This window comes from Gambusia affinis, linkage group LG07 (assembly GCF_019740435.1).
Source record: "Gambusia affinis linkage group LG07, SWU_Gaff_1.0, whole genome shotgun sequence".
Taxonomy (NCBI): Eukaryota; Metazoa; Chordata; class Actinopteri; order Cyprinodontiformes; family Poeciliidae; genus Gambusia; species Gambusia affinis.
Window position 1 is genome coordinate 15077342 of NC_057874.1, and position 143752 is coordinate 15221093.

At 38.8% G+C, this 143752-nt stretch overlaps 5 protein-coding genes and 1 long non-coding RNA gene across 18 annotated transcripts; 2 read left to right on the plus strand and 4 right to left on the minus strand.

Annotated features, from left to right (window-relative positions):
* Window positions 1–655: 655 nt before the first annotated feature.
* kif21b (kinesin family member 21B) lies at window positions 656–75627 on the minus strand. Of its 10 annotated transcripts, none has more exons than XM_044121401.1 (35): window positions 75184–75627; window positions 51431–51653; window positions 49916–50098; window positions 48743–48892; window positions 47437–47571; window positions 46965–47144; window positions 46755–46870; window positions 46469–46664; window positions 44803–44992; window positions 44623–44686; window positions 44301–44531; window positions 42217–42340; window positions 42002–42140; window positions 41638–41826; window positions 41359–41558; window positions 41163–41270; window positions 40174–40487; window positions 39640–39820; window positions 39017–39220; window positions 38830–38931; window positions 38072–38237; window positions 37068–37128; window positions 36842–36890; window positions 36196–36440; window positions 35017–35085; window positions 34803–34913; window positions 30488–30526; window positions 23832–23968; window positions 22776–22956; window positions 22374–22538; window positions 21238–21355; window positions 20070–20240; window positions 15218–15417; window positions 12168–12212; window positions 656–895 (listed from the first exon to the last, which is right to left on the minus strand). In XM_044121401.1, exons 1-35 carry the CDS (start codon window positions 75222–75224, stop codon window positions 865–867), a joined length of 5058 nt encoding a protein of 1685 aa, XP_043977336.1. In that variant the 5' UTR covers window positions 75225–75627; the 3' UTR covers window positions 656–864. The 10 variants fall into 10 exon arrangements, with proteins under 10 accessions (XP_043977336.1, XP_043977331.1, XP_043977330.1 ...); XM_044121400.1 differs by lacking the exon at window positions 656–895 and adding an exon at window positions 5250–5640; XM_044121399.1 differs by lacking the exon at window positions 656–895 and adding an exon at window positions 14295–14429 and having other exon boundaries at window positions 8778–12212; window positions 39640–39817.
* LOC122833658 lies at window positions 15600–23099 on the plus strand. Its single transcript, XR_006371006.1, has 4 exons — window positions 15600–15863; window positions 15966–16076; window positions 21289–21395; window positions 22801–23099. It is a non-coding gene; the product is annotated as an uncharacterized LOC122833658 (long non-coding RNA).
* Window positions 75628–90813: 15186 nt separating the features above from the next.
* Window positions 90814–94335, plus strand: lhfpl5a (LHFPL tetraspan subfamily member 5a). Its single transcript, XM_044122090.1, has 3 exons — window positions 90814–91219; window positions 93078–93314; window positions 93831–94335. Exons 1-3 carry the CDS (start codon window positions 90817–90819, stop codon window positions 93839–93841), a joined length of 651 nt encoding a protein of 216 aa, XP_043978025.1. The 5' UTR covers window positions 90814–90816; the 3' UTR covers window positions 93842–94335.
* A 585-nt stretch (window positions 94336–94920) lies between these two features.
* srpk1b (SRSF protein kinase 1b) lies at window positions 94921–114032 on the minus strand. Of its 2 annotated transcripts, XM_044123459.1 has the most exons (16): window positions 113832–114032; window positions 113181–113235; window positions 106579–106706; window positions 105550–105658; window positions 104685–104772; window positions 104307–104394; window positions 104093–104199; window positions 103771–103936; window positions 102586–102611; window positions 102261–102480; window positions 101517–101939; window positions 100785–100879; window positions 100424–100531; window positions 99825–99894; window positions 96414–96506; window positions 94921–96193 (listed from the first exon to the last, which is right to left on the minus strand). In XM_044123459.1, exons 1-16 carry the CDS (start codon window positions 113842–113844, stop codon window positions 96009–96011), a joined length of 1974 nt encoding a protein of 657 aa, XP_043979394.1. In that variant the 5' UTR covers window positions 113845–114032; the 3' UTR covers window positions 94921–96008. The 2 variants fall into 2 exon arrangements, with proteins under 2 accessions (XP_043979394.1, XP_043979396.1); XM_044123461.1 differs by lacking the exons at window positions 113181–113235; window positions 113832–114032 and adding an exon at window positions 108302–108632.
* Window positions 114033–114859: 827 nt separating this feature from the next.
* mapk14b (mitogen-activated protein kinase 14b) lies at window positions 114860–136065 on the minus strand. 3 transcript variants are annotated; one of them, XM_044123464.1, is made up of 13 exons: window positions 135808–136063; window positions 135481–135722; window positions 129622–129751; window positions 125152–125210; window positions 123488–123599; window positions 123071–123100; window positions 122914–122961; window positions 122715–122829; window positions 121800–121871; window positions 119681–119760; window positions 118653–118731; window positions 117456–117629; window positions 114860–117381 (listed from the first exon to the last, which is right to left on the minus strand). In XM_044123464.1, the coding sequence occupies exons 2-13, from the start codon at window positions 135597–135599 to the stop codon at window positions 117317–117319; spliced, it is 1083 nt and encodes a 360-aa protein (XP_043979399.1). In that variant the 5' UTR covers window positions 135600–135722; window positions 135808–136063; the 3' UTR covers window positions 114860–117316. The 3 variants fall into 3 exon arrangements, with proteins under 3 accessions (XP_043979399.1, XP_043979398.1, XP_043979397.1); XM_044123463.1 differs by lacking the exon at window positions 119681–119760 and adding an exon at window positions 119212–119291 and having other exon boundaries at window positions 135481–136065; XM_044123462.1 differs by having other exon boundaries at window positions 135481–136063.
* Window positions 136066–138368: 2303 nt separating this feature from the next.
* On the minus strand, window positions 138369–143059 carry tmem167b (transmembrane protein 167B). Its single transcript, XM_044123465.1, has 3 exons — window positions 142877–143059; window positions 141578–141709; window positions 138369–140257 (listed from the first exon to the last, which is right to left on the minus strand). Exons 1-3 carry the CDS (start codon window positions 142884–142886, stop codon window positions 140175–140177), a joined length of 225 nt encoding a protein of 74 aa, XP_043979400.1. The 5' UTR covers window positions 142887–143059; the 3' UTR covers window positions 138369–140174.
* Between the last annotated feature and the right edge of the window lie 693 nt (window positions 143060–143752).

A 143752-nucleotide genomic window follows, 5' to 3' on the forward strand; every position in this document is an offset into this window, starting at 1 on the left:
TGTTAGTCATAGACCCACTGACCAACATATAAGTGATCTGGGGGTGACAGGCAAGGGGTTAATTAATTTCTTTTCACTTAAGGATTACATTGTGTTAGTCTATCACTTGAAACCCAAACAGAATAAACCGAAGCTTGTTGTTGTTGTTGTTGAAAAGTTGAAGTGGTGTGAATAATTTTAACAAGGCACAGTACATGCTCTAGTTTCCACAGCATGATCAATTCATGACACAAACCAAGTTGTGGCGAAGCTTGACAGCTACTTTGATGCAACTGTTGAAGGAAGCTGGTTGTCATTTTGAAAAGCACAACGTAATTAGTTTGGACAGGTGGAGCATTTACAAGCTGGATTCATTCAAATTAAAAATGAAATGAAACAGTCACTGCATGTCGTCGTGCTGATAAAAAGGGTTGAACGTCTAGATAAGGAGCCTAGCAGGTAGGTAATGTTTCACAGCACTTTTATGGTAAAGGATCAAAGGTCCAATTCTGTTTTCCCTGTCACATCCGCCTTTACACCTCCAAGGGATTTCTGCCTGGAAGAGGGTGTAAATCCCAGCGAGGTGAGTGTGTGTCCTGAAAAGTCTTTGTCTAGCTGGATTCTTAAAGCTGCCATCCTAACACCTGTGCACCTTCATTTTAAAGCATTCCAGAGTGCGTGGGAGCTTCTTGTTTACCAGCATGGTGGAGCTCGCCTTCTACCCCGCAGTGGCGCTGATCTACTTCTTTGGAGTGATGAAAGCCTCAAAGGAGGACAAGGTGGAGCTGAATGACGGGGCGTCGATGAACGTGTTCTGCCTGTTTGTGTTGGCGCAGCCCTTGTGTCTGGTGATTGGAGGATACACCGGCATGGCCACCTACCTCCTCACAGCTTTGGTCTCCTACAACTTCCTGCCCTGGAGAGAGACGAAAAAGAGGGATGTGAAAAAGAAGAAGAAATGAGCACAAAAGAAGAAGAGATGCAGAACAGATTGCATGTGGAAGAATGTATAAACGCGAGAACTAATGTAATTTGACTGAGCACTTCAGTGTTTGCTTCTATCGATAATAGTTTTGACTTTTAATTTTCTCCCATGTATTCTGGGGCAACAGCCAACGAATTATGTCCAGTTGCTTTAGACATAAATGCTTCACACATGAAGAGATTCTCTTTATGTGATGTATTGAAACATCTATTAAACCTCTTGGGGGTTTAGAGTGGATAGGAGGCGAGATGTGATGCAACAGTAAGCTGCAGCTGACATGGTGTTGCGTTTACAAAGTGTCAAAGATGGATGCTGATCCTTCTCTTTTGTCTTTCATGAATCCCTTTTGCTTTGACAGCTGTACTACAAGTGTATTTGGGGGCCTTGGTAAATAAATGCTGGACATAAACGTTTATGAAAAGCTACAGACCTCCTGAATTTTCAAAATGTGAATAATTGTTCTGCTCATTTGTGAATTTTCAATAAATAAACTGTTTTTTCACAATATGTTGAAAAAAACAGAAACTTAATGGCTGTGGGAGATACAGAGGTCTACTCATCATCAGTAGGAATTTCATGTTAATTTTGTCATTTTAAACCTTTTTTTTTTGATAGGCTGATATAACAACATACATGTATTTGCATTTATTTACAGTTTTTCTTAATTCTTTATATTGAGCCTCAGCATGATACAACTGTCACCATGCTTGACAGCTGGTGCAGCATTCCTAAGTAAGCCTCACATTTGCCACCATAATCATACCATTTCTCATTGGGACCAAATAACTCAAATTAATTTTTGTTTTTGTCTCAACATAAAACTTTTTTTTAGATGTTTGGATTGTTTCTGCTAATTTTGGTGGACAATGGAGGATTTGGGAAGAGCTCTGCCCTTAACACCATTGAAAAGTCATGCTCTATGAATAAAAGCTAGGTCTCATTAGAATAAAAGAATTAAATCTATTTCGACTCAAAATAGATGTCAAATATCCCATATTATTAGAATTATCCCACTGCTCATTGATGCCATCAAAAAACAATTCAGGTTATTATTTATGCCAACAGAAGCTGGCATTTATCCATGTTGTTGAGGCTGTATGTAAATGGGACAATTCAAATGTCAGATAAGAAATTACTTCCATTTTCAGGGTAAGAGTACGATTTAAAATCTTTGTAATGCTTGCATCCAAAACTTCTGCTTTCTTTCAGATATTCTCTGCTCTCCATCAAATCTGTGTTCGCCCGCTCAGATTTTATGCTTCTTGCACACATATTTTCTCCTTCTGCTTGCTTTCTTCTTCTTGTGCAAAAAAAAAAAATAATTAAAAAAAATTAGACTGTATGTACATTAAAGAAAGTCCAAAACAACTTCAAGCAATTCTTGTTTATAAAAAAATTAGGGATGTTAGCTGCTATGCAAGCACTCAACCACAAAAAACATGAGTGAATGTACACATCTGACTGAAACAGCTTGCTTGGTTTGGCCATCTGATTATGATTCATTCTTGTAGTTTTCCTAAATTCAAAAGATTGTGAAAATGAATAGCTTCAGAGAATTACAGTGCATGTGTGAATATAATCAGTATACATAGCAGACAAATCTTTGAGTTAAAATGAATTTGCTGGAACTGCTTGGTCGCTCATTGTAATTAAAGCATCTCGGGGCAACAAATTGGCCAAGCATGAACAGGAAACAGTAAGCTTCTGGCTTTGAGTTGCTGTGAGTCTTGTGACTTTTGCATGGTCTAATCTCTAAAACTAAAATAAACTAATTCAACAACTAAACATGAGCACTAATTCTTCTACTTTTGACTGTTGTATTAGTTAAGTCTGCAATGACTCAGAGCCACTAATTATAATTTTTACTTCAGGAAACTTCTCCTAAAGTGACAGATGGCTCATTTGATCAAATATTTAACATATTCCACACACTGTCAGGAAAAAAAATTAAATATTCTCAAAGCCAAAAAAAAAAAAACAACATGTGGGTTTTTTTTAATTATCCTCCTGTGTTCATGAATGACAGTGTAACCCTCTCATGTGGTTAAGCCTGGTATCACAGAGAGGGCTGTGTGTGCAAACCCAGACTCAAAGAGCGAGTGCATAATGGGATTGAACTGCTATTTGCTCTGTAGTCATTTTGTTCAGAAGTTGTGCAGATGCTTGCTGTGTATCTGAGGCTCAGTAGGAGAGTTTTTGTTTGTTTCTGATTGGGATTTCTTTTTAGGTATTTTTTTATTATTTTGCTCCGTGTTGAATCCTCTGTGAATTCAAGTCATAGAGTCAGGATGTAAACAAGTTATTTCTCTCAGAAGGATGCTAATTTGTTTGCCTAATAAAGTTAGGTTTATAATTTAAAATAAAGGCGATGGCTTTAAGCATCAGTGATTCCAGGTTTATTGCAGTTGCTTTCAGAAATATTTACACCTCTTGTAGACAATCTGTTACATATTAAGAAAAATGGCGCTTTTAAGCAATATTCCAATTCTTTGAGATGTGCTAGGATTTGCATATATGTCAGTATGGTGTGACATGCAGTCAACAAAGTGATAACAATTGAGATACTATGCCATAATTTAGTAAAATTTAGTTTCAGACAAAGAGAAAATGGTGCATACTGTATACCCTAGAGAGATTCATCATCCTTGATGAAGGATGACGAATCTTCATCCTACTATACACCATGACAGAGTTTCAGCTAATAGCTCTTGTGCAAAGGTACTATTTTTATGCCTGTCAAATTGTGCTACCATTGACATTTATTACTGATGCAATTTAAGAAATGGGAGCAAATTATGTGTTGTTGTGACAGCCTCATAGAAACAAAATGGCTAAAGACAATTTAAACAGAATCTGCTTGCAAAGTTGTGATTTATGTGCAGAAAAAACAGAAAGCTTTTTTCGGAAAATAGTACAGACAAAAAGGAGAAGTCATTAAAACCTCACATGAAAATAATGATGGGTTTTAGTCAGTTGGACTGATGTAATCAAGCTAACTGTATGCATTTCCTAAATAAGCTTTTTTTTTTTCTTTTTCTTTTTTGCAGTCAAATTGGTGAAAACAGCACATCAATAGTTATCAGACTAAAACCAGCTTGGTAAATGCTGTATAGTTGCCCAATTTGTGTATGTAAAGTTCTGACCTATGTGGAAAAATCTTTACACTAAGAGTAAAGATTTTTGAAGTTACAAGATGATTGGCATTGTCTGTCAGACACTGACGGATCAGCTTGCACACACACAGTTAGTGGAATGCCGTGTGTGTGGGTGTGTGTGTGAGAGAGAGAGAGAGAGAGAGAGAGAGAGAGAGAGAGAGAGAGAGAGAGAGAGAGAGAGAGAGAGAGAGAGAGCGAGAGCGAGAGCGAGAGCGAGAGCGAGAGCGAGAGCGAGAGAGAGAGCGAGAGAGAGAGAGAGAGAGAGAGAGAGAGAGAGAGAGACAGAGAGAGAGAGAGACAGAGAGAGAGAGAGACAGATTCAGATGCATTCAAGTGAATTTTCAGAAGTTTGTTTTTTGGAGAAAGCCGTCGGAGCACAAGCTGCTGGGATGTGACTGACTTTGTGCGTGGCTGTTTGTCACAGGCATCTTCAGATGGGTTTTGCCTCCTCTGAGACGTTAATGGCCATCGTATATCACAGTGCTTGCGTCTCCCATCGTGGCTGAGACAGGCGCAGCCTGACACAAGTTAATGATCAGAGTTTGCACAGGAAATGAAGATTGATGAGATTTGAGTCTATTGCTGCCCCTGAAATAGAAAGAAATGCACAAGGATGACAAATACCTCCTATATGTACATGACATGTTTCATGGTGGGTTTGTCTGCTTATCCTAAGTGATATACAACATAATCACAATTTTATGTTGTTTGGGGCTTTCATATCAAGTTATGTAAAACACAGTTAGGTAATTACTATAAAATAAACCATGTAATCGGATTAGAAAGAAATTTATCTCAATCATAAAAATCGCACTACGTTTTTTCATAGTTAAAATATTAAATATTTTACATTATTTATTGGAACACAAAAATCTAACTTAAAGTCTTCTGGAAAAAAATACAGAGCAAAACGGAAATGTTTTCATAAATATAATTGTACCCTTTCAATTTTCGTTAAATGTTTTCTTGCTATTATTTACATTGTTCCTAGATTTATCCTATAGAAGTCATTTTGGTAAAACATTTATGTTGGACAGTATAAAGTTACACAATACCTGGTTACAAAAAGCAAGAAAAATATATTCAACATACAAAATTTAAATTTAAAAAAAAAACTGAAATTGGTTTGAACTCATTTATTGGATTCTTCATTAAATATTTATTTACATTATTCACAAATAATTGTACATGGCTTCATTACATGCATATTTATCATATATAAAAACTGTACACACATTTACACTACCGAGGGTAAGACACACCTTACCCAACAGAAGACACACCTTGCCTCTGAACCTACATTTTTATCCTAAGTGTACATATTTCACATATATTGTCAGATATTGTGTTAGCATGACACGAGATCCTGGAGGAAATCTACTGAAGCAGCTGTAAGAGAAGATGCGTGTTGAAGTGTGACAGAGTAGCCAAGTGCTCTCCCGATCAAGAGCCCACATGATGGTGTGTAAACGTCATTCCATCCCCTCTGCAGCCCAAGACAAAGCAGCAGCCCTTTTCTGCCTGGATGATAAAGTAAGCAGAAGTACTTACTGGCTTGAAACAGAACTGAAGGACAATCCACAATCCCAAAAAGCACATCTAGCAGATTCATGAGTTTTGGTGGATGATTGTCAAAGTCCTCAATACACTTTGTTTTTTGCAGGCAGTCAGGAGAATTGGCTGAGGCACAACGCCAATGCTAAGAACCTTGAGAAGCTTCAATTTTGTGAAACATTAGATCTTTCTATAACATACAAACAGTGGCTACTCATATCACATTGTTTTTTTAATTATTTGTTAGAATATGTCTGGAAGGTTGTATACTATCAATCTTAAATTTAAAATAACTATAGCAATAACAACTCTGTAAGGCAATACTCTAAAAAACATAATTGCCTATTTCATCTGGAAATAGAGTAATTTTAGGCAACGGGTAATATTAGAGGGATAGTTGGTTTTTGCTAAGTGGGTTTGTTGTTTAGTAGTCAGTATATTACCTGATGTAGTTGACAACAGTGAGATTAATCTTAGCCTTGAAAACCAGGCTGAAGTTATCAGGAGAGAATCAAGCTAACACTACCAATAGCAGGCACATTCAAAAGCAGCGTACTGCCATATAAATAGTACTCAATCTTTGTGTGATATTTTTTTTGTTTCACCTAACAGGGTAGTCCTGATTTTTTACTCATCAGTAAAAGCTCTCTTACTTCTTGTAGAAACATCATTGTGAGCTTGCTGGAAAATAAGTCCTGAGTAAGTTGAAATGTAGTTGAAGATACTTTCCCTTTTTTAAGTTGATGTTAGGAATTTCCAACAAATAAATTGAAAAAGTTTAAATTACTGGACATAGCATCACACAGGAATATCTTATCAGAGAAAAAAAAGCTTCCTACAGAAGGCCAGTGTAGAGTTTGGTCCAACGTTTCCAGGCAGGCAACTTTCATATTACTATTACATTGTGGATTTGTAGGTTTGCCAGTCCACTAGGGTCACTGTGAAAATAGCTTTTGGTTTTTGTGTCAGTAACACAGACCATGATCAGCTGAAAAAAACCAGCACCATAATTGGGTTTCTGCGAAGTTGTAGACCAAACATCATTTCACATTTATATGAACATTTTCAGTTTAAGTTGTTTAAAATAGCTAAAGTCAGCTAAAACAGGGGAGTACATCTACATAGCTTGTTAGTCATCCAACACTCAGGATTTACAAAATTTTTCTACAAGCCTATGGAGTTATGATATGTAAAGGAGCCATTAGTGATGATAACTCTACAGAAACTCACTTCTGCACTCTGGAATTAATCATAATGGATGTTGCTAACGTTAGCACTATTTTTTTTAACCTTAGATCTGTGTTGCTATGGAAACTGAAGCAGCTAAATGTTTCTCCAAACAAAACCCACACTTTCCCAGTTTATTCTCAAAACTTTACTAACAGGTAAAATGTCTTCTTAAGACTAAAATTCCAAACCTAAACAATTCAGCTTTTTAGGTCTTTTAGTGGGACCTAAAATATTCCCCTAAAGGATTTAGTGGGATATTTTAAACAACTCCAGCTCACAGTCAGCATAACAATGAAAACAGCAATGTAAACAAGTTTTACATGCAAAAGTGTACTCAAAACAAATAGGCAATCTAAAATAGGAATATTGGTTTTTGACGTTTCAGACAATGAAAGAAATACATCTTTAATGAGCCTGTGAAGCATTTAGCTTGATTTCCCCCCATAAAAATTTCTCACTTTTTCTCCAAACTGTGTCAACCATTCAACACAACCCTACCTTAAAACAAATTAAATATCCCTTTCAGAAGTATTCTGTTTTGGTGTGTCTGTATTTGCCCAAACCTTTAAACACAAGTTTTCTGTGCTATAATTAGAAAATGACTGTGCTTCTCCAGACAGTAGAGTTCGTCACGTGAAATAAATCCAGAAATAAATCAGGATGCTGAGATTTACACTGAGCTGGAGGCGACCAGTGTTGGGCATTTAAACAAATAAATGCATGCTGCGTTCAAAGCCGCCTACTGCTTACTTCTGACTCATTTTTTAAGACTTCTTGCAGTATTCTGGGAGGCTTAACCTGTAAAAGGTTCCAGGAAATATCTCTTAATGTTTTTCAAAATACGAGTGATTTGGATAAATTTGCATGATCTACCAAGGATGAAATTTTACTTGACAATTAGATAGATTACATTAGAATGTTTCTTTCTTCAATTCCCACGCTCTTTTTTTTTTAATGTTTTGACCAGACATTTAAGCACTTTGCATTGCGGTATGCAGCTAGTGAGGTAGACTATTCCACTGCATACTGATGGGGTTTTTTTTCTCATTCCTATATTTTAAGATATTTCCAGCATTCTTGAGAAATTGCCTATTTTGTATTGCATGAATCAGAATGCAACCCTTAGCAAGATCAGCATACATTCCTGATTGCGTAGTAGACAGTTTAACATGTGGTTTGTGGTCATTACTGACAACCGAACTTGAATATCAATACACAACTAAGAAAAAGAAGATAAAGTCTCCTTAGCATCTATAAAGTTGTGGTATGCCCTAAAATGGGATTAAAAAGCAAATCTGAAAGCAAGGACTACATTTTATTTTTTCCTTTTTCCATCATATAATATTTCTTAGACATAATATGATAACTTACTTCTAAACCTACAGTAGATTTAAACAGGTGTGCTTTTTTTTTTGGACAATGTCTGCATTTTTTTAATAAGGTAATATAAAAACATGGCTTCATCTACATCTAGAAAACAGGGTGTAGAGTGTTTGCAGCAAGTTTGTTTTCCAAAGTGCTTGTAAATCCTAAATTGCAGACATCAATCTGAGACCAACTGATCTGAAAGAAGTCAGTTAAACTCAAATTCATTGCTACAATGCTTAAAAAAAATCATATGGTACAATTATTTACACATCAAGTAATGGGGTGGTGCTGAATAGTTTGAAATGTCAAAGCTTGAGGTCAACAGAAAACAGTAAAAGGTGCATCTCAATAGCTTAGAATATCTTCAAAAAGGATTTTTCATAACAATTTTTAAAGTAAAACTCTTGATATGTCGTTCTATGAATCTGCTATGCACTTTGCTTTACAACCATGTTGAAGCTGCAGTTATCTCTGTTGCTTGTGGACCTTTTCGTCTTTTTTTTTTCCTCAAGGCTCCCTTACTGATGCAGCACTCTGTAAACAGCCAAATCCTTTAAAAATGACCTCAAGGTCCTTACTGAGGCTGTCCATGACTGTCTGCTGGACAACTCTCAAATATGCAGTCTTATGATGATAGCAATTTTAGAATAATATTTTTTTTATTATTGGCTTTAAAATAAAAATATCTAATTTTCTGACAAGTTTTTGTTGTTGTTGTTGTTGTCATTTTCAGGTCACTTTCAGTTAAGATCTCTGTTCAAATAGTTCTGCACCAAAGTATATTAATGGGTGAAAAAAGTGTGGGAGGAAAAAAATCCACACCGTATTCAAAAGATTGGGGCAAGTGTACAATCACCAAAATTAACGGACAAACCTGTAACCAATCCATAGAGTACACAAGTTTTACCTTTCAATAATATTCAAATCTATTCAGATGCACCACGTAAACTCTTTGCCTGGTCCGAGTAACTCTTATACTTGGCATGCTGTTCAGAGTCCAGGAAAAATAACCATGTCAATGGTAATAAATAATCACTTAGATCAGCAACATACAGACAACTAAGTCACCCACTGAACAGCAACGTTTGAAGAGGTTAACTCAACCAATCGGCACAACTGACATTTCAAACCCTTTAGCAAATGTACAAGCGATGGGCAGCAGATTATCTAAAGCTGTGGAACAACAGAGCCTCTAAAAACAAGCAGAAGTCTAAAAGAGCAAGAAAAAGAAAGAGATAACCTAGTATATTCACTGCTATCACTCTGAGCCTGGTGTGATGGTGAGCAGGGTCAGTTAGGCTAATTAGCACAGAAAAATGCAGTGAACAGTCAACAGATTCATGGTCAAGGTTTCCTCCTCTTTTCCTCTGTGGAAGTTCATTACCCTGCTAATGACCACATTATGTACCAGTCACTCCAGCTTTACAGGACAGATACTTACATATTTTACATACTGTACACATTTTAAAGATGTCATCATGGTAAAAAAACAAAACAAAAAAAACACAAAACAAAGAAAAACAATATACATCAGTGCACATTTTCAAGGCATTCAGTTTTGGCCAGTTTGGGAAGGTGCCATGTAAAACTGGCACAGTACATAGATAAGAAGTAAAGGGCATCAAATGGAAAAGTGAAACATGGAAAATGAGTATTTCACAAAGTGGTATGAAACACTGACAGTACCATTTCTGTTCAAAATAATAATATTCTCATAAACAAGGCATTTGGTTGGTAGAAAAAGCTAGTTCGCAGGGTCACATTATGACTAAAGTTTGAAGTCATCCTTTCACATATACCTGAGTTTCTAATCATAACAAAATATTATTCAAGACAACGTTTTATTAGAATAATCATGTTTTATCCCCTAAGCAGAACACTACAACCAAGAAAATTGCTTTTGGCAAGTTGAAGCAGCTTCAGATTCATGTTGGACACATAAAGCAGCAGCAGGACATTTAACAGGAAACTTGTTTTTTTCCTACTTTCTTCTCCTCTGAACTCGATTTTCTGATCCAAGCATCACTCGTAATTTAACTACGTACTGTTTCGACTCTGGGTCTTCTGCGAGGAAAAGTGCACCAAATGAGCAAAACATGGTTTTTCAAAACAAATATTGCTAAGCAGAACATGACTAGCAGACATAAACTGTTTTTGTTTTTCTGGGTTTTTTTGTTGTTTTTTTTTTAAATCAAACAGTAAGACGTCTGAGTGGCAGGAAGCTTGAAGTTTGTCCCAGCTTCTTTTTTTTTTTCTTTTTTTTTTTGATGGGGTGTTAAGCAAAAGGTAGGATATAATGGAATAATGTGGAGCTATTTTCAGTATTAGGAGGTGTCAGGCTACCAAAAGGCAATGGAGGCGACTTTTAGAGCATGCTGCAGTCCCTAAGAGTGTATGTCTCTGTGTTGTTATGGCGACTCTAAATCAACACAGTGAAAGATGCCAAGACGCATCAAACAAGATGGATAGCCGAAACATCCTCTCAGACTGTTTATTTATCCGTGGCATGTGCATATGTGCGTGTTGCCCACACGCCTAATCTGCCACATAAACAGATTTGTACATCAGTGCACAGGCGCAGGAAGTTTATTCCTGCTTGAAAGTGTAGCAGCTAAATGGTGGGTGGAAGAAAACTGGGGATCAAAAAAAAAAAAAAGGAGTGGAAAGAAAAGAATCCCTCTCAGTGATGACCTACTTTCACACAAGAAATTTTGCCTGAAAAGCAGCTGGAAGATCCAAGCTCTAATTAAATTGGCTTCTGGATGAAGTTAAGAAGCTTGAAAAAGGTGGACTCCAAAGTAAGGTCAGTGTGAAGCGCCAACTTAAAAATGAAAAAGACAGAAAGTGTTGGGGGGGGGGGGGGGCGCTTGAATGATAAATGGCAAAGACGGCACCCGTGCTGCAGGTTGACAGCATTACAATCTGACATTTTGGCCGCAGTGCAATACCTGCCACACATCTCCGTGAGGAGTGCTCATGTTGTCAGCAAACTGCACGTCTTTTTCTTACTTTGGCTGCAGTTAGCTTTTTCCAGAAAAGATAATGAGATTCAGTCAGGTCCTGCTGGACCAACGCTACCTCCATATCCGTTCTGCAACCAGACGGTGTGATTGCCAGGGGGCCCACACAGGACACATCCATACAGCGATAGTGATTAAATGAATGACTTAGAGACATAAAGCACCAAGTGTTTCCACACAAAGACCTGTAAAAATGTTATCTTTTTTTTTTTTTCTAGCCACCTCAGTTCAGAGTTCAAAACGAGTGAGGTAGGAAAAACAATAAATTAGAAATTATAACAACAAAAACACAAACATGATAAACAACCAGTCATACACCTGCTAAAACTGGATACCAATTAGTGGTAGTCTGTAATTTCCCAGTGACATTTGAGCAGCAGTCCACCGATCCACTGCCATGACCATTTAACATGATTATCCAATGTGCTCAGTATCTAAGCAGCCACAATGTTTGTGAGACAGTCCCTAATACTGCAGTCCAGCAGATACATAAGCAGATTCATATCTCATTGCCTGAAACCTTGGTGAAAGAACAGAAGGACACTTTCATTTAGTACCAGGCTGCAGGTGGTTGTTTTCATGTCAGGTGAGAAATTGTTTGCTTGGCGGATGCTTCGCCAGGCTGACAACATTTATCTCCAAGTAGCACCACAGCAGAATGGCACTTTGAAAGTTGGCAGTAAAATAAAAAAATAAATAAATAAAAAAAATTTCTGAAAGGCATATTTTTTGACTTCCCGGTCCTCCGTTTTTCTGCATGATCCACACCTTGATTGCCTTGGAAACTGCGGCTGAGGCGTCACATCGTGTCGCTGGAAGCGGCTGCTGTTGCAGCAAGATGGTTGACAGAGGATACACAGTCACTTTGCTTCTCACCTCTTCCTCCACACCTTTGACAGCCAGATCTTCACCGTCTTGTCGCTGGAGAGGAAGAGAGAGAGAGAGAGAGGAGGGACAATGAGCGAAGTAAGAAAAGCAAGGAGAGCACAACAAATGGAGGAAAAATAACAGAAGATAAATCAGGCAGTCCAGCCTTCCAAAACAACTGGTGTGCATCGGACAAATTAGAAAGACGCATATCTCAAAGTGCACTTCACTAATGTACATGCTCAACACACACATAATTAAAAAAAACATTTTTCACAAAGGCAGTGACTCTTCACTGGAAAGCTGGCCTGCATTGTCATGAAAACTCAAACAGAGCGTAGTTTCATTCTCTTGTTGCACTTTGGCACACACACGTCCACCATCTTCTCGTAAATCAGATAAAGCCTGTCATTAGTTCTTTTAATTTGAACTCAGTAACACAATGAACTTCATGAGAGAACAGTTCATCAATGTCATAATTAAATGCCCTCTACATGGGAGTGAATGCAAACGTTAACTGAAAAACTTTAAATCAAACTTTAGCTAATTTGCACAAAATATATGCCTCTCTGTTCACTTTAAACCAAACAATACAGACTTTTATTTTGCAACTGGATTCTGTTCAGTTCTCCTCATGCAAGACCCTTCTGCTGGTTTGCACCTGAAAGTTTCTCCAAAACGGCAACAAAGATGCCGCCCTATGTTTGACAGTTCTGTCAGCTAGCATGTGCGAGGAGAAGGGGAGCATTAACTTTCAGATGAACTGAAAACCTGGGCTGCTGTCACCCTGGATTTGTCCAGGAACCTTTGTTCGATCGGGTAACTTTCATAACTTCATTTAGTTTGGCTCTCTTTCACACTGCAGTGTTCAAACCAGATCCAGCACCTGGACATCATGCCGTTACAACAGCTGCTCATTGCGGCACCATCACAAAACTTTGTCTGATGCAAGCAGCAGGTGAGGCAGTGAGGTTTTGAACATGTTGCTCTCTGTATGAGAGATCAATGCAGCAGCAGTAAAAAAAAAAAATGACTGTGGGGAGAGAGAGAGACTACAGCGTGCTGCTGGGGTTACACAGATAAGTTCCCCATCTCCTTGACCGCAGTGCCTGCATGGTGCTTTGTACAGGTCTGCAAGGGTCCAATTCATGAAATTTTATTAACAACCACAAGCAACTCAAATTTTTGTGACTGCAAATGCCATGTGAACACAAATTTATCCAAGAGCAAATGGAAAAATGGTAGGAGTGATTGATTCCAGCAATATTTTTGATCTGCTGCCTTTAAATTTCTACCCGACACCAACTCATTACTTTGCTAAAAGTCGAGTATGAAACAGAATGATACATACACAGCATATAAACAATTATTTGTGTACACGCAACTGGCATGTATATAAAGATTTGACTCTTTAAAGGTTTAGTGATGCCATCACCACGAGGGCCACTGGCACTAAAATATAAGCAGTGCTTTCAGAGGCACTGTGATTCAAAAATAAAATTGTCCAGTTGACTCCATTTATTTTATTGAAATTAATAGTAATTAATTCAGATTTTTTATTCTCACTGTATTTATTTTGTTTGTTTTTTATTTTAATCAACCATTTATTTTTTTTAATTATTGAAATGAAGTATGTATTTAACTACAGCTGCAATTTGATAATAAAAAAAACACTTCCACAGAAATATGTATCTGATCGTGATTATTGGTTTTGCCTGTTAGATTGTAAAATAAATTTTTAGAGTCAAAGTTTGGAGCATGAGCAGACCCATCAGTAGTATCAACGTTACTACAAAGAAAAATATGTCAAAGTCTTATTACTGCCCGATCACGCAAAACTTCCCCTATAAAGGTTTTTGGGACAAACTGGATTGAGATTGTTATTCTCTGTTGTCCTTGATGTGGCAAGTGCCCAACAAAACATAACTACAAAAAGCAAAACAACAGATTCTTTAAAGCCAAACAGAGAAGGATTTTGAAAGAAACCAAAAACGAAAAGAGCACAAAATGAAAAACAGGGCAGAAACACAAAGAAAAAGAATTTAAAAAGTGGATTTTAGGTACAAAGGTGAAGAAATTTCAAAGTTGGGGAAATACAAACAACAGGAAGAAAAGAATGATCGGCTAAGAGAATACCAGAGGAAAGGAGGTTCGGTGTGCAGAGGACACAATCAGGGGAGACTGGTGGCTCGGCCCTTGATGGCCAGGACCCGACGAGGAAGACATGGGGTCAAGCCTGGCACATAGTTCCACAACTTCACCCTGCAGTCACTGGGATCCACGGGAGGAGGAGGAGAAGAAGCAGGAGAAGGAGTACAATGAGGCGAGAGGAGAAAAGCAAAGTGTGGAGGTCCAAAACAGGAAATAGTTGGTCGTAGTGAGGATGGCGATGGAGCAAGAGAACAACAAGAGATGATTAATAAAGTTTAAGATGTGATGAAAGATAGCAAGGAAAAGACCCAGACAGCTAAACCAGCACTATCTTTGTTTCATGCCATTATGAAATCAAAGCTGCAGTTCAACACTCTCAGCAACTCTGGACTGAGCTGCTTATTAGCTCTCAAAACGATTCAGTCTTCCACAGAAAGATTGCCTTTTAGGTAAAGGGCAATCTTTTTACTTCTGATCTTAGCATTTTATATTGATGAAAATTTGAACTTTATGTCATTTGGCATTTGTAACTCCAAAGCTCTCATTAAATCATTTCCAGAAGACTTCAATAAAGGACTACCTACAAATCATTTTACATGCATGAACAAACTGGAAACAAGAAAATACTGGTTGAGGGTCATTTCTAACATAAAGTCCCTTGCAAAAGTATTCACTAGTTTACATTTATTGACATTACAACAGCAAACTTGAAGCTCATTTTGGATTCTTGGTTTGTAACATAGCCCCTGACCCCCCACAAAAAATATATAAATTGTTGTTAAAGCTTGAAGTGTGTGGCTATATGATGGGTAAAAATGAAAAACATTCAATTGCTGTTAACATATTTGCAAGAAACCGTATAGAGCTGTAATAGGACGCAGTTTGTCCATATATTTCTTTAAACATACCTGGAGGCTGTAAAGATATGCCTGGAGTTGGTGCATATGGCATTAATGGGGCTGTCATGACCTCTGACCTCTCCTATGGGCGTAAAGTTTTCCACATTCCACACCTTGAGCATGCCGCCCCGACAGGCACTCAGCAACATGGGCCGGCCAGGTACATAGGCCAGAGCGCACACCCAGTCCTTGTGGGCATTCGGGATTTGCTGTGAAGTCAGAGCAGACCTGCATTAGGAGCCGAATAAAAATATATATATATAAATATGTCTGACATCCACTTCAATAATCTAGCAGCACACACTCGACATTTGTGTTGCTGCATTCTTTAAATAACAGCAGATACACATACATGTTCCGTGTCTCATTTAAAATGGACCAAAAATGTATTATCTTGGGAACAACAACACATTCCTTGAATTAAAAGTGCACTCCATCGTTGCTAGGCAACATAAAAGTACAAGTTTTTAGAGACCGTTTTTAGACTGTGCTACAGCTATTCTTAGACTGTGTCTATTCTCTGTGTGTTTTACAATGGCTTCAAACAGAATTCATAAGCAAGGAATGATCTGTTCACATCAACAGGAAGGTCTGTTCTGCAGCAGCGGGTGATGAAGGTGGGGACCCAAGAAGCTTGGAGCCATTTATTCTCACGGTGAGCTAAAAGCATTTTAGTTTTTCTTGACAATACAATTCATGAGGGTTCATACAAGTTAAATCTTTGCCCTCAAATGGTCTTTGCCATTTTATTTCTTAGGCTGTGTTTTTGCTCTGAGAGAATCCAAGAGTGCCACAGAAACATCAAACAGAAAGCCTCTGATGGGATATCAAGTTTTTTAACCCAAGACTGTGATAAATCACTGCAGAGGTAAGATGTCAAACAAAATCAGTTCGCCCTTTTTCCCCTAAAACACAGAGCAAACACAGAGCGAGCAATTTAAATTTTATGCAGGGCTTTATTAAACTTTTATGACTCATTCAGTTTGGGTTTTAATGTTGTTCTATAATTGCATTCATCTCAGCCACCAGGGCTGCACATTAAGGTGGCTTGGAGCAGAGGAACACACAGAGGAAGACTGCTTTTCTGAATTAATTCCCTTCTTTTTCTTGCACATCTGTCATCTGTCACTTCCGATTTCATACATGTTTTTTATTTGCTTTTAATGAAAATACACCTAAAACATTTTTCAGAATTTGCCATGGTTGAGACTTGTGCAATAGATGTAATTTATTTTCCTGTTTAGTTTGAACTCACTGCCCATAGATGTAAACACATGCTTTTTCCAATTTAAAAAACAAAAAAGTATAAAACACTGTATAGTTAGATCATCTTAATGCAGCACCTTCCTTGCCTGAACTGCAGGTAAAGATAAATTTCACAAGAGCATGTAACCATAGATTAAGTAAAAAACAAAACTAATTCCATCTTTAGGCAACAGCACACTTAATGTATTTTACATACATAATCCCAATATATATTTACTTTACACAATTGAATGAAAAAGTGCATGAAATGTTACCAAATGCATACTATTGTTATTATTTTGTTTTTATTTTGAGTAGATCTTTTGCTGCTGCAAATGCAACACTTCCTACCATTTCTCCAGAAGACATGGTGGTTGCAGCATCATGCTATGGGGATGTTTTTCTGTCTAACTGGTCCATATAGGGGGTAAGAGGACAACAGCCATATACAAAGAATTTATTTAATAAGATGATAGAACGCATTAGAAATGGGCTGCACAGTTTGTGTTGGGATATCACACAAAATATCCAAAATTCTTAATTGTAACAATAAAATGGGACAAAAATAGATTTTCTGTACATTAATTCATCTATTTAACTAGATTCTGTTTAAACAATTTTAAAACTTATGTGAAGGTTCAATGTAGACTTCACTATCAATTGTTGGCAAGGGGGGTTAAGCATATGTGGTGCATGATTATTCATAAACAGAAATGTTGACAAACAGTGCAGAACGACCCGAACAAGAAGACTTGATAAATCTACATTAACACTCTCTGTTATAGCTTTACACATAAAGGTGAAAGTCTGTCAAATCTTTTAAACACCTTACAGAGAAAAATACCACACAGCAATAACAACAGTTACATAAACACTTATTACTCGGCAAAGCCGCATACACACTGTAAGCTGTTTGGGAAGGCTATATTGGGACATTCATCATGTCGGGTAGTGTGGGATCCACTAGACTGCAGTCCTGAGTAATTATAAGAATATTACTTCACATATTCCTTGAGGAAAAGAACAACAGAGGCTTCTTTATATGGTGCTGGACAAGGCCTAGCAGCTCCCAGTAATAATCCTGAAGAAGGCAGAGTTTCAGAGTCCACTGTAATATGTTACATTATTATACCCAAAGCCACAATTTGATCCTATTACATAATTATACAGAGATCGCTGAGTCAGGAAGGCTGTAAAATGGATGGTGTTGGCTGCTTCACAAATGTGGTTAAGGTCATATGCTACAGTCCGCAGCAAAGAGAGAGCTGATTTAATTCCAGCTCTGGAAAGAAATAATTATGTCCTGTGATTTGGCTTTGTCTGTTTGAATAAACAAAAGGCAAAACAGAAGTTATGCAAAGCAAACTGGGAAAGTGATGTGCATGCAAATGAGTAAACCACATCCGCCCACATGCTGTATGATTATGCATTATTAACAAACACAGAGAGCGGAGGATACACAGGAGACAGTGGAGAATCACAGGAACAAAGACACGCTCCTCCACCACTACCTGTAGCTGAGGTGTGAGCGGGCGCTGAGCTCCCCGCTGTTGACACGCCACTTTCCTGCCACATTACACATGACAACACTCACTGCTGGCTACCTCTACACTGCGGGTAAAAGAGACATGAAGGGAGCACTCGGGTAGCAGGAACCTGGCCACCAGCTGAGCTTGCAACTGGCTGCAAGACTGGCTTCATGGTTATGACAGAGACCGTTTAAATAAGAGTAAATCATTTTTAGGACTGTCTGCATAGAATGCATGTCTCTGAATATCCAAACTGGACAACGACAAAGAAAAATTTATGCATCTCATAACTTCTCTTATCGAACAAATTTTTATTCTTTTTTTTTTTTTTTTTTTTCCCACCAGGGGATCTTTTTGTGGGCTCTAGTGTCCCTTATATGACAGTAGGCTGACAGGAAAGGGGGAAGGAAAGGGAGGAAGACATGCGGCAAACGTCATCGGGTCCGGGAATCGAACCCGCGACGGCCGAGTCGAGGCCCCAAGGCCTCCAAATGTGGGCCGCGCCATCCCCCACGCCACCACAGCACGCCCATCAAACAAATTTTTAAAATATGCAACAGTTTCACAAGTACCAGGTTTAACAAGTCAGCTGATGGTATTACTATTTACTTTTCTAATGACGTTTTGTAAATCTTTTAAAATCATGAAAACGAGAAACATCTGGCAAGACAGAAAACAACAAAAACTTGTCTTTGAGGGCCTTTTTTATCATATATTAATGTCAGTAATAAGCAAACAATGTTAAAAGATGTAGTTCGCTTAACTTCAGTACGGTAAATTTAAAGTAATTAAAGTTCTACCAATAAACATTTTATTTGTAGTATATTCTTCATTTTGATGTTTAGTTTTTCTCTATAGTAAAATACCACCTTTTATAAATACATTTGTATTATCATATGATAAACTAACGTCCAACTTGCTCTTCACTCAAAGAGTACAACAAATATAGCATTAATAGCAAAAGAAAAATTTTCATCTGAACATTTAAGAATAAGAACATGAAAAATGTTTTCTTCGATTTATTTAAGCTAATAATCGATAATCTTAATTATTAATGATACACTTACAGTTTACTTATAACATACACAGCTACATATCCTTGTAATTATGTCACCAAATGGATGAGCCAAGTGTGAGCAATCAGTTATAATTCAAACAGTGAAATGTCATTTCTTTTACATTAGTGCCCTCCAATCATTGCTTTCTGTTGTGGTTTAGCTCAGTAGGATAAAGCAACTACTTTGAAAGTGTTGCCTAACATTTTTATTTCATTCCTGCCAATCTCAGATACTTGAAATTATTTGTACTTTACAGCTAGAGGCTAACCTAGAAGGTATTTATTGGCATGGTAAAAATGATACCAGCAAGTACCTCTCAAAGAAATGGAGAAATTTCATCTATATATCCATATATGCATGTTCATTCATCCTAAGATACAGAAATTATGCATTGCTGCCACCACATGCAGATAAGCTCTGAGCAGCTTGCAGGGACTTAAACTATAAATGGGTAAATATTTCTAAGCTTTCAACCTAAATGATGTGGTGCAGAGTTTTACAGAGTCTTGCTAGTCAGGAAGATGAAGCACAGTTGTAATACTTAAAAGAGTTGCTCCACTGATCCGGAGCTTATGCTTATGTAGTGATGCAGTTCTTCACCATTATAACTAATACGGGAGATCTTACAGCAGCTATATACCTTGTTAACACTTTAATTGCAACACACACTGTATGGAGCAGGCTGGACATTGCCCTGTAATTATGAGGGTCAAGAGATCAGGATCTAATTGCCTTCAAGACTTACTCTTTGTTCAACTTTTGTGCAGACTCATGCTATGTTTCATCAAGAAAGTACTCCTCTGATTCCGATGTGTGAATTTTTATCCACGTGATAATAAAACATCCCTCCTCCTGTTAACTCAACCCAGTGAACTTCTCAGTGTCAACAGGAGACAATACACTAGGATCATGTAGCTTCCTGTTCAAGAATCACTTGGCAGCTGTTGACATGTATTAAACATGACAAATACATGTTTTAGGTTCCTCACACACGTGCTACACTCCTCATACATGCAAAACAACACAGACCTGTGTGAGCTCCTGCTGCTCCAGCTCCCACTTCTTGATGCCGTTGTCTCGCGAGCCGCTGAACAGCACGTCTCCCTGCACGGCCAAACATTCAATGCCGTCATAGTGCGGAGGCTCAAAGTTATGAGCGGGACCCACATTACCCAGAGTTCCTTCTGCCACATCAAATATCTAGAGAGAGAAAAAGAAACAAGCATTATTTTGTGCACTTAGATTGTTAATACAGCATCTTTCAAAATTACAGCTTTCATACCACCCATTTCAAATTCTGAATAAACAGCTTTATGGAGACCACAGACAGGTCAAGGACAAAGCTGTGAAAATGTTTTAATAGGGGTATGTTAGAAAAAAATTTCCTACCAGTGAAAACCACTAGGACACTAATGCTGACTCTGGAGGAGCTGCAAAGATCCGCAGCTCAGGTAAGAAAAATCTAAGTGGGATAACTACTAGTTCTATACTTGTTCTAACTTTATTTCTTATTACTTGAAATAAAGTCATAAAAAGTCTTGGTTAAAAAGAATATGCTCTGGTCAGATAAAACTTTTCAGTCGATACATAGCAAAACATTCCAAATTACCCTGAACATACCATGGTCAAACATGATGGGATACATTTCTTCAGCAGGAAATAGGGCAACTGGTCAGAGTTGATGGGACAATATGTAGAGCTAAATACAGAAAAATCCTGGAGGAAAATCTAGTGGAGACTGCAACAGATGTCAAACTGAGGTGGAAGTTTCCATTCCAGCAAGAAAGTCATAAATACGTTGCCAGAGGTAACTGAATGGTTCAGATCAAAAAATATTTGTCTTTAAATTGGCCTGTCAACAGCCTGATCTAATACCAGCTAACAATCTGTGACAAGACCTGAACACTGTTGTACAAAAATGCTCTCCATAGCAACATACCTCAAAAGTTAATTGGTTATAATTGCAGCAAATTAATTCAGTCCCCACTCTTGACTAACAGAGCTTGATACAAATGAAAGCCACAATGTTTTTATGTACAAAGAAAACAAGTTGCATCCTTTGTTTCTACTTCCCAATTAATAAAATCCAATTAAAATGTATTTTTGTAATTTATGATTGCAAAGTGACAAATTGTAAGAAAAGTCAAGAGTATATGAATACTTTTCGAGTGTACTGTATTTTGCTTGTGAGCTGTACCTTGACATAATGGTCTTTGGAGCCAGTGATGACCTGATCTTTGCCCAGCAGAGACTGTCCCACTGTCAGACACATGACAGAACCGATGTGGCCTGAGAGTTTGCCTGTTGCCTGCATCCTGCACAAAGAGACACCCACACTTAGGAGATGAAGCAAAGGTTTGTGAAATTCACTACGAAAATGAAATCTGATTTTCAAGCTGTCTGTGTCACCAAAGGAAGACACTTTCCCTCTCTTGCGTAAAGTTGAACTATTATGACACACTGATGCCTCTGGCAGAGAATGAAGAAATGCCTAATTTGTTCATTTTTCATTTCTTGGGGGGTTTCTTATGCATCATTAAATACCTATGCATCATTATGCATCATTAAATACCTTGGAGCCCCTCAGTGCAAACTGTCTGCTCCAATCTGTTGATCACTTCTCTTATAAGGCGTAAAAAAACTAAAGAAAATGAGGCCTAACTAAAAAATGTCAAAAACTGATTGTAGAAAACACTGACTGGATTCCAACACATTTTGAGATGTCTGGACTTCTCCCATGTTAAATGGATGAGTGACAGACAGAGGGATAGATAAAAGATAAATATACAAATGGATGTTGGACAGACAAGCAAAAGGAAGGACAAATGGCAGATGATGGATGGACAGACAAACCGACAGATGGACGGACAGATGGACAAAATGACTGAAAGACCGGTGGACAAACGAACAGACGGATGGACAAATTGCCAGATAGGTAAATTTTGGACAATCTGACCGGTGAATTATGGGCGGATTGGCAGCATAATGATATGGTTAATATTGGATAAAAGGATGGATCATAGACAGATAAATGGATAAAACAATTGGAAGAATGCTATACAAACAAAATGACAGAAAAATTGACAGATCTGTGAATTTTGGTGAATTGATAGATGAAAGTTGGAGAAAGTGATTGATGGATGTTTGATCAAACAAATGTGAATTATGAACAAACTAACATTACCAACATGTTGATCAAAATCTCTCTTTTTTTAATAAACTTATCATAAACATAAAGACCGATAGATAAACAGTGGATATCTAAGTGACCGATTACCTATATAAGTAACCAAAGAAGAAAAATGCTACGTAAATGACTTGTTACAAATGTACCTGTTAAGGTCCCACATGCGAACAATATTTCCAGCAGCAGCATAGAGCACAGATCCTGATGGGTTGAGTGCTATCTGGTTGATCTGACACTCGCCCTGAGCAAAGGTGATTGTCCGGGTGGTTGTGCCAGCGCACGCGTCTCCTGTAACCACCTGCCCTGATGACCTGTCAGAGGGTAAGGAGAGATCAAGCAGTGTAAAAGATAAAGAAAAAAAAAAAGATCAAATGCAAGAAGTAGCCGCCGTCATTTTCTCTAAAAGCACTTCAGTTTAATTTGTCACTTTAATGCAACCTGAAGCACATCGCTGAAGAGGAAAAAGCATATTTGTACATCATCTTTTACTGAAATGTTTCATCAGTCTCAAAATGGTCTTATCTGGTTGATTTGGGAAACAAGCTTACGTGAGTGTGCGTATGCACTTGGCAGAGTCACGGATGTCCCACACCTTGATGTATGAGGTGGAGACGCTGAAGACCAGACCAGAAGAGGGACAATATTTTACCGACACCACGTTGTTTGGGTGGCCTTTGAGGGTGGCGATCTCCTGACCTGTGACTAGATTCCACATCTTACAGGTGCGATCTGAAGACGAAAACAGTTGGATTAGGATCCAAGGTTTTCTTCTAAATCTACAATACAATTCACTTTCTGTCTGCACACCCACTCTTCTGTGACATTTCATTCAGCTCTTCATTGTACGGCTAGAATAAAACAGAATAACTTTGGTGTTTTGTGTAATCTGTGAAGTAATGTCATTTGGATCTCACAACAGTAACATATTGATGTTGGTTTTAATGCTGTAAATATCACACATGCAGCAGCTGCTAATCTTACCGACTCCTTAATATCAACAGCTTGCATTAAACTCTATTCAATGTGCATTGCAAAACATCATAATGCTAATATAATTTATATTTGATTTTGTTCATATTTGAATCTCAAATATGAATTTGAGATTAAATATGGATTAATGCCACTTTATGGGTGATCACAGGGGACTTAATTTAGTGCAATAGTGGAAAACAGAATGGAAGCTAAAAGTGTGTTACAAAAACTGTGCACAAACCAGAAGGACAACAGCAAGCAGGAGAGGATTTGGAAGCAAAGTTCATTCAATTCGTCGTTTCAAGAGCCACAGCACACAAACGTGTCCACGATTACACCTGTTGCATTCCTTATGTTGAGCCAATGGTGAGTCAGAGACAATATAGAAAGTGCAATATTGGATTGTTTTATAAAATATCTGCAGTTTACACTATTTTTGTTTAGTTAAAATTGGTTATGCAGTGTAAAACCCACATAATGTGGCATTTTCCTTCTACAAACGGGAACAGATTTTGGTTTCAAATTACTACCAAATGCAGTGATAACATTAGTAACATTGTATTACAATTATTTTAAGGTAACCTATTTGTGTTTTTTCCACTGTGCATGGCTCTGTGAGTCTGTGTATGTACCTTTAGATCCAGTGAAAAGCAGCTCATCGGTAGCGTCCACGCACAGAACCGGCTTCGAGTGGCCCTCGGCAACAGAGACGCACTGGAGGGGTGCTGTCCGACCCCCCTTTACACCACCAATGGGATTGATCACACCCCTATGGGTCAAAAAACCCAGAAACACCATCAGTTTCTAATCAGTTTAAACGAGAAAGGTCAAATGCGGTTCTTTTTTTTTTTTAGATCAAAAGTGGATGCACAATAAAATAAACAAGCTCGCAGTGAGCATGCACACAAAAAACACAAGAAACTTTTCTGTAACGAACAAGAAGCCGGTTTATACTTGAACTATTTCCCCTAAGAAATAACTATTACTATATACAATAAGTGCACTATTTTATTACACTTCAAGAACAAACCACAAATTATTTTGCTTGGGCATGAAAGACCAGTACAACGTAGTGCATAATTGCAGAGTACAAACAAAGAAGTGGTTTTAATTTATTTATTTTTACAAATACAAATCTAAAAAGTGTGGCATGTATTTGTATTCAACCCCCTTTAATGCACCAAACTAAAATCCACTGCAACGAGATGCTTTTATAATATGTCACCTAATTAGTGGCAGAACTGCAAAATCTACCAAGACATGGATATCCATCTATGCTGAGAAACTGTAGAAAGAGACAATCGAATAAGACCATGGTAACTCTGGAGGAGCCACTCTTCTACAATCAGTACAGGGAAGCCATTCATACATAAGGAAAACACAGGGCAATTCTGGAAGAAAACCTATTAGAGGATATGAAAATCTTGTGACTGGGATAAAGGTTCAGCCTTAGAGGATGCAGTGCTATTATTGTTCAATTAAAGTCCAGTCCGACAGCCATGTGTTTTGTTGTCAAAAACTTCAAATTTGTTCAACTCTACTATTGCTGGATCAGTTTTTTTTCTGCAAAGTTGGTAGAGGAATAACCCAATAAAAAGACTTGTAAGTACAGATAAAGGCAGGACTTACCACTGCTGAATAAAGCAGCTCAAGACTCATGCATGGCACATCTGTCCACAGAGGTGGTCGACTGAGCTAATAATGCCATTAACTTCATGATCTCTGTCTATAGAAGTCAGTGTGCCTTGCCTTTGTGTTTAACCCTACCCTTCTCTCCACAGCAAAGTCATTCAGCCAACCACTACTGCCACCAACTAAATGTTGGCAACAGCAAAATGCTCAGTGATCAGATGCTTATGTGCATTTCTCTTAAAAGAGCATCTTTTTTTCTTTAGTATAGAAAGTACTACATGTCGTGTTTCTTCTGTGTTTTTGGGTTGTCCGCTTGGTCTGTTCAAACCCCAATGGACTACAGGAGACTGAGTCTCACAGTAGAGCTGGAGCTTCCTTCATATTAAAAGGGAGTCTTTCCTTTCCCCTCATGCTAGCTCAGCAGGAGAGCAGCACAGTCAGTAAATCGATGTAAACAACCAGGCTTCCTTACATAGAAAACTTTATACCTGTTGGAAAATTAATCTTAGTTTGATCAAATTGTTTTTGAAACTGTAATTGAAATTATGTGCCAACACTTTGAATATTTTCCCTACAATTATACACTACTTTGTGTCAACCTTTCACACCGAATCTCACTGAAGGTTTGTGTTGTACAATGACAAAATCTAAAAAGTTGAAAGGTTATTAGTACTTTTGCACAGCTTTGCATGTCCCCGCAATATTTTGGAAAACAACACATTGATGTTGTCTTAAGCTCTCCTCACTCTCTCTGGTCTGCTCCCTTTTTGTTGCAGAGCAACCCAATTAACTCACTACAGCAGTAAAAATCTGCTCCCTTATTTTACTTGTCAGTGTGTTGCCTCTTCTTTATAACCCCACATACACAGACATGTATTATGTTCACTCAGGCTCTCGAGATGAACCGCCACAACCCTCGTCCCCTCCCAACCTTTCCAATCTATGTCCCTGTGACAGGCCAGTCCCAGAATGCCTGGAGAGCAGTCATCAGAGTGAGACAGAGCAGAAGGAGGGTGAGAGAAAGAAGTTGTGGAAAAAAAATTGGTCCCTGGTGGACTTCCTGGGTTGTATGTTGCAGACAAGTGAGGGTGCATGGATGTGAGAAAGTGTGAGAAGAAGTGCAAAAGATACAGGGATAACCAGAGGAAGTGAAAAAGTAAAACTGTGACTTACACACCAAACAAAAAAACATTCTGAACAGATTTGTTTCTACACAAACACCGTTCACTGTGTCAAAGACGGCAACATGCTCCACTCAAGTGCACAAGGAGATGAAGAAAACACAATTCAAATCACAAACAAGAAAACATACTTCATAAATCTCGCTCAAAGCACGTAAAATGGCCAGCCAATTAAAAACAGAAGTCTCATCCATGAGCCATTAAAAAGAAGTGAAACATGCATGCCTGCCAAGATTCACGAAGCACAAAAGTTCAACTTATTGGCACAGAACAATATCAAAAGCAATTATTAGCAAAAAAATGTCACAGTCAAATGAACTCTACGAACAATGAACTCCATCTTGGGATCCGGGAATGTTCTTATTGACACATGCAGCACACTGCAGACTTTTATCCCCAAAAACAGGAGGTAGAGTCTCAGCTCCTCCACAGCCAAATGCCTTTAGGGGCCCAGAGAGAAGGCTATGTGGTACATGTAGGTTAGGTGGAAACAAGTTGTCCAGTTAGTAACTTCTCCAGGGATTACAAGACAAATGTTCAGAGAGAAATGGAGAGTCATAAAATGCCTATCTTGATTTTTTTTTTTGCTTTTTTCCATTTTAAATAAAATTTCTACTGTAGATTAAGCAATTTTAAGCTACACTCATTTTACCAGTTCTATTTTCCTACTAAGTTTATAGACTGAATGCTGTACATTTCAGCAAATACAGAAAATTCTTGATAGAAATGCAAAAAGACAAAGGTGGAGTGGCATCAAAAAGGGAGGGATCTGGGTTAAGGGGATGAATGGAAAGCAATGCCTGACTCACCTGCCAGATAGTCTTCTGTGCATAATATTTGTATGGATATGAATTTAAAACCAAATATATTGTATTTTAATATGATATGCTTTCACAAAATTAGTAAAACAACAGTGTCACATAAATATGCTGCTAAGTAGATTTTCTCCATTTATAAATAATACTAAACTTTTTAGAAGCACTTAAATAATAATAATAATGATGATGTACATTTTTCCCCACTTATATGGTGTGCAACTAAACTACTTTTATTTGACGAAAGTAGTTTTTGACTACTTCAATTTGAAAGCTTTCTATCGAGGTTGTTTTTCTCTAAATAACAACCAGCACTGCTGCCTACTGCAGCACTTCATATCTTACAATAGAGCGACACTACAAACGACAGAAATAGTTCTGGTTTTATCAGCGTCTGAGGACAGGATATCATGGTCTACTGTGCTTTGCACTCCGCGAGAGCCGCTAATGGATGTTGCAGGGCTAAGACCCAAGAGACCAGCACTAATGAAAAGGAGGGAGATCAGCATGTGCTCTCTGAAGTACAGAGAAAAATTGGCAGAAGGAACTTTAGGAAAGTCTTTGTGTGTGTGCTAGAAAAGATCAAAAATAGAAATTAATGATTACAAGTGAGGGGGGGGGAAAAAAGAAGAAATAATTTCTAGAAGAAATACCAAGAAAGTTTCAACATCTGGGTTGGAGATAAACATTCGTGATTTAAAATTGGATTGTAGTGGTTTTTTAATCTAAGTGTCTGGCTTCACATCAAGGATTGTTTGTTTTAATAAAGTGAGCAACATTTTGTTAAAATGAACAACTTTTAATAATTCAAGAGAGAAACTTGAATCTCATAACTGAAACAATAAAGTGACACTGAAGACATTTTGTAAAGTAGTAAACTAACTGTTAAGTGTATTGTTTATGCATCTTCTCTTTTACCCCACAATTATTGACAATTGTGTAAAAAGCCTTCAAATAAAATTATATTATTGGAGTAGCATAATTACACATTGACAGTTTTAAATCCAACAGTTAGTATAATTGTAAAGAAATGACCAGTGACTCAATTACTGGCACCCTAACAGGCTCTTTAAAATAACTGCAACAGAAGAATCATTTATTATATTTTCTACTTAGGTAGCTGTTAATCAGCATTTCCAATAAGCACATGAAAAAAAGATAAAGGCATTGGAAAAACATTCCTACACTGCCAAGTATTAGAGAGCTGTAGAAAAGAGTGGCATCAAGTCTCCATAATAACCATGAAAGATTATGGTGAAAAAACAACTCATGCCCACTGTTGGGTGGAGGATTTATGATGCTGTGGGCCTGATTCCCTTTTAAAAGCCCTGGGAACCTTGTTATAGTGTATGACATCATGTATTCAAAGCAAAAACATTTGCATAATTTAATAAAAATCTGGTGGACTTTGTAACTTTGAATAGGGTCCCTAAATCAAAAATCAAATCAAATTTTATTTGTATAGCACATTTCAGCAGCAAGGCATTTCAAAGTGCTTTACATCATAACAAACACAAAAACACAATGCAACGTAGAATCAACAATCAAAACATAACATTAAGTCAGGTTCCATCAATAAATTTGTAATTGATTACGTTTCAAATACAACTCTAAACAAGTGGGTTTTTAGTTGAGATGTAAAGGAAGTCAGTGTTTCAGCTGTTTTACAGTTTTCTGGAAGTTTGTTCCAAATTAGTGGTGCATAGATGCTGAATGCTGCTTCTCCTCGTTTTGTTCTGGTTCTGGGGATGCAAAGCAGACCAGAACCAGAAGACCTGAGAAGTCTGGAAGGTTGATACAACAACAGCAGATCTTTAATGTATTGTGGCGCTAGTCAAATCACCACATGATACATAATCAACATTTTTCGTCTGGCCATCTGGAGGATAAGCAGAAGAGAAGTCATAAGAAAGGGCCCAGAACTCTCTTCAGAATGGTCAAACATTTCTCTTTATACCCTCCAACCTTGTCAGCCTTGTGAGATGCTATAGGAGACGCCTATGATACAATGTGTTGACGGCTAATAATTGTGCCTCTATCCAAAACACTTTTTAACAGAAAGAAATAGCATTCCTTAATAGGAATATTAAGAAATACAGTGATCCCTCGCCACTTCGCGGTTCACTTATCGCGGATTCGCTATTTCGCGGATTTTCATAATGCTTTTTTTTTTTTTTTTTTTTTGGTGCATTGTGCTCTGCATTCTGATTCGCTAAAAACTCACTCCCGCTTCTTGTATCAAAACATGCTACGAATTGTGCTATCATTTTGTCGTCTCGTGCAGTTATGTGTACGTACATAAAACAGCTTGGCAAATTAACATTAAGTTGGCCAAATTATCTTGTAATTTCGAAGAAGAGAACACTGCAGAGCGCAGTCAGGATGCAGCAGTCTGAAGAGCAGTGAAACGGCCTACACGTGAGTCACTGTATTTGTATACAGTACATGTAATAGTTGCTAATTGTAAAAAAAAAAAGTTTTCTATTTCGCGGATTTCACTTATCGCGGGTCGTTTTCGGAACGTAACTCCCGCGATAAACGAGGGATTACTGTAATTGCAATGTATAATAGATGTGTGCAAATTAAGATTAATATTTTCCAAAAGAATTATTCAATGTTATGCTAGTGCAATAAAAAATGCCTTAATTTCCATGCATTTAGCATTTATATGGAACAGTGAACTGCGTTGCACTGTATATGAACACTGTATACGAGTCTTGAAAGTAGGTTTCAAACATCCTCTTTAGCCACTGCTCTAAGTTACTTCACAGCTGGAGATGTGCTCTCACAAGTGGAAATCTTCCAGTGTGTTGCAATGGCTGATTGCACAGAAGGCTGGACATGAAGATGTCATTTTTATATTTTTTTTTTACTTTTTTTTTTTTCTTCACCATGTCAAGAAAAGCAGATGAGTCTCCTTGCTTGAATTGAGTTCAATTAGAAGGTGTGTCCAAATCTTTAGGTCTGTACTGTATGTAAGACGTTGATGAGGGAGTAGAAAGCAACATGCAGGTCGGCAGAGTGGATTAGCTGCTGGCGTATCACACTGGCCCACTCCATCATTCTACTAGCCTTACAGACCAGGTATTTGTTGAAGGTAATCTACCATGAGGCGTCCAAAATGAAGGTTATGAACACATCCTTTCTGACTTGTACTACTAAAACTTCCCGTTTTCAAAAGAAAAGGTTGAATGACCCTACTGGTCATTCACCCCAAGACCAGCAGGTCATTAGGGTGAAACCAAATTGAAGGCAGGTTTAATGTCTCAGATTTGACGGTTAATCTTTTATTTTTTGTACTATTAAAGCATACAGTAATTAAGTTGAGTTATAAGATGCTGCACGTTGAGGATTTATTAGAGTGATAGTGAATTGTTAACAGACAGATTTCTATGAGGCTTTGTAAATACACGTTTTGCCCTGTTATGCCTTTCAACAGGGGGACAAAGAAAAGCTGTATGACTCGTACAGGTCCTGCATGGAACCACAGAAAAACACAGCATGGCAAATATAGAAAAAGCTACCTATAGTTAATGCATGCATTTTACAGTGACTTCAACCATGGAGAACTAAAGGGAGAGGTGAGGGTGAAAACAAGACACCATACAAGTTAACAGGCAAAACGGGAAAAACAGAGAGCGACAGACACGATTCCTCTACCTGAGCACCTCGGAGAGCGAGGAGTCGCTGTCATCCGACCTGGAGGCAGAAGAGGAGCGAGGAGAAGGCGGGAGGTGGGAAGAGGAAAGGGTTAACCACGCTAAGAAAAGACAGAAGGGTTACTGCATGGCAAAGGGTTAAAAAAGGGAGCACAGACTAGTAGAAAGGGGTTCAGACATACGTGTACAAACAGGCAGGAAAGTTCAGTCAAAAATAAATCTTGTTCAGTGAGATAAGGAATTTCACTATACAAGTCACTGAACAAGCTGTATTATTTGACCAATGTCAGTCGCAATCCAGCCACACCAACACTCAACATTAAATGGACTTTTAATTTTTGTTAAACAATACGGGTTAAAAGGTTTGGAAAAGAAAGATGTTTGGAAAAGTACAGTCATTTACATTCTGGTCAAGAGCTGAGAAGACAGAGTCATACAAGTATGTACACCTAGCAGCCTGTTAGCCTAGCTCATAGGTAATTAGCTTAGAATGATATCTGTCAACAACAGCAAAAACTGTCTGGATTCAGTCAAAATTTTATAAAAGTACATACTAGACTATGTTGGCTTTCAAGCTATAAAGTAAATATGATTCATGAAATCATGTAGTGACTGGATTTTACCTTTTTTTTTTTTTTGCTTAATAAGACCTAAGCAATGAACAGCAGGTCAAAGCCTCAAAGATCAGACCTTTGAGAACAATTAGTGAATGTGCCATATTTGAATGCTGTGGGTCACTAACATATCTTCAGTATGTTAGATATATTCAGTTCTGTGTTCTTAAGGGAATATTTATTGAGATTCCACTGTTTCAGTATTACTGGCCATTCTAAAGACCATTTAAAATGCTGACCAAATAATCATTTTATTTTTGTTTTAAATGAGTGACAGCTCTCTCTCACACGTTATGTGACAAAACATGAGCTTCTAAAATAAATAAGTCTAGAAGTATCGCTTTAAATCCCATTTTCTTAAATTCTTATTAATTTTTCTCCAAGCTTTACAAAATCTAGTTTTGAAAAATTTTATTTAAAACTCTTATTGTTGCAACTGTACCTTAAAGTACTAAAACGAAGATAATCTTTCTTTATTTTACACAGATTATAGAAGTTACTCACTAAAGCTAAACTAACTGCGGCTGCCTCTTCGCTTGTCTTTTGTGAACCAACAAGATGGATTAGCAGTGTCAACATTCTCGCATATTGCTCTTGAAGAAAGCAAATAGTCTTATCTCCAAAAATGTCAAACTGTCAGTTGAAACAAAATAAAAACTTAAGGGGATTATCAGGAGAAGAAAATGGCTGCTTAGGAGGAAACACTGATGCCAAGATAGTCGCACCAAAGTTGCAGTTTAGTTGCTCTTTGATAATGAGGTCAGGGCCACCTCTTAAATTGAATCTTTGCTGACATTTTCAAGACATTACTACAGAAAACAGATTAACAGGGTTAACAGAAAGGGGGTGGAGGGAACTGCTGAGTTAAGGAGAAACCCAACATCCATGCCACACTCAGAAGTCAAACAAGATCTGTATGGAAAATGACAATATAATGTTGAAAGTTATATTCAGTCGTCTCCTATTTGTCACCTTGTGTTATTTTTTTTAAAATAAGAGTAAAACAAAAAGTAATCTAAATATTCTGTAGGCATGGGCTGGTAACTGATTTCAAAGTATGCCTGCGTTATAAGAGATTTTTAACCCCTTACAGTTATCCTTCAAAATAAGAAAGAAAAGAATTTACTTATTTAGCAATTATCACAGACAAAACCACAAAGTGCTGCTTGTGGTTAAAACATGGATAACTACAGATCAAACGTTAGCTAGAAAAGTGTAAATAGTTGAAAAGCTTTATTTTGTTTCTATGGTTTAACCTAAAACCAAAAAGTACCAGAGTTTTGTCTGGCTGTATGGAGCATAAAGCTCTTTAGTTTTGTATAAATTCCACTAAAATTTGGGATTACCCTACTGAAAGCATCTCATACCTGCTCATGGCTAGTCATAGGTTTCCCCAAAAGCCTTTAAAATGCATTGCTTTTTCAAATATAATGCAAATTCTGACTGCATTTGATGATTAAAGCCAAAAGATAAAACAAGAAAACCGTTTCAAATTTGTTTATTTTAGGCTCACCAGCTTTTTTGAAACTCATAAAAGGCTTGATTCTAGTCTCGTAGGCGAAAAAAGACTTAAACATGAATGATTGATTAGAGAGTAAAACGTCTTGTTTGCAATTTACAAGATGCAAAGTGATGTTTGAACTTGAAAATATGTGGAAGAGCTTTATTAACACAATTCGTAATTTCTCATCATTTAAGAGGTTTTGTGCTTTAAAAAATATTAGATACATGTAAGCATGTATCTAATACATGAAGTGGTAAAGTTCATAGGTCTCAGCAATGGAATAAAATGATTAACTTGGAATGAAAACACTTTTTTAGCAAAACATTTACACGTCTCACATATAACAGACAAAACAAACAGATGATGTCCTTCCAAATAAATAAAGAAATTCCAAGACTGCCAACAACAGCACAGAGAAAGAAAAAAAAAATACACAATTCAATCCATCCTGCTGCATCATTTTGTACAAGAGTATTTTCCTGGGGCAACCTTATGAGACCTTAAACATAAACACCCTCCCACGCCGTGTTAACTCAAAATGGCTTCCATCAACAACAGCTGCACGAGCACATGACAAGTGCCATCCCATTTACCTACCCCTGGTCCAGATAATGAGGAGCCACAGGATCCAGCACACACAAAGTCAGCAGTTAATAACACATACCACACACACACACACACACGCACACACACACACACGCACACACACACACACACACACACACACAACACCCTGACTGATTCCTCAAAGCAATCTTGCTAGCAATTAGAGTTCTATAAAGCCAGGATATTCAACGACTTAATAACAGACGGAGAATAAAATTTTTTTAAAAAAACCCTGCAAATGCTGGCTGAAATTAACCACTGACATTTGTCAGAGTAGGATGTTGGAATTGATTGCGAGCAGGAAGGGAAGCAAGTACTCATTTCTGACTGGGCTCTCCTTCAGCTGACATTAGTCCCACAAGACCTCACCTCCTCAGTTTGATGTAACTAAATAACTGCATTGCAAGAAGTGTCTTTTTTTCACTTCTAAATGTTAACACCGTTACAGAAATATAGCAGACAACTTCAAACCTACTGCACAATGCAGATTTTGGGACGGTTTCATTTACATTTTCAAGATCACTAATTTTTTGTGCATAATCTTGTTCAAAAATACAAAAAGAAAGTGACTTGAAAATGGATGAATACCCATTCAATTTTGTTATTTTACAATCACAAACTTAAATGTATTTTATTGATGTTTATGGAACAGACGTACAGAGTACTACATAAGTATAAATTTAAAAAGAAAGGATACATGGTTTACAAAAAACCTTTTAGCAAATAAAAAGTCTGAAATATTTTCATGTATTAAGGCCCCTTTACATCAAAATGGTGGTGACATTTTGTTGTTGAGAGGATTCTTTTTTTGGCTGAAACAAGGAAGTTGGGCACAGTTAATAGAAAGATAAATGGATCTAAATTGCAATTCTAGATGAAAACTAACATAGTTAACAGTTGCAAAAGACCTGAAAATTGAGAAGAATATTTTAAAAATATAATCATGGAAAACCGAGGACTGAAATCAAATAGATCTCAATGTTGATGTTCAAAGAAGCAAACGCAATTTTCTGATTTTTATTAATAAAAATCACATAAGTTTAGAACTTTGTTGCTAAACTTATGCAACAAAGTTTAGAAACTTTGTTGCAAATCTGATCACAACATCAGATTTGTTGGGATCTGATGTTTGTCACATCAGATCCCAACAAACTTCAATAATGTTTCTGGTTGCAATGAGACAAAATATGAAAAGGTTTAAGGGAGATTAATAGTTTGGGAAGGAGCTACATTGCATCTGTCACTTTTACATTCTGTTTGCCAATTCATACAATAACATTAATTTGATCTCCCACAATATTTTCAGCACTGCAAATGTCTGCTGATCTGATTTTTTCAGTATCTTAAAGCCTTTCCAACGTAGCTTTCTGCAACACTTAACACTAATGGGAGGGGAAAAAAAGGTTGGAAGTGGGATTCAATTCTACATTGCTCTCCAAAGGCATTGCATTTAATGCATCTATAAAGCCTGACAACACATATAGCAGGGGAAGAAGGAAACAACTTGAAGGTCAACTGAACTGAGCAGATGAGAATGTGGGTGCAAAAAGTGCACAGCGTCTGTTCGGGTCTTTGTGCAGGATGGTACTCACTTGTCCAGAGCAGAACCTTGCGCTTGGTTGCTGGTCAGTCTGGAGAAGACGTTGCGATCATTCCTTGTCCTTAAAGGAGGTGAGGAGGGGGGAGTGTAGATATCAGTGGGCCTGATGAGGAATAAAAGAAATAATAACATGTCAGTGAAAACAGTTGAGCTAAATTACATTACTCAGTAATCGGGTTTCCATCCGATCTTGAAATCATGCGTACCTGTACGAACGGTCGTAAGATTTCCTTCTTGTAATGGGGGAAGTGTCATAACCTCGAGACTGCCTGGGACTAGGACACAGACAACAGGAAAAAAACCTAAGCTGATTTTCAACAGATTGCAAAGGTGCTGGCGAGACATGAAATGGATCAAACATAAGACGCCATTTCAGTCAGTGTGTGTTTTCTAAATCAGAAACTTAAAAATCAAATTGCAGCTGGAATCAGATGATTTTCAGTTTAAGTAGCCAGTCAAAAAAAAAAAAAAACCTCAAAAATGTGAGATTTTCTTGACAGATTTGTCATACAATATACTTAAACACAACCACACCCTGCTGATTACCATCTTCACAGTAGAAACTGTTTCTGGGGAAAGAAGTCTTAAGGTTAACAATTATAAATATAAGAGATATGTTTGGAAATTAAGTGAGACGGCGCTCAACAGCTGTAAGAAGTTAGTTGAAAGAAAACTGTATTTTCTTCAACATTTCAAGAGGTGTATGACCATATGGCCATTCTTTGGCTATCATCTTTAGTGATACTCATTAGAAATGTTATTAACTATGAGTGTTGCAAGTACTATTTGTACAAAAAATTGTGATGCAGAGATAAGAAGCAACATGTGCATGGGCATTTTGAGAACTCAAAGTATGAGCTAAAGTTGGCTGAAAATGCTGATGGCGAGTGTTGAAACTGGGAATTACATCTAACTTAACTCTACTCCAGTTGCTCGAAAACCAGTGAGATTTGTTCCCTGGTATACTCCGTGTATTGTGATCTGACAAGCATCTACTAACAAGCATCATAGCAATATATTCAGTAAAGGAAGTTATAAAGAATTGAGACCATAAATGGCAAAAACTACAAATAAACATTAGATACCAAGTTTGGATCACGAGTTAACAGCCACTCACAAACCAGAAGGCTAGAAAAACGTTTTTGGAATGCTTGTTTTTTACATTTTCTTATAGAAATTAGTATTTGCAGCACAAAGATTTACAGACAAGACAAAAAACCTGTCACAAAATTCTGGTTGGGGAATCTGAACAAAAAAAGGTCTGTAGTCTTTAAGAAGTTCACTCCACCTGGGCCCTGAGAGTAGTTTCAAACATTCATCTAGTCTGGTCCTGTTACCCCTAAGATTAACAATTAATCACCACAGTTTACTTCTCCGTGACTTACAAAGTGTGTCCTCTGACAGGAAGGCTGATTGTGCGGGACGCTCGTTCCCTGTGAAAAGGGTCCCGGAGGGGCACGCTCAGTGCCAGACTTCCTGGAACGAGACTAAAGCCATCCTCCTGGATGTCGGTCAGTGAGGCCAGGGACTTAGTGATGTGCTGCTGCTTGCTGCTGGATGAGGGATCCAGGATGGGACCGAGGTACTCCGCAGACACCGCCTTCATCTGGGCCGAGAGGCGAGGCTCCATCTGGGTGAATTAAGTGAAGCCATTGTGTTAAAAAGAACCAGAAAAGCCAGGGTGAACCGAGAAAGGAGGGCAGTGGGATGACAAAATATCAAAAGATATAATACAATAATGAATGCAAAAAATGATTCCAGTGCATGTTTTGGTGGGGAAATGAGTGAAGACAAGGAAGCATAAGCTGCTTAGCAAATAAATATTAATGTGGAATAAAAACAAGAGACACCAAAGTCTAAAAAGGAACAGCATAAACAGAAGATCTGCGTCAACTCTAATGATTTTCTGCCATCAAGATTTAAGTGTTTGCTTCTACTGCCTCCCTGTGGTTTCAAGCGGTGAAAGCAGACAGACAAAAGCCTCAAGCACCAATACAAAGTGTTATTGTTCTTCAATATAAAGATTTTTACCTTTATTTTAAAGTCATCCTGGCTGTTGGATTCCTTCATCTGTGACACACTAAATAAATAAATCACAGAAAGGTGAAACAATGTAAACAGATGTTGCATAACGTGTACAGATGATTTAATGCATTTTTCCACATTAAGACAAAATAATCAATACCAAAAAATGTTAGCAGTGTGCTTTTAGATTTTTAGATGACTAAGAAACAGGATGGAGATGCTGACGGCTCACCTGCTGTCAGAGGCTTGGCTGAACTCAGAGGGTTCCTCGTCCGTGCTGGCGTAACCATTTTCTGAAAACATACAAAGCACAAAACCTGAAAGCTCACAGTAAACAGTGACAGCGTGTGACAAATATGTTCAGACAAACAAGGTGACACAGCCTTGGCGGTGAAATATCCTTCTTTGATGTTTCATGTACACATGCTAATGTGCTCAAATAGAGCCCACATGGTTTTCAGTATATTCAGTTTTCAGCCATGATCATTCTATTTTCATAAGATGGTGCTCTGTAAGATGTTCAGAGCTTGGGATTTATAACTTAAACTTGCTTCAAGCATCTTTATCTCTACCCTTCTTGTTGTGTTCTTTGGTCTTTATGATGCCGTTTTTTTAACTCTGAGGCATTCACAGAACAGCTGAATTTATTATTCAATTAGACTACATACAGGAGAAGTCTTCAATAATTAAGTGCCAGAAGGTGGTTGCACTGGGTTTTATTTAGGTTCATCAGAGTAAAGTCATCTAAATACAAATGCATGCTAGAGTTATTACTACATTTTTATACACGTAAAATTTCTAAAGCTGTGTATGGTTTGTGTTGTCCTGTTAATTTTGAGAAAACATGTAGAGACATAGCAAAATGTTAAGAATTCATCTTATTCTTTACATTTTTACAAACTAATACATTTTTTTAATTTTTGGTTTGTCCAAGTTAAACAATCTTGGGGTGAAAGGCTTGACCGATGGCGATTTTTAGACACATTCCTGAGCTTCACAACCGAAGATTCAAGAGAAGGCTTGATCGGCGAGTAAATCCAAATATTTAATGGTTGCTGATCTAAACTAAACATTTTGAACACAACAAATCTTAAGAGTAATGCCTTAACTATTCCTAAAATGATAAGAAGGACAAATAAAGCAAACCAAACGTAATAAAAACATGTGACTTTTTCTTCATTTTATTTGGTTTATTTTTCTTCTTGCATTCAAAAGGAAAAAACAAAATCCTCTCACCTTGCTGGACATTGTGGATGAGAGCCTGGAGCTCAGGGATGCACTCTGCCTTTTCTCGCAGCGCGTCGAGGATCATGTGATTGTGAGACGAGCCGATCACATCAGTCTGCCTCAGCTGACCCTCGAGCAGTCGGATCTGCGCCTCCCTCTGAGCCACCTGTAAGCTCTACACAATCACACGGACAGAGAAAGAAATAGACAGGGAGAGAGAGAAGATGCTATTTTTATTTAATAACTTTCATTTGAAAGTTTTAATTGGGGTCAAACTTTTCAAACTACGTGCTTCAAACTTTCTACAGACTGAAATGTAGAACTTTATCGTTTGTGTGGAGCCTTTCTTTCTCAGACATGACAAGTCATTATAATCATCAGCTAAAAAAACAAACGCATGGAAGGTTTTAAGGAAGTAAATCGATACCAGGGTCATGAAGACTTTGTCCAGCACTTTTCTTGCAAGAGAAAATAATCCAATATAGAATAGCTTGGAAATACAACATTATCCTTAATTATCAATAAAGAATACAACTTTTTATACTTTTCAAACCTCTGATAAACCTGACCCATAGCTGAAAATTTAGCAATACAATTGTATAACATTAACTTTTAATGTTCAAGTATGAAACCTTGCTGTAGTACAAAGAGATACCACTAGATGGCATACAAGGAACCTTTTACAACTGCAACACAGGCAACTATAAAAAGGTTTAGGAATTGGTTCACTTGTCTTTGTGCTTCCGTTTTGCCGCATGTTAACTCACCTTATCAATGGAAGCCTTCAGGAAGTGATCCAGCAGGTGGCGTGCTTCAGCCAGGGAACAGGAGCTGATCACCACTGAGGTATCCACAGAGTCCAGTTCATCCTGATTAAAAACAGCGCTCGCATCATTGAAGGAATCACAACACAACACATACAGAGTTGTGTTTTCATGTGACTATGTTTCTTACCTTGGTCTCCTCTATCTGCACGATGGTGGCCTGGCAGTCAGACAGACTGTCATTGATGTAGTCTATGTTGGCATTCAGCACCTCGATCTCCTCGTTAACTTCCTGAAGGAGGCGGTCCTCTGCCTCTGGCCCCTCTCCGTCGGCCATCAGTACCTCCCTTTTATGTGAGAGAGCTTCCTGCTGCATTGTCAGCTCTTCTCGCTTCTGACTCATCAAAAACACAAACAGCACAGGCATTCAGAAATTAATCATAATTAGCTAAAACAATAAAAGCAATTGGAGTTTGTTTCACATCCATTTTTCATTTGGCCTGACAAATACTTAAACACCTTTGTTGGTTTTAGTCTTAAGGTGTTGCTATTTAGAGTGACCACAGCAGAGAGCTGCTTTTACTCACACACTTTAACATGTCGGAAGAAGAGGAACAAAGGTCCTCACAGTGGTTTCAGTTCCTATCTACTGACAGGAATGAGTCAAAACAGCTGCTACCACCTTCATTTTCAATATGATACCTAATTTCTAATGACAGTTCATCTCATCTGATGGCATGCAACTAGATAACTCCAGCAAAGGAAAAAAAATAATCCCCTTTTTCTAAACACATTAAAAACGCCTTCCCACACCTTGATAAGGCGATCCATGTCCGCTTCCACGTTGGAGATGGTCATTCTCTGCATGACGATGTCCATGATGCGACGCTCAAGGGTTTGCCACTTTAGACGGGCAGACTTGGAGAAGCTGTTGGCTCTGCCTGCAGGTGCGGTGCTGCCCAGGCCCACTGGCTTCCTCTGCAGCTTCTTCCTGCTGTTGCAAAGTTATAATGAAGAAAAATATCCCCAAATGATGAAACAGTTTTGTTTCTATGTACTAATTGAATTTCATTGCATTTTCTTCAGTGGCATCAGATCTAAGGGGACTGAAAACATAAATACAACAAATTTCATTTTTTATTGATCAAACTGTTGTGTTTATGTTTTTAAATAAACTTCAACTTCACATTGGCATTACTTGGCCCAATGCATACAACCTTGATGAAATACACAGCAGCATGTGGTTGTAGCGAAACAATAGGTGGAAAGGTTGAACAGGGAAGATGAATACTACTGCACTGCATAGATTCAACCCCATTTATGCAACGAGACGAAACAACTACTCACCTAATCACCCGTGTTCCATCCATGCTCCCCTCGCTCTCTGCCATGTATCCATACGCATTGTTCTTGTTGTTCCACTGGCGCACCAGTCCGCTCACGGTCCTCGCAGTCTCCGCCTCGGAGCTTGCCGTTGTGCTGGCCGACAAATCAGCTCCGGAGTCCGTAACTGGAGGCGCCTGGTTCCAGCGGGCAACTCGACCCGCCACGCGGTCCGACATGGGCTTGGCCATGCGCCGCAGGGCCGTCACTTCCTGGGTCTTCCTGCGCAGCACCAGCTCCTGCTGCCTCTTTTGAGACTCCAGCGCCCGAATCTGGTACTGATGTCATCAGAGTAATACAAGCCTCAGCATCATTTAGAGTTCATTGACGGCTTTTTTCTTTTATTTAAATTTTATTTACGTTCCGTAGCGCAAAGTGTTTACTTTTCATACAAGTTCACAAAGTACTGATCAAGAAGGGATTTAAGACTTAAGATAAATCCCTAAATAAAAGGATTAGGACCGAGGCCTACAGCATCACTGTGTATGGTTTCACGCTCCTAAGAAGCAAACAGAACCAAAATGGGAAGGTAACATTTTTAGAATATGTGCTAATATGAGGAACAAAATGCAAAATGATTGCACATAAACCCCCATTTTTAAGTGTTTTACAGCTTTGCATTTATTTTTTCTTCAGGCTTTCTACCATCCCTTTTCTAAAAGTTCTTTGGTAAGTCAGCTTAAACATTCCATGTTGTGAAATATTGGCTCTCGTATCTCAAAGCTTCTTCTATTTCTGGCAGTGGAGCAAATATTTAAATGCATATGCAAAGTATTAAAGACTGATAACTACAATCCAGTGAAGCTGATCTATGTCCTCGAGAGAGAGAAAGAGAGAGGACACAAATATACCCGCAGAGCAGACACATCTCCTCCAAACACACAATCTTTAAAATAAACATTTAATTGTCTAAAATGCAATAGCAGTATTAATTTCAGCAAAAGCTTCCTCACCTCCTGTCGCCGCTGCTCCTTCTTAAGCTGAGCAATCTCTCGATTTCTCTTCGCCTCCACCATCCTCCTTCTCTGTTGCTCCTCTTTCATTTGCTTCATCAGCACCACCTGCAAACAGCAGGGAGAGCGGCCAACTCAAATAAATATCTTTACTCTCACCATTCTGCCAGGATAATTCTTTCCGTTGTCCCCTTACCTTTGCTTTCTTCATCTCGTTGACCTCAGTTTGGAGCTTCTTCAGTTCCCGCTCATACCTCCCCTGGTTTTTGAGCAGACGAGCATGCTCCTTCTGCGCCACCTGCAGCTTCAGCAGATCACGGTTCATTTCTTTGAGGCGCTTCTCGTACTCCTGCCTGATCTTGCTGGCCTTCTCCTCAGTGTAGTTTTCCATGGACACTGCATAGGCATGTAATAACATTTTATACAATATTGAATAGGCGCTTCGAAGGGTTATTAATTACCGAGCCTCACTCACTGAGGTTCTGCAGCACGCGGTCTCTCTCCAGCTGCGTGTCTCTGATCTTGTTCTGCAGCAGGATGAGCTTCTCCTCGTACTGCAGCTTTAACATCAGCAGACGCCGCTGGCTGTTCTCCAGCTCGTCGATCAGCTTCTGCTTGATCTCAATCTCACAGGTTAGGTCGGCAAGATCTGCCTGGAAGTTGGCTGCAAGTTGGGAGATTTGAGAAATGATTGGAACTCCAGTCTAATTAAGCACTGGATGCACAGTTTGAAAACAACCATCAGTCAAAACAGTGAGTCCGAATTGACATGTTAAATACTGTACTATTAAAATGTCTTCATTGAGAGTGTAAATACTGAATGTAGAGTCTGCCATTACCTTTCTCATCCGAGTCGGAATCTGAATCCACCAGGCTCTCGTCACTGTCAAAACCGTCCTCTTCCTCCCTGCCCTCCTCCTCATCTTCGCCTTCATCTTCCTCACAGCCACTCTCCTCCTGCAGCGGAGACATGATATCCTACAGAGACAAACACTTTAGTTACAATGTTGTTCTGTCTGTATGGCGACGACATGGTAAAGCACGAAGACCTCACCTCGGTGTAATTGTCATCTGAATCAATCTCTCCATTCTGTCCATTTTCGCCGCTTCGCCGATTCTCCCCGTTTTCCTGAGTGTGCAGCTTTACTCGTTTCTTGAGACCTTTCTCCAACTCTGGGCTGCAGGAGATAGAAAGGTGTTTTTGGGTAAAATGTTTTTATAAGATAAACACATATACAACATCTAGGGTTCCAACTATCAATTATTTTAGTAATAATTGATAGTAATCCATCAATTATTCTGACAATTAATCGGCTAAAAAAAAATTTGACATTCTACAGATTTTTCATTTAACCACTACAGCCTTTTTTATACAATACTAGAAATAAATTAAAAGTTGCAAATAAACAAATAACTTAATTGATTTTTTAAAATAAGAAAATAAACATTTTATTGTCTAAAATAAAATAACAGCAATAATTTTGGCAAATTTGAACCAGGTGAAGCTAAAATTAGGCCACTTGAGATGTTTTGGGTGAAACATTTTCAGACAAGTGCGTTTCATTATAAAGTGCCAAATGTATGTACAATTTGTACACCTTTGGCTCAGTTACCTCTCTGAATATGCTGCTTTTCAGCAAATCACCTTTTTCTTATTTAGTCTGTAAACTCCAGTTATCAAATTATCAATTAGTTGACAATTATTTCCGTAATCGATTTATCACTATTAATCGTTTCAGCCCTAAAAACTTCATTAATGTATTTCATCACCCTGCGTGATTGCTGATCCTAAAATGGTTGCTTTATGCTCCAGCAACCTTTGCAACACTGACATTTTTTTTTTTTGCTAGGAAAAAATAAGCCTTCTAATGTAATTGCCAAGTCCATTAAAGTACATCAACTTTTATCCTTCCCATTAGGTTCTTAAGTTTTATTACTTGCTTTATTTTCCCCTTTGCTCCTATTTTACAGATTTTATCACCAATTCCATCTGCCACCACTTCTAAGCAATTAGTCTGCTAGATTCCTACTCTTGTCTCTTATGACCTCGTGGCTAACTGTGTGAAACCTTTTAGTGTCCCTGCCAGCATTACAACCTAGCACTGATAGCACTCCAACTCTCCCTTAGTCCCAGAGTCATAATTGACTTGGATGAATCTCTTAAAGAGAAAGTGAGGCAAGGAGAGCATGTTTGCAGAGAATATTAATCCCTTTCAGCCTAAAAAATTCCGCACAGGTGCATCATCACAGGCTGAGCAGGAGAAATTAGGAAATCATTTTACATAAAGCTTAGGTGTTTGAAGACACCGTTTCACTTTCAATTTTAGGAGAGTTTTATTTATGTTTGGATTTTCTACATGTTAGTTTCTGAGGTCCAGCCAGATCATCTGGCACATCCTTAATTTTGTTTCTATACACATTGCCTACTTGTCTGCCAGAGAATTTTTACTGTTTCAACTTCCCTAAAAAGAGACTTTTCTATGAAACTCCAGAGAGATTGAGTTCTTTTATCAACATTTGTACCACTCCATGGTCCCGGCGGGTTTGCCGTCTCTTATTAATCAGAATAACCGATGTAGAGATTGAGATAAAGAGCTCAACCGTTGTCTCTCCCACCTGATAGCTGAGAGCCTGAGATCCAGTGAGGAAGTGGCTGGCATTTACAATCAATCATGGAAAATGATGTGTTACTCTGCAGATCTAGACCTGGATAAGAATGAATGTTGAATAGAGAAGTTCAAACTCTTCCTCTATTTTACCTCTTAGGTCAGATGGCAAACCAGACTCAGAGGAGATTTTTTCTTATACGGATTAGTGGAAATCAGAGGAAGTCTGGATAACTGCACAAGCCTAATCATTTTGCTGAAAACTCAATCATTATTTTAGACACCCTTTTATTGTTATTAGAAGTAGGTTGTTTGGTTGCCTGTATTGTCAGTAACTTGTTTTTTTAGCTGACGTGTATAAAAGAACTAAAATTAAACTCCTGGTCTTTTTATTCAATGGTAATCATGCTTCACCAAATTATAGTATAATTTTGAGCTAACTGCAAATCTCTACATCTATTTACAGGACTCTTCAAATTGTGTAGTTTGGGAAAGGTAAAGCAAATTGTAATCAGTTTGAAAGTTCCTTCACCTCAGCCTTCTCTGCCGTCTTTCCTTCTTCTTCAGCCGCTCGATGTCCAACTTGGCGCGCCGCAGAACATCCGTCATCTCGGCCTCCATGGACATAGATATAGGGGAGGACCCAGGGGGATGGCCGGGGGCTGGGCTTAGAGCAGAGGCTGGAAACGAGGAACGAGAGGAGAGCCGTGCCACCTGTCGTCGTAGCGACTCATTCATGGCCTCGCTCTCAAGGAGTTTGGATCTAACATGGCAGGAAGAGTGGGAAGGTTTATTGATATTTACGCTCATACATCTCCTCTCAACTCTGGGGAAGCTTGCAGCTAAGCCCCTACCTGAGTTCTTCAACTTCTCGGATATAGTTCTGTATTAGCGTTCCAATCTCCTCATTGCCTTCACCTGCAGGTAAAAATAAAGTCAACTTTGTTAGATTACTTTTAAACAGTAAACATATAAAGGGCCTTAAAAGTGTAAGAGACAGAGCTCAGGTGTAGAGCATCTCTGCATTCACGTACTTGACTTGGTGAGCAGAGTGCTGACCTCATTGGCCAGCAGATGTGTCACCCGTGTGTTGAGATGATCGATGGTTTCCTGCATGGCCTTTACTCTCAGGCGCAGCGAGTCGTTTTCTCTCTGCAGCATGGTGTTCTCCTGGTACAGGTCGCTGTAGCCTTCAGCCCCATCCTCACCTGCCACACGCTTACCCTGCATGGAAGTAAACAAAAACATGGCAGTGAATAAAGACAAAACCGGTCTTCAGTGGAATAGCAGTCAGAGCTGGAAAAAAAAAAAAAAAACACTGTTGCTCTACATCCCAAACGAACACTGCGGCATTGTTCAGAATGAGTGCAATCATCTGTGGCTCTTCAAGGAGTCATTGTTGGGTTTGGAAAAATAAAATCTGTTGTTTATGTCTGAAACTGAGAGCCAGTATCTAGTCACAGCTCACACCACAGTCCATTACTAGACTACAGTCACGTCGCATCCCTTACCACTTAGAGGTCAGCTTGCAGTTCCTTGCTAGAGTCTTTTCCCTTTGGTTACCATGGTAACTCCAAGCTAAACAACTGCTTGTCTGTTTCAGTCACACAGGTCAAAGCTGAAGAAAAGTAGCCCCTACCTAAAAGCTCTGACATTATTTGTCATATTTCTATACTTGTGGTCCTTGACTGCATTCAGAACAAAAGATTTAAAAACATCTCTATGTTACATTGTGACATAAGGACCTCTTGCAGTCTATAACTTTCTTCATGAAATGTTGTTATTTTCATACTTTTGTCACCTAAAACAACAACTCTAATATGCTTTTGTGGGTCTTTATTTTGTTTCATAGACTTATCAAAGTGTGATGTGAATTTATCTCATTTGTTGAGTTCAGCTGTGTGTAATATAATATAATATAATCTCAGTATAAATCCAGGTTTCTCAGAGAACATTAGAGGGGGTAAAAGATTTAAGATGGATGGAGAAAATGTTAAAGCCTGCAAAACAACTTGACATTGGGGCAAAGGTTCATATTTTAGCAGGACAACAGCCCAGACAATAAAACCAGAGATACAATGGAATGATTTAGATCAAACCATATTCATATATTAGAAGTCAGTCAAAGTCCAGAACCAAGTCAAAAGCAGAGTCGGTGCCAAGAAGTGAAAATTAGTGTTCACAGATGTGCTCCTTCTAATCTGAAAGGGCTTGATCTATTTTTGCAAAGATCAGTCATAAATTTCAATGTATTTACAGAAGAAACTTCACAGAGCCTGAGCCAAAAGTCTTGCTGCTGTAAATGTGGTGAAATCTGTTTCACACTTTAGATTATGATTTGAAAATATATCAAGTTACATATGGTTTTATTCCAATTGCTGAGAGGTTCAATTGGTATTAATATTAAATGTGTGGGTTTTTTTTTTATTAATATGTTACTCAACTTAACAACAAAATTCTTGTTAAATTTTCTTATTATGTCCAGTTAGTATCCTCAGTTTCATTCATCTTGTCACCTCCTTTGCTCTCTTTTTAGTGTCCGTCACACTGACGAGGCGTTATCACTTCTTCTTCAACCTGCCACTTTCCATTTCAATCTTCTTCCCACTTCTGCTTAATCCAAAATTGCTTCTTGCATTTCTGGTTCTACCTATCACCTCCTTCTCCCCCTTCTGCCCCCACCTATCATCCATCACTCACCGCCTTGTACTCCATCAGCTCCAACTGGAGTCGGGCCACCTCTGCACGCAGGGCGTTGATCTGCTGGCTGGTCTTGTCTTGGTTCACCACCACCTTGTTCTTGATGTTTCGGGCACGGTTGGCGTACTTCAATGTGTTCAGCGTCTCCATGAAGTCCCGGTCCGACGGGCTGACGCAGGCAATCATGACTGTGCAGCTAAAGAGGAGAGGATCAGCAGTTCAGTTCATTTCAGACATATCACATAAATAAGAGACTTTCTTACATTTGAAGATACAGTTTGAGTACCTGTTGCCTCCCAGCGAGTCTTGCAACAGTCGGGTAAGTTTGGAGTCTCTATATGGGACGTGTCCGCCTTTCTTAGTCTGATCACCTAAAGCGCTGATCACATTTCCAAGAGCCAGCTAACACAGAGAGGAGAAGATCCCAACCAGCATTTAAACAGAGCAAAATGTTTAAATGCACTAATGATCCAATCTTGTTTTGTTTCTGACCCACCAGTCCACAGTTAATAGAGATTCCCTCTCGAGCCCTTTCTCCAGTGGCCCCCGTGCGTTTGAGCCTTTCTGAGCCGGCCAGGTCCACGAAGTGAAACTTGGCCATCAGGGTCTCGTACTCCGGCTGGGCAATGGGGGAGGAGTCGACGCCGTTCACTTCACCGTTCTCCTCTCCTCCATTCTGCTCCAAGAGGCAAGCAATGAGTTCCAGCATCTTACTTCAAACTGGTAACTATTTCACCAGCTTGCATGCTCTTTACAATTATGTTATATTCAGTTAGAAATGAAAACACACTTCATTTATCTATGCTATTTTTGTCTTCTCCGTCTGCCCAGTCTCATTTAGAGAAACGATGAAACTGATAAACACCTTAACCTAGACCTCCTAATTATGCTTTTTGAAAATGTTTTACTTATTTCTATTTCTTATTTTAGGCTTTCTCTACATCTCTACTCCAAACCTCCAGTCTTACCATTTGCTGCTGCTGAAAGACCCTCATCTGACAGAGATGGATGGTAAAGATGGCATGTGAGCGGGAGCTTTGTGCGTTCATCTGTGTGCTGGCTGTGGTACGGGACAGAGCCCCAAGCTTCAGGCACTGCAGCAGCTGCGAAACACACCAAACATACAGGACATCTGCAGACTTTTCATTTAAAATTAGAAGAGAAAATTGTTAAAGCAGACACAATTTTGAAAAGAGAATCTAATTTTACGCTAATGCTTATCATCATTGCCCAGAGGAATTCAAAACCTTGCATATTTATTTAATCATGTAGAAGAAGAAAAAAATCGTTATCTGGCCGTCCCCCAACTCAAACCCATCTCTGCTCATTTGAATATCTGTCAACCATGTTCTTCCCCTCCTGGTGCTTCCTCTCCTAACTTTTTAATCATCCTGCTTCCATCTGTCTTCCTAGCTCCTTCATTGCCACATTCTCTCCCCCTCAACCTGTTTTGCTGCCTTAGGCCTTTTGTCACAAAAGGAGCATCCATTCATCTTCAAGGGTCTTTAAATAGATTATATTTTTGGGAAATTAAAGCCCAGGTGAGCTGAAACAAATAAGGCTATCATTCGTCTCTATTCAACACCCGGGATAATGATTGACATAGCGATGCAGACTGAATCAGCAAATCATGACAAGGCCATTTGATTCCTGTGATCGTTCTGCAGAATCACCTCTTTGTCATTGTGTTTAACAAATATCCGTCAATAAAATACTATCTGAAGTTTTTTCCTCACACAATCACTGACTACTACCGGCACGATATCTTTGTGGAACTGATTTTTTTTTTTACTTTTTATTTTCAGTTGAAGAATAAAGTAAGGATTTTGTACTTTGCAAAGGTGCTGTAGAGTTTCCAAAAATATGTGAAATAATTTACATTTTAGAGTGGAGTGAAAATATATAAAACATAGACTTTAAGAAATCAAACAAGGAACTGGCAGTAAAATAATTATTTAAGCAGCATTGAGGTAGGAAATTAAGAAAAAGGAAGAAATTTGATTAGAAAAAAGTCTTCTATATGTGTTTAGATATCAATCAGCTAATGCTCTTGGCTTGTGCAACAGGCAGTGTCTGATGGATAAACGTGAAAGTGATAAGATCATACAAAATTTGGTATATAAGCAAAAGATGGTTTCTAACTGAGCAATGATGGAAAACGGATGCATTTTTACATAAAAAATTGATAGAATCTCACCAAAAAAAAAAAACTCTGTGAACTCTTGCCCAGTTTGCGTGGCTAAAAAACGGCCACCCATATAAACAAGGACCCACCTCGTCCTCTGACTGCACCAGTCTGGAAGTGACTCCGGTGGTGTAGATGCTGCCGTTGGCGTCCTCGTGGATTTTGATGTTGGACTTCCTGCTGCGACTCTCTGGATCTCTGGTTCCATCAAACAAGTCCAGGATCTCCTCATTGTACAACTACAAGTAACATAGGCACTCATCATTATGAGTTATGGTATTTACTGTCAGAGTTTCTGCCTCTTTTTAGTTTTTTAAAATCACAAAATTCAAAATTTTTTCTAGATTCAAAAACAACATTACTGATCTGTAGTATGTTAAGTATCAAAGCGTAATAAAGTAAATTAATGTAAGAATGTCAATTTGATGCAATGTAAAAACCCTGCAACTAGTAGAATTTTTTTCCTAAAAAGTCTTACATTTTTCATACTTTTTTTTTTTCCATACTCATTACAACCTAGAAAATAATAAAAGCACTTTTTCAGACTGCACATGAACCCCGAATAAAAACATAAATATAAAATAAATCTCCAGGAACAACATTCAAAATAATGACCTCTTTCAAACAAGCCAAGTCAAAGGTCACAGAGGGCCACTGAAAGCTCAGCTGTTCCCACCTAATGTCAAACACACACCCATCTGTTTACCATCAACATGGATAAACTTTTGACCCAAAAGCAAAAAGAAAACACATCAATATCAAGGAATAGGACATACTAAAAAAAGAAAGTAGCAGAAGGTTTTTTTAAGATTATTTTTCTAGTTTTATTAGGATTTCTATTATAACCTGATCATTAAAGAAACCACAACACACACGCCCAAACGTACAACAGAACCCTCCCTAACATGTCCCTCACATTTGCTCTCCAGAAATCCCCAGAGGAAATGATTAGTAGCCATATATCTAATTTCTCCTACACAAGCATCCCGCCCTCTCTCTGATTCCTCGCTCTTATCCGTCTTCTGCTCTGTGGTGATGAGGAATAATGTCAGAGGTAATGGCAAACATTAATCAGGTTCCACAAAGCACACATAGACATCGCAGCCCATCTGTCTTCAGACTGTCACGTCCTGTTTGTGGATGAGAAGGCTGATCCTGTTGCTTCCCTTTATGTTCTGCTTGGCATTAATATGGACCAACAACCAAATTTAAAGATCCAGGACTTTTCAAAATGTTGAATCAAATTTTTTTGTGTGTCCCACCTCCAAAAATTGGGCGCTGACTTTAAACTCTGGCGGCTGGATGCCGGTCTCCTGGGCTCGATCCCTCCTGTTCTGGATGCCCTCAAACAGCTGGTGAACGGCCCGTGGGATGATGCCCTGATCCTGCAGGCTCATATTCACATCAAAACCCGTCCCCATGGTGTAGGTCTTCCCTGAGCCCGTCTGGAAGACATTTTATTGAAAAAGACAAAAAAAAAAATGGAGAACATTCTTACCATCCCAGGTTCTACATGACATTTCTTATCCATCCATGAATAGGTAATGAGGGCTCATTAAAACTCTTGAACCAATTAATGTACGGTACTGTGAAATCAACTGGTCATCTGATTTTCACTTTGACTGGCCATGACTGGTGGTCTAAACTTCACAAAAACAATTTTATCAATTAGTGAGCTAAAGAACTAAAACACAATGTGAAAGTTGTTGCTGAATAAACTCGGCATCTGCAATATCAGTGAGGTGTTTAAAAATTAAGATAATTTAAAAGGAAGCCACTTTCCCTCTGGCATAAAGACAAAATTAATTAACAGAATCTCTTAGCGCCAACTCAAGCCATGGCTGCAACTGAATAAATGAACAATCCTGTACTCATCACTGTTAAACTACAGTAGTTCTTTCTCATTACACAATTTAAACATATTTTTATTTATGTTGCCTAGCTTACTTTGTTTTTTTAAGATTACATGTAGATTTTACTAGTTTGCTTTGCACTTATACGGTCTAAACCATGATTTGTTGCGTAATCTGCAATGAAGATTATCAGACTTTGTTGAGAAATGTTTGTAGTTTATTCAGACTGTAAAAGAGAGAACAGCAAGACCTTAAACCATCCATCCATCCATTTTCTGTTCAAAAGAAAATGGGTTGCTGGTGTCCATCTCCAGCTACGTTCCGGGGGAGAGGCGGGGTTCACCCTGGACAGGTCGCCAGTCTGTCACAGGGCAGACTTTAAACCAATAACAGGAAAGCTGTTCTGTTTCATCCATTTAGGCTTTTAAATGTCATCTGTCATGGGACAAGCTGGATTTAAAGATGCAGACAGCATTTTGAAGATCTTACAGTCAATGTAAGAATCTACATATAGAAAATATACAGGGAAAACTGTATTTTAGTCATTCAAACCCCACCAGAAGCTAATCCACGTCCGTTTATACCATCAACTATGAGATCAGCATGTCTTTAATGACATCTCACGAGGAAAGGGAGAAACATAATCCAAAAGCCATTCTTAAATTTTACAGATTATGAAAATAATACTAATAATAATGATAATAAGCCACAGATTTTTGATCAGTGTATCTCTTGTAAAATATGTTAGCTATCATCTTTTACATTGACACTGATATTTTATGGCTCTTAGTACTTTGATGTGCTTGATGTCACCACAAGCCATCGGTGTCTGACATGCTTTCTATTGTTAACATACAATGATATGTGAATATGCAGTAACTGTAGCCTAAATAACTCTGAATCTACAAAGCCTCGTGGTCGCACCTGTCCATAAGCAAACACGGTTGCGTTGTAGCCCTCGAAGCAGCCCTCGATGAGCTTGTACACACAGGTCTGGTGGATGTGCTGCTGCTCTGAGTCAATATCGAACACAAAGTCGTACGTGAAGGCCTTGTCCTTTCCCAGGAGGACCTGCGGTTCTCCAGGTGTGACCAGCGTGCACACGTGACAGCCCTCGATCTTCTCCTTGGCCATCTGAGGACGAATCCTAGAAGACAGGAAGTCAATGATATGGACATAAAAATCAAGCAAGGAGGAATTTATGACAAGATCAGAGATTTAAATGTGAAAATTTTGTACATAAACAGAAGCTAAGCAGACAAACCACTGATGAAAACTGAGTCTGGATTGTTTAAATGCATCATGAGGCTAAAACACAATCATTTGAGAGAGACCAGCTGTAAATAGGAAACTAGGTTAAAAAAACATAATAATTGAAGAGCTAATCAAATGAACAAGGGCTCTTTCAAAATAAAAAGTGAAGATGGTGAAGAAGTTTTAATATCTTTCCATTGAAATGTGCACCAAACAGTGCGCAAAACTAAATCTGAATGTTTTACTCGCTCGCATGACTAGAATATGCAAATATCTGCAGAACTTCCTCCGGACACCTTAAGGACACACGTAGGCAGTAAATCTTTGAAAGCTTTTGCTGCAGATGAGAGGGGGGGGTGCCTACTGGTATCTGCTGACTTGTGTGAACCTTTCCACCCATTCATCACTATTGTAGCTACATTTAATTACAAGTGAAGCTGATGCAAAACAATCGCCTAACAGCCTCTGCTTTCATTCCAGACATGAAATGTTGCATTATCTTCCATAACAGGATCATTTCATTAGGTATCGCGTTATATAGCTGCCGAAAAATAAATAAAAAAAACCTCTGGGCACCCCGTCTCTCGCAACCATGCGGTGATGATGCCTCCCAAGTAGAAAATCCTCTGCTGTGAAACATACGTGTGAACGGCAGCTGTGGGAAACGTCTGGACCAAACTCCGCAGTTTTCTCCTGAAAAATCTGTGGGGGTTATGTGGGAAAATGGCTCAAGACGCTTTAGCTGAAATAAGGGGCTGCCCAAATTCACTAGATTATTTAAAGTAGCATGTAAAATAATTTATTAAAGTTAAATGAGTGACTAACTGCCTGCTTTTATTGTGAATTGGACTAAATCATAGTCAATTAAAAGAAAAGTTTATGGTTTGGGACATTGTAATCAAAATCTTCTAAATTCAGAAACATTAAAACTTTTTCCCATGTACAGTAAATATCAGTCACTATATCTGCTGACAAATCAAATTGTCAGATATATATATATATATATATATATATATATATATATATATATATATATATATATATATATATATATATATATATATATATATATATATATATATATATATATATATATATATATATATATATATATATATATATATATATATATATATATATATATATATATATATATATATATATATATATGAAAATTGTCTTTTTACTGCTTGAAAATCTATGAAACCAGATACCAGAACAGTTTTTTCTGACACTAATCAAGATAAACGGTGCGAGAAAATGAATGAGGTCAGACTCCGTGGCACTGTCTGTTCAAGCTGTGGTCTTGATTCACATGTGTGTGAATGTCAGCTGAGTCAGAGTAAGTCTACTGGTCAAAATACAGCAACATCTACACTACATTTCTTAGGTACCTCACTAAATTGTATGTTTGGTCAAATTTATATAAATACCAAGAGCCCACAAACATACAGATTACTACTCAACACTTTTCCAGATTTCTTAGCCCATTTTAAATCTTTGCAAATGAAAACTTCAAATAAGCTGAAGATACCTTTTACAGCTATCATTTTTATGAACACATAAGACTAAAAGAACATGAAATGTATTTAATTATATGTCTTGATTTGCAGCACTCTGCCACATTGGGGGGGGGAATCTATTGCTGAAATAAATCCAAAATTATCACTTTTAATTAATGATAATACCCAGTGCTATACAGTGACTTAAGTAAAAATAGTCCCAGTAATGAAGATCTCTTCATTACAGAGATTTAGACATGGCACAACATTTTGGTAATGATGGTCAGTTCCTTAATCTGACCATGCAAAGAAGTTTTTCACCAGCATGAACAGAACCAGTTCGACCAGTTTATTTGTAGAAATGCAAATTTCTACCTTTTAGGGAAAAGGATAAATTCAAGTTAGAAATGAACAGGAAAAACAAATACTAAATTTCAATTGGGTAGGAACAGTTTTAACACATGAAATGGAAATGATGAGCCTGACCATTTACAAAGAGCAGACTGAGGAGAGTTGGAGTAAGTTCAGGTAAACCGTATAAAAGAAACACTTTCATCTTTCTATAAGTGAAGAAACTGAGCAGAAATCTGAAATAAATCCGAAACATTATCAGTACATTTAGCTGTACTAGTCACTTAATATAAGACAATGTGGAAACTCGAGAGAAAAAACCTGCATCCGAGTTTATGTAGAGAGACTTAAGTCACTATTACAACCATTGTTGTCAACTCCTCTAATCAGGACGGGTTTCCATCCTGACAGGTAGTTCGCTGAAGTTAATTACTTGCCCCTAACATCCCAGCTGGAAAATAATCCCTGATAAGACGAGAGTGAAAGAAAGTGGTCCCTGGCCGAGAACAGCTTTGAAGTCACTGACAAATGATGTCTGAACATTTGAGTTTAGGATAATTTTGATTTTCTAGACAGAACAACGGCATAAAGCCTTACGGGCAAGATAAAGCTCATTTACTGCAGTTAAGACTTCCCACAATTACATGCTTCTGCATCAATGCTGAGTCACTGAAGAAAAACTATCTGAGAACTTTTACTTTTCCTTAATTTACTTTACTATTGAAGGGCAGGTCTGCTGGATTGCATCTGGAGCTTTTGGAGAGACGGTAGAGCTCCAGTGGGGAGCTCTAGAGCTCCGGTAGAGCTCCAGTGGGGAGGATGGGTAAGAAGAAAGGTAAGGAGGTGACATTTACTAAAGCAATATTTTATAAAGTCTTTACCTGGTGCAAATAAACATCCTTATTCAGACAAACGCACTACAATTGCAACACAAAAACAGACTATGTTATAAAGCTAGAGAGATTCAGAAAAATCCCCAACAGTCGTCGTAGGACTGGACTAAACTACAAAAACATCCACATTGAAACTTCTGTAAATACTATACATAAAGGAAAAAAAAAATCAACAGTACTATCTTCAGTTCACACATGGTTCCTCTCAAGCATGTATTAAGCACCACACCCTCCACTGACACACACACTTAATCCTTTTACCGCAAGTCTTAATGGTGCAGCAGAAACACACACCGGGGCATTTTTTCTGGCTCTCCTTTAGGACACAGAGGCATCTCTGAAGAGAGATTCTTCCAGCAGGGGATTAAACACATTTGAATTGTGCGATTCAGCAGCAGCATACGAGCCCAGACCAACATTATTATAAAGACAGAGGCTCAAAGCAGTTAGCAGACAGATGAGTTTCCTTTATTCATGGATGTGACCTTGACACAGAGGTTAATGGATCTAAAAGTGCTGTTTAAGCCAATTATAAACATAAAGTGGATATGGCAAAAGAGCAGTGCACCGACTTTATACAATAGAGTTGTCTGCTGCAGGAGAGAGAGTGTGTGTATGTTTGTGTACTGCTGGGGGAAGAGGAAGAGTAGGTAATACACATAAAACAGCTTAAATTTAGACTTATGCTAAACTGTTTCTGTGGAAGAAATTATACTAAAGAGTATTGAAAAACTGAATAGAGTACATAAAGAATTGCTTCATGTGTCTCGCTATGCAAACGTACTCAAACCACTGCAATTATTTACATTTGTCACATTACTCAAACCTCGATGTCTTGTATTTGGATTTTATGCAGCATTATTATGTACTAATTTGGATGGGGGGTTTTGTTGCTAATTTTCAGCAGTGTCAGCAAGCCAGGACTCCGTACTGAATAAAGTTTCCACAGAAATTGAGAAAAATCGAACAACTGGGGTACAAAAGAAGAAACCAAGTGGTTAATGAGCCAATCTGAAATAGCTTCTTCATCTAGAGAAACAATTTACTGTTCCCTGGAGTTTGGGCACCTTCCAGGCAAAACAAAAACATCAGGAATGATTCTAAATAAACTACTATAAGCAAAAGTTAATCAACAGTTAATACCGTTGTGAACAAATGACACATGCATGTCGATGAGATCCCATCAGATGGCCTATGGGATGAAGAACTAACAGCTTTCAGTAATCAACCAGCACAAGGGCTCAGCTGGAGGAGTGTTTAAGACAGCTGCAGCAACAAAAGAATAGATCCATAGCATTGATCTCACATGTGCACAACCAACCAGACTCAGACCACACAATCAATAAAGAACATCTGATGCTAAAATTAGTCCAAGTCACCATGAATACATGCAATAACACAAGAGAGACAGAAATTGAGACTATATGATTCCATCTGTTCTCATCTTTTGGGTTCTAACATAAAAAAAGGTTGAAGTACCTCAGGTAGGATCTTCAGAAATGCTAATAGATAACTGCAATAACAACCTCGAGTGCATTAAGGTTCAGTGATGCAAAGTAAAGTCACCTGAAACATGAACAAGGCAGCAGGCTTCTTCAAAATACAGTCATGAAGACTCAGCTTTTCTCATCACAATCCTGCTTTTCAAAAGTAATGGGATTTCTAGCCTTACAGGAATACTGAGATTAGAATGTGTCATAAGCTAAAAACAACCGCTGTTTGAAACTTGGCATGTCAGCAAGAAGGATGAGGCATGCCACAAAGCATCAGGAACTCACACATCCACAAACACAGTGATGTGGGTGGCCTATTGATTCAACAACAAAACAAAATGCCTCATATCATTTAAAATGCTACATAGTAAAATAACCCCCCTTACATGGTTTTTGGATAATTAAAAAAGAGACAATGCTAATTTAGTAATGTGCAAATAATAAAAGGAATTAAAAATATATGTCCAAGTCACTGAAAGTACTTGGACATATATTCACTAAAAGACTACACTAAAAGTATCAGTATTTTGATGTATTTTCCCATTTAAATAGCAGAAACCCCATAAACTAAATTGGCTGAATCTATAAGCATAATTTAGAGCTTCAATTACTGATTCATTATAATTCTTGTGGTCTTTAAATTGTGAACTACGAATCCTAATAAGGTACCACATCCATTTCTGCACTAATCTTTGCTGTAACACAAGTGCTGACAGAATATCCATTTGCATTCCAGAAAAGAGCCCCATCCAAATGGCAAGTCTGCTAAACAACTGAGGGATGGGAGTGGGGGTGTGTAACCACAGAGCCAATAAAAATCAGTCAGTGTGATCACTTCCAATAATAAGCAAGTGCCATTTTCCCCCATGTGTGTGTGTGCGTGTGTGTGTGTCTTGGCAATTTTGTGTGTTCATGCTCAATCAACCTCCAAGACCAAGCGAATGATAGCTACAGTTCATTTCCCTAATGTAAACACTTCAGTAAAGGCACAGCACACACACACACACACACACACACACACACACCCCCACACACACACACGCCAGCATGTACACACACAGCGACAGTTAATAGTATTCACTGAGTGTTTCAGACCTCTCTTGTCTCTCCTCTGGCACAGAGCCAGCAGAGGAAGCAACTCTCCATTTATGTCTTTTGCACGACCTTTTCTGTTGTTTTTAAGAGGATTAACATCTTCTCTTCCTTAATAACTTTTTAAAATAACTCACTTCCAGTTTTCTCTCTACCATTTGTGATATCAACTTTACAATCGCTGCACAGCAAAGTGCCTAATCCTTTGTGCTCTTGTCCACTGTCACATCTCGCACTGTTTTCAGCTAAGCTTCGGTTTACTGCCAATGAAAACTGCAGCACAAAAGATTGAATAGCAGAGGGAGTTAAAGGGCCTGTTCCACTTTTCTCTTCCTTCTGATAACAAGAGAGCCTCTCCAACACTGTGACTTTAGCTCTCTCATTTCCTCACCCTCTGGCTGTCTTTCTTTCTAATAATCAAATGCCTCCCTGCTACTAAAAAAAACACATTGAATTCTTTGTGTCTGCTCCATCAACAACTGTTTAAAATACAAACACCCCATCCACCCACTTTGATCCCGCAGCACATCCAGAAAAGCTGTTGACAGATACCTCTATGTTTTTTTTTTTTTGCAATCCAGGAAGCGTTGAGCTATGAGGTAAACAATAAAAGCAGGTGATCCGTCGTCACTGTAAATAAATACACAGATAAAAGAGGATATTCAAAAATGCCACTGTAAAAACAACAAACTATCTCTACAAAGGCCAGAAGATTGGGATAGATTTTGTGCTTGTTAGTAACAGGTATTTAAAACTTAAGATCTAAAGATGGTGTGAAAATCCTTAAAGATTTGCTCTTAATATATACATTCTGGTAATCTCTCCAAGCAACCAGACCATGTGCACTTTGAAGCTGTGTGCCCTTCACAACAACCAGGAGGTCTGTTCCACAGACTGAAGACTGTATGCACAGTTCTATGTAGGAGGAGGATGAACATGATACAATGTGCACTGGCAGGAAGATTGTGGACCAGTCCTTTTCAGCTGTAGTGAAAACTATTTGGCTGCAGCCAAAGCAGCATTGGTTCACAGTTTGCAGGGCAGCTGCAGCTGTTTTGATTCTTGCATTTTACTCACATGGAGCTGCATTCAAATAAACAGTGATGTTTAAAGAAAATAAACCTTGATTTTTGCTTTTGACCCAGAATAAAGTTAATTTTTAAACCATATTGTGACATGATTTTTATGTCACTTGCTTATATTAAACTTTAGACAGAAGTGCTTCTATGTTTTCAATGAGAAGAAAGTTGGCAGTAAGAAGAATTCATACATATTTCTTAGAGAACAGACTTAAAATCCATTAGCTCCACTTTAAGCCTTGCGATGCAAAGCATGCTTCCATCATTATCCCTTTTCATATTTTCACTCAGTGCTTAGCATGTAGATCAGGACGTTTGACACAAAGAAGGGGTTTGTTCTGGAGAGTTAGGTAAAAGAAAGTCAAAACCTCTTTTCAGCTCATACTTTCAATCCGTGATCTACGTGTTCAGCTTGTTGATGTCAAAAATTGGTGCAGGTGGCTGTTGAGGTCAGTCCACCACCGCTACTCCTCTGATCCCCATAGAACAACTTTGCTTGTTTTGGGAGCATTTAAAAGATTTTGAAAGCCAGGTTGCAGATAAACTTGCATAATGTGAATGATGAAGTGATCAGTACTGAGAGGTTTGTGGTTGTATTTTTTTCAGAGAAACCATGATCTGAAAGGAGCAAATAAACTATAAAAAGCTCAAATGTCTAAAGCACTTATTATCATTCATAATAATGCAACCTATAACATTTATTGCTGAGACACTTTCAGTAATGACAGTTTGTTTTTTCACAACCCATTTCTGTTCTACATGATACAAATTATGCAGAGACATGAAAGCCAGAGTCTAATGATTTTCCTGAGAAAACTTAATGTGCTTTGAGGTGTCAAAGCAGGCCTGTCATCACTTGTTTGTGGTAGCCACCAATCCTAGCAGCTTCATGATGGATCCCTGCTGCTTTGACTCCACCGCAGCTCCGTCACACAGTCAGCTGCTTGGGTGTTGTTTCTACAGAAACACCACAGTCTTGGTTCCTAATAAACTCTTGCAGTCTTATGCTGCCAAATAATAATGAAGCATGACATAGCCATTTATCAACTTAATATTAAAAGGAGATCTCATCAATGAAAGTGATTATTGAATAGCTGACATTCAAAAATGTGCAAAAAAAATCCCAATGCACTCAAGGTATGTTAGCCATAACTGCCTGAAGGACAATTCATTCAACAAAACTTCAAGAAAAGGATGTTTTTTAGAATTTTCTGCAATGCTGATTTTATTTTTATTTTTTTTTACTGTTAAATTGTATCAATAACTTTACTGGAGGAGACCTCTATGAGCTCCCAGCTCTGGCCCACCAATTATGCGTCACAGCAAAAAAAAGTGAACATGAACTAATAAAAGAAAAGATGTAGTAAATTTAAATCCAGCAGAAAATTGAGAAATTACAAGGTTAACCCCATTGATGCATCAGATAATATCTATTCCAAAAATGCCTCAAAGTGTCTGCTGTTGGTTATAAGCAGAAAACTGGGAGTTTTTAGTTTTGATGCAGCCTGTCTGATGGGTGTACTTTCATAATCCAACCCAGTAACAATGACGTAACACTGATCACCTGAAAGAGCCTTCCAGGCTCAGTGTTTTAATTTTGGTTTACTGAGCAGAAAGGGTTTTTTTCCTGACAGATTACCCTGCACCACAGAGATTACATAAACAGGAACACATGTCCATCTGGTTGTGTTCAGTTTGCCTGTGCCATACCTCAGAATAGGCCTTTGTCATCAGATCTCAGATAAGGATTACCCCAACTGACTGTGTTTGGCTCTCTCCACATAGGGATAAAAAAAAAAATGGTGAATTACAAAATATCTGTATGTTCAACCATGCATTTGACTTGCGACAGCCGTATCATGAAAAGTATGAAAACTTTACATGGAAAGATGGCATGAAGCATTGTTAAAACTAAGAAACTGAATTTTCAAGAAGAAATAAAAGTGGAAAAAAAAAAACACCTAACAAAATTGAAAAGGTTTCTAGCTCGTCTGTGTGCTCTCTGACTTTCCAAACCCAGCTGGCTCTTCTCCTTCTGCTGTATAAGAACGTCAAACCCATGTCCCATGGCAACCAGAAAAAGATAACTTCATGCACATACTTTCAAAGAAGTTCACCTCTGTGAAGAGCAAAACAGACCTCCTTGAAAATAAAAAAAAATGGACTCCATGGACCTTTTCTCTTTACACTAATTCCTTACGGTAATTTAGCAAGCAGAGACCGAAATGTTGACTGGAAGCATAAACTTAAGTTGTAAGTGAGTCAGCGCATTTAGCTCCTGGACTACATGGTTGTGGTTCTCACATTTGCCTAACAGTTGGGAGTCTTTCTGCATGGAGGTTGTATTTTGCCCAGCGTATTTGTGGGTCATACCTGGATACTCTTAAAGGCTCCAGAGCAATTTAGCTGCAAAATAGTCAATAATCTCCAATAATTGTCTGCTTTTGTTTGTAAATGCTTTACGCTTTGTATATCCTCTGAAATATAGTGCTTACATTACAGGACTTATAGTATAGCTTAATGAAAGGACTATTTGTTTTATTCGTTGTGGAGGAAGATCTGGGTTTCCCTCCAGGCATTGCAATCTCCTCAGATAAGCTGGAGATTATGGGTGGACTTTAATGATCACCACTTTATAGGATCAGTTGGACAAAATGAAGGATTTTGAACAATTGATTCTCATAGCTAAAATAAAGAAACATTTACCTGCACATTTGTTGCAGCTGCAGTCAATTACAGTACTTGACTATCTGTATATGGAAAATGATAAAAATCTGACCAGTAAAGCAGAAAATATGAGGTGGTGCACCAATTCAACTAGAGCAGAAACGTTAGCCTGGAGCCACACTCTGAATCCCTTTCCCTGTCCAACAGCATACAGTTAAGCCCCAATTTATTTACACGCCAGACGGATTTAGATTTAGTTATTTTCTTTCAACTAAGAAGCTCATTTCTGACAGGAAATAACACAGGGATCTCCCAGAATGTAAGACATCACAAAACAGGTATCAAAAGTAAAAAAAAAAAAAAAAAAAAGAAAAGAAAATTATTTTTAAAAAGTAAATTTTTAGGAAAAACTGTCTTCTTTAAAATAATTTCTACATTTTTCACCAATCAATTTCTTTTCACCCCTTTTTCCACCAGTATTTCAAATTATTTGTTTTCTGTGATGAGCTCCATATGGCTGAGTCTGGAAGTTCAGTGTTATAAACAATATACCTCTCTTTTGCATTCATACTGTATCTGCCTTGGCCACAATGAAGAGCCTCAGAGAACAAAAATAAGAGGATGGCTGCAACGGGAATTTAAGAAGGTTGCCGCATGTTTGACATGAAAAGCTCAGAAACTCAGGAAATTACCCTGGCCCATTTAGAGTTGGGAGCTTTGGGCATATCAGTGACTCTGGAATGAAATGAGAGAGGCCCGGTGGAGCAGGAATGGATGAAGGAGAGACTGTTAAGGTCAAAACAAAATGACTAAAAGGGAAGAATGAGAGCAGAAAGAGAAAAGGAAGCAAAAGATCAGATGGGCAGAGGGTAGTTCAAAGCCTATTCCATCTAAACGTACAAACAAAACCTTTAAAAAAAGGACCCTGAATATCACCCTGAACACATCACCCTCACTGTGAAACACGGTGCTGGCAGCATTATGATGTGGAGAAGTTTTTCTTCAGCATGGACACAGAATCTGGTCAAAGCTAATTGAAACACGAGTAAAATTGAGCAAAAGCACATGTTTAAAATTTACTTAAAAGTTAAATCTGTTTCAGTGTGTTACACTTAATCCCCATTTCAGTCAGTACTTGACTGTGAGAATACTTTGTGGTTCAAGCTACATGCAAGCAGTTTGTGATCAAATAATTGAAAGAAAAATATCAAATACAGCTGTTGTAGCTGGTATGATTCAAAGTTTTGTAATTATTTAGTTCTAAAACAAATCCTATCACTAACTGACCTAGTTTTCAGTCATCTCTGATCTAATCCTAATTAGAACTATTTCAGTGTCTGAGTAGCTCAATTTGCTTCCGAAACAAGTTCAACTTTCGCAGTTAATATTCTGAATACAAAAATTAAAAGCTCTTGGTGTCTTTAAGGTCCCAACTATTTATCATAGTGTTAACACCAATTTCCTGCCATCTGACAAAGAGGTCCTGGCACAGTGCAGCAAAAAGTTTGGGATTATTGAGCTACAGTAGGCATTTCTGTGCTGTTGCCCATTTAATCAGTGCTGACATTGATTTTCTGGATCAGCAAACTGCAGCGAATCAGCACATAAAGCCATCAGTGGACTCTTTCTCTCCAGTGCACCTTCTCTACCTCTGTTCGATGCTCTAGCCATTGCAATCAATCGCAGACACTCTTCCCATAATGTTCGACCTATTCTCTTATTGTAATCAGTTAAGTGTTGTGCATGAATGAAATAGCAGGACGCTCTCTGCCACTCAGGCTTATGCTAGCGGGACATTCACTCCAAAATCTGTGTCTCACTTCAGCTTCCAGCGCTTCCCGCTGACCCAATAACACAGCAGGGTAACGGGCCACAGGCCAAGTGGTACGGCGCTCGCATTCAGAGTTTCTTATGTTGGTTCAGCTTATGCAAAGTGAATGAGAGAAAATCTCCCATTCATTCATCTATAATCAAGGTAGTCCTAAAGCCATTCTGTAAAACACAATTAATTTTAAATAAGGCCAGTTTGAAAGCACTGAATTTGGTTTTTCAATCTGAATCAACAAGGTAAATTCAACTCAAGAGGTGAACAAACATAAAGGCAGCAGTTTTATAATGGTCTATGATTGGTTTAATACTTTCTTCTCACAAATGAGAGGAAAGTATTAGAAGTTGTGCAAAAATATTTGTCTGCAAACAGATTTTTTTTGGACATTTTTTTAGTTCATTTTGATTCGCCACACCCTGACCTGATAACTACCAGGCATACCGAGTTAAGAAACAGCAGTGCCTTGATACCCATTCATACAAAGCGCCATCAATTTACCCAAAGCTGCGCAATGGAGCTTTAATCCCCAGCTAAGATTTGGCCCGACATAGCACCCCCGCCCCACCCACACAGCTCCACCAGACTAGCGGCAGCAGCAAATACCTGGTGGAACTGCATGTCTGAGCTTATCACTCAAACTACAGCTCTTCTAAGAACAGTTGTAAATGGCATAAATGAACAACATGGAGAACCGTTGTTGTGAGGACATACTGAAGTGGGAGTGTCAAAAGGGGATGGAGGTTCTTAAAGAGACAGAAGCCCAATTGCAAGGCGTTAGAGATTTGAAGCCATTTTGTAAAGTTATATAACTTCCATAACAACTGTAGGTAATACAGTTATTTGATTGACATAAAATGGCACTATGTTCCTAGAAAATACATAATATAATACCTGCCCTTTAAAATGATTTAGTTAAAGTCTGGACTTCCAGCAAATCTGCTTGAGATGTTGAAGTATTGACAGGGGGGGCAACGAATTGGCGACAGGGTGAACTGACCTGGAACCTCATCAGAACCACATACCTACATATTTTGGGTTCATAGTTGTGAATGTTATTACCACCTATTGGCCCCAATAGTGTCCTTATCTGGATGGAGAGTTAGTAGTGTACTGAAAACCAAAAATAAAACTATGAACCTAGAAACAAAACACTCAATCACCATCTTCTATACTGCACCTTCTTTTGTTTAGTTATTTTATTCACTCTTAAACACAGAGTATGCAGTTCTCCTTTCCTCTTTCATGTTATCCCTCTCTATCAAATGATCCTTGCAGGCTGGCGACCCCGCTGCCAGAGGCAATGATGCCAATCGGTAATCGGCGATGAGAGAGAGCTGGACTCACATCCCCTCTGAACATTGGTTTGACTGGATTTGTTAACATCCAGTATCAAACTCTGGAGAACAAGTGGGCAAACTGGTTCATGGACATTAATGTGAACATTTCCCAATCCGAGCCAGACTTCAGAGAGAGTTGTCCTACATTTACTGGAGCCTAAGACCAAGTTAACTCCTCAAGATGTATCAGATAAAGAAAAAGATATATTTATAAATAAAACAATTGATCTTCAAATAGAAAGTGGTTATAAAAATTTTCAGTCGAAAACCACAACCCCTTTTTGTTTTAACCGTTCTTAATAGTTTATCTTTATATGGACTAAAGCTAATATGTTTGTTCACTTTGAGAATAAAAGATCTAAACTATCCTTAACTATTGCAGAAAAGATCTACTAAATTAGGACAGTGCTGTGGAACAGACCATGTGGGAAGCCTCGCTGTGATAGATTTTGGCAAGAGATTAAAAAACAAAGCCAACAAAGATTGCCTTGATCGGCTGTCGGAGTAATTACCCTGAAGGTTCTCATCACAAGGTTTTTGTTATTGTTTTGTTTTATTGCCTTTGCTTGAACAGTTTATTTTAAATACATTTGCACTGCTCATGCTAAAACTGTAGAACAACAGATACTGTGCCAGTCAGGAAGAAATATACCCTGTCTATACAAATGCAGTCAAACACAAGCACCCATCAGTCAGTTTCAGCTCATTGTTACCAGACTACATCAGCACGCATCATAAGAACCGATTCTGGGTCAATCCTCACCCCATTTCCTCAGCCAACTCCCCCTTCCTCGATTCCCCCTTCCTATCCGTCTCATCTGTTCTGTCGGCTGCAACATGGGGGAGGTGGAGGCGTGACAAAGAATCAAATTAGCTTCCTCTCCTACATTTTCATGATAGACAGTGTTGTCAAGGTCAGTAAGCATGCATCCGAGCTTGATTCGAACAAATTTCAGCCATCTAAAAAGAAACAAAAAGCTAAAGGAACTGAAAACGAAAGGAGAGAAGATACTTTTTGAAATTGATGGATCAAGCAGAAAAAAAAAATCTAATAATATCTAAGATTTAAAACAAGTCATTACTAATATGATACAAAATGGATGTTCGCAGGCTGAGATCGTCTATCTAGGGTTTACTGTCCCTAATATACATGCAAATCCTGACTTTGCATCCCCAGCTAAAAATTCTCTGATGATGCATTTTAAATTCATTTGGTTAAGCATAGGACAAGGAAGTGTAGCAGTAAAGTTGCAAATTTAAAGCTAAAAGAAAATAGTGCTTGATGGATTTAAAAGGCAACTTGAATTCTGGACGATGATGATGTTAGACAAATAAATTGAAGGTAAAAAATTCAATATGGGAAAGACTGGGAGCAGATGCCTTTGTTAAACGTACAACAAATACAGTGGAGCGGCAGACTGCTACCATGACTCTGCTCGTCTGCCTGGCTCCCTTGAGGGCTGGTTAACATTACCACCCACCCTGCCTCCTACTGTCAGACAGCATTTACTTTGAGTGCTAATGCATTCAGCCAGCTTGTCTCTGTCTGTAGGTATGTGAACCTTTATGTCAGATATCTGCAGAAACGTGTGCATTCCTTCCAATACAGCAAACATATGTAATAAATCAATCTAAAATGAGTGCAGCCTAAGAAATACTTATTAAAGAGAGAAATTAAATAAATATATACATATATTTATCAAAATAAAAAAATATTTCTAGCTATTTTATTGTCTTGAATGGTCGTTCTTTTTTGTTATAATAAATTAGCTAAATGGGGTGTTGCGGTGGCACAGGGCTTAGGTACAACCTACATGTGGAGGCTTAAGTCTTCGAAGTGGCTGTCGCAGGTTCGATTCCCGTCCTTTTTTAAAAATGAGCTAAATTAGTAATTGCTAGACTATTTTGCAGATTTGGTCGAAACCACTAAATCTGTAACAAAAAAAAAGCAAAGGAGTAGAAAGACAAGCCTCACCAAACTTTCTGTTTTTCTTCTGCAGTGACAATTTCCACACTGAAGAGTGCTGTCAACAATCACTGGCCATTTCAATCACCACCGGTTTAATAATGATGCAATGATGTAACGGAGTGACAAAGGAGTCACTCTGAATTAACAATAGATCCTACAGTTTTAAGCTCCCAGATTTTATGCAAATTACTTCCACAGGCCTGCATTGGGCCAGGTGAAAAGTTAGTTAAATTCCTCATCTCATTCTTAAACTTGGAGCTTTTCCAGAAGCGTACATTTTTTTTCACATTCTGTTTTGTTAAAGAATTAAAGGGCCAAAGAAAAGAACACGTCATTTACAAGTGCAACTTTTTGAACATAATGACAGAAGACATTTATTCAGTAGTAGGTAGAAAATAACCAGATCTACAATGTCCATCTTGTAAACAAATTTCATGGAGGCTAATCTGAAACCGGAATTAAAACATAACAAAAGAAAAAGAAGGGAAGAAGACCTTCTGTTTGCCACAGACCACGTAGGAGAGACAATAAATGTGTAAAAGACGACAACCTAAACAAATAAAACCAGTATTTTTTTTTTTACATGGTGGTGGCAGTATCATTCATTTTTTCTAAGAGGAACAGGGAAGTGAGTCAGAACTAATAGGAGGATAAATGGGTCTAAAATATTTCTAGAGCTAAATAAAATCAACAATCTAAGACTTAAAGATTGCTTTTCAAACACAAAGAATGAAATAAGCTTTCACTATTTTACAATCATCAATAAATGGACAAAACTATTAGTTTCTAGTTGTGTGAAGCTGGTGGAGATGTATCAAAAATGAAATGTGGTATTTAGAGTATAGTGGCTGAACAGTGTATTAATTTAGGGTAACTACATAAATACAGATGAACGCTACACTTTTTGAATTTGCAAAGTAAAAAAAAAATAAAAAACCATGCAACCGTTTCCTTCCACTTCACAGTAATGAGCGACTGTGTATTGGTCTTCTCAGATTTTTTGGGATTCTTTGATCTGACAGAATTTTAATCTGGTTAAATAGATCAAATCCTCAATTCTTCAGCCTGTGATTCCTTTTAAAAAACATCAGGGCTTATGGTTCTCATATGAAACAAAAACTAAATAAACCAAGTCTTTTGCAAAGACCTGCACTCCGTAACTACTTACAGTAATGTTTTAAAGATATTATTTTCCTGTTGACTCCTCGTTTTCTTTCAAAGACGTGTCACAAAAACACATAAAAACACAAATGGTCCCCAGCTGTGATTAAGCTACTTAATGGTGGAGATGATCATGGGCCACCTGGTCACAACATATATACACACACACACGCACACGCACACACACACACACACAGCGAATTAATATCGACCTAAGAGTCCAACAAAAAGTGCACTGTGTCTATGTGGAGACGAAATAAGGCTCTAGTTATAAACTTACAGAGAATAAAAGCAGAACATAATGAGATATTTTATTTCAAAAGGGTTTGCTGGCATTAAAACAGGGAACTAGATAAATACTTTATAGTCTAGACACACCTGAGGGCTTCCAGTCCGCTGCCTCTACTTCTCTCTCCGGAAAAATAGCAAACATGTGCAGCTGCACTCAAATTATTCATACGCGCACACATGGGCACTTCATATTAGCTCGCTACAATAACCCTTTTGACAAAGGACAAGACACTTGCTCTTTTTTCCCCCTCACTTCACCCACCCTCTGCCCACCATCCTCCTCAGCATCTCCACCTCATTCTTCCTTGTGCTTGCCTGGCTAAAAATCAAGGGAGCGTTATTCTCTTTTAACATAGGAGGAGCAGTTTATGAAAATAAGACAACAAAAGGAATGCGCTCCAAGCACATCTCTTCTCTACACAATTTAAAAATTATAGCCTGAACCTCATCCTCTTTTACTAGTCTATGTATGTGTGTGCAAGCTCAGCAGAGCGCACAAAGACCTGCAGTGACATCAGACTCATTCACACTGTGTCCTCTGTCTACACTCACCCAAGAGATGCTCTGTTTAAAGAGCTACAGATGAGCCCCTTCCCCCTTCAACACACACACACACACACACACACACAGAGCCCCTTGTGATCTCCAAATGACCACAACAATGTCAACACACACATGATTTATCAAAATATGCAAGCTTCAAAGGACACTAAAAGAAACGCATTTATTGTTTCCCGCGAATACGACAACACAAGGACGTCCATTATTATTTGTTTTGGCCACACAAGCAGCCAAAAGGGTTTCCTTGAGCCCAAGCTGCATAAATAATGATAAACATGGCTATTTAGAGGGCCAGTGACATATGATAACAGTAAAATACTAATGCTGAAAGAGACTGAAGCACCATTCATTCCTTTCTAAATTCAAATGAGTGCATTCAAATAAATACAGATCCGAGTGATTGTGTCTGTGTTTAAATGTTCAAGTACTAAATAAGAGAGGCTGAAAAATTATTATTTGGTTACAGTTTCACACTTTATTCTCCCAGACTGTGTAAACGAGCGAGAACAAGAGAGGAGAAAAGGGTTTAAAAGAGGAGTATTAAAATAAAATGAAGTGAGGTCGCTGGTCACACTCTGAATGCATACTGTCCAGCTTCAGTCAAGTGAAGGTCCGAGGCTGTTTCCCCCTCCGAGTCACATACTGAATCGTGTCAACAGCAACGACTCACAAAGCAGGAAGCGAACAGGAAGTGTGGATAGTTCAGCAGCGACCTTACAGGAAGTCATTCTGCAACAGCAGCACACCATTTGGGAGTACCCATGCACTGAATCAGGAGAAGTTCATCAAAGATTGCTGACGCAACTTAAACATTTGGAGCAAAAGTTGATACACACATGTGTTCTAGCTTCCTTATAGTATTCACCAACAAATCCAAAGGACATAAAAAACCCACTGGAAATGTAATTATATTCTATGGTCATTTTAGGAAATCTAAAATCTTAAAAGGTTGAATATTAATATGTCTTTCCATTGTTTGCAATATTACTTTTAGACATGCTGTTCAGACACAAAAATTGTCTTTTGGGTTACCCTTCTCTAAAACCAAGTCCTCACTAAATGTTACAACACATTTGCAAATTGCTGTAACAGTATATAACAAGATACTGATATCTTGACAAATTGAACTTTTTCAAAGGGGAATTTGTTTAACAGTTTTGTGGTCGTTAATGAGAAACACAGAAAACAAGCTTAAGTAGTCGAGTTACATGAGCCAAGTATATAGCATACTGAAAAGCAGTATTTTGATTGTATGAATTAAAGTGGCTTTTCAAGACAAAGTGACATGACCCTGTGAGAAAATGAACTATAAACGGACTTGAAGAGTTTACCTCTCATGTCCTTAAAATTACATTTGACAGCTAATACTGCAACTATAGCTTCACAAGACTAAGAGGATGACTGTGTGGAGGAAAATGTGACTTTCAGCTGCTTCCATTTACTGTCACACAGCACTTATAAAACCGCTACAACAGTTGGGAGAAAAGGAAGTACTACCCAAGCACATGAGTGAACCAACCCCAGTCAGAACCCAAGCAGAAATTAGAATATCTACCTGAAAATGCTCAAAAATTTGAGCTGGATGCTATGAAACGCCAAAGTTTGGTGTGCCGCACTTATTACAGATCTTTCTCAACAACTGGTTGCCTTGTGATTAGTTCAAGCCTTTTTTTAAAATGACACATTTTACATCCATGTATAAAATTTTAAAAAGTAATTATTTATGCCCTTTAAAGTCCAAAGGACAAAAAACATTTAAAAAAGCGCAGCTTCTAACCTTTAATACCCTTCTTCCCAGGTTTAGCGATGCAAAGAGGACTTTCACTAAAACTCAGTGACCATGAGTGCCCCAATACATGGATGTTTATGAAATCCTGTTTTGAAGCTCACTTTACCTTTGCACTCATTCTCTGTTTGTTTTCGCAATCACATAAGAGTACCAAATAATAATCTGCAATACAGGGAAAAAGAAAAGCACAGCAGGTAAGAAGGAAGTGATGCACAGCTGTGGATGGTACACTTGGGTGTGTGCTCTGCTACATTTCCTGCTCCTCTTCTCTCCATGGAGTTCAAAAACCAGTGACCAACTGTTTCAGCAGCGACTCCTGTCAAACAATGCTTTTACTTTTGTCAATCGGCGTCAAGCCAGTTGCAAGGTGGGGGCACGGGAAAATATCAAGGCCAAGCGTACGAATGCTTTTATGAGGAGATTAAACTGCAGCAGCCAAACCCTATGACCAGTAACTCCAGCAATGTAAGCCTGATATCCTTCACTTTTTCCCACCAAACCCAGCCTTTTAGAAGTGACCCCCATGGGAGGTAAGTAACCCAGACAGTGCGTGTGTGGCAAACTATTAAACACACACAGGAAATAGGCGAGACTGGTAGCCTACACAGGACAAATGTCCAACAACAAAACACCTTTTTTGTTGTCCCATTTAAAGCTTTTGTGTATCAGCTGTGAGAGGGGTCACTTCCGCACTTGTATTCTGCTGCTCTCTTGTTTTGTTTCGCAGGCAGTGGAGCAGTAATGGATTTATGAGAGCCTTCTCTGTCTGAATGGTTCCAGATTGATTGATAATCACCTCATCAGCTGAGCTCCCCCTGCCTTTTAGCTAAAAACGCTCTGCGTCATAAACGCTTGTCATCCATGTGTAGGCTAATAAGGAACACTGAATATTTTATGCTCCGTTTCGCAGTTTTCCTTTTTATTTCACCTCATTAAAGTCATCCCCATCTCACTCCCCCCACTCCTAAAACCACAATAGCAGGAAGCACACAGAGGTTCACTATTTGGTAAGTCCTTGAGCAATGGCTGCAAATTGAACCAGCAGGACAGCCTTAAGGAGGAAGTGTGTTAAGGTGAGAACATCTCTGAGAGGCCACAAGTTCAAACGCCGCGTTAAACAGATTTGTCTTTGTGTCTGTTTATAAGGAGTGCCAGAAGCTGACAGAGCAGTTCAGCAGGAGACGACTCACTCATTGGTCTAATTGGAGGAATGGTGGGCTAGATCAAAATGCAGTAGGAATTTCACATGGAGTTCATAACTCTCAAGTCAGGCTCCACCCCGCATGCACACAGATGAATTATTGGCTTTCATAATGGTGCACAAAAACACTCAGGGTCAGTTCTAATGTAAACCTTTTAAAGCACTCAACATAAAGTGATGCTCCGTGTGTGTGAATAAAACCTTGTGTTTGCAAATTAATCTCTTTACAGAGACAGACCCTGTGCTTCAGAGTAAGGTAGTTTAGTAGACTGCAGGAACATAAAGGTGCAAAGTTCACCAAGTGGAGGAGACATGGGCCGATATGAGATTCCCCATAGTATGATGACCTGAAATAAAAATACCATGGTTTTAATGGCATGGTATTTACACAAAGTTTTAAAACAAAAAATGTGTAACATGAACTCATTATCTCCACCATTTTTCCCTATACAGAACCCCTCAAGGATTAACAGCTTTACATTAGTTGATTAATTAGTCAGGATATCAGATTAGGCAGCCAGCCATTTTCACTAAAAGAAAAAATGATGGGTGACACTTCTGTAGGTTTCATACCATGGATGTGTTTCTTTCAGTAATAACTATTTCAGCACAGCCACATTTTTTTGTGCAAGTGACGGAAAAGTGCAGCCACCTTTCTTCAGCCAGCTAACCGGCAGTGTGCAGCCACAAGAGGGGAGGGCACAGTTTTGTGTAAAAAAACAACAACTTCAAACCAACGGAAAGATGTAACTAAAGATTTAGGGATATTGAAATTGTTCGTTTAAACCTTGATGCACCAATAATTAGCTTATGCAGATAGTGTGTATCTATTAATTAAAATATAATTGAGAAGGTAATTTATTTCAATAATTCAATTAAAGTAAAACCATTTACATTCTATATTCAACACAAACAAAGTGACACAATTCAAAAGTTTATTTCTGTTGATTTGTAACCTATATCATGGATACGTTTCTGTCTGGGTTTTCTGGGGCCCCGTTTAAACAGAACCGCTCTGACATCAACGCTTTTTGAAACCAAGTCTCAGAGTGAAGCTTTTCGGGAATAACTCCACGAAGGTGTGAAGTACTCCACAGGTGCGAAAGTGAAAATGCGGAGAACAAAAGGCTTGAGGATTCACTCTTCACATGAATGGGCAGATAAATAAAAACAATGGTGGACGGCTTTGTGCTGTGTTGTGCTACTTAACCTTTTCGGTTTAACACAACTTTTGAAAAAGTATACATATGCGTTGCGTAAACACTTTGTTCATCAGAGATGGGTTCTTGTTTTCTAAATGAGGTGGAAACTAAGAGTGCATGTTTAGCATGTTTTGATGACATGCTAAAAATCCCAGCGCCATAGACGTTGGCATGGCAACTACATCCGATTCACGGTGTGTTGGTAGTGCAGTCTAAACGTGGAGCATTTCCCCACAATACATCCAAAAATACAGTCAGATTCCATACAGCGGTCTTCTGCAACCTGAGAAACTGCTATAATTATCAAAATTAACAAATAAACACCTGAAATATTTCACTCTGTGCATTGACTATATAACCAAAACGGTTTAACCTTTCCATAGGATTTTTTTTTAAAAAAGTAAATGTTCCATTAGGTGCGTGGGGTCGTGCCCAACTTGACAGCGCTGCAGATGCAGTGTGAATAATCCGTCCCTCAGGCAGTCAGGTCTGAATGCAGGATTGTAGGCCATGTCACTGAATACAGGGACATTGTTTAGGGAAAGCAGAGCAGACACTGAGGAAGCGGGTGCTGGCAACTTCAGTCACAGTCCTCCTTCAGCCTCATGAATACCTGACTGACCCCCGAATGCATGCTTGCACATCAGCACACAAACTTAAAAGTAAAACGGTGAAACTAGTGAGCCTACGGGCAACACAACATGGGAGCAATTAAACAGCACCCCCCTCTTATCGGCAGGCGACTTTCTCTGGGAAGAAAAAGAAGCTCAGAAGGTCGTTAAGCGGATATGGGGGGAAAATGCGGCAGGAAGTTATCCTTTTACGTGTGTTTATTTGCCTGTTTCCCATTTCCTGTTAAATACACAGACACTTTGTGTGCCACTCACTGGGTGTATAAATATAGGTCACTCATGATGAAAAGCTTGAAAACGAAACCAGTCTTGTAATTAGAAAAAACGTCTTGAGGAAAACGTTAATTAAACAGATTTAACAGTTTACTGCGGTTTCTGCAGCACTCTGAATTGATTTGGTCTTGTCTTTAGCTTGCAAAGGTCTTAAATACAGATCTGCATCAACTCTGATCGATCTATCCCTTGTTCGATAAGACCTGTTGTGAAGCAGTCACTGGTGGTTTATGCAGTTTCTCTTTAGAATCTTTTTAAGCAGAATCTACTCTACTTCCTGTTGCAGTTGGAGGTGTGAACAAGCTGAAAGAGAGACACTCAGCGGCAGAAACATACCCCTGGGGAATGGAGCTATTTGTTTTAAGTCTCAGCTGTACCAAGCAGTCCTACAGAACCACAGTCACATCCCTTTCTCACGTTTAATTCATGAACCTCAAAAGGGTCCTTGATGAAGAGCTGTTAAAATTCACAATTTATGGCTTACATCCTCAGACCTCCTTCAAGACTCCTCTGAGAACCTGGCAAACAGTAAGACCTGCCAATGTCCAATGGAGCATGATTCAGTTGGGTCACTTATGCATTGTATTACTATGAAAAGCTGAATCAAACCATGAGCTGGACAGCCAATAGTCATTTGAATCAGCTTTGTTTGAAAGCCCTTGTGCTAGCATGTCCCCTACAAGAAGCCAAAGTCATTCTCTCCTGATCAAACTATAAAATAAGGAAGACGTCCTTGGCCAATGGATGAGGCATACTCTCCAAATGTGAATTATAAAACAAACACTCTAATAATATCTGCAGATCCTTGACAAACACCAGAGTCCATACAGTGTCTGAAGCCTCCAGCTACTTGTATAGTGGATTCCTTCTGGCTGGTGTCCAAGTATCAATAAGCAGCAGAAATGCACCTAGGAGTGCCACCATAGGGGTCTCGTGCTCTTCCCAGATGAAATAAAGAATTCTGGGTAAGTCTTGATGCTTATTGATTGCCTCCTCTGAGCATACACTGATTGGTGGTAACTACTTGGATGCGTTGGGGATGGCAAAGGGACAATTCCGAGTATCATGATGGACAAGACTTTGAATTGTTTAACACCACTGGCGCCTAATGGACACACACTTAGAGGACACACACTAAGAAAATGCAGGAATGATGTAGCGAGTTTTTACTCAAAAAAAGCAAAACTGATATTACAAAGTTTTAAAAGTTCTACGATAAAAAGATGTATGGGGATATGTTGCATTACTGCTTCACTTATGCAAGATTGTTTTTTGCTTGCTTTATTATAGAGAATGATTCCAGAATACACACAAAGCCAGAAATAGGTCCTGCCTGCCAATTTCAGATGCTTCAATAATAAAAGTGCTAAAACATAACAGCACATTTGTACAATCATCTTTGAATTTGCAATTATTTTTAGCACACAGCTAAACATCTATCTGTCGTCATGCAAATTAAGGGGAGCTTTGAGTGGAGCTTTGGTACTTGCATTTTCAACACTGAGGGATGCAATACAGGTCCAAGAATGGGAGGCATGTCTTTGTGCTCATATCAGGAACAATAAGAAAGTAAAGACCACTGCTTCGCACACAGCTTTGTTAGAGACTTTGCCATGCACATGTTCACAGTTGGCTAGATGCAAGGTGGCAATGCAGGGAGAGGTCTGTGGAGATGATTAAACTAATACTGGCGTGAATAGAAACGCCCATTGTCCTCTCTATCCCTGCACCTGGCTGTAGCTGTCCTTTCTTGTCACCTCACCCAGTCTTGAAACCTGAATGCAACATTCAGCTTCCACTGTAAGCACACCGGTGATGAAAGGAAACTCCCAGCCCTGCATCATGAAATCAGTCATACAAAGATCGCATGGCACAGACACGCTTTCTCTTATCAATAAAGTGAGGAGCGCCACCCATATGTTGCAAAACAACATACGGGTGTATGGGTGATCAAGCACTGAGCTGTGACATCCAGGCGCGTTTTGTGATGAAAATTATACCAAAGGATGCATGTGATCTTACTGACCGCCTGCGGGTACAGACACAATGTGGTCTGCCAAAGTCGCCAGATTTCCAGCGGCGAACAGACGTCGGAGGCTTACCTCAACGCAACCTTCACACAGCAATCGCTCTGGCTCGCCATGGTCGCTCTCAAGGTTGTCGTGGACTGTTCCGGCTGTGCTGTGTTTTTCAGCGTGGGTAACGTCCTGCTGCTTACAGCTCGGCTCTCTCAGGTCACCGGGAGCAGCCGTCAAGACCTGCCAGCGGCGGCGAGGTGCCTCCTCACCGGGACCCCTCTAGTCGTCTTCCTCTCCTCCGCTGAGGCGGTCATTTCTGTCTGTCTGCTGTTTGTCACATCACACAGTTCGAGCCGCTCTTTTCTTCTGCGTCTGCCTCTCTCTTTCCGTAGTCTGTTTCAGTCGCTACATCCTGTTTAAACTGCCTGTAAGCGAAGCATATGTGCACTTCTCTGCAACCACAGCGCTTCTCTGGGCGATAAAGCTGAATGAGCGCTCACACCGTGCACTAGAGGGGGGTGGTGCCGCGTTCATGGGCCGTCGGAAATGTAGAGTAGTCTCTCCCAAATTATTCCATTCAAACACTTATATTTGGTTTCACGTGTACATGGTTTTAAAATACATAAATCGAATACGGTGAGCTAATAGCCATATTTCATCAGCCAGATTGTTTTATAAAGACACTTTAAGCTCCTTAGCTACACTGTGTATCCTATGTTAGAAAACTAATGCAAAACATATGTGGCCATACCCTTCTGCCAGGGCCAGTCCAGGGCTCTTTGGGGCCCTTCCAAGCAACGTCAATCATCACACATTATGGTTGTGTTCATCCATTTATTCGTTATGCACCATATCTTTACTGTTACAGTTTGTTTATACTTACGTTAAATAGGTTTTACTAGGTAGAAAAGGTGAAACATAATAGCCAGTATTTTTGCCATTTAGTCAATGGCAAAAATGTTTCCTCAGAAAGCCTGGTGACCCTAATTTTTATATAACCACTTGCTCACTGTTAGTTCTGACACTGAGCAGTTGTTCAGCTTTTGTTTGGGTTTTCGTGCCTTGGATCGACTCTAACCTCTACAGCAAACTGCAGAACAAAGAAATCTATCACAAATAAAAATTCATTCTGATCTTATTACAATTAAAAGAAATAAGAAATAATGCAAGTACTGCAGCTGGCCAAAACAAAAGTACATAAAAATGTTCTCATACTTTTATCTTGTTAATCTATTAGATTTACTACACTTTTTTTAGCAGGTTTAGTAACATTTAAAGTAGTTCTAGCAAAGGTAAATGAAATTAAGTACATATTATATATGTATTTATATCCTGCCATAGTTATGAAAGTAATCCGGAAAATATCAATAATCAAGGGGAACACAAAGGAATTTACTCCAGATAAAAGTTAAAGTAGCAAACAACAAAATATACTTAATTAAACATAACATGTGGGTATCAAATAAAAAGCACAATAAAACTAAAGCTTTGTTTAATTTTAATAAAGTTAAATTAGGAATAAATAATCTAAATCACTACAGGTCATCCAAAAACCAAATTAAAAAGGAAAAACTACTCAGACTCGTGAACTTTTGCACCTTTTACATTTGTTTTTAAGAGATTATTTACAATGCGTTGTCCTAGCACCAAATGAATGTAGCATTTCTTATAGCAGTAATAAATAATACCATAACTCAGTGAAAGCAGCATAATCGCGTTTGATTGACATGACATAAAGCCATATGCTTGATTTGTCCCGCCTTCTTTTAAATATACACACCTATCCGCAGGCTGCACTCACTTGTTGGTCCCGCCCACCAAACACACCCACCGTCTGCTGTAAAGATTACCGGGCCTTTCTGAACCCTCTCTGCTGCAGCGGTGACATCTGAAGCCCAGGAAGCTGCAATAAAAGATCGTGATGGTGAGGAGGGGCCATTGTGTGATCACCTTGGGGTCAAAGGCCAAAACTTGTTAAAAGGCCATTATGTGCAAGCTGAACGGTAAAGTCTGGCTGGGTGCATTTAAGGGAAGTCGCACGAAACACTCTTCCTTCTCCTGACTAACATTTATTCAAAAGGGGAAATTGGAGCCTTTTCTCTTTGTTGCGTCAAACAATTTCATAATGTGAATTTTTTCAGTGTTTTTAACGTTCTGATCTGATGTATGTTTCCCGTTATTAAATTTAATAATACATGGAAGTAGAGCAGGTTGGAGATGGAATGGGGCTCTAAATAGATCAATTACATATATGATCACACCCAAAGTCACCAAATCTAAGTCTATATTCCCTTTTAAATTCTCAAAGTTTGACTCTGTGCTGCGGTCTTAACATCCCTTGACCCAGTTTGCAAATGTGCTAAATCACAGAATGTTTTCCTCAATGCAAAAATTTGTTACTCCACGGAGGGGCGCTAGTGAGCACCGCATGGAGTAGACGTGTTTTTTCGGGCTCCTCACCACCTAAAAGTAATTTCTTATTTATCTTGATTATCCATTCATATTCCGGTTCCCCCGTGCTTCGACTATCTGTCTTGACATTGAGGATGACAAAGCCCAAGGCGGATAAAGGAAAGAAGCAAGATAAGGCTTCAGAAGAAACGACGGAGCAGCACGTGCTGGAGCTAGCTAAGCAAGCTACAACGGTGGCAGGCGCTGATTCAGCATGTGAACGTGATGCGGGATCCTCTACTATCCTCGCGGCAATAAATAACATGAATAAGATAATGAACGATAGGTTTAACGATCTTGAAACAACTCTCGCCTCGACCCAGGCAACGTTATTAAACCTTGTCGACCGGATTAAAGAGGTGGAAGACGCTGCATCCAACCACGAGGGCCGCCTCTCCAAGCTGGAGGGGACCTGTGCTAGGATCCAGGCAGAGAACGAGGCTCTCCGGGTGAAGGTGATCGATCTCGAGGCTCGTTCCAGGAGGCAGAATATTAAAATCATCGGGTTGCCGGAAAAGATCGAGGGTGGTCGTCCTAGAGATTTCTGATGAAGTTCATCCCGAACTGCTTGGTGTGGATCAGTTTCATACACAGCTGGAGGTGGACTGGGCGATCGGCTGGGAAGCAGGCCGCCTGGTGATGGTACGCGCCACGAGTAATGATAGCACGAATTCACTACTTCCATGTGAAGGAGGCGATTCTTCGACTGGCCCGTCAACAGTTCCCCCTCCGTTTCAAGGAGAAGCCGATCTACATTTTCCCTGACTACCCGGCAGAGGTGATGAAGCAGCGGCAGGCTTTTGATGCGGTGAAGAAGCGGCTCCAGGATTCTGGAGCGCGGTGCGGTGTCCTGTATCCTGCGCGCTTACGGGTCACCGCTGGTTTCACGGATAAGACGTTTTCTCGCCGCGGGATGCAGAGATCTTTGCAGAATCCCTACAGAGTCACTGAGTATCGGGAGGTTAGAGCCACTATGGTATGTGCTTATTGTTTTGTGTCCCTGGGGGTCGGAATCGGTTTTATAACAGCTGGATGTTTGTACCATAATCTAAGTTTGTTAAATTTGAGTGGTCAGAGGAGCCTTTTTGCGGAGTTAGTTCGGTATCTGTATGGCCCATGTGGCCCGGCTTCCTCTATTTTGCTATGTGGGGTTCTTATTCTCGCTTTGTTTGGGAAAGTGGGATGGGGGGAGGGAGGTAACTTTTTTGTTTGTCTTTTTTGTTGTTCAAAAGGCTTTTTACATGTTGCAATACACTGTCAGGCTAACACATGAGTGCTTTGAGGCCATTCGGTTGAACATTTCCTGTGTACCATAACACATCATTACAGGGCGGTGGCATAAACTTTACCAGTTGGAATGTCAGGGGTTTGGGGCATGTCCTAAAAAGGGCTAAAGTATTTTCTCACTTAAAGTCCTTAACAGCGGACATTGTATACCTTCAAGAAACGCACATAAGACCAGGCAGGGAGAGGTTATTGAGGTGTAGTTGGGCAAACCAAATTTTCCAGTCTACTTTTTCAGGTAAAGCTCGAGGGGTGGCAATTCTAATTCGTAGAACAGTTCCTTTTAGACATATTTCCACTGTGACTGATCCAAATGGTAGATTTATATTGGTAACAGGCTATTTATACTCCTTTCATGTCACGCTTCTTAACGTATATGGCCCTAATTTTGATGACCCAGGCTTCTTTAGGAAGATATTTAATATGCTCCCTGACCTGGCTGATACTCACCTAATTTTGGGAGGGGATTTTAACTGTGTGCTTGACAGCTACCTGGATAAGTCAACTCGAACAAGGCAGCCTCCCTCCTCCTCCTCTGCGGTTTTGAACACCCTTATGACCTCAACAAATTTGGTTGATGCCTGGAGGTTGCAGCATCCGGTGGAGAGGGATTATTCCTTCTTTTCAAATATGCATAAATCCTATTCAAGAATAGATTATTTTCTTCTTGATTCTAAATTAATATCTAATGTAATATCTTCAAAATACCATACACTTTTAATCTCGGACCACTCTCCAGTCTCACTGACTCTCGACCTCTATCATAAGAAACAACAGTACTTCTGGCGCCCACCAATCCTTGCTATCAGAGGAGACATTTTGTAAATTCCTAGACGATAAAATTTCTGAATTCCTAGACACTAATGATACAAAAGATGTTACAGACTCTACTTTATGGGAAACTTTTAAAGCTGTGATCAGAGGCCATATTATTTCTTTCGAAAAGTTTCTGAAAAACAAAGGGCGAGAACGCCTCACAGGAATTGAGGCTGAATTAACACGCTTAGAAGCTAACTACAAGTCCTCTAATGACCCTTTGACTTTACAAAACATTTTTGCTCTAAAATATGAATATAACACCATCCTGTCCAGACAGGTGCTTGATCAATTGTTCAAAATTAAGCAGAAACACTTTGAGCTGAGTGATAAGCCCCATAGATTATTGGCCCGTCAACTACGGGGCTCGCAGGCCAACAGGGCAATACATAAAATTAAGTCCAAAGCAGGAAAAATTATAACTGATCCAAAAGATATAAATGACTCCTTTAAGGAATATTATGAACGACTATACATGTCTAAGGCAAAAGGAAATATCTCAAACTGGCTCAAAGATCTAAATCTCCCTAAGATGAGTGAAGCTGCTCGTGAGGCTCTTAATGCAGACATCACTGTGGAAGAGATCCTGGATGTAATTAAAGCATTCCCCAAGGCCAAGGCCCCAGGACCTGATGGGTTTGGAACTGAACTCTATAAAAGATATGCCGGGAGAATTGCCCCTCTCCTTCGGAGGATGTTCGCTCATTCTCTTGACTCAGGTAAATTTCCACCATGTATGAAGCCAATATAACTTTAATATGTAAAGAAGGCAGGAGGAGACGGAGCTTTCATCATATCGCCCTATTTCATTATTGAATTCTGACATTAAAATCTTCGCTAAAGTACTGGCAAATAGGCTAAATAAACATATTTCCTCTATTGTACACCCGGACCAAACGGGCTTCGTTCCTAATAGGTTTTCATTTTTTAATGTCAGACGGTTAATGAACATTATGTATCATAAATATGACAGTAGGTTTAAGGGAGCAGCTCTTTGCCTTGATGCTGAAAAGGCATTTGACCAACTGGAGTGGCCCTACATCCTGACTGTACTTGGGGAGTTTGGATTTGGTGATAAATTTGTGTCTTGGATCAAAATAATGTATGCTCATCCATCTGCCTCTGTCATTACAAATCAGGACAAGTCAGAGCGCTTTCTGCTACACCGGGGAACCCGTCAGGGTTGCCCTCTTAGCCCCTTGCTTTTCGCGGTCGCTATGGAACCCCTCGCCATTAGTATTAGAGAACACCCCTTAATCAAACCGATTCAATTGGGAAGCATTGACCATCACATTTCATTGTATGCTGATGATGTGGTGGTTTTCGTATCACATCCTGAGCGGTCAGTGCCAGCACTCCTAGACCTCATTCGGTCATTCGGTGAGATTTCAGGTTATACTATTAATTGGCAGAAGAGTGAGTTTATGTCATTAGGTGCAAGCCTCACTTCCGACTTTTTAGATAACCTATTATTTAAGATAACGGACAAACTGAAATATCTTGGGGTTATTCTGCCAAAGGACCCTAAACAAATCTTCAAATTGAATTTTCTGGAAAAAGTGGAGAATCTTCGGAAAGACATTGATAAATGGAGAACACTTCCTCTGTCGATGATGGGCCGTATAAATGCTATTAAAATGGTGTCCTTACCTAAATTTTTATATCTTTTTCAGGGTTTGCCTATTTTTTTAACAAAGGCTTTTTTTAAATCGTTAGACTCAATAATTCTACCTTTTGTTTGGGGCTTTAAAGCCCATAGAATATCAAAACTCACTTATATAAACCAAGGAAGATAGGGGATTGGGATTACCCTGCTTTCTGCATTACTATTGGGCAGCAAATGCAAGAGCCTTGGTATACTGGCAGGAAGGTGATGCACAAGAACTGCCTGCAAATTCCCCCCCATGGGTGGCTATTGAAAGAAGTGGTGTTACTGACAGCTCTCTTCCGGCTCTTCTTTTTGCAGCACCGATATCCCCAGCAATTAGTGGGGTAAATAATTTAATCGTTTTAAATTCTTTGAAAATATGGAAGCAAATAAAACTGCACTGTAAATTGCCGGAGACCTCAGTTCATGCCCCAGTTTACTGCAACCATGCTTTTCCCCCATCACTATCAGATATGTCCTTTAAAAACTGGAGTTTGAAAGGCCTTAATACTCTGAAAAATCTGTACATTAACAAAAAGTTTGCTTCATTCGCTATGCTGAAGAGCTGTTTTTCCCTTCTAGATACAGATTTCTTCAGATACTTGCAAATTAGAAACTATGTTCGAACTAATATTCCGAATTTCATATCTCTCCCGGAAGAAAATAAATTATGCAAAATTCTGCTGGGCTCTCCAGGATCGAAAAAGTTTATCACGAGTTTGGTTGACATCTTTGCAGAACGAATGAACTTTACCACAGACTCCTTGAGGGCTGCATGGGAGGAGGAGCTGGGTTTGCAGATTGGGAGTGAGGTCTGGGAGGAGGGTCTTGGGAGGATTCGGACGTGCTCTATCAATGTAAGACACCAGTTAATTCAGTTCAAGGTATTCCATAGACTCCACTATTCTAAAGTTAAACTGCACAGAATATTTCCTTCGACATCTTCAAAATGTGATAAATGTAAGTCCGCGGATGGCTCCCTTTCTCATTTGTTCTGGACATGCCCCAAGCTCTTTCATTATTGGTGTGAGATTTTCAACTTGTTTGCTAAGGTTTATGGATGCACGTTGGTTCCTGACCCCCAGATTGCATTGTTTGGACATTCTCCTTCTTTAAGGACCTGCAGCGTTTCTATGCAAACGACAGTGGTGTATGGAATGGTAATAGCCAAAAAAGTAATATTGAGACTCTGGAAAACTGACAAGGTTCCTCAATTTAAAATGTGGTTGAGCGACTTCACGGAGATTCTTCATTTGGAGAGGCTACGATATGATGTTGTGGGTTCCTCTGATAGGTTTGGTAGTATCTGGCGTCCAGTTTTGGATTATCTTTCCCGATCCAGGGTCGACCCAGACACTCGCTCAGCTTCTTAATGTGCCACCTATGCCCTTATAGACAGGTAATACCATTCCTTAATAGTAGATAGTACTCAATGCAGTGTAACCTGACTTGCTGTTATAATATTTGTTTTTGTTGTTTTTTTTTTTTTTTTTGTTTTTGTTTGTTTGTTTTAGTTTTTAGTTGTTTTTTTTTTTTGTTGCTTTTTTTCTCTCATATTTTTGTTACTGGATTGATAAGAGTATACTGCTTTCATACAGAATTTTGTTACATACCGTATCTACATGGATATGTAAGTCTGCGTGTATATGTGCATATATATTTACTTATACTCTCATGTATGATTTATGTATGTTATATTCTGAAAACCTAATAAATATATATATAAAAAAAAAAAAAAAAAAAATTTGTTACTCCACTTTAGTAAATTACTAAAAAGCAGTAAATGCATTTTTAAAGTAGGTTAATTTTGCTAGGGAAGAAGGGGTTAAGTTGAATCTGTTTGGTATACAAAATATGTATTTTTATTTGCTTGACATTTATTTGTACTTGTTGCAAAAGGAGCTCACAACAAGTACATCTGCAGTAAAATTCAACTTCAACAAATCTTTAAAATGTGTGCAGCAGCAGCTTAAGTTGCCAATACCATGTATGTAAAATTAATGTACAGTACCAGACTTCACTACACAGATGGCAATGCTCTATCTTGTGAGAAACTCATCTTTTCAGTTTTAATCCTTGGGAGTCTGTCCAAAGCTTTGATTCCCCAGAGGAAGTGATCATAATTGACCAACAGCTTGCAGCGCAATACTTTCACTGGGCTATTTCACAACATCATGCTGATCCGTGGGCTGAACAGTGAGGAGTTGGCACCATCATCTGTTTCCTGATCACAGCAGCAGGCTCACTGGATTCAGAAAATAGGCTGAAAAGTCACTTTTCATGACAAAAATACAGTGTGTGACCACTAGCATGAACTATAAACCCATTTTGTGTAGCTAAAGATTAGCTTACAGTGTTTGGAACCAGGTGGCAATATTAATGCTGCACAGGCAGCGGTGCTGGATTCCACACAAGATTAGCCAGATATAAGGATAAAACTGCAATCTTGCCAGATCGACAGGGAAAAGTTGCAGCCACCACAACTGGAACGACGGAACACAATCAAAGGATGACGCTCCTAAACGAACACACATTGATGCATATCATAGACTTTCAGACTCTATGAACCGTTATGTAATTACGCTACCCTGTTTTCTTCAACATTCCTCTTCATGCATTTCTACAGTATGTGATTCAGCATGTGAGATCTACCTTTAAAAAATCTTCAGCATTTTGATAATATAAAAGGCATATTTTATGAGCGTAGGTTAAAAAACCCTGAAATTGGTTAAATTTGGCATCTGTAAGACCAACACAATCCTGTTATTTACAGATACATACAGTTAAATTACCAGCAACATAATACCATCAGAGGCATTGAAATAAAGTAATCCCAGTTGCCCTTAGGTTGCATCAGCGAGGTTGAGAGGTTTATTTCTTCAGCTCCGGTTAAATGCTTTGCTTCCTACAGAAACATGATTTTAATGCGAGCAGACTGCTTTTTGGAGAATATCCACCAGATCCTGCCTTCTGAAAACAAAGATGAGTCATGTGTGTTCTGTGCTGCAGTTTTTTGAGGGTATTTTTAAACACTGAATGCATCATTTTGATTGTGACACATTAAACGGTGAAATACATTGATTACATTGCAATTTTCATTAATCCTTTATTGGAGCTAAAGGAGAAAAATCTCAATAAATAGGTTTGTGTTTCAGCTAAAACTAGGATCTTTTACCCCTTTGAAGTGTGTTTCTTGGGATTGTATGTCATAGATGTACACAAATTAGGATATTTTGAAATAAATATTTAAAAATATCCTAGTTCTTGCTTCGTATTTAAACAAATACATCTTTGCATCAACTTTGACCACCTTCTATGTAATTGCTGAAGAAACATCTTCCCACAGCACAATGCTGCCACCACTATTTTTCAGAGAGATGTTGTAATCAGAATGATGTGTAGTTCTGATTACTTACTCTGTTGATTTTGTGTTGGTAGAGATATTGGCCAGATCTGAAGTTGACATCAGCGAATGGAGAATCTGCATGTCTGTCAAACTTTACTCTGGGTGAGCACTAGAGGTGGGTGGAGGGCAGACAGGAAGGCATGAGGAGGAGCAGCGAAGAGATTGGGAGGATTCAGAATGAAGAAGAAGCCAAACCAGGAACACAAAGGAGGAAGTAGGGGAATAATTTCAACACAAAATTCCAAGCATCTAAAGAGAAGAAGGACAGTGAGAGGTACGCAATTTTACAGAAGAAGGCCAGGAGCAAATTAAACGGCGTTTGTTTATCAATGAAGTGTGGAACAATATCTGACAGTTTTCCGTCTCCTCTTCCACTTCCTTAAAGCTGCCTTGATGTGATCGGATGAGGTGCAGCTGGAACTTGTTAACCTGACTGCCTGCCTGAAGGAGGAAACACAGCACACACACACACACACACACACACACACAGTACGTCTTTCTATTTTCACAAGGACTTTGCATTGACTTCCATTCATTTCTACAGCCTAACCCTTACTCTTACCCTGTACATAATCATTACCATCTTCACAAGTTTGCACTACTCTGTGTTGATCTATATCATGGATCTTCAACTCCAATGGTTGGTGTCCTGCAACTTTTAGACGTGTTTCTGGTCCAACGTACCCAAGTCAAATGGCTGAATCACCTTCTAAGTTGGTGGTCAAGTTCTGCAGAGTCCTGCGACTTAGCTCATTATTTGACTCTAGTGTGTTGAAGCAGAGACAGTTCTGAAAATTTCAGGACTCGAAGACACCTGGTCTGTCCCAATTAAATAAACTGAAGTTTGTGGCTGTTTGACAAAACATGAAGGATAGAAGTACTTTTTCAAAGCTTTGCATTTTGTAGACTTGCTGGCTGGAATAAGAAGCGGTGCATTGTTGAAACAGAAATAAAAATGCTTGCCTCCATTTATGCTCTGAACAATGTGAGTACTTGGCCAAGTGCTATTAAGCATTCATGGATGTTTGATACTGGCTGTGTTTCATGCATGTGTGCAACAGAGGAACAGTGTTTTAGATTTATCCGTGTCAGCTGCAGTGGTGTGAAACAGGACAACCTGCTGCTAGGGCTTGGCAGTGTTGCATTTTGTCCCATCATCCTGCACAACTCTACTTTCACATCTTTCAAACACGAGAAAGCCTTTAGTGGGTATTTCATGAATTAACAATAGCTCTAATTCCTTTCCAACATCTTGTTGTCAATGCACAGGGATCTCAAATGGATGAAAGATGGACCAGAAGTATTTAAAGGTGAGTTCAACACTCCAGTTTCACTGAAAGGTGTGATTTTTACATAGCTATGTTGTTTCTTGATTAATGCAGATGTTTTACAATTAAGAAAACCCAGCATTTCCTTCTAGGGAACACACTGGATCAAGTTTATGTTGAAATTACTTGCTACAAACTTGAAGAGTTGGTGTGGGGTTGGGAGGGGATCTGAGCTCATTTTTTATGAGACTTACTGACTGCTTTAAAAAAAATAACCATGAAAAATAAAAAAATAGATTTATTAAAATGAAAGGCTTTCGGTGAATGTTGTCGTGCCGAAAGCACTTCCACATTACTCATCCTGATCAGTGGATTCTGAAGAAATCTTCCTAGCATACATTATCTCAAAGGGAAACTTTAAGACTTATGGTGAGGGGTATGAATATATACCTGATATTTGCACAACTGTTAGTGGAATAAATCCTGGCCACACATTTTTTTGCACAGAAGGAATCCAGCTTGTTCAGTTCTAATCGGGGATTACCCTAAAATGTTTTTTACTAACAACAAAAACACTAAAGTGGCTGCAATGGATGATTACCAACAAGAAACAGGTGTAACAGACAAAACACAGTTGTCAAATTATTGTTCATTTAAACTCAAAGGTTTCAGATCACAAGAGCTTTAAATCCAAGTCTGCACAATAGTCTGTCTTTCATGTAACTTCCTGTCGGGCATTCACTCTCTCATGTCTCCCTGGTACCAAGGGAAAAAAGGGCCTTTGTCGTTGAACCTGCCAGGATTGTCAGGCTGCATGAGCAAAGGTGCCTTTACTGCCAAGGTTGCCCACAGTAAGACAGCTCTTTTAAATTCCAGAGGACTACGGGACAAAAAAATAAATAAAAAAATTCTCCTGTGCTGATCTAGAAGCTCTAACAGAGTGGAGGTTCTCAATCTCAATCCAAATTAAGGCCTTTATTTGGATGCTGACTGCAGTCCAATAAGATGGCATGTGCAAAAGAAAAATAACCGTCTTCAAAAGTCAAATCTCCTTCCAAACCATCAAAAGGTGGGAGAAAACATCCTCTTTGACCAAAAAATACAACAACATGAAAAAGAAATCTCATTGGTGGGGTAATCATGATGTGGGAGCTTTTACCTGCAATGGAAGAATGGAGCTGCAGGTTGTGCAGAGTATCTGAATATGTTGCAGTCTGAGGGTTGCCATCTGTGAGATGATGACAGGGCGTTTCCAAAGGACAACACCGCCCATCTAACCCTGCCACTGTCTGGAATTATTTTCATAATGCATATCTAAAGAAATTTGTGATGCCATTAACATAAGCAGTTAGATCAGCCAATGAACAGCCTGCTTGAGCTTGTAAATATCTTCATCCTCCTGGTCATGCTTCTTTTAATTTACCATTTTACAGTCTGGTTTAAATCCAGCACATAAAGAGCAAATAAGTCACAAACAATCCAATATTTTATGCATAAACCTCCTCAGGCCGATTGAGATCCTTATTCAACATTAAGAACGCTGCCAAAAAAAACAAACAGCCGCGCAGGGGAAGGACTTGTGCAAGTAAAACTCGAAAAATGTGTGTTTTCAAATACTCTGACACTGCCACATGAAAAGATGGTAGAGACATTCCATGACTAATTTGCAGCTGCAAGAGCTGAAAAAGACAAACAGGGAAAACACGATGTGAATACTTCTGCAACACACTGCATTTACGCATCGTACCATGACAGAGGGAACAGCTGTACAAGACATTTCTGAACCCAGTTAGTGCTGAAACAGAGCAGAGCTAAACAGCAGCATCCATAGAAACGGTGTGGAAGAACTGAACAGAAATGCACATTTCCAGCTGCGGAGCAGTATAATTAAAATATAAATTTGTGGACATATCTGTAGAGCAGCGAGAAAGCAGCGATGTAATGTAAAGATATGTGGAAGGTTCTGGCGGCAGATTACTTGTGCATCCCTGAGCAGATTACCAGGCCAAACAGAGGGGGGATTTATTGGTTGTGACTGATCAGAGATGATTCCACCATAAAGTGGACCTACATTTCAGAGTCCTTTCCCGCAGGGCAACTTCATGACCCACAGTATTTCTCTCCGGTCTCTGACTCTCCCTGATGGGCCACGAGCAAGAGGCGGACGGGTGGAGGCGTGAAGGTGGCTCACAGTGGTTGGTCGCTGCAGGGGAGGGGGTGCAGGGAGGGAGCATGGAGGTAGTGACCGAGACAGTGGTGCAACACAAGCACATCGAGACCAGCGTGTGATTGGAGGAGAAGGACGGTGGAGTGTGGCTGTTTAGGAGTCCAAGGGTAACTGCAAGCTTTTTGCATTCACTCATTCAGTCATTTGCAAATAATAAACTATCCTGACTGCCCTTTTTAAAAAAAAAAAAAAGAAAAATTAAGATTTATTCATCATGAAGCAGACACATTTATTTCTGTTGCTTTTTTGTAATAGTACCTCAACACATTAAAGGGTTTGTCTCCCTTATTGATGTAGTTAACAACCAGCAGAAAGTAGTGTATAGTTATGAAGTGGAAGAAAATAAAATTTAAAAAAATTTGAAAAATGTGGAGTGCATTTTTATTTACCCTTAAATATAATCAATGTTTGTGTGATTTCATTGTAGTATTATTGCAGCTGTTCTGTCAAGAGAGCATAATGGAGACCAAGTATAACTACATGGTCCATGTGCGTAGGTCAACACCACCTTGCAAAATGACAGAAAAGCATTTTCACTCCCTGATGTTCTCAAAGTAAACCAGCCAATAAAAATGTAGAGTTAGTTCCAAACTCACAAAACCAACAGAGACATCTTTGCACGCCTAAATGTTGTTTGTAGTCATTCAACAAGAAGCAATGACCTGCATAAATGCTGCTACATGTGGAAGAGTGTTTCTGCCATAAATGATCAGCCTCAGAGAAGTTTTGTTTTCTTTTTCTCGTTATGATTCATTGCAATTCACAGGTTCAATCAAGTGAACTCAGAGTAACATTTTATATCATCTATTCACCATCTTGGGCATGCAAATAAAAATTTGCACAGAAAACCCCCCACGAAATCCACTCCCCCTCTAAACACCAATGTCCACCCCTACACACACACATACACACACATTAAATATCACTCCATTCTGTACAAGAAAATTGGATTTCTTCTCCAGATAACGTGATTATAAGCAGCCTCTGCCTCACACCAGGGCCTGTATCACTTAATAAAGCTCGAGTACAGCGCCCTGTCGGTGTGTCAACATTCAGACAGAAAGAGAAACTATTGCATGATCATAACTCCTTTTGTATGTACATTGAAAGAAGCATGACTAAACCAAACTAAAGGTGAACAAAAAACACAGCTTCATTCTAGGTGGTGACAGGATTAGAAATCTTGAGAAACAATAAATCTGTTAGGATTATGAGTATGAAAAGACGCCTTTTAGTCTACACATTCCTGTGTTCTCTTTGTGCAGCAACATGAAAACAAACACTTAGAACAAAGATTTGAAACTGAACTGGAAAACTACATAAAAAAATATTTGTTCACGTCAGAAAATGTTAAACTTATAGCTAGCTTACATGGCACAAAACTTTAAATATATGACAGCGTTGTTGGTTTCTAAGCAAGCTGATTTGTTGCCACTTCTAAAATTGCTTCCATTGAATTACTGTAGCAGTAAATAGAATCCATGTGTTCTACCATGACAGAAGAAGAGCTTTCAGAATTTCAAATAGTTATTTCAAATACTCAGGTGCATACTGTGAGGGGAAAAAATAAGCAGTTGAGAGTTTCATTGATTACTGTTCGTCACTTTAAATGACCAGCACGCATTAACACGGTTTTAGACGTTCGAGGCACAATTCTTTACAATAGTCTAGAAAATAAAGAAAAAGGGAAGACTTGTAGGCAGCAGTTGTTTAGCTCCATCTACTGGCCGACTGTGATAAAAGCAGGAATTTTTCTCATCAATTGCCGGCAAATAAAAAATGCTATTAAATTTAATTTAAACAACTTACTTATTAAAATTAGATTTAAAAATAATGTCGTGGCCAGTGCGAAAACTGACTTATGATGGAGTCAATTTTTATTATTGATTAAGGAGGCTTTAACGTCTTCCAACGTCAATAAGTCTATTTTAATTCTAATTTGAAAATATTGTTTGAAAACTGTTCAGGTACGTACATATTAACTGCATGACTGTGTGTGTGTCGGTGGGGGGGTGCGTGCGTGCGTGTGTGTATTGTGATCAGAAACCAACTTATGGTAGCTATAGCCTATTTTCCGTCTTATTTTATTCTTGTATTGTGTCCATTTTTGCAACGTGACAAGGAACAGATGGGACTTCGCTTTTGAGGGGCACAGCGCACCTAAAGTGCCAAGCAAATGGTGACATTTACTTTGAGTTGCACCTTCCTTTAATTAAATAAAGTTCATTATCATAAAGTTGTGTACGGCGGTTGGTGGTGCTGGATGTGTGTCTCACTCTTCAGCGGATCTTTTAACCATTAATGATTCATTATGAAGACCACAGCCTCTCCGGGGGAGAGAACAACTATCGCTTCCACTTGAGGCTCAGGGACAAAACTAGTGTTACTGCAGCCCATCCGCTGGTTTTACGGGGACTCATCGCCTCCGCAGGGCAGATGAGTCAGAGAACCTCACCGTGTTCAGCACCGTGGAGCTGTCCGTGGTTTTGAATCCTCTTGACGCAAGACGAGAGGCTTCTTGGGCGCCTAAGGGCACTTTTCTCAAGAGAGTCATCTGAAGGGGGGAATTAGACTTAACTGAAGACAAGAAAATAACTTCTACCAGTTGCCTCTCGGGATGCTTCCTGCTCAAGAAGCGGCCAAGATCTACCACACCAACTACGTGCGCAACGCCCGGGCCATGGGCGTCATGTGGCAGGTGTTCACAGTCACCTTCGCGGTCATCATGGTGGTGGTGTTCATCCAGCCCTACTGGATCGGGGACAGCGTGAACACGCCGCAGGCGGGCTACTTCGGCCTGTTTCACTACTGCATCGGGAACGCGCTCACCTCGGAGCTCACCTGCAAAGGGAGCGCGCTGGACTTCGGCTCCATCCCGTCCGGGGCCTTCAAGACGGCCATGTTCTTCGTGGGGATCTCCATGCTGCTGATCGTGGGAAGCATCGTCTGCTTCAGTCTCTTCTTCTTCTTCAACGCCGGGAGCGTCTACAAGATCTGCGCCTGGACGCAGCTGGCCTCCAGTGAGAGTTAGATCAGAGTTTGTCTGCTGCAGATTTTACTCTTTAAAGTGGTTGACATGATAAACAGATAATTGTGTAATTAGAGCTCGGCGGGTATATTCAACACGCAAAGCTAGTAAATAACTCTAATTTCTTAAGGTGGAGATATCACATTGCTGCCTTCTACTTTGTGGAGCAACGATTTTGTTGTAATTGCAGCTGTTTGTCTTTGCGCAAACAGAAAGTGAAGTTGTCGCCCATTCCTCACTAAATCACGTTTCTGGTGTGGATACTGTTTTTATTATTAACAATTATTATTATTATTATTATTATTATTATTATTATTATTATTATTATTATTATTATTACTACTACTACTACTACTACTCTACTACTACCAGGAATGTGTCATAATTTTTTGATGATGCAGTTTCCTGTTAATTAAGTCGCTTTCAGTATGAAAACATGCATATGTCAGCTAGATTTGATGGAGAACATAAAATAACAGCAATAACTTTTTTTTCTCTCTTTTTTTTTGCGTTATACATCCTAGTGAATTGTACCGGCAATATAACGACCAACTTGCTTAACAAAGCCAGAAATCATACTAAAAGTATTAATGAAATTGTGGACAGTCAATAGCGTAGAGAATGTAAATTAGAGCAAAACTCCTTCTATTCAGTGCTGCAAAGGTTTGGCAAACCTTGACAAATGTCTGAAAACTGAGGCACAGTTCAGCCTCTCTTTCAGAAACACTAAGAGGCAGGAAAGAAACATGAGTGCGGCTTGGAAACACGATGCAGCTTGTGAACAGACGAACCTGCGAGTGAAAGGACGAGCCTGTAATGAAACAAGTAATGAGATGAAAACCGGAGGTGTGCTGTTACACACTTTACTCTCACTTTTCATCCCAACACACACCTGCTGTGCGTCTGTGCAGCGTTCTTCCTGGCTGCTTATTTTTCTGCCTTCCGGTGGTTACAAAGAGGTGTTTGGTCAGTTTGAGACTATTTAAAGCTTTCTTTTTAAAAAACAAAAAACAAAAACAAACAACAACAAAAAAAAACAGCATTAATGGAGCAACATTAGAGTTGCTGTTAGGGAAAGGTAAACACAGAGGTTAGGAAGTATTTTTTATTTTTTTCAGTATGCCTTTCTTGTTGAATTCAAAGGAGTTGGGAGTGTTAAAGAGGAGCTTTGAATGTGGAATAAATACATTAAACATTTCTAAATTAGTCGCAGACTGACCTATAACAAAACTTCTGATTTAACTTAAAATATTTTTTTTATGTTAAAATGTTCTCAATTAAAATTTTGGGTTGTTTAGAGGAAACAAAGTCAGCCGAGCCCCTTTCTGTGAGAATTAAAGTGTTTGTAGGCAGCAGCAAGTTAAGATCTGAGACTTGTCGTGTTTCACTCCACGAAAAGTGAGATTGCACAAACCTGGCTGCGGAGTTAATAATGGATGAACAGCTTCGTTTTTATGTGCTATAAAGTTGCTAAGCAACCTGATATTGAGGGGGTGTGTAAGTTTTATTTCTCTAGTGAATATATATATTGCTTTATTAGTAGTTTTTCATTTTATCAGTAGCAATGAAGGAAATGGTTTGTAATGTTGCATTCTCAACGTGAACATCAATTTTTTAGTTTTTGTTTTGCCACAAATTCAAAATTGTGCATCTTTGTGTTGGTTGATCGTAGCTAATCCTAGTGAAAACTTTGCAGTGTGTGGTGGTAACATGACAAGCTGAAAACCTCATTGCGCATGAATCCTTCTGCAAGTTACAAGGCTTTCAGTCAAAGATGTTTCAATCAACAAACGAACACAAGTTCCGCGAAGCTTCAAAATTCGACACCTCACCACTTTGCGTCTCTCCAGGTACGTGCATGGTGATCGGCTGCATGATCTATCCCGACGGCTGGGACTCGGACGAAGTGAAGCGCATGTGTGGCCAGCGGACTGACAAATACACCCTGGGTAACTGCACGGTGCGCTGGGCCTACATCCTGGCCATCATCAGCATCATGGACTCACTCATCCTGTCCTTTCTGGCCTTCAGCCTGGGCAGCCGGCAGGACAAGCTGCTGCCCGAGGACTTCCAGGTTGAGGAGAAGGGTAAGAAGATAAAGGCGAAGTGGGAGAATGCTGAGAAAAGAGGAGTAGGGATTTTAACATCCATGAAGGGATAGGAAGTAGATGGACAGAGCCCAAGGAGGAATGACTTGAAATGGTTTAGATGGTTGCAAAGTACTTTTACCCTTTACACTAAAAAAAAAAAAAAAAAAAAAAAAAAAACAAACAAAGACAGAGAGAGAGAAAGAGAGTGGTCCAATTAAGATGAAATTGGTACACGTGTAGAGCAGAACCAGAATCAGAGTGGGTATAATGGTAAAACAAATTATTTACACTCCAGTCAGAGCTCTGTGCACCAAAAACATCAACACTGGGCCTATCTATCTATCTATCTAGATACTTGCAGTGCAAATTGTTCTTTGAGTTGTATAACGGATCGATACAGTAAGGATGCACACGGTTTTACAATGCTTGCCAAAATGTTAAAACTTTTGACTCAGATTAAACAGTGAAAACATCTGATCTGACAACTCTTATTTTTTTCCCCTCTTTTAACAGATAAAGCATAGATCCCTGGTGAACACAATGAGGAGATGCAACCAACTCAACACTGAAATAAACGCCCAAGAGTTTACCGGCAGCCTCGGCGAAAAAACCTTCATGTCCTTCCAGAAACAACTCCGACAGAGCGAAGGTGTTCCACTGACCTCTGGCTTCAATACTTTTGACAGAAAATTAGGTCAAAATCTCTCAGTCAATCTTTAACCAGACGATACAATCGACTATCCACTATAAATATTTAATGACATTAAATTGATCAAACCGTTCTTATAGTTGCTGGTCATATTTTTTGGGGCGATTTCACTGTTTTGAGGATTTCTCTTTGAAGATGGAAGACCTGCTTGTTGTCAATCGAAGCTTTAGTTCTCCACAGATTAGAATAAAATTTAAAAAAGTAAAAATAAAATCAGATCCAAGTCACAAACGGAATTTGTGTTTAGGAGAAACACAAATTCCCCAAGTTTTCTAAGTGTTTCTTCAGAAGAAAAACTTTGGTAAAACAAAGTTAAACCTAAACCCCAAAGGATAATGAATTATTTTGGGCTTAATTGAATTTCCAATTACAATAATATGTTTTTAATTTTTCAACCTTTATATGAATAGGATTTGTTTTATTGGAGGAGTGCAGAAGTCCGCACAGTTTCTGAATTTGTTCACATTTTGTCTTGCATCAGCCACAAATCTCAATGCATTTTTTTTTTTTTAAATAGCACAAGCCAAAGTCATAAATAAATGTGAAGTGGAAGGAAAAGTATACAAGACTCTCCAATATATTTACCTCGGGAGGAGCTGTACAGATCCACAGCTCAGGAGGGGAAAAATTATTAGCAGAAAAAAGTTTTAGAAGCTGGTAGAGATGTAATATTGGCAGCATAAAGGCACCCCAAAATAATCTGATTGCCATTTATAAAAACGTAGGGAAATGTCTGTCATATTCATTCAACATTATTATTCTACTACTACTCTTTGTTGGGCTATCACATTAAACACCACAAAATACACTCACGTTTGTTGTGAGTGTATTGTTCATTGTTTTGGGGTTTTTTTTGTAAGGAGTTACTAAAAACCTTCACCTCACAAGACAAACTAATTTGGAAAAGTGTTTATTCTGATATTCTACAGGAAGAAATAAAGACGGAAGACATGGAGATAAGAAACTTGCATCATTAAACATATGACAACTGTGAAGAAAGTCAAAGCAATAAAATAATATCTGCAATTAGTACAATCTTTTGTTAAACCAGCACATTCATGGAGGGGGAAGTAAAAGTCTTGCACAGTAGAAGCTAAATTTATTGCCTGATCACACAGAATGAAAAAAGGTTTTAAGCCCTTCGGATAAAGCCTCCTTTGCTACTCAGTGTCTTGTTCAGAACCTGCGTCAAGCCAAACTCTTTGGTACAACGTACTGAGCGCTGGTTCCTTATCCATGTGTGGCTGGATTCAAAGTATGCCAGTGTTTATAAACCGTCTGCAGAGCTGTCCCATCCCATCACCCTCAAATGCCGAAAAAATGCAAAGTAATGCAGAACCTTGACAATCACTCAAGAATAAAAATAAAAAATAAAAAAAAAAGCCTGGTTGTCAGTGTATTTTTGGACAACTGTCACTGATGCACACTGTTAAATGTCTTATTCTGTGGAGGTGTTTGTGTAAAAATGTGGAAAAAAATAACAATTTTTTTTCTTTCTTTTGTTGTTGGCGATGATAAATCTTAAGACTGTTCTTAAATTCAATGGTAACTTTTTAATCTGATAAGCACTCTGCAGGAACAAACTGAACAAAGTCTTAGGCCAAAAAGTGTAAAAGCTGGCACATGATGACTGGCAAAGATTTGGCTCAACTATACGACACCCAGTGGATTACTGTTTCACAAAGCTTCTTTCACTTCTGTTTGTGTCAGAAAAGTGCAAATTTCAGGTCATGAAGAGAGAAAAAAATGTGCACCAGCGATACACCTGCACTCAGAAAATAATAAAAAAATAAATGCCAATTGATTCTAAGTACAAGTGTGGGGCGTTATTGAACGTTTTCCAATTAGTGACAAAGCCTCGACTGCTTTTCTCTCCATCGTTGGGATGTACTGGCAACCATGAGGGTCCTGCTCTCAAACATGAATGAATTTGCTGGCTGGGTTCGGTCACGATATATAAAAATGGCGGCGGTGTGCAGGCTTTAGGAGGAGAGCCATGGATGGGAGAGGCACTGGGCCGCCGTGGCCCTCCGTTCAGGCACCAGGTCCAGCATGGGCAGCAGGAAGCTGCTGAAGGAGTGGGCCTCCTCCTTGGACCACTCATACTTCTCCACCAGGACGTCGAACAGCCCCCACGGCTTCAGCTTGGTGATGTGTCGCAGGTCGCCTGGGAGAAACATGTTTCATAAGATTCAATCTCGGTGGACCTTCACAGAGCTGAGCTTCATCTAGTTTTTGCAGGTTCTGTCCTGAGCGGAGCAGCTGGCTGCTCCCTTCGAGGCGTCACATGCTTAGCCTGAAATAGCATCTCCTCTCCAAATAACTGAGGATGTTTCAAAGGGAAAGGGGAAGCAGCTCTCCAGCAGACAGCTGGAGGGTGCGTTTACCTTTCTTGGTGAAAAACTCCTTGCAGTATTTGCCCGCCACGATCAGCTTCCGAGGAACCTTGCCAAGCAGTTCAATGATGAGCGCTATGTGATCTGCAGGGAGCAGAAACACACGGTGAGTACAGGCGACAAGAATCATCAAATATGAAGCTCCATAAAAAGGAATTGCAACCCCTCAACTTTTTTTTTTTTTTCCCCCACAAACTTAAATGTATTTTAAGGGAATTGTTTTTTTTGAAGCGATCGACACAAAATAGAACAACTGAAAGTAAAGAAACAAAAAACAAAACATGGTTTCAATCAGAAAAAGATGCTATAGAAACAGAACCACAACACCAAGAAGGGAAACCCAATCGGATTAAACTGGGCCTGATTGTTTAGTGGAAGAATATATATATATATATATATATATATATATATATATATATATATATATATATATATAAAAAAAATTCCCTTCTCACCCACCGCGGGTGGTGATTCTTCTTCCTCTTAGCTCGGGTCCTCTACCAGAGGCCTGGGAGCTTGAGGGTTCTGCGCAGTATCTTGGCTGTGCCTAGGACTGCACATTTCTGGACTGAGATGTCTGATGTTGTTCCTGGGATCTGTTGTAGCCACTGTTCCAGTTTGGGGGTGACTGCCCCGAGGGTCCCGATGACCACAGGCACCACTGTGGTCTTCACCTTCCAGGCCCTCTCCAGTTCCTCCCTTAGGCCCTGGTATTTCTCTAGTTTCTCATGCTCCTTTTTCCTGATGTTGCAGTCGCTTGGTATTGCCACATCCACCACAACGGCTTTCCTCTGTTGTTTATCCACCACGACTATGTCTGGTTGGTTCGCCCTCACCATTTTGTCTGTCTGGATCTGGAAGTCCCACAGGATCTTAGCTCGGTCATTCTCCACTACCTTCGGGGGTGTTTCCCACTTTGATCTTGGGGGTTCCAGTCCATATTCTGCACAGATGTTTCTGTACACTATGCCTGCCACTTGGTTGTGTCGTTCCATGTATTCTTTCCCTGCCAGTACCTTGCACCCTGCTGTTATGTGTTGGACTGTCTCAGGGGCCTCCTTGCACAACCTACACCTTGGGTCTTGTCTGGTGCGGTAGATCTGGGCCTCAATTGCTCTGGTGTTTAGGGCCTGTTCCTGGGCGGCCATGATGAGGGCCTCTGTGCTGTCCTTCAGTCCAGCTTTTTCCAGCCATTGGTAGGATTTTCTGATGTCAGCCACTTCGGTTGTTGCGGTGGTACATCCCATGCAGGGGCTTGTCCTCCCATGATGGTTCCTCCGGCACCTCAGCTTCTGTTCCCCATTGTTTGAGACATTCACTGAGCACATTGTCTGTTGAGGCTTTGTCCCTGATGTATCTATGGATCTTGGATGTCTCGTCTTGGATAGTGGTTCTCACACTCACTAGTCCTCTGCCTCCTTCTCTCCTATATATATATATATATATATATATATATATATATATATATATAAAAAATAAAAATTCCCTTCTCACCCACCGCGGGTGGTGATTCTTCTTCCTCTTAGCTCGGGTCCTCTACCAGAGGCCTGGGAGCTTGAGGGTTCTGCATGAGTATCTTGGCTGTGCCTAGGACTGCACATTTCTGGACTGAGATGTCTGATGTTGTTCCTGGGATCTGTTGTAGCCACTGTTCCAGTTTGGGGGTGACTGCCCCGAGGGTCCCGATGACCACAGGCACCACTGTGGTCTTCACCTTCCAGGCCCTCTCCAGTTCCTCCCTTAGGCCCTGGTATTTCTCTAGTTTTTCATGCTCCTTTTTCCTGATGTTGCAGTCACTTGGTATTGCCACATCCACCACAACGGCTTTCCTCTGTTGTTTATCCACCACGACTATGTCTGGTTGGTTCGCCCTCACCATTTTGTCTGTCTGGATCTGGAAGTCCCACAGGATCTTAGCTCGGTCATTCTCCACTACCTTCGGGGGTGTTTCCCACTTTGATCTTGGGGGTTCCAGTCCATATTCTGCACAGATGTTTCTGTACACTATGCCTGCCACTTGGTTGTGTCGTTCCATGTATTCTTTCCCTGCCAGTATCTTGCACCCTGCTGTTATGTGTTGGACTGTCTCAGGGGCCTCCTTGCACAACCTACACCTTGGGTCTTGTCTGGTGTGGTAGATCTGGGCCTCAATTGCTCTGGTGTTTAGGGCCTGTTCCTGGGCGGCCATGATGAGGGCCTCTGTGCTGTCCTTCAGTCCAGCTTTTTCCAGCCATTGGTAGGACTTTCTGATGTCAGCCACTTCGGTTATTTGCCGGTGGTACATCCCATGCAGGGGCTTGTCCTCCCATGATGGTTCCTCCGGCACCTCAGGTTCTGTTCCCCATTGTTTGAGACATTCACTGAGCACATTGTCTGTTGAGGCTTTGTCCCTGATGTATCTATGGATCTTGGATGTCTCGTCTTGGATAGTGGTTCTCACACTCACTAGTCCTGCATTGATATATATATATATATATATACACATACATTCATATAGAAAATTTTAACCAGTCCTGACTAAAAAAGGTCAATTTTGATCCATGAATATAATTTAACATAACCTTCATTCTCTTAATCTGATAAACAGAAACCTTCCTCATTATGCCTTTATCTGTACAAACCCATCTTTGTTCTGAATCAGCCACAAATCTCTTCATAGTACAATAACGCTTCAGTTTTTTTTTTTTTTTTCTTCTAAGAGTTTTTGTGGCGCTAGTGGCTCGTATTTTTGCGACAGTAGGCAGACAGGAAAGAGGGGAAGACATGCGGTAAAGGTCGTTGGGACCGGAAGTCGAACCTGCGACGTCTGCATCGAGGACTAAGACCTCCAAACATGGGGCGTGCTAACCCCCTGCGCCACCACAGCACGCCCTAAATATCCAATGTTTTCATACCTTGTCATTCGGCACTACACTATCTGATGATTTTTGTCAGCGGAGATCCTTTCTCTTTCCCATATCGCTTGAAACCTGTGGTCTGTTTAATAATGTGGAACATCCTTCTGAAGAAGATTTCCTTTAATTGAGCTCACTAGACAAACTAATCAACCCAGCTTTCTGAAATTAACTATAGTAATTCAAAGAGCCCTGATACACAATACCATCTATAAATTTAACAACACAACAAAAAATTTAATCTTTATGACATTTAAATCCAATTTGCATAATAATTTGGAATACGGTGTAAAAGCTAAAGGGGTATAAATAATGTTTGCAAAGTTCTTTATGTGGAAAAGAAAGAACTGAATCTCATAGAATAAATATATCTTCGCTTTATTGTTTCCGACTAGTCACAACTCTTAAAAGTTTTAGGTTTTATGTACTTCAGATCCCAATTTGAATCCAGTTCTGACACTTAAACCTGGCAGCCATTTGTAAAGGAACTCCTGTTTTCTGAACCAACCTTCATCTCTAGAGTAGTCCTCTCCAGAGTGCGGTTCAAACAGATAATCTCCGGTAGCAAGCTCGAAGGCCTGACGAACACAAAACACACATCCAGAATTAAGGAGGGTTTAATTACAGTTATACCAGGCAAGACTTTATTCTATTTTGGTTTTTGTGTTTCTGAAAACTTTATATACCAGAAGGTTTCCTGCTAAAAGACAATGAAACAGTTACACACACACATATATATATATATGTAGCTACAATTATGAATGGATGAATAAAATCCCATAAAAAAAAAAAAATTCATTCTTTACAAAAATTATTTATGCCTCTAATATTTCCAATGGAATCAAAGGAACCAAAGCATTCATTGTAATACTCAACTATTTTAAGCCAATATGTTCAGAAATAACAAATTAATGCATTACTTCCCGTTTCTCTGGGTTCCAATAAATAATATAAACACTAAAAGTCAATGCTGCAGAATTAACTTTCAAGGCTTTTCCCTTTAAAGTTACAGCAGCCTTTCTCTATCAACAGGTTGCTGTAACCTTAACAGAAAGTATCCAGCTTTCATTGCACTGTCCATGCAGCGGTCCTGTGTTTGTGTTTTACCATGCAGGCGGTGCTCCAGATGTCTGCCGGAGTGCTGTAGCCAGCTCCGATCAGAACCTCCAGCGAACGGTATTGCCGTGTCTGGATGTCATCTGTAAAATGTTTGTGCTGCAAAAACAATGCCGACATCTCAGTAAAATTCACAGATGCCAAAATGAACAGATGAGCTACAAGATAATAATAATAATAATAATAATAAAGACTCAAAACGCTTATAATGGACAGAAAGCATGTTGAGGTACATTTAAAGAATGGCTTGATTTCTGACAAATTACACGATGAAGACTGACCAGTAGAGGCCCCGCCCACTAACACCTACAAGAAGCTGCCTTGTTGCTGTTGGATGCATATTTTTACTCACCACCCAGCAGGCATTGCCAAGGTCAGCGATCTTGACCTGTAGCTTGTCGGCGTTAAGAGGATCCAGGGGGTTTACCAACAAACTGCCTGCGGAGCCTGGCACAGAGCGGAGTCAGAAATCAGACAAAAACATGAGAGAGAGAGAGACTGGCACCGAGTCCTCTCCATCACCACAGATTACATAAAAACATGTCCAGGAATTTTACAGACTGGAACTCGGAGGAAGCTTTTGCTGCAAAGTGTTTGCAGTTTGCATTCATTAGAAAGTTAAAGTTACAGTGGGGGATTTGATTTAATGTGTGAAGACTAGAAAATAACACATTCATAATGCAGTGGTCTGACTGGATTCAACCCACACAGTTTAGAACATCAGCAAGCTGTTTCTAACCACAGTGAAATATAGCTTAATGTGCATTGATTTACACATTAAACTACAATCTGGTTTACATCTGCATTAATTATGGGATGTAGTTTTGTTTTGTCTTTAAAGAAAAGAATAATACAGCATATTCATTTTACATTTTCTTCATATTGATGGAGTTTATCCCAGGTTTGTAGTTTTCAACAGATAAGGGAGTGCACTTGAGACTTTCAATATAAACAGTGAATATTTTTCTAATAAAATTCAGCTGTTTCCGTAGAGAAACAGCACGAGCAAGATGAATTTAGTCAAATCTTGAAAATGTAGTAAAGTAAGCTTAAAGGGAAAACCAATATCTGTTCTGCAACTAACCACTCTGGCTGTCCTCTTCCTCACACTCTTTTTTGTTCTCCCCTTGAGTGTCCATGTCCTCCATCTTTTTCTCCTGTCTTTCTCCGTCGTTTGGCTCCACGGCGACGTCGGAGCTTAAGGAAGCAGGGAGAGGCTCTGAGGCGGGATCGGCCACTGCAGGTGAGGCGTCACAGGTTTCATGCTCCTCTTTGTTACATATAGAATCTGGAGTCTCTGCATTGTTTTCAGGTTGGTTTGCATTCTGTTGGTCCTCCTGCTCCTCCGCAGACTCCTTGGTCCCTTGTTTTTCTGAACTGTCCTTGTTGTCCAGTGAGGAGGAATGGCCGTTGCAGTTGATCTCCATTCGGTTCTCCTCCTCCGTTGCGCCCACTTTCTGATGACCTAGCTGAGGCGTCAGAGGAGGCTGCTCGTCGGGAGTGGAGTCTGTGGCAAAAAAAAGGGTTTATTTCATTTAATAAGACTTCTAATAACACAGTTCTTCACCCAGAACTCCTATGATGAAATATGAAGGATGAAAAAACTAATTACTGGGCTCCAAAAGGCTTGACAGTGGTGTCAAAGTTCATCTGGCCTTACATATATATATAATATTGTGGAGATTTCCAGACTCTCTAGAAGCCCGTTTTAGCCAATAATACATTTCTGATAAATTCAGCAGAGCAGCTCCTAAACAGACTTGTGGAGCTGCCGGAAGAGCATATGACTGAGATTCAAAATAACACCAGATTCAAATCCATTATTCACCTGTGCTTGTGTGGTTAGCACCGTCTTGCAGTGTCGGAGAGACAGGAACAGTAGCTGAGGACGTATCTTCATTAGTCTCGTCATCATCGTCGTCATCTTCCTCTGCAGCATCAGGCATGGCACCGCCTTCCATCTCCTGAATCCTCTTCTCCAGCAGCTCTGCTTGTTTCTTTTGCTTTTTCTTCATCTTCTTTTTCTTATTCTTTGACATTTTGGCCATCTACGAATGGAGGACACGCAGTACTCCAGTCACATTTAACGCCCCATGTTCTGAGAAATTGTCACATCACAATATACGAACACAATAAAAGGGAGAGAAACTTACCGTTTTGGGTGCCGGCGCTGTACTCACTGCAGGAGAAGGGAAACATCAAAGGGTAGTAATGTTGAGTGATGCACAGCACATTCATAGTCGTTCTATAGTGAGTATTTTTGTTCTGGTGGCTGGGTTCTGCTAACGCACTGCCTCTGTGGAGGCTCAGAGTCTCATAAACGTCTCTGAGTGAGTCGATGACGGCCGCAACCAATCCAGTGGTGACTCATAGCGAGACGGAGCTCAGCTCGCCGCTTTTATTAGAAGCAGCTTTTTACTCAAAACACGCAATATCATCAAATACAGCACCACTACAAACTATGCCACTTCCTTAGAAAACCAATAATATGTGTAGAAAAATAACTTTGGTTAAGAAATCAGAGACCACAAAAACTGAAACAAAAGTTACATTGATGAAAATATTGATGCTGGACAAATATTTTATTATATTGGATGTTATTGATTAAGTAGCGCCCAAAAATTGCTTGGGCCCTACAAGAGAATTTTATACCAGAGAAGTTTCCACATGTTTGCTCAACGAATGTCAGTTTTACAAATAAAACAGTACAGTGGTCTATCGCAGTGGTTCCCAGCTCCACTGGTTGGACAAAGGGACGTCTGGACTGTGGCATAAAATCCCATTAAAATAAACTGAAGTTTGTGGTTGGATTGTAAAAAAAAAAAAGAAAACAATTATTTGTCGCATTGATTACTGCAACATTGTCTTCACAGGTCTGCCTAAAAAAAAAAAAAAAAAGATTCAGTCAGCTGCAGCTGATCCAGAACCCTGCTGCTCGCGTTCTCACCAAATGAGGAGCAGCAGCATTCAGATTCCATGCACCACAAATCTGGAACAAACATTCATAAAACTGTAAAACAGCTGAAACACTGAGTGCCTTTAAATCTAGACTAAAAACCCAGCTGTTTAGAGTTGCTTTTGAAACTTAATCATGAAACACTAATCAATAACCTGATGTGCAAAATGTAATGTTGATGACTGTGTGACTTTGTAATTTTGTCTTTTTTTGATGTAAGGCACTTTGAAATGCCTTGTTGCTGAAAGGTGCTATACATATAAAATTTGATTGATTGATCGAAACGTGTTAATAACTAGTTTTGATTTAAAGCTCCTCCTCATTCATTATAAGTCGATGGGTCCACATTTTTGTTGACGTGTGAAACATAAGAAATGGTGACCTGCAGATCCAGATGGAGGTGGAGCACCAGACTTCTGCCATTGTGTCGCCTCGGCAGCCATCTTCTTAATGTAGGGCTCGTTGACAGTCAGCAGAATGTTTTCAGGCTTGATGTCTGTATGAATGATTTTACACTTGGCGTGGAGGTAGTCTAGGCCCTGCAAAACCTGCAGAAGAGTCGGATGATAACGAAGCGTTTTCTGGATAAAATGTGTTCAAATGTATTCCAGGGGGAAACGCCTGGTGCGATATATGTGAATGTTTTGTAACAAGGATTACTTTTAGATTTGCTCAACCACATTTTGAGCGTTGCAATTCCCTACCTGTCGTATGATGCTTTTCACACAAGGCTGGGGCAGGCCTTGATAATTTGATTTTATAATCCACTTCAGAAGGTGGTAGCCCAGGACTTCAAACACCATACACACATCTGAAGAACTCCAAGTAAAGGAAACCTCGGTATAAAATTATTAGAGATCTGCAGCCTTTAATTATCTGTAACAATCAGTGGCAGATTCATTATTAAGTAGAGGATACGAGTTCCATTCATCCCAGAAATCTTGAAGTCGTCTAGCAGCTGCACCACTTTCTCTCTGTTGGGATCTTTGGGATCCGTGTTTCTCACCTGGAAATCATCAATGAGGAACGTGGGAACGTCACAAAGTGGAGCATAAGTGATAATATTAGGTTGAACGTATACATTTTCACCAAATGTTTACAAATACTGTAGAGAAAGATGTGCATCTCACTTTTCTTCAATCACATTAAATTGTTCAAATAAATAATAGTATAGGTAAATTTATGGTCTAGAGAAAATAAGCAAAATTAAGCCTAATTAAACTAAAACAGATGGCAAAGAAAAACAGCAGATTCATTTTGCTTGAATAAAGTATACACTGTTTCTTTGTTCCTTACAGATTTCAGCAGCTTGATTTCATCCAGAGCAGTCTCTGTGTAATGTTCAGCACTTTTTACAACCTTCATGGCCACAAATCGCTTCTCCCTGAGAAAAAAAAAAACAAAATAAAAATACAATACATTAGAAATATGCACAAAAAAAAAATTAAGTGTCATAATAAAGTGACACCTATAACTAAAATGAAGTGGAAACTAATAGGACAATATTGGGTCATATTTTCAGCCTGCAAAAAAATAAAAAATAAAAAACTGCCTGAACTCTGAAGTAGAAAGTTGGACGCCTCTGAGCCACCCAGAGTTCAAAGTACAATATGGCTGCTGCCCATACAAAACAGAAAGTTGCAGGTATATATTATTTATTAGCACTTCTGATGGTTTGTACAGAATGTCATTAGCCTACAAGCACACAGTACTGGACTACTTCTACTTATGAAAATGTTTCCTTAGACACAAAACCCATTCTTCCTGATGAAAGCTGCTGGAATGATGAAAGCAGTCCAGCAGCTGTTTCTATTACAAACATTTTTAAAAAAAAATCATATCCGTCTTAACAGCACTTAGTCATTCCTACTGGTTCTTCCACTTGCAACCAAAACATGCTCAGCTTGGGCGCGGCGGCATTTCTGTATCTGAAGCCCCAGTTTCTAAGAAACAATGCACTGACTCTCGCTGGCAGAACAGGCAGCCACTCCAGCTTCTAGTTTCTGTGACAAACCCTAAAGTTTTGTCAAATTCCCTAATTTTTCTTTGTGTGAATTTAAGACAACTGCTTACAAATAAATCCTGAACCTGCTAACCAGCATGTAAAAATGAGTCCTGCTCATTTTTATTTCTCTTTCCTTAAACTGATGAGCAGACTTACTGGATGTCCCAGGCCAGCCACACGGTGGAGAAGTGACCCCACCCCAGCTTACGGATCACATGGTATCTTCCATTGAACAGGTCGCCAATCTTCACATGATGATATCCACCTGAACAAACACATACGCAAAATGGAAGACCAGGTGAAATTATGTTGTGGTTTCCATGTGTGGTAAAAATCAGGAGTAGTGTGTTTAACTTATATTTGGATTAAAACAACTAGAATCCATTTTTTTAAAAATCCAGTTTAGTGGGATTTTATGAATAAAACCTCTGAATCGGGAAGGCTCTATTTATGGAAACTGGACGAAAACAGACATTAAAGGAAGGATGAAGAGATAGACATACAGAAAGAATGTGGGACACAAGGAAGGGACAGAGGCAGGCCACAATTACCAAATGAATGAAATGGGGCCAGAGCTGTGGATGGAACAACAGAAGGAAAAAAGAAAATTAGTGAGGGAACAAAGAAAGGATGGAAAGAAGGAGTGACTTTTGGCAGGAAGAAGAATAAAAGGAAAGACAAAGGCTCATAAACTTTAGATGTTTGTTTTTGGGAACCAAGAAAGGACCAAGACGAGGTGGAAATCAAATTCCAGACAGTGTAGGAGCCATGATGTGTTACTTGGTGTGGGCAAAATCACTTTACTTTCTCCAGTTTATTATCTTTGCCCATAGTTCTGATCCAAGTAAACCAACAGCTCAGAACTAATAAAAAAAAAAAAAAATGGACAGAAAGTTGAAGAGAGGGCGCGTATAAGGAGACAGTTTGTTGTCTGAGTCAAAGGAAAATTGATAATTAGACCAGAAAGTACAACAGACTGTTCTCTGGTTTAAAAGTCAAGAGTCAGCAGAAATCCATCAATAAAGACTAAAAATTGCTTTCGTCAGTCCAGCAGCTTAATCAATCACGAACATTTTATAAAATATTATTTCAATTTCAAAATAATTGTCCTCTGACAAGTTGGAATCTGTTTCATTTCATCATGCAGATGCAGAAGTGATTTCTGAAGATCAAAAGAGACCCTACCCCTGCAGTAATCGTTGGGATCCTCCTGTTCGTCGTCGTCGGAGCCCAGGATCTCCTCATCCTGCTCCGGATGGGGAGCTTCTCCCTGACCCTGCAGAGACGCCCCGCCGCGACCATGAGGCTCTGGCCTGATTGGACGACAACAAACAGCATGCTGAGAACAGTACCGGGAGGTCTGGACCATCAGTGATGGAGAGATCAACAAGATGCCTTAAAATAAGCACTAGATCACTTCATTTAGTGAATTATTGACAAATGTGTAACCTGATACACAGAAAGTAGTTCTTATACAATAAAAAAAAATTTTTTTTTAAAAACAAACATAAGTACATAGACCAAATGACATTCTTAAGAGGCCTTCGTCTAGTTGTGTCATCTAATTGTGGCACAACAGATTTCACCTGTTAACCCCTTTGCTTGAATTATTCACTCCTTTACTTTAGTGCATCATACAAAGTTGACAGTATTTTCTTCTCCTGATGACAGAGTCTAATCGGAGGTTATTTTGAAATGAGGTACAAAATCTGCACTCAAAATCTAAGTCTTCCAAGATATGTGATTTATTACCAAATAAAGAGCAAGGCTTGGTAGATTTTATTTTTGAAAGAAAATTTTAAAAAACACAAATTCTTTTTGACGAACTGGAAGTGATTTCATAATGAGGGAGACACTTCTACACAATATAATTAAATGTTAAAGATCAGCCTTACTTTCGCTCCTGATTAAGAGATAAAGTAAAGATTGTTCAGGAGACTCAAGTTCTGACCTCAAGTGTAAGTTGAGTCTACAGCCGTTAGAGTCCAAGTCAAGTCTGAGGACTTTGAAAAAGACTCAAATCTAAGTTGCAGATTGAAGTCAGATGACTTCAATCTACCTCTATGTGACCAGATTGTTAACACATTTTAATACTTTAGAATCTATTATCGCTATGGCGACCACCCAAACCCCTGCATCACCTCAGCATCTACACAACAGCACCCATTATTATTAGACCAAACACCTTATGTCTTCTTAAAATTCCTGCTGCAGTAAATTCCAGAGTAAGTGAGGACATGATGTCAACTGCAGCCACTGAGTGAGTGAGTGAGTGAGTGAGTGAGTGAGTGAGTGAGTGAGTGAGTGAGTGAGTGAGTGAGTGAGTGAGTGAGTGAGTGAGTGAGTGAGTGAGTGAGTGAGTGGGACGGTGGTGTCCTTGCACTGGAGGACAGCACACCTCTGCAGGACGGAAGCAAAAGATAAATCATGGCGGTAATCTGACGTGACAGGTACCGGTAGTTCTGAATAAAACATAACCATTCTTCTCTTACAGACGTAAAACACAGGATTCATTTATCGTTTCGGAAATTTTCTAGTAAATTAATCTGTGTAGGGTATTATTAAAACATAAAATCCCCCTCTAAACCAGTGCCCAAGGAAACAGAGTACAGACTACGAAGACAGGCGAATTCAGATGTTTACATCACAGCTATCAGATAATTGATGCCAAAACATCACAATTGTGATTTTCCAAGGTGTGTCTGATGTAAGTTAGAGACTTTGTCACCTGTTATTTCTACTTAGAGGAGACAGTTCAATGCCTCCTAACCACACAACACACCAGGGTACTTCAAGGACTTCTGCAACACTGAAGATACTTGTACCCTTCCTCTTTCTGACAGCCAAAGCCTGAAGGGTGCTACAGCTCTTCAACCCACCACAACAACAACAACAACACGCGTCCTACCTGCAAGATGCACGAATGCCCATGGGACGAGAAGCGAGGAGGAAGACCAGGTACTGAAAAAGCCTCTCACTCCATTCACCCGAAGAGCAAAATGTGACGGAGGTTCAGAAGTGGAAAAGTAGAGAGGAGGCAACAAAAGCAGTCGGAGCTGATGACTGAAAAGCCAAGGAGACAGCAGGAGGGGGAGAGAAGAGAGGAGGAGCGTGGGAAGGCGAGATGTGGCGAGGCTGAGCTGCAGACCGAGTCCCAAACTGCAGGCTTCCACTACATGCTGCGATTCTGGCTCACTTTCTGCTCTCTCCCACAGTCACTGCCTCTCCGTCGCTCCGTCTGACCGAGATCTCTCCTTGGCTGTCGTCAGCTTTTGGCCCCGCCCCTCTCTCGCTGACAGCTGGAAGATGATTGGGGGAAAGAGCCCAGCACTGCATTGCAGGTGAGGTGCGACATCAGTGCCCCTGCTGATCTGACCAAACACCGTCCTCCTCTGCCCCCACAGTCCATCGCCACCAACTTCAATGCGTGGCCTTTATTAGCTTAATGAGCAAGAAATACACAGCTTCCCTCCAATCCGGACCCAGAGTGGGCTTTTCAAACCCTGACAGGTCTTACTTTATGTGTTTCACCTCACATATCTTGAAATATTTCTCAGAAGAAATCCAACTCGCATGTATTTTCAAGAGAAACGCAATGGACAGCCACTGTGCACGCTTTCAAAGAACTTTTTTGACAGGTCGTCATCCAATTGCTCAATTAGTTGAAGGTATGCAACTTTTATGTTGCACACTTATTTTGTGGGGATAAAAGTCTACATGAGAGACCCACAGCATCATAGATCAGCAAAAAAAAAAAGTTAGTGGCATCAACAATTGTAGCACTAGCAAATGAGTCAAAAAGAAAATTCTTTATATATGACTTTCACCCTTTAAATAAATTTTCTCCCTTTAATGATGGGATTTTTGTAAACAATCACGTAAGACTACAAACTAAAATATTTCATTTCCCTTTTGTCTAAACTTGCTCTTCTCAAGCAAGAATGGAAACACTGACATTTTATCAGTAACCCAAGATTTTGGCACTTTGAACCCAACAATTGTGGGTTTTTTTTTTAACTAAATACATTTTATTTGGGTTTTACCAAAAGCTGCTCTATCAAGAACAGAAGGAAATATGTAAAACTTATTTTCTTGGTGAACAACACTTTTTATGCAGAAAAGAGCAACAGCATTTCCCCTTGAAGCCACGAGCTTGGTGACCGCTGTGTGTGTGTCAGGCTGTTACACACACACGCAGACTATGAGTTTCTTTGTTTGCATCTCAGTGTGTGTGATTGGTGCACTGAGCCCGCTGCAGGCAGGGAGTACCGTAAATAAAAGAGGAATTGCAGATACGGCAGAGACAAAGTAACAGCACATATGATGTCTTTAAATTGGAGTCTTAGAGGGCACAGATTTTTTTTTTTTTTTTGTCAGCTGATTTAGTAAACCACATCCTGAATGTTTAGAGAAAAACAAAATACGGTTTGTGTGAGCAAAGAAAAAATGAGAATAAAAAAATTCAAAAAGCTGGCAAAGGCCATGTCATGAGCTAAATGATGTGCTAACTGGATCTCCACATCATTATGGGATAAACATTTATATAGACTTACTTTTTTAAATACAGAACTTATTCAGGCTGCTCTGTGAATTTAGTTCAGAATAGTTGGTGAACTATGAAAACAAACTGACTCAGTTTTACCCTGTGTAAAACTTAGAAGTAGTTCTTGTTCAAGCTGAACTTGCACTTCTTCTAATAAGATTGATCAACCCCAATCAGGGATAAAATGGCAAAACTAACTCACAACCTCTTAACATATCCACAACTCTGGAAAACATGCGACATCAGAGCGTGTTGCCATCTCCTGCTTTCAAAGCCATTCGGCCACACTCAGATCAGAGAAGTAGGACAAAAAAAAAAACAAGGTGCAGAAGAAGACTTTGCTCCTGATGATGGAGCTGAACCAGAAACACTGCTGTCCCGCCTCCCCTCCCTTCTAGTAAAATCAATACAAAGTGCCTGACAAGCAGAATGACGGTACGATGCACACAAAGTGTAAATGAAGGTGGTAATAAAGCATTGCCATTCAGCACTCCAAGCCTCACTGAAGGAATAGAGGGAGGCTCAAAACAACATCATGCAAACCTTAAAAAGAAAATTGGGATCAAATCGATTTCCACGTTGACCTCAACTTGCATCATACTGGAACCAGAGCAATCAAAACAGAGACGCCTAACTCCACAGAGGGTCAACTAGGTTCATAAAAACAACAGCTCTTTGTTAAACACAAACCAATGTTTAAACCAACGTTTACATCCATCAGCTCCTTAAAATAACAATAATAATAATGCAAATCAGGGCAAACATATTAATATTTCTACAACAAACAGGAATGAAAAGGGAGAAAGAGGTTGTGCGAAACCTGCAGTGTACGGATCTGGTGCTGTCGAGTGCTGCAGATGAGAAAAGAGTTGATGGGTTACATAATAAAAAAAAAAAAACACACACACACACAGCTAGTGCTGGGAGAGAAGCAGCAGAGATGAAAGCTAAACATAACACGGAGCAATAGCACCAGTAGAAACTCGGCGTACTCCTACGTCTCCGCCTGAGCTAAAACTGCATTGATAAAAATTTGAAGCAGGGAGGTTAAAGAAACAGGTGGGCTTTTTTTTATCCCAGGGATGTGAAAATTTTTTTTTAATAAAATATGCTCTTTGAAAAGCTGGAGGCAAAAATCCGCAAGAGACACAATCAGTCCTGTTCTCCCACACCAAGCAGAATACATAAGCAGGTAATGAGGTGATCAGTGAGGCTGCAGCCGTCTGTCAAAGCTCCTGAATGAGAAAATACATCATCCTAGTATTAAGCCATGTCAGGCTCAGCGTAAACCATCACAGCTCCAACAAAAACAAGATGAAATTTTTAACTTCTTCGACTGGTTTCTCCTCCAAATGCATGCATAAAAGCCACTCACTTCCATGTCAGCCCACTGGCAAGTTTCACCACAGCTGTATTGATGGAGAAGATCCAGTCCAGGAGCCACATGACAGAGAAGACACAACGCTGTCGATTTTCTTTTGTCTTAAACACTGACCGGAAAGGCCAAAAACTAGGTGTTCGGAGATAGGTCTAGCCTCAGTTGTGATGAGGTCTGCACTATTCACCCGCAGCTCTTTGAATGCACTCTGGCTGTTGCGGAGTCCCTTTCGCCACAGCAGGCACAAAAACAGCGAGTGGGAGGGAAAGAGCAGGGGGCAGGAGAAGCCTTAGAGGGAGGCTGAATAACTCTAGTCTGCCTCCAGCTATTCATAACAAAAAAAAATATATATTTTCAATTAAAAATGCAATCCAATCGCTGTTTCGCATGTTAGTAGTGTGGGGAGAGGAATGGCAATACTGTTGCAATATTATTTGAGAAAATTATGAGTCCAGAAGCAGAGCAGGATGCTTTGGGATGTTTTCGCTCCACAAGCTCCAAAGCTGCATGTCGTTGGACAGTTTCCAACAACATGGAGCGACACTTTAAAATGAAACAATAAGTGGTAAACTGAAAGCTTTGTTTTAACTGTATACTATGTGCTCTCTCTCTCTCTCTATATATATATATATATATATATATATATATATATATATACATATATATATATATATATCCCTTTAGATCTACTGTCATCTGTTACCAAACATAATCAAGAAAAACAGCTAACCTGGAGCACAACGAATACAAGCGTATTTCAATAAATCTAAATGTAATTGAAAAGTTACACACCTATATTATAAACATTAAATCAGGTTTTTATTAATACAGTTAAAATTCCTCATCTTGGAAGATTAGATATTACATAAACCCAATAAAAATATTTTTATATAGACTTTTTATGCTATAAACTACAATCACATAGAGGCTACTGAATTGGTCCAGCAAACACTCTCCATGCCCTCAACAAGGAGGTGTAATCAGTTGTTTGGCTGAATGCAAACATATAAATGGAAAGTTGAGTGGAAGGAAAATGAATGGTTAAAAAAAAAAAAAAAAAAAAAGTGGACAAGAATAACAACAGCTTTGAGAGGAAGCAAAGTTCTGTCAAGAGTTTGTGGGAGAGTCTGTGTTTTAAAATCCATCACTAACACACACACACACACACACAAATGTATCCTGAACTACTATTGTTCTGTTCCTCGTATTTCATCACTCCTGAACTAAAGACATCAGAGATGCCTTAACTGGGATAATGAGAAAAAAAACACTGGACTGCTGTGTCGTTGTCCAAATGTTCTGTTCAGATAAAAATAAATGTTTCTTTTTGTGTGGAAATCAAGGTCTCAAGAGTCTAGAAGAAGATCAGAATGGCACCGCATCTGAGTTGTTTGAGGTCTGGTGTGATGTTTGAGCAATAATGTGGGAAGCCATGTTAGTCCACTGCGTTTTAGTCAAGTTTAAAGTCAGCAATGTCATTTTACAGTGACTCAGAGTGTTGCAGTCTTCCCTCTGCTCCCTCTAAGGTGATGCTCATTTTATTTTTCAGCAGGACTTAAAAGAATTTAACATCCAGTGAGAAACTAAACTGGCAGTTTTCATTAGTGTCATACTCATTAAAGCGGACAGAAATACCCTGTTGAAGTATATCAAACTATGTGCAATGAATCTACATCCTTTTCTCTTTATAAACTGATTGTTTGGGGGGGCGTCACTTTTGGAAAATATTAAAATTATTTAGGCGCACCTGAGTTTCCCTGTCTGTTGTGATTACAAAGAGCTTACTAAACTTCCTGCTCTGCCTTCTGAACAGAGTAAAGAAACCCATTATGTGTAAATAAATAAAAAAGGAAGTTTTCCGGTTACTTTTTGCCAGGTTTCCTCGGCTTCGTCCTCTTCTTCCTCGCTTGGATCGCGAGAACTAAAAAGAAAAAAAAGAAAGCTTATAGAAAACAGGTCTGAGACAAAATCACGCTGTTATGTTTGTGTGACAGAGATAACACGAGTCCGCGTTTTTCCCGAGCCATTACTCCAGATCTCAGTAAAAAGATTAACTACTTTTCTGAGGTGTAACAAAATTCACAATGACGGCAAAATGAGAAACTATGCAGTTAGCAGGTTACTTGGCTTAGCGGTGTATTGTGGGTATTGTTAATTTAGCTAACAGCAACTTCGAACGTTTCGCTGTGAAAATACTAATCACCACAAACAGTCCTTTCATTATTTTTAAGCATTTGTCAAGGTATGACTTATATTTTCTCACAGACAGCGATAACAAAACATATTGGGACAAACCGTGCCCAATCATGTGAAGCTAAAGCTAACATAATGTTACCACAGAAAACACATAGCAGAGCGCATGGTACTTTTACTCTATACCGGCAGTTACGTAGTTTGTTTAACATTTGCTAAATCTATTTAAGCAGCAATTAATCAGCGATAAGCGTCTAATGCTAATGTGTTGAGAGTAACAGGTTCAACCAGTAAAAAGCATTTTGGTTTAGTTAGCAACGTTACCTTTTCTTTCCATGCTGAACAACCAGTCAAGTGCTGCGTTCAGTGGCTGTTGAAACTGCCTGAAAGGCGGTATGAGCTGTAGAGGGCGCTATGTTAGGAAACTGTAATTTCCTTGACTCTTACTTATGTGAATTGTTTTGGCTAATCTTATTTTTAAATATATTTTTCTATGGATTTTTGTCCCTTTGAATTTTTGTCGTTTTTTCCGACATTTACGGAGGACAGTATGCCTCATGTAACGATCCATCAAAAGGTCACCATAACGTTTGATCGGTGGTCATATCTGCCTTAAATCAACAGACCCAAACAAAACTCAGAATTTACGTTGCTTGCCAACCGCCATAAAAAAAAGAACTCAGAACCAAAATATAAGGGAGCAGAGCGTAATATATGTTTTCGAATAACAATGACCAAAATGTAGCTTTTTTTTTTTTATCAACTATCAGAGCATTTTTCCACCGTCTCCTCCAACACTTGCGGAAAACTGCAGACGCATTTAAATTTACAGAATCGCCTAATTGCTTCAAATAAATCAAAAGACTACAGTAGTGATCAACCTCCTACCTGGCTACAAATAATTAGATTTTGCATCAATTTGTGGAAGTAGGAAAAGCAGACTATCTGTGCTCCAACAGATTAAATAATTAACATTAGACCACTTGCACACCATTAATTTTATAATTTCAATTTGTCTTGCGTGAAATTGATTTCTATAAATAGGATTCTTATCTAATTGCGAGACCAAGAAGTTGCAGAGTGCAACGTTAAAGCTGCGATCAGTCAGCCCAAACCGCTGAGGCATCCAAAAAGGACCCATTTAATAACTATTTAATACCTTTAAAGGTGCTCAGCCACAATGCAAATTAAATGTAAAATGCGTCCTTTTGTTTAGTTAATGACATGCGTAATAAGATACGTGGTGTGGAGGAAAAAAAACGACTGAATTCTCTAAATAAGAGATGACGTTATGCTGCCCTCATGTGGTGTTTTGTTAACCACCAAACCTCAACCCAATATAACGCACGCTGTTACAGCTTTGAAAAATAGTAGCCTTTATTTACTGATGGTTGTATATTTACACATAACATGGCCTTGCTGTGTTGGTACATTAGGTGAAGAACTCAGTGGAAAATACATAAACATATTTCAGGCAAAGCAAGCAAACCAGGTTAACTTATGTCATTGGGACCTGGAGAAGAAACATCTTAATCTGATTGATGCAGATGTGTAAACATGACAGAATTCGGCATCACCCTTCAGCATCCAGCGAGTAAACATCCACTCATGTGCCTTGCTTGGATATTCTAGTACATGAACATTTCGGTTCTTGTGATCCTCCTAATATCTTAAAAAAATCAGCCCTATATAAATCATTGACATAAATTTTTTTTACTGAACATGCGGTAAAGTAATGCATAAAAAAAAAAAAAAACATGTTCTAACCGGAAGGAAATAAGATATCCAACATCGTTTGGGTGACTTAGCCAGAGCAACTGTTGTACAACAGAAATGTGGTTTGACTGGAAAATATTTTCCGGCTCTGAAAGTGAAATCTTCACTTTAGTGGTCTGACGGATGCTGTAAACAGTGACTTTCCAAACTATTCATACCCCTGGAAATATATATATATATATATATATATAAATTTCCCATGTTATAACCATAACCTTTGATGCATTTTATCTAGATTTCATGTGATAGACTAGCACAAAGCATTGAATTCTGAAGAGGCCCACATGTCATATATGAACACAGCAAAAAATGTGGAAGAACATTCTTTAGTAAGATCAGACTAAAGTAGAACTTCTTGTGTGGCCACAAACCATATTTATGTGGATGAATGGCCCAGTCAAAGTCCAGACTGGAAAAAATTTGTTTTCTCTCTAGACGGACAAAGCCAATTGAAATGAAGTATTTTCAGTTGTAATTAAAGTAAAAGAGAGTTCTCCAAAGTTCTGATGTTGCATTTTTATTTATGGAGAAAAAAAAAAACACGTTAATTTGTTTGTGCCTCTTAATTATCCAATGCTTATGTGTTGGTCCATCAAATAAAGTTTGATTACAATACCTTAAAGTTTCGTGTTGTAACATAACACAATGTTGAAAAATTAAAGGGATATGAACATTTTCAAGGCTCTACATTTCTGAGTATGTTTATCATCTTTGTTTTTGTAAACAGGACTATCATACCGGCAGGATGCTGAGAACTCAGTTTTCAGCCAGTTAACATTAACACATTTTAGACAACATGGCTCTCTCTGTCTGCTTAGATACACAAGCTGTAACTGCAGTCCCTGAGGCCAATGAGGGAAAAATCAGACATTTAATGATGCTTTTGGATACTGAAAAAAGAGGCTCTCCATAAATAACAAAAACAACCCTAAAATCTGACAAATAACATTCTCTTTTACACTGATATACAAACAACATAACAAAAAGGATCATAAATACAGAGCAAACTGGTGCCCAAAAACATTCAACACACACAATAAATGCAATATGGTTTATAAAATGCAATATGATTAAATTACATTGACAGCTAATGTTCTCGCAGGAAACATCAGTTCTGAATAAATTACGAAGCCAACCCTGTCTTCATCATGCTGCTGTGATACTGAAGCTTGCTGACTGCTAAAACATTCATTTTGGAGCTAAAGAAGTTTTATGAACTGATGGAGAAAAAACAAATACATCAAGTTGATGTATTTGATGAATATGCAATGCTTCCATAAGTGATAATTTCTTTAAAAAATTACCAAGTCTACAAAACCAAGAAGAAATATAAAGCCTAGATTTTTTTTTTCTTGTCATAATGAGTTATTCTCATACATTTCCCCTCATATTCTGTACATACATAGTATAAATTACATACAATATCAATTTAGGCCATTTTAGGATGAACTCTGGTAATCAAATCCATACTGTTGAAGAGACTGGTTTAAGTGTCAATGAATATTCTAATGTGATAATTATTTTTGCCTAAAATACTTATGTACAAATACTGTTTGTTGCAATATCTACACAGAAAAAACGTTTTGTCTAATATTTGAAGGAGAGAAATACTAATAAAATTTGTCCCCGCTGTGCTAACTCCTAAGTAGTAAAACTTTATAAATGTGAATCTTTGAATACATTTCCTGAAATTGTTGTCAGATACTGGCATGTATGCTTTTTTTCCAACTGGGTGACTAAAACGTGAAAACTAATAATTAAATGTTGGAAGCAAAAAAAAAAAAAAAGAAAGAAACAAGGAACAGTTAAAGTTGGCCTCAGAAGAGGGTTCAAATTAGGAAGCGTTATGAACAGGTTGTCACAACGTCCCCAAGATATAAATGATGGCAGGCACTTGAATGTCATGGTTGTGCATGTGAGCAAGAAACAAATAGATGGTCACATGTGATTGATAGTTTTAAGAGTGTTCCTTTGAAATAAGAAAAATAATAACAAAAGAACTAAATAAAAAGAAAGAAAAGGCGCTTCCCCACTCAGGACTCCATCTCATCATCTAAAGGTGGCGGCTCAAAGCTGACTACCTCGTCATAGGTTAGGCCTAAGGGAGGGAAAGCAAAACAATTAGTACAAATTTCTTATCCCAACCCAGGTTCCCATCTCGTCCAAACTTACTCTTCCACTCCTCGATTTCCAGGTCGCGGCTTTCAAAGCTTTGGTCGTAGGGCTCCGCTTCAGGCTCGTCGTCTGGATCGTGATACTGAGAGAAGTATTGGTGCGCCAGCGCCTCCGACGCCGTGATCCGCTTGTCTGTGTCCAGCACCAGCATTTTCTCCAGCAAGTCTACAGCTGAAGCACAATGGTGGTTGCATAACGGTTATGTAAGGTTTACAGTGAGGAACACTGACATGTTTAGACATTCTGTGACATTCTATTCATATGTGGTTTTACAGTAAGAGGTACATTAAAATAAATTGTGTGAAGCTATATTTTCACTCAGTTCTTTCCAATTCAAAATCTTATTTCAGATACTTAACATCTGGAGATGCCATTCTGAACTACAGAAGGCAAGCTGAGCATAAACTCTGCATAAACCTATTTATTTGTACAACTCACAAAATTACGGCCTGTATCACTTGCAACTCGGTAAAATAAATTTTAAAGTTTTTTTTCCCCCTCCAACTTCAGAATTATGCGTTGGACTATTACATTAAATCCCACCAAAATAGATTTCTGGTTTCATTGAGACAAATTTTAAACAACAGAAGAAAGCACTGTAAAATGTAAGAAAACTTGAGTAGCTTCTAATTCCAATCCATCTGCACAATTTTACCTCTTTCCTTTATTTATAATATCTTGGTGCGTTAAAATTTCATCTCAATAACTTTTAGCCTCCTGCTCACAGTCTTTAACAGTTTCACATCAGCAACTTATTCCAATGCAAAAGGTAACATTTTTCATTTCATCTTGTATTTCATTCACTCAATGATACATATGAAAAGTCAATGTAACAGATAAAATTAAACTATGAATGAAAAAGCAGAAAGAATTGCAAACTTATATCTGTCTCCTATTTACATGAAGAAAAAATTAACTGTTCAACCCAAAAGGACCATTCCAGCCCTATTTCAAATACACACAGAAATACACAGAACTAAAACACAATACATAATAAGTCATCTTATTCAATGCTATACTGCTTCATCATAATAATTTTCAATTTATTTTAACTGCAAAAAGAAATTTAGATTGATTTATACCACTGTGAAGATTTATGGCAAATTTTAAAATAATGCTTTATGACGCCACTAGGGGGAAGCAGTGAGCCAAAAGTGGTATAAACCACAGGCCAACACGGAAAGAGGAACTTACCAAGAGGGTTGGCGCCAAGAAACACATCAGCGAAGTTTCTCTTGGGCATATGAGGAAGTGAGTTAATATAGTTCCTTGCCTGTTAGAGAGATAAACAAAATAAGACAAACTGTTTAAAAAAAAATAAAATAATAGCACCTTTTATTTGCACCATAAAGAAATATTCGCACACCAACCCATCCAGGTGTAGCGAGACGGCTCCAAACTTTTAGCCAACGACCTACACTCCACACACTTAAGTTAGTACAACTCCCCGAAAAAAGAAGAAAAAAAAACGCTGCACAAAATTTCCTACTGAAAACTAATCACCAGTGCAACAGGAGCTGCACCACGACAGCACTCCGAAAGGCATCGCAGTGACAGGCATGGTGAGTCAGAAAGGAAACAGGGAAGAAGTGGAGCGACAGCATAGAGTGGTGGTGAGCCTGTTGGTGGGGAAGGATAGTCTGCCGCTATTTGTTTGCAAACAAACATCGAGCTGACAGCTGACTGCTCGCCCCCGCCCTCCGTCTCTGGCTGAAGATGGGAGGCCACCTGGGGAAGGGAAAGGGGGTCTCACCTCATGGCTGGGCATCCTGCTTATGAGGGAGGCTGGGGGAGTCCCCGTCAGGCGCATTATCTGCTGCAGCTGGTTTATATCTAAAGCCATGGAGTCAAGGGGAATCATAGCGAGTCAACAAGCATGGGGGGGAGGGGTTAGTGGAGTTTGTAATTAAATGGAAAGAGGCAGATATAGAAGAGTGGAAGGGAAGGTATCAGACGAAAAGCTGCGACATACAGAAATGTTTTGACTGTCACAGATAAAAAGATTTATAAATCCTTTAGAGCTTGGCAGGGCTCAAAGAATGCTTGACAAACATGGAAAGCAAAGAGCAAACAAGTCAAACTGCAGTCCAATACAAAGCTGGACTGAAGATGGCTTAGTGTAAACACAAGGAAGTGGGCTAACTATAACCAGAACAAAACAGAGGCAGTGAACGCACAGACAGGCAACGGACAAACGGGGCGGGATGGTACTTAGCACTCACAGAATCTGAAGAGATTTTCATCAAGAGCTCGGGCCCTGGGGTTCCGACGAGCATCATTATAAGCTTCAACTGATCAATGTCTACGACACTCACATGAAGGAAAAAAAAACAAAGGAATGGATGGATGGCACTGATAACAAAAAGGAAAAATGAGTGATAAAACATGCAAAAAAAAAAAAAAAAAAAGAAGAAATAATCCAAAGTAATTTCAGTGTAATAATTGCAACGCTATTATTACTGGACTTGTTAATGGAATGTTTTTTATGTATTAAAACAAAAACATAAATAAATGCTCAAAACAGTGGCTAAAGGATTGGATTTGAAGAGTCCTGCTCAAACACTTTGTTATGTTATTCTTCAGTTTGAATTGAAGTTTGTCTAAAAGATCCTCTTTATAAGACTTTGCAAACTGTTTCATTACAATGTGGAAAGTAAGGAAGTAAGCATAACAAGGTGTAAAATATCATGCCGTGCCGTGTTATTCCACTCCAAGGTTGTCGTCAAGCTTAAGATTGAATTCAAATAACCATTTTTAGAGGTTCACAGAGAAATCAGCTGGTGACCGTAATGGAGCCTCCATGTCAGTCATTTTCAGTATGAGTTATGTGTATGAAAGGAGGAGGGTTAATTTCAAACGCATCACATAAAAGAAAACTATTCTCTTTTTCAATAAGCCTGGGGTTCATTCAAGCTGCAAGAGAGCAGGGGAAAGCAAAAGTTCATTGGATAACAGGAAGGATAAATGGAGTACAGCAAAGTTAAGTCATTTGAACTTTTTCTTCGGCTTTCAAAATATGCTCGCCATGGAACTCACTGCATTTGGAGATGTTGACCTCTTTTCGGAAATCTCAGTTAAGTAAAGGTTGTCATTTTCCAGAGAACTCACACAGAGATTCAAGCCAATGTAAGATCTTAAACGTCTTAATCATTTTGTCTGTTATTAAAAAAAAAAATAGAACCAACACTGTTTAACAACCACTCCATTTGTACACATGCCCCAACAGCTTCAAGTATAAATATATTAATCAAAAAATACATCTTAAGGCTATTTTGTTTGCTCATAAGCTGTTGGAGAGAAATTGAACTAGCCTGAAAGTACTATAAGTAGGTCAGACATTCAAAATAAAATATTGGAGAATGAAAATGAGCCACAAAACTCTAATATCTATATCTCCGATTATTATTTTAATTTTCTCCCACCAAGCAATCTCACTCTGGGAGAATTGAATCCAGAAAACAGCATTAATGTGATGACGAACTGATGCTCTAGAAACCGGACATCCAGCGAACCAAATATTCATTTAAATCTGATCTGCTGTTACTAAAAGAGAAGGATACTTGTAATGAGCACAATACATCTGTCGTAACTTTTAACTACAACTGCAAATAATTGCAAACACTTAAACTGGCAATAATAAGCAAACACCTAGTCCTCTTAGATTTCCCCCTGACAAACAAACATTCATATTTCATTCAGAGAGGTTATGAGGAGGCAGACCAGAAAGATTGTTCTTCAATAGAGTGAATCACATGTGGTAAGAAATCCCAACTCTAACGACACCCACACACAGGACATGCAGAGAAAGCGTGGATGAGTTGGTTACTTAGAGCAGGATCACAAACACATTACACAATCGCCTGCCAGCCCCATGTTTTTGTTTATCACAGGACCATTGACCCACTGGCAGATGCCAACGTCTACATTTCATTGTGTTCGCACTAAAATGACATATTATCATCATGCATGTTTTAATAAAAAATCATCTGAATGCTCAGCTGCTGTTTGTGGTTATTCTTGTGGAAGAGAAGCAGAACAATGCACTGTTGTGGAGAGGTAGAAGATGGTGAGCCATGCACTAAAGGGTCCATCACAACTCTACTATAAGGGCGTCACATGAATCAATTGACTCTTCCAGCATGCAACCTACAAACACTTTGCAATATTTTTGGCTTACCCTGAGCAGGGTAGGATTGTTGAGTTTTTACTATGAACTCAGACTGGAGTAAAACTAAATTACATAAAACAGCAAAAATGTCCTCCAGATGAACAGCATTAAAGAAATCACAGCTAAACAGAGATTTAATGCATGGGATTGGAGTAACATTAGTGAAAGGATACGGTCTGTGCCTGGGAAGAGTGTCCGTCCTGTAAGCAGCTCCGCCATGATGCATCCAACCGACCAGATATCCACTGTTAAACATTTAAAAAATCTGTTAGCACAGGCATGAAAATTCATCTGTACAGATGAGGTATAAAGATAAAAAAAAAAAAAAAATTTTAAACATTGAGCTGAATATTAATTTACTGTTCTTGTTTAATACAAATCTAACAGAGCATCTAAAACTAGTTTTCAGAGTGAATGTTTACTTTTCATCACAGTTACAATCACACTTGACATGTTTTTTCTTCACTTGGGGTAAATGAAAAATATAATTTACCTCAAGTCACTATAGCAAGGCTTTACAAAAACTAGCGCAAAACTTTAAAAAAATATCCATCTTGAATTTTGACAACTTCACCTCAACATTGCAAGATATCAATCTTAAAATTAATGATAAAGAAATGCATGCATTTTATACAAATCTCAGTGCTTGGAGGCCTTATTTTGCTGTTGTTTTTTCCTTGGTTTAATTGTACACCTGAATGACTTTCACACCAACTTCACTGCATAAAGAAACGCCTAAGAATAAGATAAAACAAGTTCAGGTAATTCACATTTATACTGATCTGTGAAGATAACAATTGGACAGTAATACATACAATCAAAGGGCTGCACTCTTACAAAAGCTTTTTCATAATATTATGTACTGGAGAACGTGTGAGTCCAATGTTCATAGCAAAAAATACACTGAAATTATAAAAACACAATCTTGACACACTGGCTGTTCTCAATGTCATCCATCTATATTTACTGAACTTAGAAATAAGGCCTATTTATCCAAATGGAACAGTACAATTAAGTACACAGTACAAAATCTAAGATTTGTAAAACTGCATATATTAATCTCAGTTTTAAGAATTATGACAGCTTACCCGTCATGTTGTAGTGCATCCAGTTGAGCATGATCTCTGGGGCTCGATACCACCGCGTTGCTACGTATCCCGTCATCTCGTCATCTGTGTGCCGCGCCAAACCAAAGTCAAGGATCTGAGCAATGGGAAGACAGAACAGTGTGCTGAGCACCGCTCATTGTGATGTGGATCCAAAACAGTTGTGGGAAATGTTCCTCACCTTAAGCTCACAGTCTTCGTTAACAGCCAGATTACTGGGCTTTAAGTCCTAAAAAAGGTTAAAAGGTACCATTTAGTCAGCATGTTTAGTAAAAAAAGAAAAGACAATATGCTTTGGCTGAAAGAAAGTAGTTTAATATATAGAGTTTACCACTTACTCTATGGATTATATCTGCTGAGTGGATGTACTGTAGGAGAAAGAGCAAAAAAAAAAGGGGTTTGACTTCCAAACTCAATACCACTTGACAATAGAATATATACATGTATACATATACATATAATACGTGAATACAATCTAAATTGATGCAAAAACAAAAGAAGAAAAAACATGTTAGGTTTGATTATTGCATTGTTTAGACTTCTTTTGTACATGCCAACTAAAGCACTAAATTAAAGACTAAAGACGACCTAAAAGCTTATGATTAGATATAGCAATAAATGTTTATAAAATTATAACGAAGCTTACAGAAAATATATGCATCATTGCTTTTCACAATCATTTTACCCAGTTGCATCCAGTTACTAATTTTAGTAATTTTAGTTCAAGCTGTTAATTGAGTGAGAGTCCCACCAACCTTTAAGCCTCTAAGGATCTGGTAGATGAGAAACTGGACATGGTCGTCTGTCAGCTTCTGACACTTGACAATGTTGTTTAGATCTGCTCCCATAAGGTGCGTCACCAAATATCTGCAAATAAAATAGATGTGATCTTTATTACACCCGAGTATGAACCTTCATAGTTCTGTGAAGGCTTTGTCGTCCTACATTACTCTCCCTAATTGTGTGATAACTCATTATAACACTTGGCCAGCTTGTTTACAAGCTTCTAAAAACCCATCAGCATTATCAGCATAAGGAACGAAGGTCAACCTGGGCATCGGTTTCACTCATGCTTTCCTGATAATGAAACCACATCCATGTTTGTTAGAGGTGGAGCTGGATTCCTAGCATGTTCAGAGAACCACAATTTCTTACCTCTTGCAACTCAGTTGTAAAACCTGAGACACGCATAGCAACTGCAACACATGGCATGGTTTCAATCATTCAGTAAACACAGACTGGGGAAACGTAACCTCTCCACTCTTCCTCCAGACTCTGGGACCTTGATAACCACATAAAACACTTACTACTCCTGTTTGCCATTTAGAGGACTATGGACCACTGAGCAATAATCCAGTCACTTTTTTCTCCTTAAGATAAAAATGACCTACATGTCTCTGATTCAACAGTGGATTAATATAAGGATTTGTTTGTTGCAGCTAATTATAACTCAACCTATCTGTATTTGAAGGAAAATTTCTATTTTTCTTCCTTCATGTAAAATTTTTGGGGATAGTATTTTAAATGTAATTTTTTTATGTTGAATTATATAGCAATTTATGCAAGGGCCTTAGTAAGTGTTACTTTCTAAATTGAATTACTGAAATAAACTAACTATTGAATTATGTTCTAATTTATTAAGATGCATCTATTTGATGCATTTACTTTTTTAAGAAATTAAATTCAAGATCAAACACATACAACTCATAATTAGCACAGCAGAACACATTTGTAATCAGAACGCATTAACATCCAGCATGAAAGAAAAGCTAAATTTTTACTCCTACTTTGTGAAATTGAAACCCGTTTTGCTTCACCAAATGGAAATGCTGCACACTGATGCCCAGTCTAATGCTCCATCTATACGGCTCTGCTTCTAATGGCCCGAATCATCATCAGTGAGAGACTTGTGTCCATCTGATTTTCTGCAGGATGAAAATAGTTTTAACTGCCTTCACGAACGCTCACCTAAAATCGAGGTGTCGCACATCCTGAATTATCTGTTCAGGTTCAACTCACATTTCCACAAATGTGCAACAAGCTGATGACGCAACAGCACACAGAGAATTCAAGGACACTCATTGAGGATTCAGCGCGCACACACACACACACACACACACATACACAGAGACGGCCAGATGGCTGTTACCATGGAGACTAGCCGTGATGTGCACTGTGCCCGCGTGTTCAACCCTGCATTCACCTTGGTACACACTCGCCACAAGCCGGGCTCACAGAAACTTTAAGTATCTTTTGCTGAACTGCCATTAGTTGCATAAACGTCATTTGGGTTTGAAGTCGAGCAACAGCAGCGTGGACAGAAAAGAGGAAGAGAAACTGAAAAACAGTAAGAACCAAGGACTCCAAGTACGGACAAAAAGGCAGCAGAAAGAAGGGGGGTATGGAAAAAGTAACTTACACATCGTTGAACTCCTCTAAGCTGGTTGCAGGGGAGAAAACATCTAAGAGTCCGATTACCTGCAGGGAAACACAAGTTAGGAGGTTAGTAATCATTTACAACTGCCTGCTCTTCGACACAGAACATGACATCTGAAAATACTCGGCTCACATGATTAAATATGCTTGCTTTAAATCCAAAGAAAGCGCTACAGACTGAAATTAGACCTTAAAGATTTTTATTTATTCACTTTTAAGATCTATGCTCAGAATTGTTAAGTGTTCCAACACTACGTTTTATTAAAAGTAATTTTACTTTATGTAACTGGCTGAAATGTTTTAAGGAATGCTGTTCTCTCCTCTGCCAGATAATTCTATTTGTATATACTTAAGAATGTCTTCATTATTTTTGATGGAGCCCTATACTGCATCAAAATATTATTTTCTTATATTTTGATTGAGTTCTCGCAATTCTCATAAATTTTCTACCGTCAGTGATGAAGATATGACACTTAAGTATAAATAGTAAAAAATCCAGAAAATCGGATGATTTCAAAAATCTAAACATTGGAATAGAAAGTACAGCCTGGAAACGCAACTATTTATCCATATGCCATTGCTTTCTTTAATAGTTTTCTAGATCTGAAAAATAACAAAAGTAAATTCAAAACTATTTAAGATTCTGTAGTAACCTTGACTGAAGTACAATAACTAGATATTAAAGTGACCTCAATGTTTCTTTAGATTAAGTCCAACTAACAAATCTAATTCGATCCCATTATATTAGATGTAGATCATGCTAAGTTATTACTGCGTAACTCTTTAATCACACAAATGGGGACATTACACAGAAGACAATTTTTTACTTCCTTTGTGGTCAAGTGTGTGCACAAAGCTAAAAAGCACAAACCACTAGGATGTCACTGATGTGTCTAAATACAGTTCAATTTCAAAGAAAAGTTGCATACATTAAAATGAGCAGTGGCTCTTTTGCGCTTATCTACAATCTTGTCAAGTGAGACAGCAGGTGCAAAAAAATGAAAACCAAAGACGATATCTGAACATGAATAAACTGCTTTCGTGCTGCTGCAAGATAAACCAAAACAAAGGTGGGGGAACACTGTGCAAAAACACTGAGCATAAACTCCATCTGATATGCATCTGAAGCACCTGGTTCTGCACACAATCATACATATTAATATAAACATATACGTGCAAGCATGCATGCTGACAAAGAGTGCCAGCCCTGCCCCCAACCCCGAGAGAAGCGCCCGAGATGGATAAGGTGCTGTGAAAACATTTGAGCGGCCCACCCACACAGCATCCTAAGTCTGAGCTTATTGGTGGAGCTGAAGCCACAGCAAACAGCCGATTGGCCCAGTCTGACTTTCCAAAATCAAAACCCGGGGAGTCTCCTGGCAACAGCATTAGCAAAACACAGAATCCCTTTTCTGTGTGTGTAAATCTCACGTTTGTATCAAAACACTGCACAGCTTCATGCTTCTGCTTCCTGTAAACATGAAGAACAAGAGCTCGATAGCATGCATGCACTCTTACATAAGCCCTTCAGTGTGATTTTTATTATGCGAGCAAACTATTCAGTTTCTATACAATGTCACTGATATGCATTTAGCACAATGACTCCACTAATCCCAAATAATCTCCCCCCCTCATGTAAAACTTGTTTTTCATATGAATACAGAGAAGTAGCTACAGTATCGCTGCTTTGTGCAACACTCATTCCAAAACTGCTCAACAAACATGCTGTAGCCGATGCAGTAGTGAAATAAGGGTGTGTTCAGGAAACAGGATCTAGCTAAAAAGTCATGTTGAGAGTGCAATGAATCACAACAAGCTTTCATCGGGTTTTAGTCAAAGGAATCGGGTTCACACAAAGATTCTTCTACAACAACGTATTTTACAGAGATTTTATGTGACGGACCCACAGCAAAAGTAGAGTAAAAATCCCAAAGTAAAAGGTAAAGACAAGATTAGAGTCAATTTTGTTTAAATCTGGAAAATTGAATCGTTATCTCATCTGGCCTACAGTAGGTTTATTTTTAACCTCACTAAGTGTTACTAATAAAAGTGCTCCACTGGGCTCCACAATATCAAGAAAAATTTAACCAGCATTTGTAATTTTAGTCAAAACTATCCTACATAAATTTTTATGCAAAGTGATGTGCAGAAGCTTTATTAACAAATAATTTCTCAGTGTTTTACTTCCAAAGTTCAAAAATCAGATGAGCTTTTGAATTCATGACAGTTTGTTGATACTTAATTACAACATGTGAAACTCTTAGGAGACATTTTTCAAGTATCCATAAATTCCAATAAAGGAGCAAAACTAAGACAAGCTTTAAAAGGCCTTTTGAAAGCCTGAAGTAGAATAGTTCATCAACACTTTCTAAATCAAAAGCTTTAATGACAAAAGAAAAGAAAAAACAGAAAGAAATACACTCTCTTCCATACATGATTGCTCTTCCTCTTTTCCATCAAATCTCACTATTAAATTTGCTGATGTCATCACAGTGCTCGGCCTCATCAGCAATGATGAGACACTGTACAGGACTGAACTGCAATATCTGGCATCAACAGCAATGACCAGATTCTGAACATCAAGAAGACCAAGGAAATTATTGTGGATTTCTGCAGAAGCAGACAAAACCACTCCCCAATCTCTGCAGGCAGGGAGGTAATAGAGAGACTTACTAACTCCAAATACCTGAGAGTAACTACTTCACAGGATTTGACCTAGAACAATAAAACCTCATCAGAAAGCAAAGTGGCTAAAACAGGGGAGAACGTTATTGGAGCAATTCTTCCAGAGAGCATTAATATCCACACCAATCACTGACTGAGAAGAATCCACAAACATATTTGTATCCATCACCATCCGGTGGTGCATCACCTGTCCCATCTGCTGCCCTCAGGTAGAAGGTGCAGGTCTATACAAGCTTGTAGCCACAGGCAGTGAGGCTTCTCTCTACCGCACCCAGAGGCAATCAGCCTAACTGCATTAATCAAACATTACTCTGTGACTCTTTCTTTTATTCTTCTGTGTTGATGTGCTTTCTGTTTGCTGTCACTGCTTACTAAACTTGTGCCAACACTGAAATCATTTACTGTATATTGTGAATACGGGGCTAGTTTTGTAGTGGGTGTTTAGAGGACTAATTTTAAATTTCTGAATGAATGAATGTGACAAACAAAATTAGTTTTTTTAAGACGACAAATTAAAAATAACAAAGGAATTTCAGATATTTGTACAGCAAAGTCTCTTACTCCTGTGATAGCTGCAAGAACACCAACAAACAAACAAACTCTTAGCCATGCAAATTTCTCCACACACAACTTAGACCTGAACCTTAAATAGCCAATATCTGCTATCTAGAACAACTCAGTCATTTGTGGAGTACTACTATTATTAGAGTTCCAACTCAATTTTCATATAAAATACCTTTAAAATCTGTAAAATTCCATTTTTAAGTCCATGTTTGTAAAGCTTTAAATTGGAACCAGGAAACACCATAGAAGAAGGAAGAAGGAACACAGACAAAGCAAGGAAGGATCATGGGATAATGAAAGTGCAGAAGGAAGGAAGGACACAAAAAAGGGAGAGACCAAGGAAAGAAAGAAACATAAGGACACAAGGAAGAACGGAAGAGAAGGAGACAAAAGGAAAAAAAGTAAGGCAGTATGAAGGACACCAATAAAGACTTAAATGAGACAAAAAGGGACAGAAAGAAGGAGAGAAAATAATATGGAAAGGATGTAGGAAGGAAGGAAAGTAGGATTTTAAAGAAGAAATGAAAAAAAGAAAAGGAAAAATGGAAGCAACAAATTGAAATATTTTTCATACTTCTTTTTCTTCCTCGTGCTCATCTAGACTTTGAAATCCATTCAATCAAATTGGAAACCAAAGCAGTGATTTGTGGGAAGGCAACTGAAGCCACTGCCCTGAATAATGCAGTGTTGCTGTGACAAAAAGGGACACACAGAGAAGACGCCATAGGACAGAGGGTGAGGAGAGTGCTTTTAGTAAACTTGTTTGGTGACTCAGAAAGCACAAAGCAGGGGGAAAACCTCTCCATGCAAGAGCTGACACCTGCCTCAGCTGGCCAGTTAAGTCTCGGGTGGTTATGCTATCATTCACAGAATAAGAGAAACCTCAGGGTGTTGCTGCGACCTTCACTTTTCTCATAATTGGAGCCTTTTCAAACCTGCTATATAAATAACCTGTAACCTGACTAATAAAGTCTGGTTACGTGTGTCACAACATGTTTCCTTCCCCCCCCACCCTCCAGAATCAGCTCCGCATGATATCCTAATGTCACATGGCTCTCCCTGCATGTACAGCAGACATAAATGTGATCGAGCGGTTATTAAATCTTAAAATAAACAAAAACGTATGCAGGTTTGTGTGCGGGTTTGCAGAGCAAGGACAGAGGTATTGCTGGAAGCGAGGGAGGCAGAACTGCAGGGGACTTACGTTCTCGTGCTTCATGTGTTTGAGCAGCCGCAGCTCTCTGTATGTTCTCTTTGCGTGGATGATGGACTGGAAAGGTCTGGACAGCTTTTTCACCGCTACCTTTAGGCCCGTCTTCTCGTCGAACGCTGAGCTGTGAACGAGCAGAACGTATGAAACGCGTGAGACAAAGGCAGTCGATGTCTTAATGCAGGCAGGGAATAAACAACGTATCAAAAGCTCAACGTTTCCCTTGATTTAGCCGACAATGAGATCCTTCACCTGACTGTGTAGGTGGTCACAACCCAGCAGACAGAGCAAATAATTGCATAACACTGATCCCTCGGTTTCAGTTCTTACTTTAATAACTGAACGTGCTGCTGAACATTATGACCACTGTGCACAGCAACAGGCAGAAGAACAACAGCCACTTTAGTACTGTTCTGTTGTTCAAAACACTGTCCAGATAAAGCAAACCTACCATTGTATATGGAATATTTCATATTTACTAAGTTTGCATGCTGCAAAGAAAAATTTTACCATCATATTAAGCATTACACCTTCAAAACCTTAGTGCTGAGAAATACATGTCCATCATCAAATCTCTAATAACTAATTACTCTTTTGTCTCACCAGAGCTGCACAGCATATAGGCATCCTTATTACATACATATTCTTATTATAATATCTAAGTATGCTGTATTGTAATTACAAAGGACTGCTTTATATGCATAATTTCCTCATTATGCATGTAATGCATAATGAGGATGTAGAGTCTAAATCATTAGACTCTACATAAAAGAAATTGCATGCAAAAAATTATCGGAGCTGAAAAACATCAAATATTGCTACATTTTAAAAAAATGCAACTGTGATTAATTGTTTACACTTCAGAGATTTTTCAAATTAAAAAGAAGACTGCCGCACAACTTATTTGCTTACAAAGCAACTGTTTCTAAATGAAAACAGTTGAACAGGATATTTTTTGCTAAAAACATGCAGCGAATCCGGTCGAACCAAACAAGCATATTCCAAGAAGCAGAGAAGTGATTTTGTTTTATCAAGTTTCAAACGTTACTCAAGGATTTTCCGTGGTTCCCTCAACACCCAAAAAAAGTGGCAGACGGGTCTTGCCTTTAAAACACACAACATATTTCTGCCTCTACTGCATCTGAAAGGAGTGCAACCTGCTTGAGATAACCCACATTCCTTTGAGGTCAATCACCTAATCTGAATAGATATAAAGACGACTGCACACCCAGGAGGAAAACAATACCAATCTTTCCTAGTAACGATGCAACAAATTTGTTGTTACAATGGTAGTTTGCTTTTTGTCGACATCCTTTTGTAAGACTAGACTATATAATTACCAAAGACAAAACAGAAACTTTAGTCACTGAGCAGCAAAAACTTATCCTAACCCAGAAAACAGAGCAGTGTAAATTTCTCCTGGACACCTTAGCAGACACTTGGACAGTCAACATTTTTAAACTACTAAGGATGCAAAACACATCTTAAAATTTACTCTCAGCTGAAGCAGATTTAGTGGGAAAACATGACCCTATTTCCTATTTGTCATGCATCCATAACAAGAACATTAAGATAAGCATTGCGCTCTTTCCAGTAAGCCAGAGATAATCTCCCACACCCAATGTTGGAGGCTTGAGGAACAACCATGTGTGGTGTCAGCAGTGACGGAAAAGTCATACTCAGCAGAACCAGCACTAAAATTAAAATAAATAAATAAATGACACAAGCAAACCATGTTTAAAACTACTGCTAATCTACGAGGCAAACAGAACAAGCCTAAGCACACATCATCCAATTAGTCTGTGATAAATGTAAGTGCAGCAACAAATGGCCATAAACTGTGGGCTGTAAAAAGGAGCAATGCTGTCAGGCCAGCTTCTCATGGAAGTGGAGAGCCAGGCTGCTGACTAACAGGAACGCTAAGTGGGCAAACACATAAATGTGTACTACAAATGACTGGAAGAGATGTCTGTAATAGGTGCAGTCTAATCAGTCAGTGCATTTTAGCTATTCTCTCCTGGACAAAATGCTAAACCAACAATCACATTGTTGTGCGAACTAACACTAAGTAAGACATTTTGTGCCACCCTGTATTTACACAACAAGAAGGTGTTTGGTCACACCTCACAAAAAAACTTCAGCAAGTTATACGCAGCTTTCTTTAGTGAAATTTCAGATTATTAGAGCATCTCATAATAAACCAACATGATTAAACTGAGACAACAAAAACTTTTCTATAGTTTTTATCAGTAGCATGCAACATGTCATTCTCAATTTTCTATGTTTTTACATATTTTTAACACTTTATCTTTATGTGAACCTACATGCCCTGAGGCTGCTGTTACACCAGAATTTCCCCGCTGTATGACCACAAAGGATATTTATATCTGTATCTATATTTATATTAATTTATAGCAATGTCTTCAGTACAACAGCAGCAGCACATTGGGGACTCTAATCAAATGACAACAACAAAAAGAAAAGTTTAAACAAAACTTTACATAAAAGTCTAAAATGTATTTAGCTTTTGTTACTTAGTGTGTGTGTTTTTTTTAGAACAATTGAGTACAAATGCAACATTTAAATTAACTAAAGTTAATTAAAAACACACACTTTTTTTTTTTTTTTATAAAAAAAAATAAGTCTTCCAACTTTTAAGGCTCTCAAAATAATTCTAGGTGACTTTTGCTGTCAAAACCCTAATTTTAATTTGCAAAGAAAGAATGGAGAAAAAAAACACACCAAGACATAAAACTAATTCATGCAGGTATACAAGACAGGTGTTATGAGTACCAATGTTTTTATCTGTTCTATTCTTTTATGACAAGAACAAGCAACAAGATGATCCAGAAAGATAGGACAGTGCAGCCTTTCCAGCTAACAAAGTAACCTTTGAGAAACATGACAAACAAACAAAAAAAGAAGAAAAAAAAAGAAGCCATTTTTAAGGTTTGTTATAGATGTATTTGCACTCTTCATCATCTGCATTTGCTGTTTTTGGACTCAAGTTGTCAGATCTCACAATGCACATAATTACAGGGCTCAGGTGTTGATGTCCTCATAGTGACATAAGGCAACAAGAGCAATCAATGTAAGAAGTTAACTGGTATGACAAATATAAGAGCTGTGATAACTTTGGCAGCCAAGCTACACCCTACTTATTTACTGTTTTTTTTTTTTTTTGGGGGGGGGGGGGGGTTTGAGCCAACTGTAGTAGTAGGAACATGAAAAAGAAAAAAGAAACTGCGGTATATAGAAAACATTAAAATACAGTGAAGCTGTAATATCAGCTTTTTCTGAACACAATACTAAAGAACATGACTTTCCTTTCATCCAGGAAAAAAAGGACAGACCTGCAGTAAAAAAAAACCTGCAAGTATGCAAAACTGAAGTTTTCAACCATTTGAGAGTTGCTGAAACCTTTTGTGACGTTCAATCCAAGCTATAGACTAAAATGAACTCTGAAGATGCTGGAGCTAGACAGAAAATGATTTGTGTTTAAACTTAAGCTGGAAACATAATGCTGTGAGACAAGAACTGAGTGAGTCAGAGAGCAATAAGGCATGTAATTTGAATTTCAAAAACTTTTGTTTGCTACACAGCTCTGCCCCATTTTACACTTTAAAATGTGATTGATCTCTGGCTCTATATTGGGTTTGTGTTTTTTTTTTTTTGTTGTTGTTCTTAGCTGAGAAAAGCCAACTTTGAGCTTAATTAAAGTATTCCACACTGACATTCAGGGTAAACTCTAAAACAAACCTTTAAACTCTAAAACAAATCTTTAAATTCTAAAACTCATTTTAATAAAAGACTTAAAATGAGTGCAGCATGCTAGAGGAGCTGATGGTATTCATGGTTTTCAGGAACACTGAAGGATTTCAGAGGCTGGAGGCTGTTTGGAGAAACTGGCCGGATGATTTATTAGAAGCTACTGTAGTTAAACAGGCTTTGATGTTTCTAACAAAGAAGGCATGAACTAGTTGCATGACACTGAGCGGGATTAGAAAAAAAAAAAAAAAAGAAGCATTTTTTTCCCTTTTTGGTCTGCTTTACTTTTAAAAACAGTAGCAGCTGACAGCAGTGTGACAAGACTGCAATTGCAAGCTCAAAGTTTTGTCAATTCTTTTTCAGTAAAGTTGCAAAGAAAAGATAAGCGTAAAAGAAAAAAATATAAAATAGTTTGATCACACAGAACCCCACAAGAGTAATAACAGAATTGAAACTTTTTAGACTGTTCCATTTGACTGACTTTTGGAGGAGCTTTATGCGACACAAAATAGCAAATAATTGAGAACTTAGGCAAAAAAGAAACAAAGCTTTCATATTTTTTTCATAAATTGAAACTGAAAGTGTGTATTCTATTAATCCCTTCACACTGATTTCATCCTTTGATTACAACTGGAAGCCTTTGTGAGGAATGTGTCTTTCAATTTCCTTGGAAAATCCCTCAGGCTCGGTACGTTTGGATGGAGAGAGCAAATATGAATCTAAGCTTGGCCACGGATACTTAATTACACTTAGGGAAACTTGACTAGGCCATTTTAATATATGAATAACTAAGCCTGCAAAATATTAGAAAATCTTGCAATAACGATAACTTTAGCAAATATTACAATGTCAATATCTGGTGCGATATATGTATGTTTTCTTCTTTCCTCTACGTCTAATCTGTGCTTCCTACTCTGTATGACCTTCAGCATTTTTGGAAATGTCATTTATATCTAAGTGAGAGCATTTACTGTGTTAAAACTCTGTTTTACTGGCTAAATATTGTACTCTGAAAAGATACTTTCTGATAAACCAAATAAACCTTCGAGGCATTCACTTAACAGCTGTAATAAGACTAAAATGACTTCCGTTTCACAGTTGGATGCAACAACTTTTTGTGGCTCCACAAACCACTTCAGTTTATGATTGTAACATGAAGCTCGGGGTATGAAAACTTTTGCAAGAGTTCTCCAGATTCATTTTAATAGCCGTTATTATCGTCAGTTCTAAATATGGGCATGCACTTCCGTGGAATTCCGCTAGCTAAAGACTTTACAAGCAGCTAAAGTTGGGTCAAAGTAAGCAGGAAAGTTATAGGTCCAACACGTCTATATCATAACGACATGGCTGAGTGGAGGGCGTCACAGCTGAGGCCAACACCTAACCTCGGGACTGTGACTCATCCGTGTGTAACACAACGGGAGAAAGGATGACATCATTCTAGACTAGAGTCATCATCATCCTCGGATGGGTTCCTGTGTAGAACGATGTGCAATAGGGGGGCCTGCTTTCCGAAAAACCACGTGACCTCCTGGTACTCTGCAGGCTGCACCCAACTGGAAAATGTATAATGTATATGCAATACTGGGAAGGTAGTTAGTTCTTTATGTGCAGAACTAAGAGCAGCCATGCTATTTACAGACACCGTGAGTACAGATGCAACGAGGAGGCACCCTTTCTCCATAGGATACGAGTATGGGCATGTCATCTAATCAGAGGAGGGACCAGTGCAAACCGAAGGCCGTCTGCACAGTAGATACCAGGAGTGTCGCTAAAACTTAAAGCAATAAAAAACAAAACAAAAAAACAACAACAAGCAAAAGTGAGCATGGAAAAGCAAGCAAATGTGCACAAAACATAAAGCAAAGCCTGAAAATGACCCGAACTGGTATGGAAAGTGCACGACGCGAAGCTGTAAACAATAGCTGCTGTTCAGCATGTCTTCCACGGAAGCTCGGTGCATGCTAATAACTACTCCCTAGGAGAGTCAGCTCGCTTGGCCTCCGCGGGGAATGGGAAGCCACTCGGTCGTTGTGCAATCGCGCTGTAAGCTTTCGACAAGACTCTGCAGCAGCAACTACTCACCACACGGATCCGTAGGCACCGGAGCCGACCGGAGACAGGTTCTGATAGCGCTGCGGGACTTCCCACACGGTTTTGTTGAGCTCCTGTCGGTAAAAAACGGGTCTTTCCTTGTGCGACATTCCTGCGGATTGACCACCAGCAGCCCCGCGGTGACAAAACAAGCCAGCGGAAACTTCTGCCCTCTTCTCCGCTCCTCCCTGCGTGTGGCGACGTGCTGTGCTGCCGCTCTCCCTGTGTAAACTCTAAAAATGAAGCACAACTTCACTCGCCCAGTCTCTGCAAAAAGAAAAAAAAAAGAGCAGTTGCGCAAAAGGAAAATCCCCCTACTCTGTCTGCCGAGCGTTTGGAAACAACTTGGCGTACACAATGTTTCAGGTCAGGAAGCCCTCTGTCTGGCTTTCGCTGGATTTTTCGCCTCTATTCTGAGCTGGGCGCGAGGCGACCTGAACGCGCACGTTCGACCGTCACTGCGCGTTCACTGTGGGGAGAGAGATTTTCTCGCGAGAAAGTGCGGGCTCTTTGGTACCTTGGGGATATCCCGTGGGGCGGGAATCTCCCTCTGTCAATAGACATTTTTACTTGAGTAGCCTCTGATAAGACTAAAACATGCTAGGATGAGGCATACTTTGGAAATGTATATTAATCACAACTAAACATGGCTACTATATGGTTTAAATTAAGAAAAAAAAATCTTGTAGAACTGTTTAAAAAAAAAAACACAATTTGGACCACATACTGCCTCATACAGCATTTTTCACATATTGACATACTATAACCAAGACCTGTGTAGTTTTTTGTGATTGTATGTAGTAATACATGAATAATTATTGTTATTTGTATTATTTGTATTGTTAGTAGTAGCAGTAGTAGTTGCTGTTGTTGTAGAACCCTGGGTATTCCAGCTTTCCCATAGTCTAAAAACAATTGGGCTCTCTAGATTGACATTAGGCATGTGTGTGTGCTTGATTGTTTGTCCTGTGTGTCTCTGTGTTGCCCTGTAATGGACTGGTGACCTGTCCAGTGTGTATTCCACCTCTTTCCTCATGACCACTGAAGATCAGCACCAGCCATCCTGCGACTGTGGAAGGGGAAGCGGGTACAGATGGATTGTTGTTCAATCAGCCAGCAAGGTCCCACTGAGACACAGCATCTCTTCCTGCAGGGAATCCTGGTCAAGGTCACTGCACAATTTCAAAAACATGATCAGTAATGTTAAAAAGAAATAATAAGAGAAAAAACCTCAAGTTATCATCAAAAACAGACCCACGCCAACATAATTCTTCAGCAAGAAAATGCTGGATGGAATATCATGTCTCTTTCAAGCAATGAAGAGACAAAAATATGAAGAGAAGGAATTGTCTCTAAACATAGAGACAGACTATAACCAAGACTTTGTTCCACTTCCACAGACGTGGAACAAAATAGAAAAGGGCACTTTTACCAAATTCTATTTTAATTCTGGGATCTTCAACCATATTTTTTAACAGAACCCTTATACGATATGACAAAATGCTTGAAACACAACTATGGGAATTACCTCAGTAAGCTATTCTAGTAAAAAACATGCATTTTCCTCCTATAGTTTTTATATATATACACAATGTTTAACCAAGATGCAACAGCAGGTCAAATTGCATGAATCTGTTACAAATGCATGGTAGCATGATAAGTCTGGTCTTCTCAATAAGGAGGAAAAAACATTCATATGAATAAAAACACTATGACTGTATTCAGCCCTTTTACAGTCAGATCAGTACAACTTTTGTTTTTGTCCCCACCCGCTTTGTATATCTACAGACCACTTTTGTATGCAAGAAAAAAAAATAGCTCAATCTCAGTCAGGAAGAGCAACAGCGTTAAACAGTTTTCAGATTTTGCCTGATTATCAATTTGATTGTGGTCTTAATTTGAATTGGACTATTTTAATGGTTGAATAATGCTTTGATCTATGTCCATGTTTTAAACGATTACAAGACAACATTTTAATATCTGCTTTTTGCTAGCTTTATTCTGTAAAGACAGACATTTACCAAAAAGATGAGTGGGTCAAGCACAAAACTGTGCAATTTGTCAGCTGACATGCTCAAGGAGGTAGATTTTACAAAAAAACCCCAACACATTTCTTTGGGATTTTCAAACTTTGTCACACCATATTCATTAAAGAAGATGATATGGCAGTAAATGTCAAAGATTTTAGATACAAATACATAGACATGCATATAATTTGTTTAGTTATATATGCACAATAGACATTGGATCTGGAGGCTCTGTATTTGGACAAAAAGTATATTAATAGCTTTTGATCTTTATCTCATTTATAAAGAGCACACTTGTATTCCATCTCAATTCATAACTGCTTTTGCTACTAAAAAGCCTGTAATGAACATGATGTTCAATTACTTCAGTCATAAAAACTGTTCTGAAGAAAAGAAGGTGAAAGGACGACTTGCTTTTGCATGTACACTATTTTTGCTACTGTTTGTTTGAAAACATTAATAAGAAAGCATGTGTAGCACTCTCATAAATACACTGGATGAAATTGAAAAGGTAAATTATATAAATCAAAAACACACTAAGTTGAACTGACTGGAAGTCAACTTAAAACCAGTAGCAGCATGCAGAGCCCACCACTATGGTTGAAGGGGGGGTAAAACAATTGAGATGGGAAATTCTATGGGGAGTTTCTGCAACGTGCATGAGGGTTTGGGGGTGAAAATGAAAGCACCAAAACAATGTATTGTTTTGAGAAAAACGCTGACTGCAATGGCTGTGAGCTATTTCGAAACAAGTTGACAATCTGAAACATGCAGACACCTGTCTATTGAGTTATGCTTCATGGGTACCAACACTTGAGGAACACAATGTGTTTTTCAAACACAAGAAGCAGAGACTGTTTACATTTTTTCTTTATCAAAACATCACTGAGTTCTCCAAAACAATGCATTTTAATAGTACAAATAATGAAGTTTGATTAACAGCAAACGAATAAATTGGCATGATCACACAACCAGTTTGCCGATGCTTTTACATCTTCAGGCAAATTAAATGCAGCTAATTTAGCATTAGTTTAAGTTTCATTTGGAGCTCTTCTGTGGCGATCTGCAAATTTGGTAGAGTTGTGATAGATCTTTTACTGATCTCAACCCCTTTCATCACATTAATACATGCTTAGTATAAATTATAAAGGGACTGCATGGGTCATAATTTAGCACCCAATTGTCAAGAGAAATAAAATTTTGTTTCAATATCTCCTTTCACTTATACAAATCTCACGTGTGTGATTTAATTTCAGTCATAACATTTTAAAACATACAAACAGATCGGTACTCATTACACCTAATCTGTTCTGTGGAGGCCTCAGAGGTTAGCTAAAGAACATTTTTTAGAAGAAAAGGCTTCACAAAGACCAAGGAACACAACAGACAGGTTGGGGATAAATCCAACCTGTCTGTTGTTGGATTTCTATTATTCATTTTTTTAAAATATGTACAGTGAGAAATGTAATTTGTAACAAAATGAACAACGCACATCATCCTGAATCACATGGAACCATGGTGGTGGCAGCATCATGCTGTAGGAATTTTGTCCTCCAGCAGGTAGAAGGAACTAGTAAGGTTCTGTTCAAAAGATTGTTCTATATAAAAATCAGTCTTAGAAAGAAAAAGGTACAAAAGTATTTTGGAGATTTTTTACTGAGCCAGAACCGCAAAGTCCAGATCAAAACATATCCTTAATTGAATTTAAACAGTTTAACAAAAATGTGATTTGAAAATTGGTAAATACACAGCAAAAAACCCCAAAACAAAACATGAAACTGTTTGTGTGCAGCATAAACAGTTCTAGTAGTATTGACTTAGAGGATCTGAATTCAGATACTCACCACATTTTTGTTTTTTCTTTTATTTGAAAAGCATGCATCATTTTCCTTCTGCTTCACAAATATGAACTACTTTGTTTCAGTACTTCACATATAATTCCAGTAAAGCACAATGATATTTTGGATTGTAACAAGACAAAATGTGGAGAAGCTTCTGTGGTGACAATCAAACAAATGGGACATAAACTTGTACAAAAAGTGTCCTTCAAACCCGAAATACGTTTAGGAAATGCCAAACATAAAAGGCGCTAGTAAGAAAATGTACAAGATTAAAAGCAATTAAAAAATAAAAAGTATAGACAAGGATATATTAATATATTAGCTTTATCTTTCCCTCCACCGGTGCTAGGAAAAGCAATACATAAACAACAGTATAACTGGGAGCAAGTGGAATTAATCATTGGATTTCTATTATTAATATGTACAGTGTGGCAAATTTTAAATTGTACACAGGTAAAGTGTATGAACATTTCACCCTTCACACTGCTGTTTTAAAGTACAATATTAATAATAATCATGTGAGTGTCTTAATTAAGACAAATGATACAACCCAACGACAGAATGAAATCAAGAGAACCAGCAGGCTCTCCCAATTGAAGAATCTGTAAATTCACAATATCCTCCATCACCGTAGTGCATACATATTCAGGGAAGAGTTATATGCCTAGTCTCCAGAAGGGGGCAGCACTGGCTTGATATTTACAAGGGTCCACTTGTCACTTGGAGGCAGCCCCCATGGCAAGGATTGACACAGAACCACAGAGATGAGTCCATTCTCAGCCAGCAGCCACGCAGTCTGTCCGGTCCATTGTGACTATCATTTCAGGAAGATGACATAAAAGGCCATAATCAAGCAGGAAATCGCCACAGCGATGTGAAGCCTTGTCCCAATTATTGCAGCTGAGAATGAGATATTGGAGGAAGAAGATTACATGTCAGTAAGGCATAGATGCAGCACAGGAAAGATGTACTTTAGGGCAACACCTGAAGACTCTGCTTCCTTTGGTGAGATCAACTTTAACTGAAACAGATATCAGATATCTTGCGTACAAGATTCCCCAATTCCCTTTAATGTTTAAAGTGTCACGCTGTTCTGTTCCAACAATTATTTTGCAAACAGCGGGAATGTCCATCCTTCATACCAGATAGGACCAAGAGATGAATGTGGTTTGGTGTTAAATAAGTGTATGAATCCCAGACTAATAGCTGAAGACCTTTTGAAGAAGCTCGCTGAATCAGGTATGAGAGTTTCATTTGCAATTAAATGAGTCATGTACCAAAATGTACCAAAAGTAATGCATTAAAGTAATTTTTTTTTACTTTCTGCAAATGGATTTAGGGACAAGGACTCTGATTTTTGAAGACATGTCCTGTGATCTGATGAAACTAAAATTGAAGTATGTTTGGCTATGAACACCATTGTTAGATTTAAGGGAAAAACAGAGAAGCCTGAGAACACCATCCCACTGTGAAGTACAGCGGTGGCAGCAGTTTACTGCAGGAGTGACTGGTGCACTTCACAAAATACATGACATCATGGAGAAAGAGCATTACACCAAATTAGTAAAGCAACATTACAGACATAAGACAGTGTGTTAAAGCTTAGGCACAAATTGGGTTCCAAATGGACAAGAATCCTGGATGGCACGCCTCCAAATGAGCAACACAGTGTCTCAAGAAACAGAAACATTTTAGTTCAACTTTAATGTCAGAGCGATAAAACAAATTGTTTAATATTTTCATACACCATGAATGAATGACCTTTCGCCCAATGACCACTATAAAGAGATAGGCACCCACCCAAAGGAAACCACAAATATCTCGTTAGAGTTGCAGGCATTTCAGAAATGAGTGTCAGTGCATGTCGGCATTTTGGTAATTTGTTGGTATAAACTGGATAAATGAGTGCTTTTCTCACTATTTACTAGCTATGTCAAATGTTTTGGAAAATCTAGTAAGTTAAATGCAGAATAAAAATAAAGTTACTCTGTGATAATGACACACTTATTGGTCTAATTGGGATTTTTAAAAAGTTTTCCCAATTGTATTATTTGCTAAGTTCTATAATGACAAAGTTGGGCACGAATGGCACAAACATTTCCCCTATTAATGACAAAATATGGCCTTATTTCTGCATAGCAAAACTCTCCAACAATATCTAAAACACTATGATGAGTTCAATTTTTTAATAAGTACAATATGTTGAATTATTTTGTTTACCTTTGTAGAAGACGCCCCACACTCCTTTCTTCTCTGACAGCAACCAGCTGTTGAGACGAGGCACCTTTTTGAGGTATGCACAAGTGCAGATGAACAGCAGCCCAAATACAAGGATGCCGTCAAAGGAGTACACTGCAAAAGAGGACAAACAACATTACTCAGATGTAAACTAGGCCCTTAATTGAATAAAAATAAATAAGAGAACTTCTGTAAAACTACAGGTAACAACGTGGGTCATTTTACATATGCCTTTTTTTCACCATTACGACATCAACTTTGTCTCTCCTCGCTCTTGCTTTCAGACTCTGGGATCTTGATCTCCGAATACATTGTAAAATTTATTTCCAAATGAAAAATTTGAACAGTAGTTGTTTATTTTCGCCTTAGGTAACCTGGCTCTGACATCTCTGCTTCAGGAGTCGCTATACACGTAATTTTGCAGCTGCTGCCCTGGATAAGTCTCTGTGTGGTGGCTCTTAAAATATTGACTCTAACTTGACAACTGATTACGTAGTTTATGTCATTAACTGAAAATCCAGTTTTTAAAATTACGTAATATTATAAGCAGAAAGGTTGTTTTGTCATGAATTTCGATCATATTTGGTTTGCGCTTTTTTAAATTAATTACAGAAATAATTGGAGTTTTTGGATAATATAATTTATTGAGATGCACCTGGAAATGTGAGCAGGCTGCTTGTCTAAATGTTCTCTTTCCATGCAAATGTTTAAATTCAAGTGTTAATTCTTTCCCAAGCAGGCGAGGCTTGACTAAACATTTCTGAAAATCAAAAGTAGCAAAAGCTGTTTCAATTAATCTTCTGCTAGTCAGTTTTGGTCAGTTCCAGAAATGTCAACATTTTAAGGTTAAGTCTACATCTGTCCACTACCAACAAGATACTAATCATAAAAAAGAAGAATACACACTTCACAACTAAGGTTCACCTGGACATCCTGATTTGTTTAGTGTTAGCCTCACCGACTAATGCTACTTAGCAAACTACTTGGTAGCCCAAGAACTCAAATTGTAATTTTATAGTACACACAAGAAGCTTGACAGTCCATTTGTAACGCTTCAAAAACAATCAGTTCAGTCCATATCAGAATGAATGGTGGGTTTATTTCGGTATTTATGACATGACAGAAAGCAGCACCAGGGGCCACGTCTACAGCCCAGCTAGCGTTCACTAGCGCTGCTCTTCAAACTAAGCCCAGCTAGCCTTTACTAGCTGCTCTTCACAACTAAGCCAACTTAAAACTATTCTCCTCACGTTAACCTGTCGGAAAAAGGAATTCACTTACCATTCGTCATAGCTGCAATCTGGTCTCTTACTATGTTATATGACGTTTTCTTCTTAATAATTAACAAACCATCCTACAGTTTAAAGAGAAGGTATTCTGTGTCGCATCCTGCTTACTCGTTTGACTTTTCCGTTTTCCTTCCTAACACTCTTCCTTTATGCTCTACGTTTGTTGTTGTCCAACTGATATTACTGCCACCTACTGGAGATTATTTGTAAGACCTCCTCGAAATCCACAGGTTTGTAATAAAAAGCGTTATACGGAGCCCGTATGGTGACATTGGAGAAAAAGAAATCGTAGTCACGACTTGTTTAATTCGTAGTCACGACTTAATATTAACGTTAATTATTAGCATTAATAATGGAAATAGCTTACTTTGTTTTATTTCAATCGATTTGGATTTTTTTCTTTTTCATGCCACCAGATAGGCACTGTAATATGATGCTTTTGGGTATCCTCTCTGCTTCATCAAATATACGCAACAACTCGTTATGTTGGATGAAAGACGGAGAAATAATTTATTTTGGTGTACTATAAATGTAATTGTCAAATAAGAGATCAATAAACAATCAACAAAAAATACGATTTTAATTAAGGAGCAACACATTTTATGTGAAAAAATTGTCTGGTTTTTTCATGCTCATTTATTTACCAGTGCGTGGTACTGTATCCAATGTATTAATGAATTTATTTATTGCTTGTACATTTTCATTTACATCAGCGTGCACAATACTCATCATATACAAGATATTACTTTTCTAGATTTTTATAATATTGTACTTATGTAAGATTTATTTGTTTAATCATTCATTTATTTATGCCAGTGAATAGATCTTATTTTAGTTATTTGTATCTTTGTTTGTTCATTTATTTTGC

Coding starts and splice junctions, on each gene's coding strand:
- kif21b (XM_044121395.1), bottom strand. CDS start 75,224: ATGGCGAGCCAGAGCGATTGCTGTGTGAAGGTTGCGTTGAG. Junction 41,559..41,637: donor CCGCGTGCTGCAGAACCTCA/GTGAGTGAGGCT, acceptor ATGCCTATGCAG/TGTCCATGGAAAACTACACT. Junction 22,539..22,775: donor AAGTGCATACGCACACTCAC/GTAAGCTTGTTT, acceptor ACCCTCTGACAG/GTCATCAGGGCAGGTGGTTA.
- lhfpl5a (XM_044122090.1), top strand. CDS start 90,817: ATGCTTCCTGCTCAAGAAGCGGCCAAGATCTACCACACCAACTACGTG. Junction 91,220..93,077: donor CTGGACGCAGCTGGCCTCCA/GTGAGAGTTAGA, acceptor GCGTCTCTCCAG/GTACGTGCATGGTGATCGGC.
- srpk1b (XM_044123459.1), bottom strand. Junction 102,612..103,770: donor ACCTCCATCTGGATCTGCAG/GTCACCATTTCT, acceptor CTTCTCCTGCAG/TGAGTACAGCGCCGGCACCC. Junction 100,880..101,516: donor GGAAGAGGACAGCCAGAGTG/GTTAGTTGCAGA, acceptor GCTCTGTGCCAG/GCTCCGCAGGCAGTTTGTTG.
- mapk14b (XM_044123463.1), bottom strand. CDS start 135,599: ATGTCGCACAAGGAAAGACCCGTTTTTTACCGACAGGAGCTCAACAAA. Junction 121,872..122,714: donor GATGCACTACAACATGACGG/GTAAGCTGTCAT, acceptor AATGTTTAACAG/TGGATATCTGGTCGGTTGGA. Junction 117,630..118,652: donor TCTTGGCGCCAACCCTCTTG/GTAAGTTCCTCT, acceptor ATTGTGCTTCAG/CTGTAGACTTGCTGGAGAAA.
- tmem167b (XM_044123465.1), bottom strand. Junction 140,258..141,577: donor GTGGGGCGTCTTCTACAAAG/GTAAACAAAATA, acceptor TCTCATTCTCAG/CTGCAATAATTGGGACAAGG.